At 45.4% G+C, this 144,179-nt stretch overlaps 2 long non-coding RNA genes across 3 annotated transcripts; both read right to left on the bottom strand.

Moving 5' to 3' along the window:
• Positions 1 to 24,289: 24,289 nt before the first annotated feature.
• On the bottom strand, positions 24,290 to 92,611 carry LOC311421273. Its single transcript, XR_014684779.1, has 6 exons — positions 92,453 to 92,611; positions 65,103 to 65,210; positions 53,621 to 53,906; positions 39,886 to 41,563; positions 27,344 to 27,449; positions 24,290 to 25,523 (listed from the first exon to the last, which is right to left on the bottom strand). It is a non-coding gene; the product is annotated as an uncharacterized lncRNA (long non-coding RNA).
• A 17,386-nt stretch (positions 92,612 to 109,997) lies between these two features.
• On the bottom strand, positions 109,998 to 113,615 carry LOC311421590. 2 transcript variants are annotated; one of them, XR_014684914.1, is made up of 3 exons: positions 113,315 to 113,615; positions 112,155 to 112,321; positions 109,998 to 111,418 (listed from the first exon to the last, which is right to left on the bottom strand). It is a non-coding gene; the product is annotated as an uncharacterized lncRNA (long non-coding RNA). The 2 variants fall into 2 exon arrangements; XR_014684915.1 differs by having other exon boundaries at positions 109,998 to 112,321.
• Positions 113,616 to 144,179: the final 30,564 nt, after the last annotated feature.

Raw genomic sequence — 144,179 nt, forward strand, 5'->3', positions numbered from 1 at the left:
TGCTTTCTGCCCCGCACAGCATTCTGCTGGGAGGGCTGGATCCCATGCAGCGGGAGACAATCGTGCTCATCACACCCACATCTGTATTCCCGTCACTCACAAGCCCGGCTGAACTGCACGTTGCTCGCTTTAGATTGCAAGCATATTTAATATTTGCTGTTTTAAACATAACCAGGTCAAGGCAGTACTGCAAAATGAGCTCGGTAAGTAGACGTGATGCACACGTAGGCTTCGGTCAGCCAGCCACAAAGCCCCACTAGGTTAATTGACATCCCTAACTCCAACATGTGCCTGGCAAGGGAGAAATGATTTAGATATTCAGTAAAATGCTTTGGGTGAAGCCTTCAACCACTCAAAGCTACACAAAAAAAAATCTAGAAATTTAGGTCTATTTTCAAAATCCTTCCAGGCTGACTTAATATATCACCCAAGTTGAAACTGTTCTCATGATATATTATACATGGAGACTGCACTACATCATCAGACTTCTGACACTGCCATGTTCAGGGTATGCTAGGATACAATGTAATGAATTACAGCAGTGGACAGTGACAAATACACTTTAGGGGAAGTTTAAATTAATTTTTTTAGCTGCTTGCAGTTGGCTCAGAAAGTAATTTTTATTAAATAAACTAGTGGGAGAGTGGGCAGATTCAGAGCCCTGAAAAAAGGGAACGGCAGAGCAGAGAGAATACAGGGCAGAGCACAAAGAAGAATTTCAGCTCTGAGACTAATGTGCCCATGATTTTGGAACAGTTAGCAGGGCCAAATCCTGGCCATGCTCACCTGCAAGCATGCAGCTCTGCTGAAGCACCCGTCTGTGTGGACCAAACACAGGTGCCAAATTCTAGGTGCAACCCCACATCTGTGGATTGGATATCCAGCAATTCCCATCTCCTTCGGTGGGGTAACATCTTGTTGTAGACAAGGTTTATTGCAAATCAAAGGGACATAGTAGACTGGCTTCCACCTGGAAAACGTATAATCACCCTATGGTACTTTTCATAAAGATAGAGTGACAATAAGAATAATAAAAGGGTAGGGTAGAGCTGATGAAGCCAAACAAAAAAACCTTTCATGAGAAGCAAAACTTAGTACCTTTGAGAAAGCCCTGAATATTAAACATCTCTTTACTCTGAAGGAATCTTTTGTCATTTCATGGGGAATCAATTAACCACAGTGTCTTATTCAGGTAGACTTTAGATTAGTACCACATCCTTTCACTATAGATAATTAACCTCAGTTTCTGAATTAGCAGCAAAATAAGCCAGTTATTAGTTTTTATAATGACTAGAACTCAATATTTTGGGTAGTTAAACACCCAAGAGTTTAAATTAAAATAGACATCTGACAGAAATCCCTAAAGTGTTCTTCAGATCATTAATACTATAAATTCCACAGTAGATTGAACTGACAATGTTCCCTTTTCCTTCTGGAGCACTCCAAAGGGATGAGCTACTCCCTCGAATCAGCATTCAGTTTGATCTCTGAAATAATCTCTCCTTGATACCTAAAGCCTCAAGGCCAACAGCATAGTTAAACTCCTATCCTCCTCTTACCACAAGAATGTCTAGTGAAGTGAAAAAAATTAAGCCTCCTTCCCTGGCCTACCTACAGGCAGCTCGTGCACTACCGAGACAAACTGACACACATCTGAGGGCAACATTTTGGGCAGGGTGAGCTGCCCCTGTCTCCAGACAGTGATCCAACAGAGCTCTGGGTGAGATGCATGCCCACAAGGCAAGGGGCTCCAGGACCTTGGGGAGCTGCTGCCTCAAGCTCCTGCCCCACAGCTCCATCATCTCCACATGCCTCAGCCCGGGCAGACCTTCTTCCTCAGCATCCTCACCCTGGGCACTGCTCACCCCACAAAAAGCCTCTCCGAGACCCAGCCTCCACCACTTTGCTGTAAAAGGATCCTGTTACATGATGCCCTACCTCTCTGTGCCTTTTATTCCCCCAGCATGGCCGTGAGACTTGCTGGACTTCTGGTCCAGACTTCACTTTTCTCTCCTCATCGGCTCCCTTTCTGCAGAACTGCTGCCCTGTCCTCATCTTCTGTACCTTGATTATTCCAGCCCAAGTTTCCTGCCTTACACTTGCCTGTAACTCTTGTTTGTTTCTTCCAAAGCGTTTCTGCAATGTGTTGAACTCATTTCAATTCTCACCCTGTTGCAGTCCCCTCTAGCTTGGTGACATCTGTAAATTTAAGCAGCATACTTACTACCTATTCCACTACCCAGGCTGCCAACAAAAATGGTGAGCAGAACCTACTGCCTCCCTCTTCCCTCTACAGTCTCCCTCCTCCTGTTAAGCTGAGGGTTTACAGGGGTGTTTCCCCACAGAGAGGTGGAGTTGCATACAGCCCTGACTTCTGCAGGCCCTGCCACATCTCCCAGCAAGGTCAGTGGGTTTCAAAGGCAGCAATGCTCATCCTACACCTGCTGCTCAGTGCACTGCAGACCTTGCCAGGGGTGCGCTTTATTGTGTTGCAGCTCTGACCAGCTGGGCATTACACCACGAAGGAAAGAAGGAAAGAATAACAGCTCTGTGTGTTGCACCACTGCAAGTAAAATGTGTATTCTAAGAGAAATGAATGTTTACCTCCCCATTTATGTGAACCAATTAGCGATAAACGTCCCCAGGGCACACAGATAACAAAGGATATGCCCCAAGTAATGGAGGATTAGGAAGACGCGCAAAAAAGTAATAAAATACAAGCTACAGATGCCACTTGAGAAGATTGCGAAGTGGAGAAGAATAAGTAGCTGAAGGAGGAAAGCAAGCAGAGGTGACGAGAAGATTGCAGGAGCAGTAAAGATAAATGATGAGCACCCTTTTTGAGTGTATATGCTAGAGTTAAAAGAGTTCAGTGGAGAGACAGGAAGGTCTCCAGGAGAACAGAAGGGTAATTTATAAACAAAGGAGGCAGACAGGGCTTCTACACCCAAAAATAAGTCCATTTTTTTCCAGTTCTATCAGTTGCTCTAAGAAAAGATATTACCTTTCCCTACAGCCTTACCTCTTGACAATACCAAAATAGAAAGATATATTTGCCCTGGCACTCTGAAAGGACAACGGGAAATAGATGCCAGGAGCCGAGAGAGAAAGAATGAAAAAGGACCAGAGTTAGAGATTCTCAGGAATTACATTTTATCTCATGAAAAATGTCACCAAAAAGGAATAAAAATTGGTTCTTCTTTCTCAATAGCTCCATTTTCACCAGAATGTTTTTATCAAAAAATGAAATCTTTTCATCAAAAACCTCCAGGTCCCCAAACAGAACATATGTAGCTTTAAAGCAAACTCTAGTTTCCTATATGGGCCTTTTAGGGCTTTGTAGCATTACCGCAATACAAATCATAAAGAACGAGCATTTCAAGGCAATTTAATCTTTTTAGTAAAACCCCTCACCAGGCTTTTAATATTGATTTTTGCTGGCTTTTCAACAGAACCAGCAATAAAAGGAAGAGGAAGGCTGGAAGCTGCTGTGGCTCCATGCAAAGCGGGTGGGGAACGCTGGGGCAGCGTGGGCACAGGCAGCGACCCGTCCTGTCACGGCTGATGCTGGTGGCTAAGACTCGTGGTGGCAGCTCCGGGGAGAGGAGAAGAGGAGACAGACCTCCTAGGTGCGGGCATGAGAGTAACAGCAGGGATTGGTGCTGGTTGGTGTCAGGTTCACACCTCCATCAGCATCACCCTCTGCAGGACCCTCCTTTGACACGCCGGTGTCCCCATACTCCACCTGGCCGGTGTCCCCATACTCCACCTCGCCCACATCCCTTTCCTCCTGGCCACCACCTCTCTGGAGCAGCATCTCCTCTTCCTGGGCTCCCTGCCCCACCTGGCACCTCTGTTATCCAGCTTGTGCCAATAGCACAGAGCAAAAAGAGTAAACGTGGAGCCGGGAGGGAAGAGATGTTTTCATTTGGGGAAGTTTTGTTGCTGTTTTCGGTTTGCATGTCAGCAGAAACTCAAGGCTTGTCAGGAGGCTGCTCCCAATCCAGTAATTACTGGAGGTGCTTCTGACTCGGCCCCGTCTTGATCTTACACTGTGTGATCACTTTATTATTCAGTTTTATTTTATTATTCAGTTTGATTTGGCAGCTGCCTGAGAAACCTAAGGCTACTCGAGCTGTATATTTTAAGATCTTTAAAATCTGTTGATAGAAATTCTTTTAAAGTCTTCAGGCCTGAGTCAACATTGTTAATTCTGAAGCTCCGGCCCATCAGCTTGGCAGGGCGGCTCATACTCATGCACTCGCACAGCTTGAGCAGGAGGCTCACCGGAGAAGCTGTGGCTTACAGCCAGCACGAGTCAGGGCAGCACCTGAGAGAAGGGTTCAACCACGTAGATAGTGCCAGACCTGGGCACTTCTAGGACAGAAAACACAATTCCTGATAGGAAATAAAAGGGAGAAAAAAAAGAAGAAAAAAACCCAAACATTTACTGCACATCTCCCTTCTGCTCTAGTGGGGATATGGTGCTAATCTGCTGGTCCTGCAAGGCTTGCAGACTTTCTTGGTCCCATCAACCACTTTCCCTCTCCCCCTCTCCATCAGACCAGGGGGAATTTTGGCCCCTTCTCCAGGCGGAGGCTGTCCCTCTGCAAGGATCTAAGGAAACCTCTCACCTCGCTTTTCTGGGTCCTTGGATCTCATCTCTTCAAGGGAAAGATTTGTGGATTGTTTAATGTTCAGGTTTGATTTCCCCCGTACTTTGATTTGAGATTACTCAGCCTCCTCTCAGCCTTTTCTTGATCAAAACTAAGATCCAGCTTCCCCCCTCTGACTTCAAACAGTTTCATTCCTGCCTCCCTAACATCTATTTTCCTTCTGATTCCCTGAAGAATTTCTCTTCTGGGATCACCCCTGTTCACATTCTCTCACATGTTCAAAGTCCTTCAGATTCTTCTTTTATCCATGCTGCGCTCCCCTATCACAGACTCCTCTGATTCCACTTCTTCAAGGGCAGCACTGTGCATTTTCATCCACAGCTTTAGCAGGTTAGGGGAGCTGGATCCTCACTGCCACTCTGTGTTCACGCATTGGAGGGCCAAAGAGAGCCCAGGAGACAATTCAGCTGCTCCTGCAGAGGCCTGGCCGGGGATTTCGTGCTCAGAAATGGTGCAAAAGGCCTCATCCACACACAGATTTGTTCCTGAAGCGTAGCAGGGGTTGGCATCCAGCTGGCTACTGGCAGCCCCAGCACGGTGACCTCAGTCACTGCCCGCTGGTGGGTGCTGGAGGTCTCACCTTGGGCTCACTCTGTTAGAGGGCAGAAGGCAGAGGTGGAGCCCTCCTGGGAGCTCTCCCTTCTCTGCAGCTGCACCTGGCTGCCCAGACCCACCTGTTTCCTCTGTTGTGTGACCGTGTTATTGGGCAGTTCCATTTAAGAGGTCTGGCAAAGGACTTCTAACCCTATCCCAACAATGAATCCATTGCCATTTTTGCTCCTGCTGGGTGTTGTAGCCATTGCAAGCCACCTTGGTTAGGACTTCAGACAACCTGCAGTACCAAATCCTCCTTCCCTCTGGTGTTCCCATAGAAACAAGGGAACAGCTCTCCATCCTCCAAGGGACAGCAGAACTCCTCGATAGCTCAATGCAAACCAGGATCTCTCCCAGGAGGAGAGACTAGCAGCAGGTCTTGTGGTTTGGCCGTGCCCCTGCAGGCTGTGGTGAGAAATTGTGATAGCAAAGATTGATGTGGCTGCCCCAGGGAGAAGCTTTCCCTGCGGTCCTTCTCTGTTCCTGCACTCCTGTTTCAGTTCCACCACTTCCATCCAACATTACAGGAAACAAGCCTGCACCAGTTTGTAGTCCAGAAGGGGTGTGTCAGCCCTGCTCGCACCTGCAGGAAAGGCAAGAAGCACATCCCAAACCTACAACACCGTCCCTGAGGAGCATCTTCCTTACAAAGCTCGTCTTCAAACTAGTCCCCCTCCAGATTTTAATACCCAGTGGATGCACACCATCTTATACCTTTGAAAATATTTATTATAGGTCCTTTCAAGATAAAGTAGTGCTCACATACTGGTGTTAATATTCTGCTTTACATCAGTTTTCAGACATTTCCCTTCTCATCCTAGCGCTTGGGTACTTTCCAGTGGTGAATTAAGCATGGCTTCTTCCTCTTTTATGATAAAAAGGACTCCAAATATGTATCTAGTATGAGAACTCCCTGTCAGAACTATTTCTTTTCCCCCAGGTAGCTGGTGTATTAGCTGATCTGAAGCAGAGCTATAGGATTTTCTAGTCCATATATGTTTGTGTTTTTTTGTTCCTCTATTGGGGAAGCACTGGAAGTATTTGGAAGAACAAAAGACAACTCAACCCGCTGTTACAGAACTAACAACTTCTAGGGCTGTGACCCCTCTTGGCAAATTGTTCCCTTTAGGAAGTACAAGAGAGCTGCCAGCCCAGCACCCTCCATCATTAACGCTGCCAGGCTTTACAGAGGGCTTTAAGCTCTCCCCTGAGCCTTGCTTACAAATAAGATGGCTCCGTGTTCAATAAGCACGTAATATAAAGACACCGATTTCCTTTTGTCTTTCTGTTGACTTCACCATAGCTTGGGTCAGGCAACACAGGATGTCTTCAGGCACCTAATGCAATCCCAATCAGTAAGGGCTGGATGTACACATATCCTGGAACAATCCTGTCTGTCACTTCAGGCTCCTGGACACCTTCTAAGATCTGGGCCAAAGCGATTCATCCACAGAAGCCCACAGCCCAGCCGTGCCATTAATCCAGTTCTGCTAAGTTCTGGGCCAACGCTCTCACCTCCAAGACCATTCCTTCCCCCAAAGGCACAGAATCCAGAGAAAAGCCATTTAAAGGGTGAGGGCACACTAGGAGAACAGCTTAGCAAGCATAATAGAGACCGGGGTAGCGTAAACTTCAAATAGCTTCAAAAATTATGACACTATCCGTGTGTAAATGTATAAATGCAGTCAGTCTGCACGCTGCCCACAGGTTTGCTATCACTGGTCGACTGGAGTCCAAGAGAAGTCAGCACTACAAGCCCTAATGCATTATACTTAGTTCTGCAGCAGGGCTTGACGTACTAATTACATGTAAGTTTTCCAAGATTTCTGCCGGGAGTATTTCACAGAACAGATAATTGTTCTTTGGGGGGGTTCAGCACTGGTTTATTTAATTATGCTGGAGTTTTCATCTATATTGTGAAAATACTAGCAGAAAGAAAACTGCCTTAGACAGATGTAGAGCATACGTAGGAAAAGTGAAGCAGAGAGACTTGAGGAGGAGGCACTGAAAATGTTTCTGGCTGCTGAAGACACTCAGGAGCTTGGCAGGGATGAAAAAAGAACAGATAACCAGCACCGGGCACCTCGACCTTCCAAACAGCACTGATGCTTCCTGGAACATTGCCCAGGTGGGGATATCAGCTGATAAACACCTGGCAGCAGCAAACAGATACTGTGTAAGCATCTTCTTCAGCAGATGCAGGAGCAACAGATTTTTAGCACTATGTGCCCCAAGAAATGCCTGGAAAGCTTTGCTAACATTCTGGTTCACACTCACCTTCCTCTCCTTCCTTATTCCTGCCAGTAAGAACTGGAACCAAAGAGATGTCCATTGTTTAAATTTCATCTATTCCTGTGGACACCATTTTCTTCCTTCCTGGATTAAAAATACCCAGAGTGGAAGGAGAAAATGGCAAGCCACAACAGTTTACAACAGGAAAATAAACAGGACATCAGTCCCAAACCTTGATTCAGGGTTACCTACATCAAAACAACTGCCACATGGCAGGGATCTGAAGCTCCTGATTTCAGCAGCAGCTCCCACAGAGGGGAACTTCCCAAAATAGCATTCCTTTTACATTTCTACCATACAAAACATTTAATTTAAAGCTGCTTGTGGTCCTGTCATTCACCCAAACTACCCTTAGAAAGGTCTCATCTGACAAATATTCCACTTACAGTTACTTCCCAAAGAGTTTCAAAGTCGTCAAAGCATCTTAGTTCCACGTTCTCAGAATGAAAATTACAGACTTTTAACTTTCTGCTTTGAAATAACTTTTAAAAATATAGTCTTCATTTCACACTGGAAAAAAAAAGAAGCAGTTTAAAGGATGTCAAAGGTAAGATAAAGCATTTAGGCTCACCTGAAAGAAAGGTTTCTGTTGATCTGACCTGAAAGAGATTTCTTTTCTTTGTTCACAAAATTCACAAATCAGAATTTTGGGAGGAAACCTGAAGCAGGCTGGGAAATCCTTTGAAATCACCTACTTCTCATGAGCTGGGAAAAATATCCTAATTCTAGCTACGAGAGACTAAAGAAACATTTTGACAGGCAGCCTTTAGTCAAGGGTAACAGAAAGGATTGCTGCTGTCTCTTGCTGTTTCAGAAATAATCCACAAGAAACTGGTTGCTGCCAGTGAGGAACAGCTGTTCATTAAGAGACCCAGTCAAACTGACAGCATAAAAATGCTGCTTTCTGCCAAATTCAAGGGAAATACACCTCAGAAACACCTTTCATACCATGTAGGCAGCATCTATGTTTCCAAATATCAATCTTTGTGCCAATTGCACCAAAAGCCTAAAGAAAAAGTCAATTTTTTTTTTTTGACTCCCACCAGTGTAAACTGAAGTCAGATTCAGGGCAATGCACTTCTCCTCCCTTACAGATCACAAGGCAATCCTTTAAACAAACATCAGCACAGCCTAATAAAACAGAGCGCTAATAATCAGGAATAAACTACTCATTAAAAATAATAATACTGCTAGGGCTAAAGGAAAATGAAAACCTATTTTTTGCATAATTCTGCTTGCCCTGATTATTCCATACAGAGCGCTGGGGGAGCTTCAAGGCTGCAGGGACAGCCCAGGGCACTGAGCTGGGAAGGCAACAAGCACCCCGTGCTCAAACCCAGTTCACCCACATCCCAGTTAGGCACCCCCCCTCACCCAAAAGCTGTCCCCAGGCCTCACCTGCTTTTTGCTTTTAATTAGCCCGTTCAGCTAAAGCCAGCCGAACTCATTTGTTTTCTAGATACTGAAATTTTGCCTCCACCCACCCTTCTCTTTTCTTAGTTGTACTCATTGCTTTGGATAAAGTTTTTCCTAAAAATACCATGTTTCAAATGAGTGTGGTGTTCTTTATTTAAGGGTTAATGAAAAATGTAACCTCCCATTTCCAAGAACTGGTGCTGTATTAGCATAACGAAAACAAAGCACGTGTGAATATTTGTAATCCTGGGTGCACTGACAATGCACTGAAGGCCACGCACCTGCCAAACTTAAATGAGTTTCAATTGACCTATTTCTCAAGGTTTGACTGAGCAGCAGCTGGAGGCAGCGAGTCTTTGCCTGGGGAAGCATGAGCTTCAGGACTTGGCTCTGAACACAGTGTTCTTGAAACATGGTAGGCTTTTCAAGTCATCCCACAACCAAAAATTGGGCTAGATCTTTCCTGACAGCCCTGTTTCCATATAGCTGCATTAATAGGGATTTACTTTTCAAGAGATCTAAGGAGGCCCTTCGTAACTCTGATCCTTTGCGTGCACACACGGTGGTTATCAAGGTGTTTCCCAGCGATACGACAGGAAGGCAGAGCAGCATTTCAGAGCAGCGGTTTGCATACCATGACGCAAGTACATGCATCTCACTTGCACAACTGAGGTGAGACAAGCAGGCTTCACTCCCAGATTACTAGATTTCTAAGCTGACAAAAGCCTCCATCGACCTATGGGTTCTCCACCCAGCCATGTGGGCTGCTCTCCAGCAGGATGCAGAGAGCGTTAAGAAGCCAAGAAAAGAGAATAAAATAGCTTAGGGCAGAAAGTTAGACCACTGTGCCCAAAGCAAACAGCAAAGAGTGTCACAAAGTAGAATATTTAACCTAAAAAAAAGTGGAATATTTAGACTACTAAACTCAGCAGGAGTTTTGCTTTTGAATTCAGATGAGCTCTCAGCAGGAATTTAACCAGGACACCAGTCCTGACACTGAACTATACAATAAATGATGTTTTAGTTTGCTGGCATGTGGGAAAACGGGGACAAGTCTCCATTTGGTATCAAACTGAAAGAATGTGTGGGTTCTTTCTGAAATATTGGACAAGTATTTTATAAAATCAAATTTTTAAAAAATCCATAGCATTTTGGATTTTTTTTTTGGGGGGGGGGGGCGGGCTCTAAGCAAAATATCTGTTTTTAACTGGAGCTCTTACCCTTTTCTTAGCTTTTAAAAACAACAGGAAATCTGAAACAAAAGCAGTTTTTAAGAGAACTGAATTATCAGAATAAATATTGAAATGCACTTTGTTTTTAACTTATTTCTCCTCCTCACTCTCCCCATACTGCCCCCCTAAAGAAACGCTTTTGTTAAGTGTTTGGCTATTTCTGGCTCTGATTAATGCATGCTCCCTGGAAGGCGATGGACAGAAGCTGGCTTCCTGGCCACTGGGGCAGCCCCTTCCTAACGCCTTGCAGTGCACAGGGTACATCCAGAAGATGTCCACAAGAGTGGCTTTCTGCAGCACCCAAAGAAGGTTCGGCTTGATGCTGCTTGCTTACCCACGCTGACAACATCCCAGCACACAGAGAAAACCACAGGAGGCTTCCAGGTCTCCCTTTCTGCCTGCTTGCAGCTTGGTTTGCCTCCATCCTCTTTGCACAGAGCCCTCGCAGTCTCTCTCTGCAGACACAACTTACTGACTAGATCGGCTGCTTCCGAGACAAGTACAAAACATATTTTAACTGCTGTACCATAACTCCCGTCTTTTAATTAGAAAGTGTGCTAAATACTCCCATCCTTGGGGACTCTCACTGAACCAGTCAGGTTTCTGATCATGGAAGTTTCGCCTTAATGAGACTTTTAGTTTGACTTACAAAAGCTCTTACATTTACACAGCAAGGCTTTTAACTTCAAAGTCCTTGAGAATTGTTGCTGTGCATCTGCCTTGTCTGGGGCCCTAATTCACAGTTCTGGTCTCTGCTTATTATATAGGGAATGTTTTGTTTAGTGTTTATAGATATATATTTACAGCATTTAGGGATATTATAGCTTAAACCAAGCTCCATTACTATAAACACTGATCAAAGAGCTAGTTAAGTGAAGCTGAAGCACTAGAGGAAAATATCTCAGCAGTAATGAAGGGAAAAGGCAACTGGGAGGAGAGGGAAGCTGCATGCCTGGTTATGCCACTTGCAAACCCTCTGGCTCTTCTCCCTGCCCTCCCTTCCTGCCCGCCTGCACGTCGCCTGTCCCAAACGCATTTCCAGAGCAGGAACAGCCCCTCTGCTCCTGCCAACAGCATCAGGTGTGCACTTGCCTGGCACTGTCTGTGCTCAGGTGCACTCACAGTTCTTCAATCTCCAGGAAGCCAGCAAGAGGCAGCACTGAAGTTTCAGTTTTTATTATACTTCCTAGCTTCATTTTTTCCTCTGGGGAACAGAAAAGGAAATCGTTTTGGTGACCAGTTAAGTCCGTGTAGATCCGTAAATACGCTTCCATCGTGTTTGTCTGATGCTGCTATGAATTCTTGTCTGGAGTCACACTAATGCCCTTGTCAGTCACGCGTCACATCCATCTCCTCATCCATTTTCCTTTTAAACCCTGTCACTTCAGGAAAACCACAGAAATGTGTTGCAGCTTGAACACTATCTAGTTTTGGACAGTTCACTTTCTGGTTTTGTAAGGGATTTGGAGTGCAGATGCTCAGTTACCGCAACGCGAGGGTTTAATACAGAAGTACCACAGCCCTGCAGCACCCGCACACCTCTGCACACCCCCTGGCCCCCTTCCCTGCCATCCCATGGATGTTTGTGCCCCCCGACAGCTCAGCTCAGACAGCCTGACACACGCTGGTCTGTGTTAGAGCATGGGCACGACCTGCATTGAATGGCTCAAGACGAGAAAACAGCAATTTTGGTACGGGTATGGGGGAGACAAGGCAAACGAAGATGGGGAAGGCAATTCTTGCCTCCTAGGTTTGTTTGTACAGTTCATAAAACTCCCAAGCTGAAGTTAAATTCTTGTGCTATTGCCTGTCCCTACAGATACGTTTCCTCCATGGGGCCTTACATCCCATTTTCACTTCTGAAAAGCTGTGTTCCTCCCCACAGAAAACACAATGCCTGACAAAGCTACATTCTTCATAGGAAGTACTCACTTTCCCAGAAAAAAAAGACCTTGCATCTTATTAAACAAATGTAAAGCATTCTTCCATTTTGTTGATTTTTGTCAAAAGCACAACCTCACTCTGGCAAATCATCCTCTGCTCCATTCTCCTGCACAATTTCTATTTAACTGTGATTTAGCACCCTGAACCGAACTTGGTCTCCTTTGAAAAGTTGGCCTCAGGGCAACCTGAAAACCCACCCCGGAGGACTTTTGGAGAAGCAACAGGCTCAAGAAGTGGCTGTGGAGGACATGCTGGGAGGCAGCACTTCCCCAGGTGTTTGCTGTGCACCCTGAATGGGTACAAACAGGTACAAACTTAGAGGTGTGGGGAAATAAATAAAGGCTCGTGGACACCCTGAGCAGACTTGGCCCCACAGAAAAGTGGGGTGATTAATGGGGGTGCAGAACCACCCCCCCTTTGCTGACACTCACGGCAAAGACCCACTTGCTCCTGGCAAAGCAGCCGCTGGGGCTTCAGCCACTCTGCCCAATCTTCTCCTAGCCATAAACTGGAGAAAACAACATGCTCATCCTGGAAGCAAGAACCCTCCAGCGAGGAGGAATAAGCAATGTTTGGTGCATTCATAATATAGATATTATCTGGCAAACTAGTTAAACAAATTGTTTCCTTTCAGGATCCTAGTGATGTGCGTGGTTGGCAAGTATCCCTCCCTGCTGCTCGGCCACCTGCTTTCCCTACTGCTGAGCTCGCTCCATCCCAGCCCCGCTGCCTGCTGCTCTGCCTGCAGCCCTGCAGGAGGCTGCCTTTGCTGCAGCCAGTGCTGCCATGCCCGCTGGCCTTGCTGTGTGTCCGTGGGCAGGGCGTGCATCGTGCAGGTCGGGGCATCTTCCAGTGATGGCATTATGGGCTGGGCAGCACTCGCTGCCTCCCAGCAGAGCCCTGCTCGTAGGCATAGCCCCAGACTGGTCAGTGCTAGTGGGATTTAGGTGCTACTGCTCACCTTGTGCCCGGAGACAAGATTATCCCAAGACCTTTGTTAAACAAGACACCACGGGCCCTACCCTACGCACAGCAAGACTGAACCATGCAGGACCGAAAGGCACAGGGTCTGCGGCTGCCGACAGGGGAGAAGTCCCCCTGGCTTGTGGTCGGTGGCTAAATTAAATCTTCCACACGACAAAACTTTCTCACCAAGTGCATCTTTGTCCCCCTCCTGTGGCTGGATCAGATCATACACGTGGAATGGTGGCTGGGGTTGGAGGACCCTCTGCAGTGAAGGCACCAAGGATTTTCCACTGAAACTACCAGACTGAGGGATGCTCCTGCACTGTCCTGGCTTTCCTCTTCAAAGAGCAAAGACCTGAAGAACTGGAGTGGGTTATTTCTGCTGCAGAAAGAAAAGTCGCCCTTCTCCAAAGACTGTCTTCAGCCTTTTGGATGCTCTCAGTCCTGGTTTCTCTGCAGGGACAACCAAGGAGCCCAGTCTGCCCTGGCTGTGCAGGCTGCTGCACCAGACTGGCAACAAACGCAGCCTCTCTGCTGCATGCTTATTACACCGCTCTACAATAATCCCTCTGCCATGTCTCGAAAGGAGATTACCCTTGAAAATTAAGTTGGAGCTGGCTGCCTGTGGAAATGATTCCAGCCACATTAGGAAATCCTTTTAAAGTGTCTCTGGAGTTTGGGGAAATAAATAAATAAATGGGCCACCGTGTGGTACCTTCTTGGGGCTCTCAGCGTTCTCCCGGTGCAGCCGTCACATGAATTTGTAAGCGGATGGGAGCAGAGGCGTCCCAGGAGGATTTATCCTGACCCTGCTGCTGCCCTGCCTGACCCACCTTTGGCCTCTCGAGAGATTCTGGCAGCCAGCACTGGAAAAGCAGCCTTTTATGTTCTTACTTCCCCCCTCTTTTATTAATTTGCAGTCACAACCGCTGCTATTTGATCCATGCGGACAAAAATGTCCGGCTTCGTTCCTCAGCCTGTTTGCAGCTGATCAGACCAGAAGGCAATGTGCACACACACACAAGCTCTGCAGACCTCTGGGCAAAGCACAGCACTTGAAGTTTAACAACCAGCTGCCTTAGGATGTTTTGTACCTTTTGCAAATGCTTTTTTTTTTTTTTTTTTTTTTTTTTTTTCAGTTTCTGTGTCATTCTCACTGAGCCTCACTTCCTGAAGGGTTTTATTATGCAAGGTTTTGTCACAAGAAGTCTGTGTAAGGACAGGGAATTAAACCCATGTCTCCCAAATCCAGATCAGTACCACAACCTTTGGCTCATCCTCTCGCCTCACTTGTCTAGCAAAGGGCACTGCACAAAGGTGTGCAAGAATACATTATACCCTAAGGTCACGAGCGTCAGATGAAAAGGATGAATACATACAAGCCCATGTCCTAGAAATCTGCTCCGTACCCTCCACAGGTTTGCAAATAGCACAACTTAGCAGCAGAAATTAAATCCACAGCCTCTCAGCTGTGTGCTGCGGCTGCTGCTATTGCACGAACCGAGGGTAACACATCGGGACCCTGCAGAGCCCAGCAGGTTTCGGCAGCCTGGGAACTGCTTTCACATGGGGCCATTCCCCCTCCAGCTCTCCGGTAGCCCCTTGATGCAGGAGGGCTGGATCCAGGCTCTCCAACTTGCTGAGAAAACGAAGCATGTGCTGGGCAGTAATTCCTACTGGAATGAAATCTGGAAAGACAGCTGTTACACCCGTTGGTCAGCAGTGCTGTGCAGTATCTCTTGCTCTTTTTCACCCCTGCACCTTCCTCACTTACCCTCTCCCTTCCACGACACCAAACTCCATCTTAAGCAGACACATCCTTGCTATACAAGGCAGGCAGTTCTGTGTGACGCAGATAAAACCCAGGTCCTTTACCACCCAGAGGAAATCCCTAAGTAGAGATAAACCCTTGGGATGCTAATCTGAATCCCAGCTCAGATTTTAACAACAATTGTTGGCAGGATAACAGGCCCAGCCCAGCCTCGCAGGGCAGCTTGCTGCTGGCTCGGCTTCTGCCTCTCCTCCTGCCAGGAAGCTTCCCCCAGCTCTGCTTCAAGGACTTGTTCCTCATCCTCAGTTTATAAATGGATGTTGCCATTGAAACGTCCTTCTCTCAGGATGCCTCAGCACTGAGTAGGCAGCATGGGCATCACTCAGGGTGTGGGGCAGACCTGGGTGGGCAGCGCTGAGTCCGTGCAAGCCCCCAGCCTGCAGGGAGCAGCTGGAAGAGGCAGGATTCCTGTCCCAGGACCAGGGGGCTTCAGGATCTTGCTCTTTTGGGTAGTGGCCGCTTTGGGATTTTGTTGATGCAGATCCGTGTGTGTGAGGTTGATCGCCCTGCCGTGACTTTGCCAGCTCACAGCTTCTGGTATTATTGTCATTGCGGGGTGAGCTCTGGGGGGGGACGGGGGATGAAAGGCTGAGGGGAGACCAGAGGGAGGTCACGGGAACAAAAAGGCTCAAGGGATGCCAACAGCCCACGGGCTCCTTCTAAAAAGCTGTGGCTCTGACAGCGGAGCTTGTTGGAAGACCTGCCCTGCCAGGACTGCATGGAGAGGAATGAGAAGCAGAAACCTCTGACAAAGCAATGCTGGAGGAGTCCTGAGAGAACTGGCAGGGTTTCCAAAGGGTCTCAGCATTTGCCTGATTCTCTCCCACCTGCAATCGATGGCATTTTACCACTGCCTCCAGCAGGAGCTGCAGCACAGAGGGTGAAGGCAGAGCTTGTGCTGCTCCCACCCCACGTCGTGCAGCCCCACGTCCTTGGTGGCTGCAGCCACCTCCCCTGGAGCTGCCAGCAGTGTGGTGCACCTGAAATGCTGTCCCTGGCCTGCACGGTCACAGTCCTTTATGCTGGGAAGCAACCTCTGCATCACTCTTCATTGCTGGATCAATACTTCTCCTGCATGCAGAACAGGAGCTCAAATGCCCTCGCTTACAGCACTGCCGCTCCTCCCTTCCCACCTTGTCTGCTTTGGAAAATCATTTCCAAGCTAGGTGCTGTGCAATAGATTTATTTTTTTTTTCTTCAAAATGCATTCACTGTCTTTTTGTGAGCACCTCCAGAATCCTTCCTTCAGCATCCCTGCAGCACCCCCTGTGCCTAGTGCTGGTGTTTGGTATCAGCAGCAATGCAACCCAACAAAGCAACCCCAAACCGTATTTGCTGTTCAAGATGGCTGTGGTGGGAGCACTGCTCAACATACGGCCCTGGGGAGGAGCATTTGGGTTGCTTAGCAGAAGCCTGGGGCTTGTGAATGCAAGCACAGTTGAACATTAAGGTCGTCAGAGAGGTGCGGCTCATGTTCACCTCCTCCTGCTCTGAAGCCCTCAGCATGAGATGAGGGTTTGCCCTCCTGAGACACAGTTGACACCAAACTGCCCCTTGCTGTCACTGCTGCCCGGAGAAATCCAAGATTTCTATGCACAGGGTTGGGTAGAGAGCAAATGTGTCAGTCCTGGTCCACAGGGGAATTTGGGGGTCCTCAGTCTGGAACGTTAACTCCGTATGGCTCCTCAGCATGTCGTGTGATTTCTCCTGAGTGTTTTGGAAAAGTCTGGCTTGAGGAATACAGGGAAACCAGGTACGCTGAGATGTGCAGCTTCACCTGTGCTCCGTGGGTTGGCTTCTTTCTCTTCTAGGGCTGACCTGGCCCATGACAGCCCCAAGACTGCAGCGCTGAGGTTTCTCAGTTCCTCCTGCTCCAGGGGAGATGTTCAGGACGCCCCATCCTGTGCCATGGGAAGATCTACTGACTGCAGTGAGCCAAGGGTCAGGATAGGAGCTCAGCCCCCAGAAGACAGATTTCAGTTCAGCAGAGAGCACTTGGGTTTTCTGCGTTGTGAGCAGTTCATCGGGGCTTGCCTTCGAGGGCAGCAGGCAACTGCTATTGGTGTCTCTTTAAAAAAGACATCAGCATCGTTCAGAAAACTTAAATTTAATTTAGTCTAGTTAAAACTACTCTCTGTTGCAATCACTTAAAACAAAGGGGTTCATCAGGAGTTTAATTCTCCAGGTCGCTACATCACAGTGTCTGGGAATGGGAACAAGCCAGTAGGTTTTTGTTTAAACACCAAAAGAGTGTCAGAGAAGATTAAGCAATTGTTTTGTGAATTCCTACAGAGGAAAGAGCTCACGGATGCAAGTGTCAGCTGGGCTGATGCTGTTTGCTGCTACCACAAATGAACAGTGGCACCTTTCCGTGCCCTGAACTTGCCACAGTCAAGAGCAAACTGCTGCAGCTGTGATGGGGCATTCTCGTGTGCCGCCACGCTGCAGACTGTAGAACATAAAAGCAAGATGATTCGAGGGTAGTGCAGCTATAAGCATTACCCATGTTTTGGCTATTTTTCAGCTGCAGCATGAGAGGATTCCCGAGGCTGCAGTAATCAGGTGGTGAGTCGTAGAGGTGGTAATGAACCACGACCACGGAGCTGACAGTCGCTGAAGCAGGGAAACTTCTACAACCAGTGTGAAGTGTCCACACTGGTGCAGTGCCAAGTGGTTGTTTCCACCACACAGCACAGCAGACCCAGAGTATACACGAGTTTCTTTGCTGAACAAGCTTACCTCTTTCCCTCAGCTACCACGAAATGCAGATACCACCACTCATGCCTGTCTTCAATACCATGTGCCGCCATGACCTTCCCATTTCAGAAAAGGGGATAACAGAACCAGAAAAGACACCAAGAAAGGCTACAAGGATGATCTAAGATACAGATGCGTGGCTCCACCACATCACAGGAAAGCTGCAGCACAGCCAGACCTGCAGTGGCACTGGGGCAGAGCCGAGGCATTTTTCAGTCTGTCACGTTGCATTCCATTCAGAGAATAACATGGGGAATTTCGGATTTTAATTTGTCACTTTACATGTAAATTAAATGTTGTATATTGTCACAAGTGAATTCAGCCAGATTTACAATAATGGAAATCTGCTGCTTGGATTTCTAAACAAAAATTCCCTGTGTTGCTTGTGCTTCCCTGCATGAGTTGTTTCCTTTCAGCTTTTCTATGTTCTCTTCTTGAGGCTGCCTAAAAGAGTTTGCAGGGAGAAAGAAGGACTGAGAAAAAAACAACAATGAGAAATAATTGTTAGGATTACTCAGCAGGATGACTGGACGACATTTTGTCCGCGTTTTCCATGGGTAGAACTATTGCAGTGCTTAAAATTAAGCACATGCTTAAGTGTTTTGTTGATGTGAAGCCAGAATACTCTAACGTGTATCTGATTAGTCCCTCCTGACCTGGTCCAAAGCCCATTAGAGCGGTTAGAAAACTTCCTAATGCCTCAGTGTGATAAAGTGCCCCAAGCATCAGTAACGCACAGCTGAGATCGCTCGGTGCAACCACAGCCCCTCCCCAGCAAGCAGGCTGATTGCATTCCGTCCCCTGGAAACCAGGAGATGAAAAGTTAAGTATGTTGACATTTTCTTTCAAGAGCAAAGGAACTGGAAAAATAAAGCAACCATCAGGAAATGATGCCTGTCAGGAACCTAGGAAGACAATATCCCTCCCTCGCTTTTCCTCTGTGTCTCAGGGTTTCATTATTATGACGTGGGCTACAAGCCACTTGGAAAGCTTGGCATATAAAGCTGCTGTGAATTACAATGCACGGAGATTGACTGGGTTGTAACCTGTAATGTATTACTTATTTTTTATTTTAATTGCAAGCAGTCTCTGAAACATTATAGAGCATATAGCGCTAGACACAGCAGAAGTAATTAAAATGAGAGGGCCACATGCAGTCGGCAGTAAAACACCAAATGTAGGCAGCTTAGGAAAAATGTCATTGATTCAGCATCAGAGAGGTCGGGAGGGAAAGAGGCGGGATTGCAATTGTCAGCAGCAGATCCCTCTCAGAACGCAGCAGCAAGTGCCACGACTGCTTACAGCAGAGCGGGACATGCTGCAGAGCTGCCAGCGTCTCGGACAGGGACAGGGACAGAGACATCAGCTCCTCGAGCTGGCTTCAAGGAAAGAAGCCGAGCCCGAGCGGGCTGCTCTTCTCCCACCTCTGCATGGAGAATCTGGGTCACGGTTTCTCCCGTAGGAAGAATGAAAGGCTTTAACACTATATTAAAAATAGTAATAATTAACTAAGGGAGGTAGAAAAGAAATCCATGGCTGTTCATCCAAGGTGGCTGTGAGGCCATACAGCTGCAAGCCAAGGCAAAGGAAGACCAGAGCACCCGTTTACGGGGAGCAGTGAGCCTCTGTTTGTTCGGCTTGCTTGTCCAGCATCTCCTCTGGGACAGACCCAGTGTACAAACAACTCGAAAGCGCCTGCACTTCTGCACTCCTGCACACCCGAACTGGGTGTCACCCTGATTCATGTTAAATGGCATCCACTGTTGTGAATGTAATTGGCTACAGCAAAGGTTAATGATCATTTCTACCTTTAAATAGTTTATGAAGATGTTTGATGCCTTCTAACAAGGCAGCTATTGGAACTTGCTGCTTTCTCCACTGGCTTGCATATCATTGATCTTTTTTCTTGAAATGATTATCCCCAGGCAACCTATAAATCTCACTTACTCTGGCTCAAAAATGTTGGACAATATAATGAACTGTTATGAGGGCAAAGACAGTGGATGGGGTCACCTCTTATGAGCTAGCGGCGTATGTGCTCAGGCTGCGTGCTGGTGCCTGCACGACTTTACGTGCATCTCAGAGAGGGAAAGAAGGAAACAGAAACCTTAAAGCAGATTTTGTAATTAAAGAGCAGACATTAGTTCCAAGTAAATCACCATACGATGGCATTTCATGCTGCTGCATATAATGGGTGTGGTAGCAATCTGGGGTATAACAACAAGTCCCATTATTTAACTCGAAAAATCTCACAAAAGTATCTGCAAGGGCAATTCTTTCTGTGTTACTTCACTTACAATGAGCATCCTACAGGCCCCTACCAGAGCCCGAGAACTGGACTTGTACAAATTAAAAGCTGTGAATGCCCAGAGTAGTCCAAACTCTCACCAAAGCCCAAAGTCACAGTGCAAAAAAATTCTGAGAATTTTACACTGTAGGGTTTTGGTGGTTACAAGAGTTTGATGAGTTTCTGCTTCCAGTCACTGAATATCTTCACGTGGTTTTTTTGTTTTTTTTTTCCTGAGCAGAAAAGCAGAGTGCTCTCTGCAGTGCCACAACCTGCGGCGAGCCCTGTGCAGCGCTTCCGTGGCCGTGCTGCATCCTCAGACCGACACTAGCGAAGGAGCAGCACTGGAGAGCTCTTCCTCCTGGCAACACCTGGCCATGATACGACATAGTTAATCAGGAGTGATGTTTGCCCACACCATTATTTTTAATGGGTCCAAAAAGAAAAAATACTGTCAGTTCTTAAACCCCAGACAGTGAACACAAACATAAATCTCCCTAGGCAAACCAGGGTAAAATCCTGATGCACTTTACAAGCTGTAAACTCGGCTTTTATTAGCCATTTATGGGCCACTTTTCACAACGCAGCTTTAATATTAAACAATAAAGCTCATGATACACTTACAAAGGAAAGCAGGCTCTAATTTACTCCTGAATTGGAAGTGTGGCATCTCCTGACTACATGAAATCAAAAGAAATAAGGTAATTCAGTTTAGGCTGCATATTTTTCATGCTTGGTGCCCCACATTGTGCATAATGTGCAGTAAGACAGAGAAGAAAAGGTTTGGAAGCCACTGGAAACCACTGTAATAAAATTTTGGAAAGCGTTGAGCAGCCCTGTTACGCACATCAGTATGCACTGAGACTTCAAGAAAATACATCCTTATGGTTATTGGTATTTATCCTTTATAATCTGAGACATCAGACATCTCGTGTAAGATAAGGCCTGACTGCATGCAAAATGCATGCTGTTTATATGCAAAACAGGAGTAATTTCTTATTCTGAGCCCAGAGTCAGAATAGGAGAGGAAAGGACTGCTAATCCCAGCTACAAATGGAAAACAGGCTCAGGGGGTGAAGTGATTTGGCCACGATTACACAGGGGCTCAGCGACAGAACCAGAAACAGGGCAAACATCAGCATCACATCCCCACAAAGCCTGTACAGAACACGTGCTGTCCCTTGGTGGTGTGGATGCGACGGTCGCTGGGTGCCTCTGAAGGATTTCAACAGCAAGCTCCAGGGTGGGGAGCACTGGATCTGGTCATGCGCCACCCAAATCACAACTGCCCAGGCTTTCTGGTGCAATAGCAAGGATACATAATTCCACCGTGCCTGCCGTGTGCTGCTTTATCCCTTCACAGGCTCTGATCTGCTCGAGCATGGCTTCAAGAAGGCCAAAGCGAAACCCAGCTGCTCCGTTCCTTCATCTCAGCTGGCAGCCACACGGCCATACATGCGTTTGGCCAGTCTTCCAACCCAAACCACATCAGGCTGGGGAGCAAAGCTTAGGGTTTGTAAAAAAAAATCCTAAACCAGATGGGCCAAGTCTCCCTGCATCTGCTGTTTGCTCAGTTAACCCAAGCAGAGGGACTGAGACTGGCAACTGCTGAAACAAAACCAAGCTCCAAGGCGAGCGCGCCCATCCCGCTGCTGCGGGGAAGATTGTGCCAGGATTACCCCAAAACACGGAGCAGCTTTCAGTGCGCACAGGGGCTGCTTCACCAGGCGGAGGGAAAGGCAGAGGTAGCACACAGGGTATTTGATCTGTTGGGATGACCGCCCTACAGGGCACTCCCCATGGGGTCCCGCAAGCCCAAAGCCCGGGTCTGCAAAGTCCCGCACATGGGCAGGAGCTGCAGGAGCTGCAGTGCTCCCTCCAGCCACACTGCCCCCCTCTCCCCAAGGTGTTGCAGAGGGTTTCTTGGGTTTCTGACCTAAGTCACCTTGTAGGGGCTGGGAGTTGATGCTGTACATGGACCGTGGCAGAAGGCTGCCCAGCAAGCTCCACTAGCTCCACATCCACTGACCTGCACCAAAGCCCAGGTCAAGATCACAGTTTTGCCTGTGGACTCATTTCATACTATCAACTAACCATTCTAATACCAATTACTATGCAAACTCCAGTGATTTGGTAAGGAAAGTTTTCTGCCAGAAAGTCTACAAACACCCAGGCAGCTCTGGAAGGGAGGACTCAAACCAGGTAAGGCCCCAGCTTCCCGCGGCGACACTCACACATGTCCAAAAAGTGCTCACGTACCACCCTGCACAGGCTGCAGGAACAGCAGTCAAGTTTTAAGATGAGGGGAAATGGCCTCAAGTTGCACCAGGGGAGGTTTAGGTCAGATATTAAGAGAAATTTCTATACCAAAAGGGTTGTGCAGCACTGGAACAGGCTGCCCAGAGACATGGCTGAGCCACCATCCCTGGAGGTCCTCAAGGAACGGGTAGGTGTAGAACTTCGCAGCATGGCTTAGTGGTGGACTTGTCAGTACAAGCTTAAAGGTTGGACTGGAGGATCTTAGAGGTCTTTTCCTACCTGAATGATTCTGTGATTCTAGTTGGGCTGAATTACAGTGCATGTATCTGAGCCGCTTGTGCCCGCGGTGCCTCCAACACCCTCCAACTTCCCACGTTGCTGGCCATGCCCAGGCTGGGCTACCCACCTCACATGGAAAAGCCTCTTGATGCCTTAGTGCTTGTTTACCTCGAGCCCCCTGCAGATGTGATTCCTGATCCAAAGCCAGGCAGCTGGCACAAACCCATCCATCAGCCGAGCACCGCTCACCTTACCAGGAGCAGCAGGGTCTGCCAACACGCTGCACGTGTGCCCGCAGTGCCTACCACCGGCATTCCTCCCCAGCCACCTAAACGAACACTCCAGAATATTCAACACAACACGTTCATCTTAGTTTTTCCTGCTGGTTATTGGCTATAATCAAGCCTTAGTGGCTGTATCAGGCCCGACAGCCACGCATGGTGCAGTCAGTGGTGCAGCACGCGCGGCTCCGTCCCATTCGCGTGGTGCCACAGCAGTGCCATGGAGCTGCGACCGCACACCCGGGAGGTTTTTGTGTTGTCTTTGATGGCCAGAGAACACAGGCTGCAGTTTTCTCAACGGAGTGAGCGTGGCGAGCAGCTTGTTTTACATGGATTAAACAATTATTGACACTGTCACAGAAAAGGGCTTTTGGACTGCGTCTGCTACAAGAATAATAGAGTGAATGGATTTTTTTTCCTCCCTGAGCTCTCAGAATTTTTAGTAAATGCTGGTTTTTGAAGGGGCCTAGAAAAACACTGGATAAAATAAATAAATAAATAAATAAAAAGGATCGTGCAATTAAAAACTGCACCATTCCTAAGTGTAGCCACAGATCAGTGACTTGGGAAAGAGGAAACTTGCCATTTAAAGACAAACTGCTCCCATTTAGTTAAGCCTAGGAGCTCGAAGCAGCAATTGTCAACAAGAGAATAAGGAATATTACCCTTGAAAATAAATACAAATTTTAATTACAGTTGGCATTTTGGAGACTGGTGCTGAAGATCATCATCAGATGGAAAATTGCCATCATCTTTCTACCCTTGGGGACATGAACGCTGAGTGGAAACGACTGTAACTGTAACCCAGTCTCCAACCTGCCTTGATATTGGCATCACAGCTCGCAAGGAAACCTTAAGCTGTCACATTTGGCTAACAAGCCCCTGCTAGCTGAGCGAGGCAGGGGCTGCTGAGCTCCACCAGCTATGAGCAGACAGGTCATGGGGCAAGAGGCTCCCTCCAGCCCTGCTCCTGCCGCTCCTTGTCCCAGCAGAAACATCAGCAGAGAGGGGCCTGGGCCCTGGACAGGGACTGCTGCCCTGGGGCTGGAGGTGGAGCAGGGCCCCGGCCACGGGAAGGGGACGATGCTGCAGAGGGAAAGGGATGAAGCCACAGAGCCACAGCCCAGCTCTGCCAAGCTCGCCCTGGCCAAGCTGCTCAGAGATAGGAGGCTGCTGTCAGAGATAGGAGGCTCACACTCCACACTTCCCATCATGGGGTGATAAGCTTTCAGTGAGGAGAAAGAAGCTGTTGTGATAGCCAAAATATCCCACCTGCCCTCTAGGGATGGTGCCTTCTGGGGACCTGCCTTCTAACATTACCACCAATTTCTCCATGGGTTCATGGGCCAGGGACTCACTTTTGCCTTGTGAGACTGCCTCTCAGCCCTGAAATACAGACTTGCATTCCCTGCTCTTTCCAGCTCTCTGCAAGCTCAGAAGGGGGCTGTGCTGGGGAAAACCGATCCCAAACCAGCATTTTGCAATGACAAAGCTGGAATATCTATGAGCTGGTCTACAAAACTATCCGTTGTGCTAGGGACTGGAAAATATCCAATTTCTTCTCCAAAGAGCAGATGGGTTTGGAAAAGAAATTTTTTATTTAAAGGTAGAAGAAAGTGAAACAAAGCAGCAGCATCGCCCTTCATTTTTAAACTAACACAAAAGAAGTATGGGGCTTTGATATCGATAATAGCGTGAGAGGAAGCGCGTGCTGTCAGCGAACCAACTCATCCTCCTGACCCACAAGACAGCTTGCCTGCTTTTTGGCTCTGTGTCTGGGCAGTGCACCTGAGATCTAACACAAAGCAACTGTCAGTTCGCTGCAACTTTGACTGGAAATCCCAGTGCCGAGGGGGAAATCTGCTGGGCTTTGATGTAGAGATTTGGGTAGTGCCTGCGCCTTCCCATCCCAGAACACAGCCATTTGATGTATGGCTGAGGGAGGCAGTTGTTATCTTCTCAGAGAACATGCATGTAGCTGGGTAAATCTATTCATGACTGCCTTCTAAGATGGATAGCACAGGGGGTGTTTCGGAGGCATCAGTTTATCTGATACAGGGAACAAGGATGGAGACAAATGTACAGACCTCCCAAGCCTTGGTATTTCATGTCGCTGAGGTCCTCCTCTGCTTTCTTCCAGGTCTGCTATGCCAGAGAGCCGGTTCCCTTCGGGTAAGCAGTCCTGGGGTTTCATTTGCACCCAGCACATCAGGGGTAGGAGTCGGCCCCTCCTGGCTCAGGAACACGTGCTGGCAGCAGCGGGTGCAGGATGCCTCCCTCCAGCACCCATGCACTGCCCACCAGAAGGGACTGATCCCTTCCCAGACTGGGACAGACCTGTCCCCACTGCTGGTGTCACAGCATGCTCCGAACTAGCCCTTACAGGGTAAGGCTGGCTGCTTTTCTGCCAGCATTAAATGGTGATAGGTTTTGCTCAGGCTTTGCCAGGTCCCACCTTCACCGTGCAATGGGAGCACCACACTTGACATTTTCTTCAGCATCTGCAGGAAGCTGAAGCCTCTCTAAAGCTGTTTTGGGATACTGCAACGGGCATCTTAAGAGAATTAGGGCAACCTGGCTGAGCAGCATGCAGCACGGCCACACCAGTATCCTGTGCTGGTGCCTTCCACATCGCTTCTGCGTTCCTGGGCACGCAAGGGAGGCATCAGTAGCTGTTGCAATAACCTTTTATGGCTCTGCACTAAATGCCTAGGGGGACAAAACAAATCTTAGGGTATTTCTGTGTGACAGTGAAGGGTGCCACAATACCTAGTGCTGGGGCAATCAGCACAACTTTGCTGCTGGTCCTCTCGTCTTGGCTGCTGGGGCCCTAAACTAATCCTTTTACGTAGGATTGCTGTGAAGCTGTAATTCCCTGGGTCATCCCTTTATCTCTTTTGAATTATCCTGGCAAGTCTCTAATCTTTTACAATTTTCGTTTTTATTTCCCAGGATTTGATTTGCTAAGATTCACCCCCAGAGCTCCCCATTAGCTGTGTTCAGCACAAGGTTTTGCTAGGGTTTTCCTGCTGTTGTTCCCAGGAAGTTTTAGAAACACCTTTCTCAGTTCTGTAGCACTTCTGACATTTGTATCACACACCTCTACCTTGCCATGCCATCTTTGAACAACATATAAATGAATCTCTCCCTTTGGAGAAGTTCAAGTTCTTTCACAAATGCTGATAAACAGTTTATCCACGCAGGTGTGTTTATGATGACATCCATTACAGAAAAGGAAACTGAGCCACTGGGGAAGTGTGACACCCCCATCTTGAAAACCTCCCAGCCATCACTCAGAAATGATCAAAATGTTCCTTCCCAAGCAATTAAATTATACAGCCACCCACGTCCATGATTTGAACAATTCCTCCTTGCAATGGACCTGGGCTGCCGTCCCTGGCATGCCAGCACACCTGGAAACTACCAGCTTAGCCCTGCCAGGAGCTAAGCACCTCTTACAAAGGTACAAAGAGAGCCAAGCGTGTTTAACATCTTGCTGGATCAGCCTCATAATGTGTTTAAAACAATGGAAGAGGAAAGCATGTGTTCCTTTCAGCACAATCTGTGCCTTATAATCAAGCCTAAATGTTCGCAACCCGCTCGGATCCTAATGAGGAGAATGACTTAAATGGCAGAATGTTCTGCTCTTTCTACAGGTTTACAAAAATGAAATTAAACATAGGCTTTCTATTACAAAACAATATAGGCAAATTGAGGACCAATTATGCAAACCCATCAGAGAACCTGGTGAACTGTGGAGAATTTTGCATTTCTGAGGCGGAACGACTTTTTAGATGAAAAAACTACTACAAGAAATTGAGAACATCTGTGCCATCAAAGAAAGAATGCAGTGAATAATTGGACAATCATAGACAGGCAGCCATTTGAATATGAAGCTGTTTGTAATGTCGCAGTGGAAGGGAAATTACAGAACGCCAGCGTTACTTGGCTGTCAAACGCCTGTGCTTTTCCCTTTGTGCCTATTACGGCGTGTTGTGTGCTCACTTTACAAGAGTCTGCGGGGTCGACAGCAGGGTCTCTAGGGTTATCTGCTTCCATTATTTTGCACATCAGACACATAATGAAAAAGGAGCAGTCAGAGAGGTCCTTGAGCATTTATTTCCTCCAGCATCCAAGTTTAAGCACACCTTTAACCTCTCCCTGACAGACAGCCCAACCTGCAGCCATCCCCCAGACGGCTGACATGCAGCGCAGAGCAAATATTCCCTCTCAGCTGACAAACTCAAGTGACCCCTTGCCTTGAGCAATGATATTATCGTCATTTCCAGCAGGCAGGTCCCATGTGGACACTCCTGCCACGCTGAGCCACCTCGCAGGCTCCCATCCCCTCTGCTGCAGCACCCTTCAGCTGCAGCAGCTCCCAGGGTGGATTGCACCGAAACACAGGCACAGGAGATCTGAGGAGCACCTGAGGCTACCGTTCAGCCCTGTCTGCACCAGCCACACCATTTTTTGTCCCCAGGGAGAAAAGACGGAGCCAGGCATATGAGGTCTACAGGAGCACATACCTCTGCACCAGCTCCACGCTGCTCCCTGGCACCACCTCTGCTGCAAGGCACAAACCGCGCTGCCACGCGTCGTGGAGCCGCCGTACTGGGGCAAGGATTTCAGGACCTCGTCCAGGACAAAAAGGGAAAATAAAAGTGATCAACTTAGTTGTGATTTCATGGCTAGTTGCACAGATATGCACATGTTACTTTGCACAGTCAGCCTAATAACCAGCTTTCAGAAGGACAGACAGCGTAATGAATGGGTTGTAAAACACGCTCATAAAAACATTATAGCATGTCTCAGAGCATTTGTTAGCTGTTTGTGATTTACTGGGGCCCCTGTTTTACATTTTCTTATAATTTGCACGTTTCCTATTAAAAATAAGTATTCAATGTGCATGCAATTTATTTTAATTTCCCTCCCCCCTCACAAGATAAAACTTTTACAGCCACGCAAGAATGGTGATATTGTAGTCACGAGGTTCATTATACAGTAATTAATACACGTTAAGTATCCTGTAAATATTATGTTATAATGGCTTTAAGTAAATACATACTGTATATTGGCAGTACCTATTAAGTCAGCACCACTTAAAATGAAATGTGACTAATTAATCTGTTTAAAAAGTCTAATGTCAACTTGGATATTCTTTAAAAATTACAGTACAACGTTCCAAGAGTGAGCGGTGAGTCAGTTAGCATTTAATTACAGAACTTTGACATTAATGGTTACTTTCCTGGCTTATTTAAGTGGATTGGACACACGGGCCAGCATTGAAGGAAAGAGAAGGGTAGGAGGAAGGTTTCATTGTTACAAGAAGCTAAAAAGCCTGAATAATACACCCCATTATCATCACGGTGAATGGCTGCAAGCTAGCACGTGGGTTATTACTGAGGCACCTCGCTGCAGAAGGCCCGGCCTGCCAGCACCCGACAGCCTGCTCCTCACGGACAATGCAGCCACAGCACCGCTGCCTTCGGGAGGGACTGCGGGCACTCCACTGGGTTTTTGTCCGTGCCAGGCATTATATCACTTTATTAAGGGATGGTGCCTGGCGCAGCCACGCCGTAACAGGAGCGGAGGCTTTGTTCTCCGCTCAGCTAGAGGCTCAGCCGCTGCCTTTGTCCTGCACAATGTTTTCCTTTCCCTTGTGAAAGGCCGCCCCTCACAAGACTATCAGCCTTTTAACAATTTCAGTCGCTCCCCCCACCGTCCTAAATACACAAAGGCAAAAATTCCCCCAAATCTTTCACTTTTTTTCCCTTCCAGGAAGCACAAATGCAAGAGAAGGTGAAACGCGCTGAATGAAGAGCTCAGAGGTCAGCTGTGCTCTTACCTACATACTCTGCAAGAACAGACAAGAGAAGGCAGAAATCCTCTCCAGAGCTCATTACATGTACTCATTTTCCTGAGAAGTCATCATCACAGGATGCAAATGTCTACTGAACATCCATCGGACTAGATTTACTCAGCCCCATATACACACCCAGCAGTGAATATCCCCAGTTTTGGAGATGCCAAGAAGCCACACAGCTCTGTTGACTGCAGCCTCGATCCTCACCGAGAGGTGGGGTGTCAACGCTTCACGCACCCAGTAAGCCTGTTACAGAGCAAGTGAGCAGACGGAGCTCTTTAAGTCCCTTATAAATAGCTGGAGCTCCAAATACATCATTAATCTCCACAGAGTAAATTCACTGAAACATAGCTAAGTTAACGGAGTTCCATCAAAAAATGGAAGTAGTTTAAGAAGTTTGCCCTTCGTTAATGGAAATTGTTAAGAAGTCATTCCTCTGGATATTCAGACAGTGCCAGAACCACAGACACAAGAAGTCTTGGACTATTTCCACTTTTCCATGGTCAGTTCCTTCAGGTTTTGCCATCAAACAGAACTTGAACAAGCTTTCTTTGGAAGACGAATCTCTCTGAACATGTGTGGTTTGTTGCTTGAGATAACAGTTTCGGTAACACATTTTCTGGGGTAACTGCATCCTTCAAGGTGATGGCAGGAACTGAGATGCCCCTTGGGCGGTTGGAGAAGTATGGCAAAGGCAGAACTCTGAATGCCATTTGAGATGATGAGGATAAATGAGAAGAGCTCAGGAAGGGATAACAACGTGCATGTAAACAGATAGCTTTGGTCTAGAAGTTGTAGTCTGGCTAAACTACACTGAACTAGAAAAATAAGATCTATTTTATTTAAGAAAAGTGGCCAGGGCAGCTCTGAAACCTGGGCCCTGTGTATCACGGTAGCTCCCAAAATCTTGCATTTTACTTAATGCATCATCACTGGCCTCGGAAATAGAGAGAAGAACAACATTTGGTTGCATGCTGGTGCATACAAGGGCATGGATTAATAGCACACTAAAGAGGCAGAGCTGGTGGCTGGAGGCGGGAGATTTGCATCCTATGATGGGATCTCCCATAGCTTTCTTCAAAGGTAAATCACTTAACAACCCTGTGCCTCAGTCTCCCTACTGCTAAATCACTGTAATGTTTGGATACCTCCTAAGACGTTGCTGGGCTTATCAAATTAACATTCACAAGGCATCCAGAGATAAAGCAGTTCTATAGATGTATTGCATAGCTTGTAATCTTTTGATGTTGCCATGCAAAGGAGACATCACAGAGCACAGGAATACCCTGGGAGAACTCCGAGTCTGCTTTTCACTTCCAAGAGCTCTTTTCTTGCAGTGACCCCTCCTTTTAGCAGCATATTCACCTTGGCCTCTTGGGAGTGGGAGTGATGTGCTGCATCCCTGCTACAAGCCTCCACGAGCCATGAAAACCTGCTGTTATGACCAGAGAGAAGTAACCAGCACTATTATTTGTATCATTTGCTGAGGTTTGTAACCTAGAATTAATTTTCAAATTGAGTCCAAACGCTGCCTATTTCACACACATCTGGGTAGCAGACAAGAGCCCTTTTAGCAACAGAAGCAAACAGAGCTACAATCAAGCAGCTCAAGGCACAACCCTCTAATAGTTCAGTAATCAGTAATAATCAACCCTTCTCTTTATGTTCAGGGAGACCTAATAGAACCCAGCTACTCTACAGTGAATACATTTTCATTTATAAGACTAAATGCAAGCATACGTTATCTACTTAATTAAAATCTAAATTCTCTAACCAACCATTTGTTGTTTCTCCTGGGTGCACGTTACATACATTACTGGTGTTTTCCTGAAATCCATTGCTAATGGATTAAAATAACTTGATGAAATGTTTCATTTGCTGCACATAGTTATGAAAGAACACAAAATACTCTGATGCTGCACATGGAGTGAACTCCTTCCCGTCGTTATTCCAGGAGAGCAGCTTCTACATCCCTGTGCCAGGACCCCAATCCTTCTCCTAGGTTCCTCTTGTCTTTGGTGGCAGAGAAAACCTGACTCTCCCAAACACCTCCATGTGCTCAGACTGCAGATTCGTCTTCTAAGCATTTAGTCAGCAAAGGTTTCAGGTAGACCTCCACAGTACAAGCACAGTGGGGTCACAAAATCATTGGAACTGACAAGGTGTGGGTGGAAATGATTTACTATACAAAGGCAGGGCTGTGAGATCCTGAAGAACACATCTAGTCTCAGTTCTGACACTGCCAAGGTCCCAGCCACGTGCAAGGACTTGATGGATGTGACATATCCTAGAGAGACCTGCATCCTCGGAAGTAATAGCTTGGAGCCAGGCAGGACACCTCAAATGGCACCAAGTCTTCAGGCAACAGCAATGCTGCCCGCTGGTCAACCCCCAGGAGAGGGGGGGAAGTTGGACATGGTAGTCCTCTCCACATCTGCCTGGTCTAGGGGAGAAAAAACAGTAGGAACTGATCATCTGCCACAGCCTGGCTAGGAAGGACGACTCCTGTAACAAGATGTACTTCCTCTGACTCCATGCTGCTTTTCAAGTCTTGCTGAACAGGACTGTGTGGTCATGCTGAGTTCAGCTTGTGTGGTTTTGGCACTGGTGACCACTGACCAACACATCGCCCTTGGGATCCGGGCTGGCTGTGTCTGCATTCCCACAGCCAAAAGAGGAATCCCTCAATAAGGGAGTAGATCTTCCCAGAAAGCTGGAACATCTCCTGTAAGGACCTGAAGATCCTTGCTCCACTGGTGATGAAACATTCGTTTCCTTGCTCAGAAAATGGACATTTTCAGCATTCCAACTTATGAACATCTTCAAAGGGTCACAACCTTTACCACTGGTACTAAACCTGGTTCGTTTTCTGGCTCTCAGCGATTCCTTTTTCTTGGTCCTGCATCTCCTTAGCACACCTTGCATAGGTGTTAAATACCATTCAGCTATTTCGAGTGTCATGAAGAATCTCCCCCAGAGGAAAGCAAGCAGGCAGGGAGGGGGTGAAGTGAGTTGAGAGCTGCAGGTGAGGCAGTGCCAAATGGAGACCGATAGCTGCTGCTCTTGAATGGAAGAAACCTCCTAACAGCTTCATGTCATTACTGCAAACCACAATATTTATAGAGATGCCACCCGGAATTCTGCTTTGCTTCCAGCAGACAAGAAGTAAAAGGGCACTTCCTTCAAGCCATTCAGTCCACTCTGCACTATAATTAAAAACAATTTCTGTCCTCAATAGGGTTTTGATTCAGGTAACCCATTACCTCCAAGAGCCAGTTGTGAGACTAAATTGCAAATGCAAATACCAGCTCTGCTTTGACAGTAATGTGTTTTTTTTTTTTCCTCCTTTCTACCCATTCTGCTATCTTCCATTTTTGGAAATTTTCATCCCTGTGATATAAAGTGGGTGTCCAGAGCAGATTTGCCAGGGGACAGAGATGGTTTTGTGATCCTTTTCTTGTGAGATGCTTTTCCGTGCTCCCTCGTTGCAATGCTGGCGGGTCAGGCAGTCCCAGCACAGTGCCAGAGCTTCCTCAGAAACACACAGGGACCAGTCTTCCCAGCTGAAGCCCCATGCCCGGGGTTTTTCCCTTTGCTGTGGTTACAGGCAGGAATTCCCCTGGCTGTCTGCACACACTCCTAGCACAACAGGCAATTGTTCTGGGTCTTACTGTAACACGAGTAGGAGCATTTACATCTCCTCTGCAAGGAAACCAAAACTTTCCAACAACAGGGGGACTGTTCTGACTCCACCTGTATTTGTTGATGTGGTTTGCCCTCTAACTAGCCATTTTATTTTATCATGTCATTGTATTAAAATTGTTTTGCATGCACTTTGTGATTCCTGGCTGCATATCCAGTCTGAGGCTGCCTCAAACCATGCACAGTCAAAGGACGCCTGCTATTCTTCACCAAGAAAGAGTAAATACAAGAACTGAAAAGCTTTACTTCTGTTCCTCACTTAGACAATACGTGAGCACAATAACAGTGTGGAGTAACACAAGTTTTTGGATTTGGTTTAAAAGGGCAGAAGTGTGTGCTCAGCGATGCTGCATTGATCAAACACAGCTTACCCACACGCTCACATCAAAAGGAGAGCAGGAGTCCTCTGTGTTTCCCATCAAACACACAAAAGGCCAGAGAGGTAAAACTGACCAAATAATTGTTAAAAACTGGAAGTAAGCCAGAAACCCTGACCCCAGGGGACATCTGAAACACAGAGCCAGTTGCTGCTGCTGGTCCCTGCTGGTGTCATAACAAAAAGCCAAAGTTGTTATTTATTGCCCTTTATTCCTGTAGCATTTGATGTCTTTAATGCAGCCTGCACACAGGAGTGTGATGAAGTGCTCTTACTTCCATTTCACATATGAGGAAAAAAGAGACATAGCCTCATGTTCTCAATAGGCACTTGAGCACCTAACACCCTTGGAAATCAGTTGCAGAGGAGCTCTGAAATACCTATGAAAGACACACACACCTGAGGGCCTCGGTCAGCCTGCTAATGCTGTGAGTTGCATACTGACACCGGACCGAGAGCCCCGAGACGTGACAAAGGAACAGCTCAGTGAGCTGGGGTGTGATGGCAGCAGGGCCTGCCCAGAGGACAAGATGGCCCAGCACCATCCTGCTGTCAGCCACGACACAGCACAGACCTGGGAGCTGCACTTAAATGCCCAAATGACAGTCCCTAAATCATGGCATGCTACAGCTCAAACAACAGCTCCCAAGCCAGAACTGTGATGATGGCTCTCATCTGTGTCTCTGCACCACTGCAGATCTGTCATAACTAGCCGTGAATTACTCCTGTTTTACAGCAAGTGGAAATATTTTGAGGATCCTCTGCCTCCTACATGAAAATCCTTGCTCTGCTCCTGTCTTGTTCCACGGCCTTCGGCAAATTATTCTTAATCTTCCTGTGTCCCCATCTGGAAGAGTCAGCTAGTGGTGCTCACCTCAGATTTGATGGATTAACTTGTTACTAGTTCCACTGTGTTCAACAAGTACTGAGTATCTCTTACTAATCAGCAGAAACTTATTAATTCTCATTATGAGTGTTTCTCATGTCCTTTCAGATAAAGCTCACTGGGAGATACAATAGTTCTCCAGAACAGAGGCGCAGTCCCTTGGAAAATCAGCAGGAAAAAAACCAATCAGCCTACTTCCTTGCAAAAATAACTGCATATCATTATGGGAATTCGCCCCACATTAGATTTCCAGAGGAATTCTCCATGCTTTCAACTTCTCAATATTAAAGGTTTTTCCCATAGAGCTATGGCCTCTTTAGCCCAAATTTTCTGGTAATGGGACAGGAAATGTGTTTTTTCTGTGGCAGAGAATTGAGTTGGTTGCTCTGTGGTTGGCAGCCCGCACCCTGGAGGCTCTTTACTTCATTCCCTGCACACAGAGTTGATGCCAGCCTTCCCAGGGGGCTGCCAGATCCCACCAGCAGCATTCCTCATCGCTCCGTTCCCTTCCAGGTCCAAATGCCAGGCAGGCTCCACGCTGCCCTTCAGGAACCTCACTGCACAGCAAGGGGGCTGCCTGCACTTGCACCATGGGAAGTCCCCGTTAGTGAAGGCTCCTCGCCATGGCTCCCCAGCACCCCACACGTAAGGCCAAATGAACACAGTGATCTTCTCTGTGCCTCCTTTGGCAAGAACAGGAGCAAGGTGCTTTTCTGGTCCTTTAAAACGGTTTTTAATTTAATTTTATTTATTTTACATAGCTGACATCTTGACCTTGACTATTAGCTACTTGGAACAGATATCATCTATTGCTATGCATATTCATGATAGCCACAATCTCTGCTGACACAGTCACCTTCAGAGCTACAAGGATGAATTACCACAACCTGCAATAATGTCGGGCTCCCACTTTCTGCCTGCTGAGGCACCAGAACAAATTCAAAGCCAACAGGGCCCTCTTCCATATTAGCAATGGGGTTTGCCCTCTGACTCTCAAACAAACATAAAAGAAAAACCCTCATGCCTTTCTTTTGATATTCTGGAGGAAACATAAACTGAAAGTATAACAGTGTTCATTCTAAAGAATGATGTAAATCTTTAGCTCCTCAAAAAAAGTGTTTATAGAAAAAAATATATTAGTTTCCCTTAAATTCCTTATGCAAATTTAGCCATCAAATTCAGTCTTCATCTAGACTCTATCTATAGGCAAAACTCTCCTTTTGCTTGCAGCTACTACTGAAAGTGCATTTTGATTTGGAAGCCTTCATTTGCCTCTAAGCTCTTGGGTGAGCAGGAAAGCCATGTCTCAAAAGAAAGAACCACCCAAACCCCCAATGCCTTCAGAGCAAAATCTAACAACAAACCTCCAGACCACATCACACAAGAGGATGTTTCAGAAATGGCTTCTTGAAAGAAAGGTAACTTAGCTTAGCCAATAATTGATAAATCCATACAGCTGGCATGAACGAGGCTTAAGGGAGGCTCCTGAAGACAAAGGTCTCTTGCTCCTCCATGCACATTTCACTTGGGCCAAAAGAAAGGCTATAAGAAAGTGATCTGAGGCATCTCCTGGAACAACACGTCACTGCTCAGGACATATGGGGGAACCAGCCACATGGATTTGGAGCAGTCAGAAGATAGCAGCTCTGGCCTACGGAGCTTCTTGCAGCCTTCCTTGCCCCTCACCCCACACCTGATGCACACATTTCTATGTAAGATTACATACCTGGTTATCCCCCATTATCTCTCCCTGATCCTTTTTGTTCTGCCACCTCACACCTGCCCTGTGCATCCCCCTCACCAGTTCCCCTTCTCCAAGCGGAAGGACCCAGCAGGTCATGGAGGAGGCCAGAGGGTCTCTCCCATGCTGCACATCAAATCCCACCACGTCCTTGCCAGCTAGCAGATATTCCCTCTCCAGACAGCATGCAACAAAACTAAGAACTCCCTTCAGATGCTTTCCTATCAACCCAGCTGCCGGTGGCTGTGAGAGGAAGGAATGGGGCAGCCAGACCAGGTAGGAGGGGATCCCAGCATGGGGAGATGCCAGCCCTTGCTCCTCCAGGCTGAGCAGAGCGCTGCTATTTTAAAAGCTACCTAGAGGTGGAGTCTCCCCAAAACGCAAACCATTTCCGAACCTCCTTCCTGTGCCTGGGTGGGCGATTTTCGGTCGCAGGCTCACTGCGGCAGCAGTATTTTGCTTGCAACCCAATACACCAAAATGTTAATAGGGTGCCTGAAGAGACATTTTAGTTGTGAGCAGCATGCTGTCTTTCCTAGCTGAAAGCACACCAGGGCACCCATAAAAGTAATATAATCTCGGGAGCAGAAGGAGCGCTGCTGGAAGGATTGGTTAGGGCCGGGCAGATTCGTGCTGTATTTTCTCAGGAAAATCCCCAGGATGACGGTGCAAGAACTACCGAGCTGGCTGCTGGGCTCAGCACAGATCTCACCTGGGTCTCCCAGGTCTCCTCCGCTCTCCCAGGCACTTCTCGGATTCTGCTCAGCACCACCTAAGACCCGGGAGGCTGCGTCCAGCCTGATTATTATTATGTCTACCATTTTAACCATATGTCCATTCTCTTTAAAGCACAGCTTTGGGAATCCAAGGCCTGTGTTCAGTTCTGGTCCTGAGACTATCTTTCCGTATAACCTTGGGCAGGAAATTAAGTATCTTTGAACTCCAATTCCCCTCCTGCAAAAACGGGGAGCATAGTGCTTTATCTGTTCAGCAGTACGACTGTCAGCTCAGCGAACCAGAGCCTGGACAGAGTCGGACACACTGGACAGATGTGCGTATACCAAATAAATGACGGTGAGACCCTCTAAATGTCACTGCCATGCAAGTGAACATTATTCTTCGGGGGCATCAAATGGATGTTATAGCCTATCCAGCTTAGTCTAAACATTTTGTATGCTTGCCTGTAGACTCACCATTTGTGTGCTCTCTTTTACAGTCTCCATAAAAGCAAGCAGAAAGAATATCCTGCCTTGTTAATACATTCAAGCAAACCCATTAAGATATCTCTAGCTGCAATCTAAAACCAAGGGAACAGGCTGACAGTGCAGTGCTGCTGTTTTCTCTGACGTCCAGACCTCCTGTGCCATGCTTTCCCCTGTGAGACCTATTGCAAGAACAAGAGTATTAGTTATGGTCACCTAGCAATATAGCTAGGTCTTTGGGGAATCTGCAGCCTGCCTATCATGTGGAGCTCTAGCCTGGAGCATCTGTTAATCCACCCATGCTGATCAGCAGAGTGTAAGGGAAGCTTGCACGTAGGGAATGGAGGGCAGTTTAGCCCCAGAGGTTGAGTGTTTCCATTCTGGATGAATCAGTTCACTCCCTATAAAAACAACTACACGTACAAAACCTAAATTCTGGCCAGGAAAAGCTCTGAACTTTACAGCAGTATAAATAAAGGAGGATAAAAATGAAAGCATTTGTCCGCAGCAGAAGTGCCAGACTCCATCAGACAAGATTTAGTTCCCCAGGAGCATTAAACCATGCTCTTGCTTACGCCATCCGTCGTCACTCTGCCATACTCAAATGCTGTTTCTGAGAGAAACCATGATGTGCCTCCAATGCCTTCTGAACTGGCTGTGCCTGTTTCAGACAAGATGGATGGGCTATAAGGACCCCACAAAATTAGTTGAGAAAATTGCAGGGCCTGACCTGGTCAGACTCCCAGCTGCAGAGCTCACATCTCCACTGAGGACAGCAGAGTTACTCCAGTTTACATCAGCTCAGAATCTGAATCAGATCTGCATTCTTCTGCTCTCAGATCATACCATTTGGATGGGATCTTACAACAGGAACGCAAACAGCTCAGGTCACTAAAACCTCGAAACAAACATCCCCTGTCCCATGGCAGAGAAAGTATTTATGTTCTGCAGCATTTGGGGTGGCTCACGAGCATCAGCAGGGAACCGAAGCCCGTATGTCTAGACAAGGTGAATAAATCTGCAGCCTGTCAAGTTGCTAAGGAAAAAAAAAAAAAGGCTTATTTGTTTTCTGTATGAATAAAGTTCAGTTTAACTGTTGTTCCACTAGGCTGCAAGTCTGCAAAGTGTGGAGAATTCTTGCAATGGGAGCAGAGGGTATTCAGCAGGCCCCAAAGCTGTACTTCTGCAGTTAACAAAAACTCAGTGTTCTGTGCAAACCTTATTTGACTGTAAGTTGAGCTTCTTAATTGAGAAGCCACTTTTTTCCCGATTAAGAGAACCTCAGATGTCAGCTTTTGAGCCTTCATTCTGAATGACAGCTTGCCCCACTTCCATCGTAAATCCAGTCCAGGTGCTGTACTGCCTCTGCTCTGCATAAAACCCGTGGGCTGCAGCGATAAGGGGCTCACAGGGAGGACAGCCAGGGAAGATTCAGGTTTCAGCACTACCTATTTCCAAGCCTTGCCCTAGCTCTGTAACCATGTGCACCTCAAAGTGTTCCTGGCTCTTCTTGCTGATGAGCTACTCTCACCCAAGTCCATCCCAGCAAACTCCTCCTTCCTCCAGGTACTGTGAACCAGAAGCACAAACATCCACAACCTCCAGTTAAGGAACCTGTTCACTCACCAATCAGAGATATTTTTTACGTAATTGTTACGAATTGCTACTAAGAGGTAGCCAAATATTATACCACTGAAAACAACACCTAGCCTAGACCACACATCTTTCAGAGCAGCAGTGATAGCAACAAGAAATAATACCAAAGACATCACCATCTTAGCATTCTGCAGAATCTAACACATTTTAAGTGCTCATATTGCTAGCAAATGAACTGCTTAGTTTGGTCACTCATTTGGGTTTGGTGGGAAAAGGGCTGGTAAGGGAGGTGCATCACCAACTGAATCAAGACCTTCAAACTAAACAGCCCACATGGATTTGCTCCTTCTCTTCCTATTCATCCCAATCCTCTGCTAGAGGTGTGAATCCAGGAGAGCAGGCGAGTAGGAGAGGCATGCAGAGTTACTGTCCTCTCCCAATCAATGATGATGGAAAGCTTTCCACTGTGTCTCAGTAGTGGCTAGAGAAAGACCTGTCTCAGACCATTTATGAGATGGGACCACAATTTGTGTGGTTAAAACACTGTGGAACTCATTACTTGTGTTAAAGTGCTCTGTGAGCAACATTGCTGTGCACTATGCTCTATAAATAGGCAGGCCTTTCTTGTTGTGCTTCACATTGGCTAGAGATGCATTCCAGCCTTACAGTTCACTGTTTGAAGTCATTTTAGCTTTCTCCAGTGGAAGCCAATGCATTTTCAACAAACAAACAGTAAGAGGTCTCTTTTCTTTCTGCCATTGTTACTAGCAATGACAAGGACTTCCAGCTCTCCAGCAAAGCTGCTCCAGGTTGGACCCTCCAGCAATGTACACAGGATCAGGTCACTGCCTTCAACAAAGCATAACTAGATTACACCAGCGTGGGCTTTGGCCCTACGTATCCAAGCCCACTTCAGCTCCCTGCCACATGCTCACTTATCATTAACTCAGCTGAGCTGTGGCCTCACTGTTTGCTGATTTTTCTTCATGTTTCATCTCTCTGACCTTCGTTGGAAGAGATGCTAACAGCTCGCCTCCTTGAGAGTCAATAGTTTTCTTTGCATCAAAGTAAGAAGCAAGGTCGAGATCCAGCTGCTACTAAATGATACTTTTAAAACAAAAGCTTTTGGTGGAGACTAAGCTGATGTGCTCTGAGCTCTTCTTTGGGGATAGGTCAGAGGAGTGGACTGAGAATGGGTCCTCATACCTTCTGCTCTTAACAGGCAGGCTGCTCTGGTGACAAACAAGAAATTGCTTGATTAAAGAGATTGTGGGGCTGATCACAGAGGGCACACGGGCAAGCTGCTGTTCACAGGAACTGATCCAAGACAAGCATTCATTTATTCAGAGCCTAAACATAAGCACTTCACTTTTGCATGAAAAAAAGTCCACAAGTGACACAGAGGTTGTCACAATGCTGTTTTTTGGCACTTTGACAAGGCTGTAAAGGGATGCAGCCTCAGAAAGCCTAGGAGAGGCAGGACACCTTAAGGTAGCCTGCGAAGAGTCCTACAGATTGCTGGTTTCCAGTGTGGTTAAGATATAGGTGGGTGATTTGGATTAAGTCACACATAGACATAAAATGTGGCCATGTTACACTCTCAGGGATTTTAGTCAGTTCGTTGTGCTTTAGAACAAGTACAAAAGCCAACAAAGAAATAACAAAAAAACAACAACAACAAAAACAAAAACAGTAGAAATACCTTGACTATGAGAAAAGCAGCATAGCCATGTGCAGATCCCAGCAGCCCAGCTTCCTTTCTCAAACCCCTTTCTCAGCAAGCAGCATGGCATGGTGTTGTGTGGCTGCTTGGGGTTCCTCAGGAAGCACTCATGGGACCTTAACAAGGCACCAGCCTGGGGACCTGCTGGGGAGCACACACAAGACATCCTTGTTAGCACAGCTCTGCTCCTGATGCTATCTGCTCCTCTGACACATCCAACAGCTGCAGCTCATGTGGGGTTGAAGCATCCTTCCCTTTCTCCATCAGTGTTTTGATATCTCCTCAGGTGCAGAGACGGCTCCTGTTCCCTCCAGCCTTGGAAACAAGCAGGGTAACTTCACTGGGGCAGCTATGGAGAATAAAGCAAAAGGGATTTTGGCCCCCTTTGTGGAGGGGTGAGCAGCTCATCTTTCATCAAGTCTCTATCTTTTTTGTTGGTCCACAGCCTCAACTTTAAATGTTGCCTCCTGAGCCGCTGCTGAAAGCCAGCTGTCTACCATTTATATTGTTAATTCATTAAAACCAGTTCTTTATCCTCTCAGGAAATCACGGCAGTCCTGCTTACTGGCAGACAATAACATTCGAGGGCTTGCTGCTGCAATCGCTGACAATATCAATTATTTAGTTTTCTGCCAATTCCTATTAGACTTTTCAGGCTAGAGAATTTACACTGTGTTATTGAATTAAAAAACAGCTAAAAGCTTTAGGGAATCCAAACTAATTAGCCGGCATTTGTAAACCCCTTTGTTCATGGTAATTTGTTTACAAGAGTAGCTCAACCTTTTAATTATGGGCACACTCACAGGCCACGTACTGCACCATTACAGGCAGGATTTTTTGTTTGGTGCAAGAAGGGCAAATATGGGGAAGCTAATTTTGCTTTAATGAGCTGTGATGACCCTGCTTGGCACTGGATGACCTAAAATACAAGTGTGTCTATAATTATAACCAAGAAAAAATAACACTCCAGATGCTTTGAGTGGGCCAGAGATCACCAGCATCCAGTTGTATCAGCACTACAGCTCCACAGCCCTGACTCAAATTCAGCCTTTTCTGTAGATCTCATCTCAGGATACCTCTTCACCCTCTTGCCTGTTCCCAACTATTTGTACCATCCTTCTGCTTCAGGCTTGAAAGATGAATGGCTGAATTATTATGGAACAGGAGACATCCTCAAGTGCAATGACAATCCTGTTGTGCCAATCTGTACTTATCTCGGCGGCAGCAGGCAGCCTTCTCTGCACTGTAATAATGCGTCCTTGCAACCCATGGCCCTGCCCTACCAGTGACTGTGGGGGCAGGAGACTTACAGGTCCATTCCCTTTACATGAGTACAAGGTTTTAATTTTGGAATAAATGCTGCCATTCTTATTGCTAGAGGATTTTTAGTCCATCAAGTAGGAAACCATCACAAGCCATTTGGGTTCCACTTTGATTGCTTTACCAGACTGAATTATTGGGCAGAACTGTTCCATGGGAACCGGGCAGAAGTGTCTGGGCTGAGATCCCAGGAGTAGGAGGTTTCCTGCCTGCAGTCTGTGACCATCTCTCCTTCTGCAGCAACACATGGACATGTAAATAAAGTAGCCAGAGAATGCTTCCCAGCTGCCTCTGGTTTCCTCAGTGAAAAATTGATGCACAAGGCTCCTGAGCAGACCTAGTCAAAATTGACAGTGAAAATCTTGACATTTGCCTTGACATTGAATAGGAATTCTCAATATGTTTATTTCTGGGGGAAGAGATGACAAGAGAAGGGAAAGAAGACAAAGTGAGGTGTCTCTCCACGTGGGAATATGCAGCAGATTATAGGGAGACGTAAAATGTGAAGACTGCAATGAATTTCCCAGTTCATTTTGAAAAGTTCCAAGTTCATATAAAATCAATGTCTACATTTTTTAAAAGGGTATCAAACAATTATTTTGGAAAAAAAAAAAAAAAAAAAAAAAAAAAAAGAAAGAAAATGCTTAAGAAAATGCTCAGCCTAATCTAATATGCTGAATACGGACTGATACAGCCTTAGCCCATGGACTCAATATGAGTGCAAAGACATCTTCCCACTTTTGCACTTCCCACAGATCAGATCGTTGTTTCTTTTCCAGTCTCTGGCACTGATGTGTTGGGCATTTGATCAAGTTACTTTTCTCCTCTATTATTCTGTTTTCCAACCTGAATAGTCTTCCCATTTCATTTTCCATCCTACATCTTTTAGGCACTTGGATGTCTGCACAGTATATAGCAAGGTCTCAGTGTGTCATCTGACAACGTTTCATTTAGCTTTGCTTTAAGGCCAGCTGAACATTACGTTTCAGTAGGGCAGCTGATTTAATCTCTTTGGGAATTTTGTTATGAGGTTCAAATAGCACCAATAAAAATGGAGATGGGCACAAGTGTCCCTCAAACATCCAGGTCTTCTGGACCACATTTAGTTAAAATATCATTAACTGTGCAGCATGTTTGACAAGAATGTATGACAGCACTAGCCATATGGAAAGCATAAATATTAAATACTGTATATTGCAGCCATTTGCAAGAAACTGCATTAATCCCTTGAAGGTTAATGAGAATTATTCATGTGCATCTGAGGGAGAGAAGTACTTCACTTTAGAAATTGAAAAGCTTGACATGCCTGATTTTTCACTTACCAATAAATATGAATATGGAAAATGGATGGACATCTCAGCATTGTGCCTGAACGAGAGGCTCACTGAACAACTCTGAGGTTTGTTTTTTCAGATCAATATTTTACATCATTAATATTTTCAGTTCCAGGAATCAGTGAAACAATAAATCTTGGCTGATCACAGACGGTTTGCCACTGTGTGGTTATTCTTGCAAGAGGGGAAACAGATGTCAAGGAGTCAAGACCAACCTGGTTTATTTAGTTAAGTCCTGGGAGTAGGAAGAAGGAATCAATACCAGCACAGGGGCTGGTTTCAGACACATGTAAAGGGAAGCATAGAAACGAGGCAGAATTATCCTTGGTAGGCAAGATCTGCAACTGACAACATGGAGACTATTGTGTTTACAATACTGAAACATCTCCACAGAAAACATAGACAGATTTCTGCAAAGAGTTGAAGTGACTAATAATTGTGATTTCTTGCAGTAATCACTATTAAAATTATAAGAAATGTCTCTGAAACAGCTTTGTTATGGCCTGTTTTTAAATGAACCACCTGCATCAGTGGAGCTATTAAAAACTAGAAATGATAAAATTTCTGTGCATCTCTGATGAAAATAATTTGTTGTGGGTAAAATCCTCCTGCTGTTTTGCAGAAGCAATTTTTAGAGCTGGTTGAAATTCAATGATAGTCTTCTTTTAATTAAGGTGTGGTGTTTGTTTGTTTACTTTTAATAGCATTTAAAATTAAAGTACTTTGCATTCCTTTTTCTTTCACCCTGTACTTGTTTCAAAATACAGTCACCATAGGTATGCTGCACAGTTTGGCAAATTCCAGCCATTATTACCACATGGCTCATGGTGTCTAAAAAAAAATGAGCTCTAAGCTCACACCAGAGCCTGCTGCTCAGTATCTCCCCAAGGCATGAACAGCATCCTATGGAACATGGAGTTGCCTCAGCAAAAATAAAAGGAAGCCATGAGTAGAAACCACACCTTCAAGAGCCTTCAGTGTAGCTGCTGGAACAGATTTTCAGCTGATGTAAATGACGGGAGCTCCCACAACTCAAGGAGGCAGTGGAGCCAGACTGATGAACACTAGGGGAAGATTCAGCTCTGCGTGTGCTCCCCCCAGTGTTAAATGCACATGCTCCAAGCTCGCTCTGTTCAGCCAGAATCAGATAATAAAACAGGTCAGTGTAAAACAGTGTAAAAAAAACAAAGAACAGCCAAAGGCACGGTTTCCACAGAAGCATATGGGGCAGTGGTGCTGGCCCCTCTCACTGAGGAGTAGGGACCATTACAGCTGCAGTTTGCCTAAACTCACAGAGTGACAGCATCAGAATGGCTGAGGGTGGAAGGGGCCCAGGAAATCATCTGGAGATCTGCTGAGCAGGGTCACTTCACAGCACATTGTGTAGGATGGCATCCAGGTGGGTTTTGAATATCTCCAGATGAGACTCAACCTCTCTGGGCAGCCGGTCCCAGTGCTCTGTCACCCTCCCAGTACAGATGTGTCCCCTCATATTGAGCCGGAACCTCCTGTGCTTCAGTTTGTGCCCGTGCCTCTTGTCCTGTCACCGGCTCCAACCACTTGACACCCTCCCCTATTTGTACACATTGATGAGGTCTCCTCTCAGTCATCTCTTCTCCAGGCTGAACAGGCCCAGCTCTCTCAGCCTCCCTTTGTAGGACAGGTGCTCCAGTCCCCAGCCATCTCAGTAGCCCTCCTCTGGACTCGCTCCAGCAGCTCCATGTCCCTTTGGTACTGGGGGAGCCCAGACCTGGGCACAATACTCTCTGTGAGGCCTCACCAGGGCTGAGCAGAGGGGCAGGATCACCTCCTTCGGCCTGCTGGCAACACTCTTCCGAATGCAGCCCAGCATCCCCTCAGCCTTCTTGGCCACAAGGGCACATTACTGCCTCCCGGTCAGCCTGCTGTCCACCAGGACTCCCAGGTCCCTCTCTGCAGAGCTGCTCTCCAGCAGGTCAGCCCCCAGCCTGTACAGGTGCTTGGGGTTATTCCAGAAGAGGAATAACCCCAACAAAAGGCACTTGCCTTTGTTGAACTTCGTGAGGTTCCTCTTAGCCCAGCATCCAGCCTGTCCAGGTCCCTCTGAATGGCAGCACAGCCCCCTGGGGCACCAGCCACTCCTCCCAGCTTTGCGTCATCAGCAGAGCTGCTGAGGGCGTGCTCTGTTCCATCATCCAGGTCACTGATGACTATGTTGAACAGGGCTGGGCCCAGTACGGACTCAGTCGTCACCACCAGCACTGGCTCCATGGCACTGGTTTGGACACAGTGAGTCTCACCAAGGGCTGCAGCAAAGGCAGCGTTGGGTTGGGGGAAGTGTATGAAATGGAGATAAATACAGCTAAACCCTGCTCAGGGGGTGTTGACAAAGCTGAGAAAAGGGACTGATGGTCAGAGAGAACTGGGGACACCCCAGAATTAGGGGCAGGGGAACGAGAGGGAGGCTGAGCCAATTGTTCAGCAGAAGGAGAACTGGCAGAGGTCAGTGCATCACACCACACTCTTGTGTTCTCAGATGTCTTGATTCCCAGTCCTGGTGCTTCAGAAACAAGCCCAGAGTGCCGGCAGACAGACATCCCCCTGCAGCGCAATGCGAGCGCCGCGAAGCCCCTGGGAGAAGCACTGTGCTACCGGGAGCATCCTGCCCTATTTTCTGCACCAGAGCAGCCCTGCGCTGGTGTGCAGCGATGCGTGTGGGCCAGGAGCAATTGCACATACAGCCAGCTACTGGTCCCAGGGAAACCTCACTGAATCACGCACTGATCCACACACTGATTCAATCTTACGGTTATCATTAGCTGGACTTCTGAGGAATTAATGCGCTTGGTTCTTCTTGCACTGTGCCCAAGGTCAGGGAAACAGCTGAGTGAGAATGTTTTGTATCAGGGGTGTATTTATAAAAAGCTTCTGAAGGGTTGTTTAAAGAATGTTTGGATAAACAGTTAATCAATTTGTACAGATTATTATGAGACCAGCAGATGTACAGGTTGCTTGTGAACACCTTACAATATTAACTACTGATATTGCCTATAACCATTTGATGTAACATATATTTATCACCTCTGAAATAGCTACTACTAACCATTTATAAAACTATCACTACTGTGAATCTCCTTCCAATGGATGTTAATCCATGAGACCGGGGCTTACTGAGCCCCAATTAGGCTGCTTAGAAGCAATCCAGCAGGAGGTCTCTCCCCTGTCTGAAGCGTAGTTTCTCTTTCAAGAGTGTCTCATTGCCCAGAAATCTGGCAGCCTGTGAACTCCAGCAGAAGAGTTTTACTCTGTTTTCATTGTTAGACATAGCACACAATCACTGTTAAACCATTCGAAGGAAAACACAGCTGGTGATTCTGGACTATGTTATATTTTTATTCTGAGTCATTTACCACCTCCTTTAAATAATCCCAGAAGCCTCCACAGGGATTTACTTTTATGGCACTGGATTGCTCAGGAGTGTGTCTGTCTCTGGCCTTTTCCTCCCATTTTTCAATTTCCATTCTGGCCTGCATCCACCGGAGGAGGGAATGTGCTTAAAGTCACTCAGATGAACGCTGTAAGGCTCTGAGGCTGATCCGCAACTGATAAAAACCAGAGCAGATCTGGTGGCTTCAATGAAATGAAGCCACGCAGTCATACCCATGCTGTGTCCTCAGCTTGCAGAGCTGCACTGCTGCTGCCTCCCCAGCAGCCACGGCTGGGGCCGGGCAGAACATGTCCTATTTCCAAGCCACGGCATGGCTGAGATCTGTTTTGGCCTCTAGCCACACACAGCAACATATAAATCAATGCTACCAATTGATACTGGGTGTTTGAGAGCACTGACTGAAATTTTTAAATGCATACCTCATAAATGTTCACTTGTTCAAATCTATACAGTGGCTAAACACTGTTAGCCCATGAGCAAAGGAGAATGGCGCACAGAATATTGAACTTTTTTTTTTTTTTAATTGGGTGTGAAGATGTACGTAGAGTTAATGTAATTTTGTCAGAGAATGCTACTGCCTCTGCCAGCAGAGCCAGGGGCCCGAGGCCCACCCTCTTTTATCTCTATCTTCAGGTTCTCTCTGGAGTCAATGGAAAAATGTCACCCCTGCAGAGGTGATAAAGTGAGAAGGGGGATATCCCACCTTTCCTCTGTGTGCAGCAGTACGCGGGTTGGGATGTTGATGCACTTAATAAACAGACTTAAAGTATATCAGCATGCAGCTCTGTAGAGTTTTTTTACATTAGACATACCAGATCTCTCTGCATCCTGTTTTGCCCTCATAAAACCCAGAGTTTTGGTGCTCCATGAAGCTAGAAGAGAAGACTTGCTTTGCCTAAAATTCCTCTGGAAAGCCTCAGACAGGAGAAAAGCCAACATGAAATGGAAGTAAAACCAATCCACCCCACTCCTCTGCTCTCTTACACAATCCTTGCTTGAGAGGTTCACAGGGTATATGAACCTAGTGTGAGCTACGAGATCAGAGCAGACTTTGGGGGAAGGTGTTCAAGATCTGTGTTGAGAAGAACCTGCCCAGGAAACGAGATTCCTTGCCTTGGATGTGTCGTGTCCTCTTTGGAAGAAGAGGAGCAAACAGAAAGCCATTGTAGCATTCCCTACTGCACAGGCTTCGGGACGTGCTGCCCAGCTGTGAGTAACTGCGAGGCTCTGCTCAAAGGCAGATGGATTCATCCTTTACAGACTGAGGATTTTCTTTGCTCAAAATTGTTCGCCCTCAAAATTCCTCTAGGGATACCGAGCAGTAGCGAGTTTTTAAGCAGGTTCGCCCTGTAAGTCACAAGAGAAACATCCCTTTTAGCTACTGTGAAAGCTGGACTCTCACTGGGAAGCAAGCAGCATCTCTCCTCAGGTTTTTTGTTTACACCCCAAATGCCATCCTCTAATTTTCCAGATGATTAAAGCTTGCATTTCACTTTGGGGAAAGCAGAACTCCAAGATCCTGTGCGATTAAAATCCAAGAATGCACAGTTCTTCTCTTCTCTGGGAAACATTTTGTGTGCTGCCCACAATTAGAGCAATTGGTCCCTTTACATAAGTAAAGCAATTCTTTATGGCAAATTAGCTTCTTCTTAATGGAGACCTGTTATTTTCAGTAAGTCAGCATTTTTCATGGGGAGATTTAATATACTTTATTCTTCTTCCTCTCACAGTGATAAAGCAAATTTAATTTTACTTGTATTATTAATAATACTAGCCATCTCTTGAACATGTATAGTAGGCAATCTGAAACAGTTAAGTTTGGTTCAAAAATCCTCTTTTCTGATATAAGACTGGGGTAAATGGAAAACATTCAGTCTCTCATAAATGGAGAAGTGAAGATGTACTGAGCAGGTGACACTGACCCTTTGGAGAGGGGGCCATTACCAGACCCATTCATCTCTAAAAATATTGCTGTTATACCACTTGCTTTAGAAAATACAAGCAATTAATAAAAAAGGCTCTGTCCTGAATTCACAGAGGTTATTTTCAAGCACTTCCATCCTGCCTCTGAGCCATCACGAAGCCCGCGGTCCCACCCTCCCACAGCTGGGGTCCAGGCTTTGGTTACAACATGCTTTTTCTCCCAGCAGACTACCTCATCACTGGCCTCCACAAAAGGATAAGTCACAAAGTTTTGTGCAACACAAAGCATTTACTAATGCACGGGATGAGGCATGACAGGCACAGAACAGCATATGATATGGTGGAAGCATCATATTCCCCCACTGTCGCCCTGCCCAGATATCCCACAAGCAATAAAAGCTTGCTGTGCCATCACTATTGGATAGTGCTATGGAGTTTAACCAGGTCTACAGGGAGTTTAAACAGGTACAACACCAACTCTAAAACAGGCTGCCTGCTACAGAGGACGAGACCTTTTACGTGGATGCCTTTGGGCCTGGCCCTATTGCTTGGCCACCCACTAATTCTGCATGACTCAAACAAAGGAGAAATTTTATACCCATTTCTTCAGTGCATTCAATGGCTGAAATCCTCCTTCTGCAGAATAATATTTACAGAGGCTACGAAAATAATGTTCTCCTTCCCTTACTGACCTAACTGTATCCTGGAGTTTCAGAAGTAATCAAAGGCTTTTCAGTCACTTTGTACAGATGAACAAGAGACCGTGAATGTGCCACTTCTTCCCCCTTCAGAGAGACTTTCCAACATAACACCCTTCATTTCTTCTGGACATAGTCTCTTCTCTAACTGGCACTGACACACGCATGGTGCTCTCCTTACCTCACGGTTACCAGTCATGCCTTACTGGCTCATTTGGTCCAAACATGATAAATCAATTTCCATCCAATTAGGCTATGCCTGAAGAATTAATTTGCTACACTTTAGACTGTAGCATTTTGTATGTTCCTAAACGCCATTAGAAAACTTTAATTTAATCTTACATGCCCAATATGATCGGCTGGTACATAAGACAATCCAGTTGCGGCTTGTACAGCATGCGATTGTAGTTGTAATTGATTAAAATTGTTTTTGCAAGTGTGTCTTGATGTCATGCATAACTCAATTTGCTTTGGGTCTTACTCCTGTGAGTACATATGTGCAACAGGAACCTTCTGCATGTGAGCAGTGCATCAAACCCAGAAGGCTTTATGCGTACAAATAGGCAGGTCCAGGGCTTGCTGGCCCACAGCACTCATTTTCTTCTCAAATAGTGATCAGAGACGTAAAGGCATTTGGATGCTAGGTGGAATTTCAAAAGAGCAAAGGTGCTTAGGCTGAGAATCTGTCCTCTTTGCTTCTGAAATCCAACCCAAGTGCTGGGCTTCTATGCCCATTTGCCTTAGGACGGCTCTGTTCAGAGCTGAGAGTGCTCCAGTTTGCCATCTCCATTTAGGGTACGAGGAGTTCGGGGTGACTGGCCTTCTGAACACGACCCAGGGGCTTTATGAGGCCCACGGGGCTCTCAGCAGCCCAGTGGTGAAGGTGCTGGCTATGAGTGAGGCCACGCCGCCGTTGGGAGCGAACAGCCCTGCTCCGGGCGGCACTGGCAGAGGGGGGGACCCCAGCTGCAGGTCTGGCCAGGGCAGGGGGTTCCTCAGCACCCGTCACCTCAGCCTTGTTAATCTCAGTGCCTACAGTTAAATTCTGGAAATCTCCCTCCGTCCCCCATCAATGGCTCTTGAGAAAACAGGCTCCAAGTTCACCAGAGAAGCGGCCACCCAAGTGTCTCCAGAACTCCCCCTGGGCATTTCCAGTTTTAGTCCTAGCTGCTTCACCACAACTGGCCCCAGGTACCAGACACTCTTTTGGCTGGATTTGGCTTAAGATCTTGAGTTTTCTTATAAGACCTGGAAGGATATTTCGCCCCTGAAATATATTTTGCAAAGAAACCATTGCTTTGAAACATTTCAACAACAACAAAACATCTGCTTAGCTAAGCCAAAAATGTATGGAGCAAAAAAAAACACCATTTCTTGCTTTCAAAAGCAGGCTGCAATGTGAAGCTTGACTGTAACTGGACATGACAGTATCCTAAAGCCTTCAGTTTTATTCTCCCACTTCTGAGAAGTGTTTATACTTGAAATCACGGTGAGATAACTCGAGTTAAAGGCACATGCTCTCACTTCTCGATATATAAGTAACGGATTGTTCCCTGGATAATACCAGGGCTTGTCAGAAATATCTAACAGAGACACTGTGATTTTCCACAGCATGCAGTTCTCACTGTGTCAGGAGGTAAGAGAATTTCAGATAGGTGGGGAAAAAGCAGGAGAGACAGCACGGAACTGTTCTGTGCCATGCAAGAGATGGTGGCTGTAAGTTTGCTTGTGATTTATTTTCTTGGTTTTGTTAAGAACAGAAGGCAGAAGGAAATTTCCTTTGCATATGTATAACATAGTTTAAAAGACAGGAAGCTTATAAGGTACGAGACAGTGCAATGAGATGTTAAATGAATGCTTGTGCTTTGGAAGGCAGGTTGAGACAGAGGACAAAAACATCACACAAATTTCAGAATGACCCAGAATCAGGGTCCCTGCTAAACTAGCTGCTGATTTGGTAAATATACATGCAATGTTTCTATTAACTACTACACTGCATTTTGAAAAAGGAGATGTTAAAATGGCAATGATTTTCTGTCCAAAGCTTCCTACGTTTTCTTCAAACAAAAGTAGCTAGCAAGCATTTTAACCCTCTTCCGTTCTCCACTGGCCTGTCTCAAATGGAGAGACTGGCAGTGTGAACAGCCAAGAAATGAAGATTCTCCCAAAGACATCAGTATTTATGTTAAGTTGGCATAAGCTGCACCCGGTTCCTGGTAAGAACCATGTTGATGCTTTTATAAGCTCCTGGAACACCGCCAATTAACACGCAGCCATGAACACAAAGGTGCGGCAGTTCTCAGCTCCCACGACATCCAGCCACACTACCCAAATCTCTGCTTTTTACCCCTCCCAGCTCGGTGCCTGGCACTGCAGAAACCTCCCCCAGACTCCCCTCCAGACTGTTTCTTCTTACCCTCCAGCCTCTTCTAGCAAACCCATGCCCCTGGCAACATAACTGACCTTCAGCTGGCCAGAGTCCGAGTCGCCCGGGCTTGGTTAATTACCATTAGCACCCCTGCTGTCAGCATCCCTAGCTGTGCTGAGGGGCTCTGGTCTCCTGTGACTGCAGGAAGCAGCCCTGTCAAACAAACCCCAAAGAGGAGGTGTAATAAAACTGGGTGAGTTCGCCCCCCTCCTCCTGCTGTACAGAGGCTGCTCCAGAACTTCCTTCCCGTGACAGCTCGAGGTTTCCAGGTTATTGATGGCCGGTCTGTGCCTATTTGTTCTCTTCAATAGCTCTTCTCCATCGCAGCATAAACTCCCTTCCTCCCTGTGGGATTAGAAAGAGCAACCGTATCTCTGCTCAGCCATGCTACCAAAGCTCTCTGTCTGAGTGAAGCTCTTCATCTTCTTGATCACCCTTCACAGCCCATCTCCAGCTCTTCCAGGGCGGGTTCATCCCTCTGCAGCACAGGGAGCTCTAACACTGCATCATTTCCCTCAGAGTCCCACCTTGGCTTTGTGCAGCAAGGCCAGTGCTTCCCTCGTGCTGAAAACCACCTCAGATGGCTCTGGGTCATGTCTCCCACCACACTTTGTAGTTTCTTAGCCTAGTTTTGGCCTAATGCACTCAGCTGTTTCTCTCACTCTGTTGTCCCTAACAGAAAAATGTATATTTCTAAAAATAACCTCATACTGTTAGCATGACCAGGCCCTTTGTGTCATTAAATTTTACTTGGATTTTTTACTCCCATCCCCAAGCTCACCCAGTTCTCTCATATGATGGTATGTCCCTGTATCCAGGATGTTGTTATGCTGCTGCTGGTACCCTGGGATTGCTGATGCCCACTCTGAGGCTGTATTGCCAGTTGGTTCACATCTAGTTGTTGGACACGTCAATAGTAAAATCATAAACCCCAGTATCAGCCCTTGAAAGATTTGTGATCTGCCTTCTCCCTCTATTTGCTTAGCATACCTGCATGAGTGTGTAGTATCTTGCAGTGTTTTATTACATCCTTTATAGAAATTCAGGCAGATCAGGTCCACTGAGATGCAGCTGCCTAACCAAAAACTGCTACTGAAAGCCAGTAAGTACATCTACTACAGGTAGGGCCATGTGATGTGTCCTTATTTCTCTCCAGATCATAAACCTTATTTCCTTCAAAACATGCCCTAAATCCTCAATTATTTTTTTTTTTCAAGCTGGCACGATGTTGCAATCCATTGCCATGAACCATTGTGGGCTGCCTACAGTCCAGGAACTGCATGGTCTGAGCTGAATTCCAGCCACCGATGCCTGCTTATGAGCACAAGACAAAAGTCTGAGCAGCTCTGCATACGTCTACTGACACCGCAACCAGATGTCCTGGGTGCAGAACTAGTCCTGAATCGGTGTTTTACACCAACACTTCATCCATTCACACAGCCCCTACTGCTCCTGCTAACATGACTCGTGCGCCAGACTTCCTGCCTCTGGGAGGAACAGAGGCACTTAACACCACTTAAAAGACGCATTTCATTTTCTTTTTAATCAGATGTCACTGAGTAAAAAAAAGACAAAAGATTAGGCCAGTTCTCCCTCATACAGAATAAACAAAAGATGAGTACGATGAGAAAAAATAAAGGGAAAAAACAAGCTTAGGATTGTAGCGATTTTTAAAGGTCCCATCCAGCAAAGCGTGTAAGCACATGCTTAATGCTGAGCCCTGCACAGGAGTAATTGCACTAAAGGATCCTGCTTGAATTTCCAGAGGTGGATGAACCCAGTGATGTTAGAGCAGAAGCCAGGCCAGTTTCCTGATGCTAAAAATGGTGTGCATTATTGATGTGTTTTGCAGGATTGGGTCAACCTCCCTTCTGCTTCTTTTTAATAAGGTGGGTGTTAATGTATCAGGTGTTTCAAATTGTACTTCTAAAATATTCATTTCTCTGAATATTAGATTTCTAGTCATATTATTTAAATGTATCAAGAAAGCTTCAACTAAATCTTTTAATCCCATTTGATCTACAAACAGAGCTGCAACATGACAGGTTGGATTAATGCATTTGGCATTTGTGAAATTATAAACCTCACACTGCAAACAGACAGCAACTGCTGCTGCTCTTTCCCTTCCGCTTTTGTAACACCAGGCTAAACTAAAATAAACCCCTTCCCTACATCTACATTTGATTGAAAGATAGACATGCAGGAAAGGGTGAAGTATCCTAAGTGATGGGCTCAGTGGGATATTGAATTTATGTCTACGCTTTGATGCTTCTGGGTTTCGTTTTCTGCTCCTGAGTAGAATTAATTCTGTTCCCCACAGGAGCCGATTTGGTATTCTACATAAAACCCCACGTTTTATTGTTTTATATCCAACTTTCAGGGAAAGGCGAGAGGTCAAGGGGAGACAGAAGGAATGAAAGGTGGAAAGGGAACCTTTTACAAGCCAAATGCCGTTAAGACCTTTTTTAATATACTAAGATCCATTTTGTCTGTCTTCGTTTCAAAAAAAAAAAGACAAGAGCTCTTTTAAAGGGGCCCCTCAATCCTCATTTCCAATTCCATGTCCTTCCTGACAACCCTTTACCTTGTGTTCTTGACAGTTGCACAACTGACAGCGTTACTTTTCCTCTTGTGCTCCACAGCCAGAGCCAGAAACGAGATTGCCAGCTCCTCGTGGGGCCTGACCCAGTGCCCCCAAAGGCAATGGGGAAAAACCCCTCGGCTCTGACCCCAGGCTCCTTGCTGGATGCGGTGAAGCGGGTGAGCTCTCCTGGAGGGCCCAGAACCAACAAAACGTTGCCAGGCTTTTGCAGATGCTCATCAGCATTCGGAGCAGCAGTTCCTGTGGCATGGAGGACACTTCAAAGAGCCTAGAAGCAAATGTATATATGGAACAAGGCAATGAAAGGCAGCACAAAAGGTGGCCGCAGGTAGGGAGGAAGAAAAGGGCAATACTTTAACCCAGAGGGCTTTGTCTGAAAGTTTCCTTCCTGAAAGCCTGGGTCTAGCTCACAACATGATGCTGTTCCAGATTTTTCACTGGTCTGAATGTTAAGCTGATGGTCCAAACTGAACCAAACTACCCTTGCCTCCTCCAGAGATGCCTGTGTATGGTGTGGAGGGATGTTTCAAACATCTGCCCCTTTTCTCACACATCTCTCCATTTGCTTACCAACAGCACTCCCTCGGGTGTGCCCCGGGATGACCCAAAGTACCCAGGGCTTGAGGCAGACAGCACCGCACCCCCTGACCCTGCTGCAGTGCCCTTGCACAGCTCCAAGGACAGATCCCTCCCAAAGCAGGGCGAGGGGCCCAAAGAGCAATGCCATGCTCAGGACCTGGGGCAAGGTCACTCTCCTGAGAAGCCCAGCTGTCAGTTAGAGAGTACAGGGGTGAGGCTTGAAAACCAAAGACCCAAATATAGCAAATATTTGTCTTTGGATGAGTTTGCAGATAGCTTGACACAAAACCTCTAACTTACACTCTGAAATTGACTGTTCTGGTGAACTTTCATCAGCAAAGCGTTCACTTGGAGAAGGGTAAAACCTCCTTCAGAGGCAGGGCAGAAGCCCCATGAGGAGGCACCAGGTCTGCACAGGACCCCACACCGCACACACAGGCATTACGTGACTATGTGACCACTCCAACCTCAGTGGGGATGCACCCACAGCAGTCATGGACACGCAAATTGGGCCCAGATTTGTTAAATTCTAGGGCCTTGGACAGCTTTAATGCAGCCCTACTTAGAGCCTGCAATGTGCGAATGACTCTCTGCTATTTTGGCACTAATAGTGTCAAATGGCATTAATTAAAACAAAACGCTTATAAAACAGGCTGGATTCATCAACAATAAGTGAGGAGATATTTTTTCCTTTTTTTTTTTTTTTTTGAGAATTTTAATGAATAAACAGCAATTCCTATTCATTATTTATCTACTTCTGAATTTTAATGAATAGTTCCCAGCGCTCATTAACAAATCTCTGTATTTATGGAAAACTGGCACTTCATAAATATCAAATTGTGCTATTTTATGTGCTGGTTTTATATAAATATAGAAATTCTGTAATTATCACTCGAACTGATCATTAAAATTCAAAAGCAGATAAATAAGCTGAAGCTTTCTGCCTTAGTATTCAAATAAAACATCTTTCTTTTCTTTTCTAAATGCTTCCCCGTGTCCCCACGTGCTGTGCCCTCTCCTCGGGGTGGCATGTAGCCACCACTTGCTTTGCAGGTAGCTGCTTTCTGCTGTGCTGTGTGGGGTTGTGCTCCATGCCAGTGGCGAGGGAGTCTTTTGTTTGCCTATGCTGGCATTTTCTCAGCCTCGTCTCCACACTGCCAGCATCCTGGTTGGCATTCTCGTTTTACACTGAACTGTCCTATTTCCCCTGATGTTGTTATTGACTTTTGTATCGCTACAGCACAAACCATTAGCCATTTTATGCAAAGCCCTGTGCTGAATGAAATCTTTGTCAAGTCCGCAAAATCGAATTCCAACTTGCCATGCAATGTAACTGTATAAAGCTGCCTTTGTTAGGCACAGCTGGGAGGAAAACCAATCCCATCCTATCCAAACCAAACTAAACCGATGCAATCCATGCTCCACATGATCCTGCTCCTCTTTGAAATGCAGAACAAGCCCTGTTCTGATCTCTGTTGTGTAAGGCAAAAGCTAAAGCAACACTGGTGCTGTCCAAGAAGCCAAACAAAATTTGTATCGCTTTATTTCAGATTAGTGCTTCTTCCAGCATCAATTAGCCAGAGGAAGACAAAAAATGCACGCATTGAGGTAACATGCCAACAACACACTGATAACCTGCACTTCAGCTGGCTTCACAACACGCTGTCACCAAGGCCACAAGACATGACAAACACTTTCTAGAAGTATGGTGGCGTTCCCATTCCACAAGACAAGGAATTAAGGTGAAGAAGGAGGTAAGAGGGGGTCACAGAGGGGGTCTGCCTCTGGGGCAGTACCACAGCGCTTACCCAAGGGGATGAGCACACAGGTGGTATTTAAGAGATAGAACTGCGACTCCTACAAAGCAAAACATGCTGAACCTAAAAAACCCTCAGGAGATTATGCAGATAGATTATCAGGGCAATGCAGCAGCCTTGTGTTAAAGGTTATTCCCTTAAATACCAGACCAGTGAAAGCCATTGCATTTAAGGGCAAGAAAATTTGTCTTCTCTCTGATTGCATCAAGCCATGAAACCAAAGGTTCCCCAGGCTTCACCTCTCTGTTTTGAGAACAGTGTGTGCGTTTTTTTTATCTATTTCTTAGGCTTTCATAAGTCATGCAACACCCTTGCCATAATGGCCTGAGATAGTTGTGAGGATTGTTAAATATGTCCAACAATATGTAATAAGCAAATGCAGCATCCACATCTCCTAACAATTATTCTTTATTCTTTTTTTTTTTTTTTCTTTTGTTCAAAAATCCTAATCTCCCTGTGGTTTTACACATCAATGCACCTGTAGCAGAACAGACTTTGGATCTCAAAGACTATGGCACCATCTGAGCACCACATCATTCATCAGGTTTGCAATGGGAAAACTCCCAGTTTCCTGACGAGGCTGAAGGGGTTCATAATGGCCTGGTCCAAAATTTCCTTTATGTACTTATCTGCTCCCCAGAGCTAAATCACACCAAGGCTGCTCCAAATTGCAGTCAACCGAGTCAACATTCAGTTACATCACCTGTGAGATGACACTTTTTTTAAAATCCATTCTAACTGTAGAAAAGTGCAGTTTAAAGAAAGTGAGGAGTCTGATGTGTTTTAGGAGCAGCTTTCTCTTTGCTATTAACACTAAGGAGGACAAGTGGGATAACAGCTCTTCACCTCGTTTCTTCCTTGAGCCTTGCTTTGCTTTACTTAAGCTTTGCCTCCTCTGATGCTGACATTGTAAGAATCTTGGAGCAGGAAGAGTGTGTTTAGTCTGTGGTGGGATGGCACCTCACATGATGAGGCTCCACTTCATCACTGCAGGCCCAGGAATAAAGATAAGACAACGAGTAAGATGGATTAGCTATGGCACTTCACTCTAGCCATTAAAAGCAGGTTGTAAAACTGTCTGGCCAGTCACTGGGAGAAATCACGGGGATCCCTGCATGCAAACTTCATCTCCCAGGATGATGGCTCATCAAGGAATGCTGCAATCAGCTGCTCCCACAGGGGAACGGACAAAAAAAAAAAAAAAAAAAAAATAGGGAAAGAGAAAGAGAAAGAAAAAAAAACAACACATCTTTCTCTTTCACACTTATTTTCTCCTTATCTCTTTACTAGTTTTTAACTCCAGCTCCACTTTTTCGGTCTGACCCTTTTTCTATTGTGCCGAGCTCCTCCACAGTGCTGGCAGCTGCTATTCAGAGAGTCTGCAAGGCAGCTGAAGGCTGAAGGTTTCATTATAGCAAAGCCCTCCTAATGTTGTGCATTGTGCATGGTTCAGCAGTGCAGTCATTAATCCTCTCCCACTGCTCTCTGCCACCCCTGGGGGAGGTTCTACTCCAGGAGGCATATCCCCTTGGCCTGTCATATTGAGAGCCAGAAGCTCTTGAATTATTTTTGAATTTATTGCCACAGTTGCAGCAGAAACATTTGACTTTTCTGTCTAAATCAATACTGGGTTCCTTCCTCCTTTTTTTTTTTTAAGGACATATGTCTACACAACTGCTTCACTGCCAAGCTCTTCAAAAGCGCAAGCAGAGTCGGTGACGTTGGATCATTCTGGTGGCAATTCAGAATGCCTTTCAACTGCCGATCTACAAGCAGGTCAGTCTTGTACTATTCAACCACATTCCCCCGCCATTCCAGGTTTGATGTTGACCTACTTTCCCATGCCATAATTCACTAATATTCCCCTCAGCATCCAGATAATAAAGTGAGAGAAAAAATCCAAATCCGACTTGCACCAAGCAATTATTTTCACATCCATCTGTATTCGCTGTGTTAGTGCCAGGGTTTTGTTAATGCACAATAGAGGATAATGAGATCACTTTTTAATTCTCCATCTTCTTCCATCTGAAGCCCTGAAAGCACTGGGGAAGAGCTGTCATGTTTTACCAGGGAAGTGCTTCACACCACAGTGTACCTGATAGCAGTTACGGACGTGTTTACAGAAAGGTGCAAGGAAGAAGCAGATAAATAAACCAATGTAAATCCCTATGTCAAGCATTTGGCATAGTTTCAGTAACACCTCAGGCGATTTGACTCCCTTTACAAATACTGATCCTTTAAACTAAGTCCTCAGGTAACCTTCAGACAGAAGCAGAGGTGGGGAGACAAGGTGGTTTGCTTCTGTCAGAGACGAAGGCTTTATTTTCCAAGTAGCCCGTGGGCTGTACACATGGAAATGCAGCACTGCAAAACACGATGCTACGGAAAGGCTCCGGCCCTACAGCAAGGAGATGCAGGTCCAAACTCCCAGCGTCACCCAGTCAGAGCACTACACTGCACGGTGTCCCCACCAGAGCAAGCTCACCGCCACACGTACTGCTCAGGAAAAGGAGTGGTGCCGAGCTGCTCAGCCGGCTGCAAAGCCAGCCCTGGCCTCCTGCTCCTGCGCCCAGAGCCGTGCCAAGGCACAGACCGGCTGCCACGCAGCGAGTGGACAGGGATTGATAGGCCTTAGGGCCAGAAGAGACCGCGGAGCTCATCCCGTCTGCCTTCGCACCGACCATATGCTGTCAACATCTCGCAGATGTAACGCGGACTGCACGGGACTTCTGAAGGCTTCAGCCTACCAGCTCTGCACAGCCTGGTAGCCTGCCTGCGAGAGGGTGTGTGAGTGTTCACAACATGTTGGAGCAAAATGATGAAGGCATCAATATTTAACAATGATACCTGAGGCCTACTACGCTAGGAGAGTGTAGTTCACCAGCAGGTTTTATTTTCTTATTTCTAATTTTCCTCCCTTTTAAGGCTCTTATTTTCCACAGCTCACTATCATATGCTCCCTAATGACACATGAAGCAATGTCCTGCCATCTGCTGCATGGAAATCCCTCTCCACACCCGCTTCCAGGAGGAGATGTACATGAGACCTTGTTGCCTGTGGCTTTGTGGTTCGCTGTGTGCCTGTACCTGCAACAGCCACTTCAGGGAAACACATAGTGTTTCTGAAAGAGAAAGCAGAGGAGTTCTGAGTTATGATTAGGACTCAGATCTAGGGGACTAATGGGCACAGGTTCTAAATTCTGCAAGTTTTTGCAGCACAGGCTATCTACGACTCCAGCACAACACGTATAAAGAGGCAGCGGGACAAACTGCCTACATTCAAACCAGAAGACTTAGGGACGCATACAAGCTGCTCTGTACCAAGTCACAGACCAGGATTCCAGCAATGATCTTGGAGTAAGGTCTGGCCAGTACTAGAAGCCCTTGACACAGAAGCAAAAGTTTTCCAAGCTGTGTTTTTTTTTATTTAAATGTGATCTATTTTAGCTACTAAAACTGCTGTGTATTCAGAGAATCTCCAAATATGCATAACATAAGCTGAAAATACCTAGATGAACTTCTTGAGTTGGGTCAGATGTTTGTTGGCATTCTTGAAATAATCCTCTTGATCTTCCAAAAAATTACTAAAGAAAGCTTGACATCATTATAATTGAAGCAACTCTGATGCCTTCAGGAGAACTGGCATGCCAGTTTACACCGGGATTAAGCTCGGTACACACAATTTTTACTGTTCTCGAAGTCCTGTTTTGATGGAACAATCTGTGCTCCTGAAACTTTGGGGAATTCCCCAGAGTGCAAATTTCAGCAGTAGGCAGAGAGATGCTGCTTCAGAAGGTTCCCTAAGAAAAAGAGTCAACAATACCACCCCTTGTCAAAAAGAAATAAGGAAAACAACACATTAAATCAAAAGAAAGGGCTGTTCCTTTTTAAAGCAGAAGGTGTTTTTAAATCACCAGGTTAGTGTAAGTGCAATAGACTCTGGGTTTTTATAAAAGTTAAAGTTGGACAAGTCATTCACTCATGAAGTGATTATGAAGTCTCCTGACATTTGTCTGTACAAAAGTAGTAACTAGGGGTTAATCAAATTCCACTGAATCCATTTGTAATTGTGTTTTCTGTGAAGGTGACATTATGAGGCATCGGAAGCTACCGTGCACATCTGCAAGATCTGCTAGTGGGGAAAAAAAATTCTGGCTTTACAAATGCCTCTGAGAGCTTCAACTGACTCGATGCATTGCTGGATAATGCTACGTTACACAGAGAGTTAAAGTGTCTGGAACAGGTTTGAGTGCATGGGTAGCTGCTGGATAACTGCAAGGAAAGAAAAATGAGGAAAGATTTACCAGAGCACAGGAGGATGATGTGCATGTAGACATCTTCTAAATAGAAAAAGCAGCCTCCTCCAGACACATCTGATGACAAGAAAAGGAGCTCAGCTCCCAGACTATGGTCCAAGTTCACAGCTAAAGTTGTTTCTAAGCCTTGCAGTTGGCACCCTTTCCACCCCATCTAAATACAGCCAAACACAGCCTCCTGAACATGGGAACTGGCTGGGGAGCAAGGAGACCCATCCTCAGCTGTGACCACACACAGAGCTGGACTGAAGTCAACCAAGCTCTGAGGCTTTTGCCAGCCTTGCTGCGAGGTTATCCTGCAGAGACCTCAGGGAACATCATTCTTCTGTCCAACAGCATCACCATAGGGGAGACCAAACAGGGCCACACCAGTGAAACCTATTTGGAGGATGCTGCCACCAGTGGGTGCACCTCAGAAATGAGAAAAATAAGAAATGAGAATACTGAGAAATAACTTTAAATGAGAAATAACTTTACATTACTCTCAGGAATGTAAAGTGCATCCCACCAGAGTAGCAGGACACATACAGGAGGCCAAGAAGCAATAAGTGCACATAAACTGGAAGCAGAGGTGAGCCACCCACCGTCAGCATGTGGTTGTGCCTTGCCAGTAATACATTTACACATCCATGAAACATGAATTGCAATGCAAAACAAAGCAATATGGTTGCAGGAAGCTAATCTCAGGGGGAGTGTGAGCATCTCCCAGTGACAGGAGAGCCTCCACAATATTTTGCACTTGTATTTGGAAACAGAAACTGCTCTGGAAAGAGCCCGGTTGCAGCTTCAGCCTTTTAACAACCAGGCCAGGCAGGTGCAGATCTGCATTGAATGTCTGAAATTTCCACAGGGCTGGAAGTGGATTAAGCTCAATAAATGCAGGAACCTGCCCAGGCTGACTGACATGGCAGGAGGCTATCAGGGACTATCAGCTCCTACTGAGTCACTTGGGCAGACAGCCCTCCTCTGAAGTTTTACGTGGGGCTTTGCTGAGCTTAAGGCTGCTTCCTCACCTTGCTTCTCAGGTACAACTGAATGGCTCGAGCATGCTGTTAACCCTGTGCATAGGAAAATACATCCTGCTTAACGCATGGTTTTGCAGACCCAGGATGTACCAGCATTGCTGTAAATTTAGCAATTTTGCTGTCTGGTCACATTTCCTCCCCATCAGCCTGGGTAGTATGATTTGTTGCCCTGGAAGAAAATCGCTATCATGTTAGCAGCACACAGCAGCAACCGTTCTAACATCTGACACAGCCGTGGTAAGCTCCTGACCTGACATTTAGGAGAGACTCGTTTCGACTCCAGTGCGCTTTGGAGTAAGCCCTAAAGACTTTGCCCATGCTTCACACCAGCAGCACTGCCTGTGATCAGAGCCTGACTCTTCATCGGCTGTGGCTCCTGGGGTCTTTTTATTCTTTCTGAACATTCAGGCTACAAATGGCAGCTTCTCAAAACTAAATGTTTGGCTTTTGGTTATGGAATGGGAGGTAGAAGGCATGGTTAATTCCCAGCTTGGCCACGTGCACCTCAAGCAATACCATCCAGATTTTGCAGGGCCTGGTTTATCCCAGCAGCACTAAGCTGCCCTGAACTGAGCAGCTACCTAGCAGGGCTGGGTGTGCTTGCCACACTTGCAAATCAGACCCTTAAATTCTCTGCCAGGCACGCTCCTCTGATGTGCTTGTGCAGCACCCAGCACACAGAGCTCTGGGGGGTTCATGGAGGAGCTAAAAGAAAGAGTGGGAGAGCAGGGACCTCCCTTACCAGGGGGTCAGCAGAAGGGGGTTTTCCAACACCCTGGGAAAGCTGATCAGAAAATGCCAGAGGGAAAAGGGATTCTAATCCTCCCAAACAAACTTGGAAGATTACACAGGCTGACTCATGGGCACATTTAATGGGTTTCTGGCAGAGTGATTGTACCTCCTCATTTGAACCGCTCAAAATGAAGGCAGAATTTTAGTCACACAGAAATTACATCAAAAGGAAAAGCCAGATGTTTTGTGAATCCAACCACTAATGAGCTACAAGTGCTGTTTTTTTCCATTGTACAAGAAAATTATGAATTTTTAAACATATACAAAACAAATTGTTTGTGATTACATTAGACCTTCAAAAGAAAGTGGGAACATAAATTCAGAGATGAATAGCATAATATTGGATGCTTGCCTCACTGCTTGACTTCAATAACTTATCTCAATAAATCCCCCAGCAGAAAGCATCTTATGTACTTCAAGTCTGGAGAAGATGAGACATGAATGCTGGAGGAATTACAAGACAGAGGGGCTTTCTTGCAACAGTGAACAAGCTGAAAATTACAAGGTAATGGAAACTCAGCAGGAGGCCCCCGTACCCTGCCATTAGCTAACTCCTACAATGATTGCTGCAGAAATCACTTAGGTTATGTAAGCACCGTACACTGTTTCTGCACTTTGCATCTCTCTCCACCTAAGCACACAGACAATTTAATTAGGCAAGAGGAGATACCTGAGCAACAGGGACTTCAGCGTGCAGATGAAGCAGAGCTGGCTCCCCAACCAAAAGCAGCCCTCTGTCCCAACACGACCGTCTGCCTGTCCCTTCTTTGTTGCACTTCAACACTGGCTGCACAGACTGGTTTATTGAAACGTTTACCTTTTTTAAGCAAATATAGCCTCATCCTCCCAAAACCACACTACTGTAATGACTGTGGAGCTCGAGGGAATGATGAATTAACAGCAGAAGGAAGGAGAGCATCAGGCTTGAGTTGGTTATACAGCAATTAGTGCACGTCTCTCATGCTTCTTCCTATGGTCTCACCCCAAAGACACAATTGTTATCCCAGTCTTGGATAATAAGTTGGATCCATATAAACCTCCCTACGCTTTGCTTCTTGTTTTATCCTCATAACCTCCTGGTTGGTAAGTCCAGGATAAACGGGGAAGAAGAAAACCAGCCCAGCAGGCGCAGTGTGGTAGAGTAGAATGGGAAGTGCACGCAAAAGAAAGCAGGTCAGAATAAAATCCTTCCTCCAAGAAGCTAGGACACAGAAACAGAGGAAATCCTCTGCTGAGAGTTGGGAACACTCAGGAGATACAGGGGAGATCATATCAGACTTTCCCCTGGAGCTGGGGAAGGTGAGAGCAGCAGGAATGTCTAATGGAGCATCACTTCATACTTAGGCAGTGACACTGGTGCTGTGAATGCACTTACAGTGCAGGCACCTGGAGGCACAGCGCCAGGACTGGGGAGCAAGGCATGTAGCCAGGGGCTCTGCAGAAGGGCTCTCCGGAACAAGGGGGCACCAGGAAAACATTGCAGGCTCCTAAGAACTGCTCTCTCTTACGCTCCCTTGGGCTATCACATCACGAAGCTGTGCTAAACCCTGGCTGTTAGAGGGAGCCTGAAGTTCCAGAAAAAACAAGCGAACAAAATGCCCACAGTAGCCTGAAGTTCATGTTTCTCATCCCTCAATAAGAAGTTTAACCCCACAAGACCCTGGGCTCTGTGCCACTGGCTGTGGCAGAGCTTTAGAGCCAGAGGACAGCTCCTCCTCCAAAAAACAGAGGCCAGAGACATGATTTGCTCAGCAGAGAGGAAACAAGTCACAGAAGATCAAACCTGCGGCCTGATTTTTGATCTTGGGTGCTTAAAAGACAGGCATCTGAACCCATATTTAGGTACTCACATGAAGTATTCGTGTGCATAACCGTGGAAGGCTTGACTCTGAGGGACTTCAAGCTAGATACAAGTTGACACTTCTGATAGCTGGGATCTTGTACACATGCCTGAGAGTCACGCCTAACCTTACCTGACATCAGTCCCAGCATCCCCCAGAGAGAGGTCAGAATGAAGCCCAGACCAGGGCTAGATTAAAGCATGCCCTAATGGCAACCCTTGCAGTGCCTGTGCAATTCTGTGGCTCTGCCCCAGCTCTCAAAGAAAGGGCTGGGAGTTATGTCCTCTAAGGCTGTGCCCCTCATGGAAGCCCCTTCCACACTATCAGCACGTGCTATAACCATCAGCAACTCCTTTGATACACACTGCTTGTCTTTAAACTCAGCCCTCCTCCAGCATCCTCCAATCAATACTAGACCAGGACTTGGGAGGTACCTTGGTATTTTCCAGTAACTGTGACAGAAAATGCCAGATGTACTGCAAATGCCACTGCAGCCACCAGGTGACATTTACTCCTGTGCTGGGCTTCAATATCAGTGGGACAGATTGTGTTCCGAGCAGGAGGAAGGACAAATTTCACCCTCTGTCTCAGAGATGTTTTCATTATGATGACTGTTACTGGTACAAAATATGCAACAATAAAATCTTACTTCTCACTGTGTTCTAAAATAAAATTATCTGAAATCAGAAAAATACTAAATATTAACTTTTAAATATTATTGTTTTTCTTCTGTATCCAGAGGACAAGATGACTAGAAATACCAGATAATCAATTTAATTTGTACCAACTTGTAATTCCAACATTTGCCCTACAGCTCTATAAATAAAGGTGGCAAGGGAGGAGGGGCACCTGCAGAATTTTTGTGCTGCTCCCCTGAAGAACCTCGGAGTACTTGTGTGAAGTTCTGGCATGAGAACGGGATTGTTTTTAAATCCTCTCAATAGTACTTACACAAAAACAAAAAGGAAGATGTGGAAAAGTAACTGTGATATTCACTCTGAATGAATGTCACTGAGTCTACACCTCCCTCTGTCTGATCAGGTTACTTGCAGGATGAGCTGTTGTCCTTGTTTTGCAGTCTGGCTGCTCCCTTACCTGTGCTAGATGTCTCTACGTGCAGCTCTCATTACTGATGCTGCTTGACCTTTTAAAAGCAGAGTTTCATCCTCTTCTGCCTTTTGTCTTCTTGCATCGCTATTCAGGCTGTAACGAGGACAAGAAATAAGGTAAGTTCTTCAGTTCCACTTCCCTAACTGTCCTTCCCTTCTGACCTCTTTCTAAGCAGGATCCCTATTCTACCTGAAGAGCTATCCTGCTGCTAACCTGACCAGCACCAGAGCTTGCACGGTCTGTGCCTGATTTAAAGCAACAAACTGGCAGTTTTCTTCCTGGGCTTGGCACCTCATATGGCACAGGAGTACTTGAGCCTCTGCAGAACAGCATGGCAAGACATGTCCCTTGTGCAGCACAGACCCGCTGAAATGCTTCCCTTCCCCTCTCACGGTATGATGTTAAACTCCGTACCCCCTCCGCAGCAGCAGAGCATCAGTGACAATTTTGCCTGTCTAATTCAAGCCTTGTCAATTAAATGACAGGAAATAAATGGCAACTTTAATAGCACTCCGTAACTAAAATGACTCCACAATAATTTTTGCTTTATTGCTCACTTGTGTCATATCAAGTATCACATTATTCTGAAAAACATTCCCAGAAGGCGGAAAAAAAAAAAAAAAAAAAAGAAAAGAAAAGAAAAGAAAAAAACAGAAAACCAAAACCAACAACCAAATAATGAAGCAATGAAGCAAGGAAGCAAAACTAGTGAAAGAAGGGACCAAAATGTGCTTTCTGTTTTGGGGTTTACGCTGTTGATCTCTTTTGTAACAGTGGGCACAGCTCAATGCCACTGACGCAGTGACTGTAGATGCGCTTAAATTAAAGTTGGTGTTTCACAGAAATTCACGTTTCCAAGTTTTGTTATGCCAAGACACTCAGCTATAGCCAGACACTGAGACAACACTGAATATTCAGAGGAAAAAATGAACAGTTCAAACCCGTGATTTAATACTTTGAAGTGTGGCATTGCCTCTGCTCCCTTAGAGATATCTGCTGAAAACTGACGTGCAGGAAGACCAGATTACTTAATGCTGACATCAACTTGCTTCACTGTGGATTCTTATTTGTTCTGAATGATCCTCAATAACTGGAGAGTGTTAAATGCACACCACCAACCAGTAAATGCTTATAATGACAGTTATTTGTCATATATTCTCTTAGCACCGAATTTCTGCAGGGTGGATGCAGGACCAGGCATGAAAAAGAAACACTGAATAATTTATATGTTGGAAGGGATTTCTGGAGGCCTTCTGGCCAACCTCCTGCTGAGAGCTCTTTCAGCTGTATCAGGTTGCTGAGGACCTTGTCTGGTCAAGATTTAAATATTGCCAAGGGTGAGATCCCAGACCTTCGTTGGGCCCTTGTTCTGGTGTCTTACCACTGGAACTGTTCTCTTTATATCTGGAAAGGCATATCCAGAAAGGTTATATATCTGGAAACGTTCCCTAATTCCTTTCCACTTCTATCACTACAATTTCCTCCATTGAACACTGTTTCTTGCCTCTTCTCCTACCCTACTAGAGGTAAAGGTAGAATTAAGCTGTGTGGAAACCCTTGCCAGCATCAGTATTTTGCATCATTCTGTAGTAACCAGCTTCTCTACTTGTATCCAGAGATCTGTTAGCTCTTACCAGGATCTAAGGTCTAACCATGAAGTTACTGAGAGTTTTCCCATAAGCAACACCTAACATCATCCTGTGATGTCAATGACAATTTGTGAATGCTCAACGATGTTTTACATTATTTAGTAAGGACTCAGATGAAATCAGCGCTAGCTGGGATTTTGCTGGGCTATTGTATATGCTGCAGTAACGTGCACTGACAACTGAATTTATGTTTTCACAAAAATAACAGGGCAAGGAAGGATCAGTGAATTTGCTGGAACGCCTGAAGCATGTCAGCACAGGAGACGTGACAGTAAAAGAAACATCACCAGCTGAAGCCATGAGCTCTGTGGTCTCCAAGCAGCTCTGGCTGGCACTTTGCTTATCATTAAGTAGGAAGTCGTTCAGTTTCTCTCCCAATATTTGCTGCCGTAGACCTCAAATATAATTCTTCCTGAACAGGAGAGCACTCCACAGATGAATCAGTTCCATTCGCCACGAAGGCAAACTGGTCTGCTACATAATTGATTTTCCACAGACAATTGATTTAAACTTTTCAAACCCCTCATGATGGCAGGATTAGATCTGAGCCTTTCCAGTGCCCTACAGTTTGCAGGGCAAGCTCTGAGCTACGTTGCTCTTTCACTGACTTCTGCTTAATTGGATGAAGGGGACAGAGTTCAAGGGCAAGCCAACAGAAAGTATTTTATTTAAACATAGCCCTAAAGTACCTGTAATGAGGAACTGTCTCTCTCACTCCCCCGTATAAATGGCAGGAGCAATATTTCCATTCCATTCACCACTCTCGGCTACGTGGTTAATACGGAAACCTGATTTATTTTATCCTATAGCATTAGTTCAGGAAAATGTGTTTATTATGGGTCCCATTATAATATACTTAGCACTGTCCTTTCAAGTCATGACTAGAGGTTTATTTAGGAACTAATTCAGCACCAACTGAGGTTAAAAAGAAGCTTGCAGGTGTCAGTGGAAACTGCATTGAATTTTTACTGACTGTTACAGTTAAAATAATTGGTATTAGAGCTGAGGGAAAGCAATTAAACATTTTTACATACAGTTTGTTGACATAAACAGCATTACTTCTCTGAGCACATTATTGTTTCCCATAAGTTTTCTTACTAGGCTATATGGGATATACCAAGCCTCTGTGGCTGCCAGGTGGATCCATTTCCTTCTGACAAAAGTGGAATTTGGAATTCCAGAACCTGGAGGTTCCAACAGCTGCTAGGATCACTTCCACCCACGTCAGGATGGTCAGGCAACACTGAGCCCTCTACCCACAGCAATGCCTAGAGCAGCCACCCCTATTTTGTGCAGGGGGAAAATATGGCAAAACTTTACAGCATTTCCACATCCTTAAATCTTTCTGAAAAATCAAACATGAAAAATCTCAGCTTACAGAATACTCTCTTTTTCAGTCCAGTTGAGCACTCATTTATTTTGCAGCCCCAGTGCAGAGGATATACCATCCCCAGAGGCCTGGGTGCCTACAGCAATCACAGATAGTAGCTGGACCAGAGTAACAGTTAACAGAGGTGATGCTTTATAACCTTTTTAGATCACTTAATAATGCCTGAGGTTTGGGGGTGAAGCAAAAAAGAAAGCAAACAACAGATTGGGGATTTGTCAGCAAAGCTGACAGGCATGTATCAGCAAACACAGAGTGTATCTCTAAGGTATTTATGTTCTGAGTACTATGCACTATTTGAAATGACCAGTGTTGGATTGAATTTTCTGCATCAAGTTGCTTATAATGAAACTGTCTTTAAAACTGTACGTAACCTAGCTGGGAAACACTGCTGTGACAGAAACTGAGTCAGCCAGATTTTTCAGGTAGATCTGCCCAGACCCATTTTACCAGGACACCATGGAAGACCTTGGGGTTTTAACAACCAAAACCAAGGTTTTATTTGAAAAGGAACTTGAACTAACAGCTTTTCCTTTTACAAAACTCAGAATTGTGTGGGTAAGATATAGGTTCCCAGTGTGTTTCTGGGGGACGGATCCTTTCCTTAAGGTGTGCTCTCAGGGCAGTGCTCTGCAGCTTGCTGGCATGCAGAAAACTGCGTGCAGGCACTCTAGGTAGAGAGGAAGTCTTTTTGTGTACCCCCACCAAGGCCTGGTGTTGTCCCTGACCCCATGGTCACCTGCTGCATGCTGGGGTCTCCCTGTGCCCAGTTCTCCCCCATCCCTGCCCCAAAGTCCCTCACAAGCACACTCCAGGACAGAGAGGTCTCCTGCCCCTCCCAACACCTCACCCAGCAGCTCCCTTTCTGAAGGCTGATTGAATAATGATTGAAAATGGTCAAGGGAATATAAGCATCATAGGAAAAAAAAAATAATCATAATTTAAAAAAAAAAAAAAAAAAAGGCAGCAGGAATTTTGACAGACCACATTGCTTTTCCATCCGCAAATGGAACCGGAGCTCGGTTTGTTAACGCCACCCCAGGGGTACTGCAATGTCTGCCTCCAGACAGAGCTGTGATTAACTGGGAGCTGTGATTAATCACCAACGCCTTGCCCTACCTGTGAGGCCAAATGCCAAGAAAGCGACTGACCCTGCCAAGAGGCCGTTCTGCTGCGTGGTGCCCCAGGAGGGCTCCCCGCTTTGCAGGGCGGTGGAAGCCCCCAGCAGCTCTGCAGGGGCTCCCCACCAGGGTTTCTCATTGGAGCCTCCTGCAGTGCTCTGCAAAGGGCTGACCACATGCTGCCTCATTGCAGGTGGGGAATGCGATGTGAAGGTTTGCCTGTGCTCACCCCGAAGGGGAGCTGGGGGTGCAGGGAGGGCTGGCAGCTCCTCCTGCCCCAACGTGGGGCCGCAGCACCAGGGGCCCATGCATCGCCAGCATGCGGTGGGCAGCCACTCCGATGTTTCACACGTCCAGCAGTGACCACAAGACAGCAGTTTCCACCCCCTGCGTTCACGTTCCTCCTTCCTAAAGCACCAAGTGTGGCAGCCAAACAGCCAGCCTGACAACAGCGTCTGAGCCTGAGACAATCAGCTCAGGACAAAGGCGAAGATAATTGCTATTGTCTCACTCTCATCATAACAGTGCTGGGAAGAACCAGGCTCTCACTGCCTCTCCTCGCCACATAAAAAAGTAGGCTGTTTGTTTTTCTTCACAGCGACACTATTAAGTTATTCTGAATTAATATACGAGCCAGTCAATAGAGAGGTTGCTCCTTATGGCAGGCACGCAGGACACCCAGCTGACAAGGTGTTTTTCACATTAGAACAGCAAGGTTTTTAATGGAGTGTAAATGTCTTTAATCACCCAGGCTAAACAGCACTAAGCACGAGTTCAAGGTGACTCCAACAGCTCCTATTCAAAATCTGCATTTTCATCTTCCTGAGATTAATTCATATTTTAATCGCTCCTATCACCGATTGAAGTGCTAGCGAAGGGAGCGCTTTCATTCCTTTGATCTCCTGCTTTTGCTATGCACAGGCAAGGTTGGACGTTAGGCAGACCTACAAAATTACCCTGCTTCAGGGGACAGCACCTGGAACAAGTGGGGAATGGTGAAATCACACAGCAGAGGTGGAATCAAGGCCTGGGGTCATGTCGCCTAATGCTTCTCATGGCATCCCACGCATTTAATTCCCTGCACTGCTACCAAAGCGAGATAGACTCGATCAGTTTCCTCAAAATTTGATCCAGGGAAGATATTCAGAGAATCCAGTGAGCTTGCAGATTTCCAGCACAGAGTCAACCCCGCACGCGGCCTGTCACAAGCTGCAGTGGTGGCTGTGGCCCTGAGTCTCCTCCACCCCAGGGAGCTAAACCAACACAGAGGAGTTCCTCCTCCTACCCCGACAAAAAGGGCCAGGCAGTCCCGCAGCTCCACCAAGGAGACAAACAAGAGCGGCTGTGATAAGTGTAGGTAACATCACACGTCAGTTGGAGAAGGGACAATGAGACATTTTGTTCTTGCCACAGCACACCAGCGAGGAGCTTTCAAAGAAGTTGAAAGGAGGAAAATTCAAAGCCGGCAAAAAGGAATATTTCTACTGTGATTAGCCTACAGCACTCATTGCCATGGGATGTTCCTGAAGGAACAGCAAAAAAAAGATTTGAAAAGGCATTGGAAATACATCTGCCTATTGGGGCTGTCTCAAGTTGATGGCTGTCAAAACGGGGGAAGAGATCTTAAGGTTTTCTTTCCGCCCTGTGCACACTCGCTGCTTCTGCACCTTTCAGAGCTGCAGGGAAGCTGGGCACACCAGCAGGAGCAATCCCTCAGCCTCCTGACCTGGGGACTGCAGGGGCCACAGCCGGGCCCTGCACAGGACCAATTCTTTGGTCGAGGAGCTCCTGATGCCCCTGGGAGTGACTCTGCCAGCAGCCCCCACCCTCTCGGCTGGGGCAAAAAGGTCTCTCGCCAGCCTGCCACTCTCCTCCCAGACCAGTTTGCCCAACTTTTGAATGGCACTTCCTCCCTTAATTTGATTAGTGACAGCTGCTATTATCTGAGGAAATCTAAATTGCCTCTTCCTGTGCTAATGAATCACTGTACTATGTGTGTGGGGATTAGAGACAAGATGGATTTATTAATACGCTTCTAATTAAAGGGACAGTGCCACTGGAACTGTGGCAGTCTGTGAAAGGGTTGTGGCAGGTTGTGGAGGTGGAGAGACACAGGTTGTCACTAATTACAAGCCACACTTGTACCTATACCTCTTCACAGACTGCAAATAGTGAGTGGGGATATGAATTTGGGTGCTGGAGCTGGGCAGCTGCATCGATGGGGATGTCACAGCAAGCTTGTGCCTGCAGGAACCAGTTCAGGCCCAGCACAGGACTGGAGCCGCACCGCCTGCTCCAGCAGCCAGCATGTTTTTAAACCTCTGACAGCCTGGAGGGAGGAGGATGTACCAAGGAAAGGGTCATCCTAACCTGACTTCTCCCTGCACTCCTTCCTAAGCATCCTTTATTATCTGTCAGGTAATAAATCACACCTACCTGTCTGGTTAGATTTTGGGTCTGATGGAGGCTAACCACTCGGTTAGCTAAGAGTTTTAGCTTACAATTGCTCAGGTCTCTAATGTGAGAGACTGTAATGAGTTTGTTTTCAAGATAGCTGGGCACTTAAAAAATCACCAGCCAGTTTACAAAACGCTAGTGATGGATTTTGTAAACTAAACCTAATTTCTGTACCAACAGACCTGTTTGCAAGAAGATGTGATCTGAATATGTGATGCCCTGGAGAGTTACTGTCATTCAGTCTGCTTGATAAAGAAAAAAGGAGTGCAAATAAAAAAATAAATCTGTGTACATTCTTCTTATCTTGTACTTAATGCCAGGAACCCAGAGAGATGGCTTCAAGGCTCAAAATGTAATGGAGCAACGTCTTCTGCCATGGAGCAGGGAAATGGGACTGGTAAGGAATTGCCCTGCAATGTCTTCACAATCACAGTCCAAACTAGTATCTTGAACCCCCAGTGAGAAAAAAAAAAAAAAAAAAAAAAAAAAAAAGCATGAGAAAAAAAGAAAGTCCAAATGCAGACATGTCCCACTCCCCAGTCACGCCATGTTTTGGACAGCAGAATGTCTAAAATGGAATGGTCGCTCTTACATGAATACCTTTGTATTGGGAATCTTGACTTCTCCATGGCTGAACAAGGAATGCTATACGAAAGTCACTCGAGGAGAATATTTCTTCTTAGACTCACCTTCTATTCTAATTCTTTTGGCCTTGCTTTATCAAAATGTAGATCTAGTATCAGTAGGATTAAGACAGGTCATCTAGTGAATAAACGTAATACCACATCCAGGAGAATGAGGAGCTCAGCTATTCTGAGATGCTCACTGCAGCCTTTCCCATTCAGAACAACAACATTTATGCTTAAGGCAATATTGTTTGTGGTGAGACTATTTACTTAGGTGGCAGAGCAGCGTGAATTTATGTATTAATAATCCTGACCCACTGAAATCACCAGACATCTCTTCATGGACTCAGCTCTGGCTTTGGATCAGACCCTGATCCTCAGCAGATGTAAATCCCCACATCTCCACTGAATTCACTAGGACTATGCCAGGTTAGGTCAGCCGATGCTCCTGCCCCTTCTCTCCACAGTAATTCAACATGCATAATTACCTGCAAAAGCATTCTGCTGACAACAGTCTTCTCTTCTCAAATGAACTATTTTCACTGCATTCCCAAGTTCTTCATCTTCCCTAATAACTTTGTACTCTAGGTGGATTATCCATCACCATAAAATCATCCACTCTTTCAGATACAGTTAATTTTAATGAGGTTGGCATAGACTAACAAGCCATTGATTCACATTTATAGATACAGTAAACAATTCATGATTTCTTTCAATCTCTGTACGTGAGTGTGCTAAATAGATTTAGAAAGCTAGCCAGCAGTGCACGCTGGACACACGCCCACACTATTACTGGAAGAGATCCAAACGTTTCCTGCAAGGTTATCGCCGTGCACTTTGCCACAGAGGAAGAGAAACTAAGAGCATATTGGAACGAACAGACCTGCAGGATAACTTGATTTCCTGTAGTCATTTCAAATAAATGAGCAAGATTCAGGTTTCAGTTATCACTATGTAAAGCTGACTCGTAGCTCCAGGAAAAGCCAGAAGCAGCAGAAATGCTTTTCATTGTGGATTCTCTCTTTCAATGAGGGTTAAAGAGTAGGGGTACCCGGATTGCTGTTATAATGGAGGAAGAGACTGTCCACAGTTTGACCTCAGCTAATTTTGGTGTTGGGGAGCTCACTGCTGTGCTCAGTCATAGCTCAGACTGATAGCAACAGAACCAGATGGAGAATCCCAACCCAAACTCTTCTATTTCGGACATAAAAGTTCTCCAAACACTTTTGAACTACCTGGCCCAAACCACTGTGCTCCATGTTCCTTTCACTCAAATGCCTCAGTTTAGCCTGTATGAATCACCCCAAGATAAATCCCTGCCTAGATTTGCCATATAAACTGCAAATGTTTCAGGATGTGAAAAGGGCAAATCCCAGGAACAGAAGCTCGGACTTAAAGCATGAGCAATCCAGTCAGTCTTGTATTATAGGGCCAGGAGGATCTTCAAGAGCACACGTAACTTACCTCCTCACTTACTTGCCCACACCCCAGCATTACATTTCAGAGATGCTCACCTGCCCAGCTGTGGGGCCTCCCAGTGCCCTCACCACTTATTTCATTAAAAGCTTTTTGCTGTAGGCAACCTGAATCTTCTTGGCCAAAGCAAGGCCTGAGCATCGTTACTCCATCTAGCATAGATACCATGGCCAAATCGCTCTCTTCCCCTTAAGTGTTTTAAAGACTCCTACAGTTCTGTGATTCTGTGTGATTCAGTGAAAGACACCATCTCCCCTCAGCCCTGCTCCACCACAGGCCCCTTGGCCTCCTGCTCTCCACCGGTAGCGATGGAACAACGACATTGTGCCTCCCTTTCTCGGGAGGGCAAACACATTTAGAGGATTATGAGTTTCAGATGCCACTGTGGGCAGTATGAGATTCTTCAAAGTCCTTAGGAGAGATGGGTAACACTGCTAACCACGAATTTAGCTCAAGCATTAGAAAACAAGACCACTTCCCTCACAACAAATTCAAGTGTCATGGTCTTGTATAGCCCCAAGTCATGACAAAAAGTCTTCCCATAGTGTGCTGCTAGGTGACTGCTACAGCGTTCCACCTTCTTCAGCTAAAGTCAGGAAACCAGATTATGAGATTAAGTAATAGGAAACTTTTATGAGACTCTGCCTCGCGAGTGGGCATACCCCTAAATTCTTAGCAGCTATGTTGATAGGATTAAGCAGCAGATAAGACCTCCAACATGAAAGGGGGCCCAAGGGGACTCCCAGTGCATTGGCAGCATAGTGCATGTGCCGAATCAAGTCCAAGTAACGAAGGGGCTACATCCCCTCCTGCCTTTTACCAACACAAGCATAATTTTGATAAGCAATGCAAACAACAATTTCTCTTTTGCCTAATTAAGAGACGTTAATTTAAGTGTGGTTTCCAGTGTGTGCTTAAGAAGCACAATTACTTCTGCCTTCACAGCATAAAATAAAAATCTCAAATAAGCTCCAAAGACAGGGCCTTAGGTTTAGGGTCACTAAACAAACAAATGGGCTTTGACTTCCTGGGATTCACAGATCGCAAAAACCTTTTGTTCATAACGTTCTTAGCAGACTAATTCCTGAGTCTCAAGGGACCATTTACTACATAATACTTCAGCTTCTGAGTAGGAGAAACCTGGTCCTAATTGTAGCAGTCTTGAAACAACCTGAGGGATGCATCTCTTTTCCCCAAGCCCATTCAGTTCCAAAGGGACAGGAACTATTCCTTGCGTTCAGCTTGAGAAATGGTCTAGAAAAGTGAGTTGCTGTCGCATGTGATACACTGGACTCCAAAACAAGACTTAATGAGATGCTTGGGAAGCATTTGAAAGGACACGAGCCTGAAGTGCGAGTCTCTGATCACAGTTCCTTCTCCATTACTCCTTTATAAGGAAATGAGGAGCTGTCTATGTCAAGTAATGAGTAAAGCCACAAAGTAAAAAGTGGAGAAGCAAATGGGAGCGGGTCCTCAACAGGGCTGGCACAAGAGCTTTGGATATACATCACCCCCACCACACCTACAGCGTGGCTGTGCCTGGGGCAGGTTGGGGTGCTGGGAGCACAGCCCGTGAGTGCTGCCATGAGCACCCCGTTGGGTGCTGAGCCCCAGGCTCCCTCACTGGGGAGTGCACAAGGCCGACCTGCTAGTGGGACATCCTGCAGGGGTAAATTAGCTGCTTTATCAGCATTTACCAGAGCAGAACCAACAAAACGAAGGCAAGCAGGATGAGAAGTAGACTGCTTCAGATTCAGCGCTCCAATAAGCCAACACTGTAGCACATATCATTATCATAGGGAAAGGAAAGGCAAAATGAAGCCAAACCTTGGTATTATTAAATGCAAAATGTAAAAACATTTAAAGTGACACCTTCATGAAGAGAGCTTTTAAATTATTCACAGTCAATGCAATACAATCCACAGCTAATTACAGTCTATACATGCAAATGAAAGTAATGATAATCATAATTACTTTGCACTTATATACTGTAGCAATTTTCATCTGAAGACCTCAAAGTCTTTATAAACATTAATTAATTCTCCCATCACCCCAGTGTGCTAGGTAACTGTTACCATAATTCTCATTTTAGAGTCAGGTAAACTGAGGGTCACAGAGGTTAAGTGGCGTGCTCACTGCCACATTTCAGTGCTGCAGGTGGGATCAGAAGGGATGGTGATGCCTTGCACACTCCTGCCAGGCTGCAGGAGTTACAGGTAAGGGAGGAGAGCCGTGTGGCACGCTGAGATGGGGGCAGGTGAAGGGCAGACTTTTGGGCCGAGGAAGGAGTTTAAAACACTGCACTGACACCAGACAGTGCTGCTTTCTGTAGTCCACCACAATGCGGTAGTTCCGCTGACTGACCCACACATTAAAAGCTCTGACACTGATTTGAACATTTTAATGTTTGATTTTGCCTTCAACAGAACTGGTTTATCTCATTCTTTTATTTTGTTTCTTCCACGAAAATTATCCCACAATGCTTTGATAGGAGGCAGGCTTGCAGAGAAAACAGTAAATACCAGAATCACCGCTGCCACCAGCTTCGGCTTTATCTAGCACAGACCTCTTCCATGGACTTTAAAACATCATAGTGAGAGGATACAGTGCACTGCTGGGATGCAGGGCTGAATTTACAACAGTTTTTGGCACATGGGCTCAGATTAAAACAACCCAGTCGGTCCTGGGCCCTCTGCTCTCTGTACATAGGCTCCAGGCGCACAAGAAAGCTTTGCTGCCGGGTAAGGCGAAGAACAGAAGATAGGAAATTTGGGCTGTGTGCCTGTGGCAAGCAGACACCCATGGGCTGCATGAGTTAGCATCTATTTCCTACTGATATCCAATACGTTTTGAGACTCCAGAGGAAGAAATATATATATGCTGCTTCAGCAGTACCTGCTGTAGGGAAGGTGACCACAACGAAGGAATTGTCTAACCCAGCACAGACCTCCCAGGCCAAGCTGCTGGCTCCTTCCTGGGCCAACGATCAGAGCCACAGGATGCTGAAGGTAAATGGGCTTGAGAAACCCTTCAAACAGAATAACTGACAGCCCAAAAGGCCGCAGAATGCAACTTCTAACTCCTTTCACCTGTAATGACTTTCCTCTATTTGCATCCAGTGGCTCACAAAACGCACTCGGATTTTCTCCATACGCCCATTTCTAATGGCCATTGCATGTTAATCATTGTCTGGTACCATAAAATGCAACAGCCATCAATATCAAGCCTGCCAACTTAACAGACTCTTGTAATGGGTACATTTCTATAGACCTACACAATAAGACTAATTGCATGGGCTTGCTGTAAAAGCCAGAGGTCGTTTGATTACTAGCTGTTTCGTACCATGAAAGTGCACATTAATTATTTAAAAGATGGACTTATAATTATTGTAAGCTCTAAGTAATTACCTATAATTTTGGCAAGTGTTAGAAAAACTGATAGTCTAGCAAATTCAGGTTTTAGTCATTAGTAAGCTCATAATTACATTTAAATTGCAAAATGAGAATTATGCAATTTATCTCCCCAATAATGCATAAACATTACAGTGATTGTAGGTTTTAATGGACTATATTATTACTATAAAAAGCAGAGTAGTGATGGGCAGTGAGGGGCAATTTGAGTTCATTGCTGTTATTTTACATTATAATTGCTTATCAGTGACTGCACCGTGATGGTTCTCCTTGATTAACAGGGGATAAGTCCATTCTGCCCACCAAACTGTACTGGAGAATACCAAAACTTACTGAAGAGTCAGTAGAAGGAAGCGATTGATTTTGCATCAATGCAGGACTAATCGCTGTAGGTAAACAATCTAGATCACAAATGTACTCACCCTCTAAGAGAACCAGAACTTCAGAAAAGCAGAATCCCCAGGTCATGCTGTTTTAGATCAGGCTGCTTTTCCATTCAGATTTTTCAGGATCTCCTCCCATAGACCGATCCATGCCTAAGGCTACTCCACCACGTATAAAGAACAAGAATGAAAAAGGATGCCACCAAGTAACATGTATACAAGAGGAGTTTTGAAATGCTGCTACTCCAAAGCAGTCCATGCCCGTCTTGTATCCCAGCACGTCAATGGAAAAATCTATTTCAACACGAGAAAAACAGTGTAAGAAGTAGATACAGTTCATCAGACAACAGAACTTGTTTGGAAATTAAATTGCTCAGTGTCTCTCCAAGAAGATCAAGTTCCTAATAATAATAAACTATCAAATTGGATCAAGTAGCTATGGATGTGCGTGCTCTGATACTTACAGATCACCACCTCACTCCCTGCCGCAACAAATGCTGCAGAGGTTCAGAAAAGAGTTAATCTCTCCCTAGTAAGGTCCCCAGAGCCTTAAGAGCAGCAGCAGGAGGAAAGCAGTGAGACCTGTCTGAAGCTGAGACACACGAGCTGAAGCACAGGACAGCAGTTTCTAAAGCACACAGTGATGGCCTAACTGTGCTCCTGCTGAATTTACCATGTATACTCACAAGGGCAGCATGTTTGCTGCAATTCAATAACGCCATCGTTCCTTTGCTTTTGACTGATGGGTGAAGTGATTTGTATGTGGAGACTGCGCACTTCATCTATCAGACAAAGGTGTCGGTCACACAAGATCCAGGAGCAGTACTAAGAAGCAGATTAGGATAGAAACATAGGACATTTTATCCAGCTGAAAATGACTGGAATTAATTCACATTAGAAATCAGATGAGGCAGATGGGTTTATATCCAAAACACAGCATTTTCAGCCAACAGCACTTCTTTCTACAGCCAAACAGTGATATTGGAGTTCAATACTTACTGCAAAGAAAAGGCAACACCAACTGCTGTGAATCGCTCATGCAATTTCCTTATGGATTTTCACCTTCCCTATCACATGGACTTCTCAAAAGATTGACCAGGCAGCTTGATAAAGGTGAAAAACTATGTCATTTACCTTAAAAATCAGCACCTGCCCATGCAGTTAATGCTTTGATGATTTTAGTCTGACTCTTGTCTACTTTTATCCATGAAAAATTTGTCCCCTTATGATGTGGGAGCAATGAAACACCGAGTTGGACTGTACTTCTAAGCTTGCCTGCAGTGAGACACTTTCATACTCCATGCACCTTAGAAGCTGGAGTCCTGCCAGTACAATTGGCTTGGTTTGACACCAGGGAAATTTAAGAGCTGCTTTGTATTGTTATTTTACCAGCCCTTACACAGTGTTTGTTTTAAATGATGTGCTGTGTGATTTAGTGGTGTTTGTACAAAATGATGAAAGCCAGTGCTTGATGTGCTGTACTGTGCGACTATTGTCTTCTCCTGGAGATGAGATATTACTTTTCACTGGAGTTTCCCAAAAGGCAGCAGTAGCTTTAGCCTTTGGGGCACCAGATCTGCTCAGAAATTCCAAAAATAAAATCCAAGGGAAACGAGCATGCCTTTAGCTCAGCTCTGCACGCCATTTAGCAGAGCAGCTCTTCCAGATGATGAATGGCAGGCAAGCAGCTGCTCCCTGCAGTTGTGGGATGCAGGCAGGGACCCACAGAGCCCACACCTCGCCCCCGGGGGGTAACGCTTGCAGCACAGCAGGAGGCATGCTGAGAGCATGCCAGGAGCCTGCCCCGTGCTGCTGGTGTCAGCGAGGGGGTTGCTGCTTACTTCTGGGAGCACAGGGTCAGGCTTTTATTAGCTGTTTGAAGGCTGCGGTCAGATCATTTCTGGTGTCAATACTCAGGCTGACCCCTGCTCCTCTTGCTGTGACCTGTGGCACGAAGGCTCTGCTGTCTGGACGGCTTTGTTCAGTCAGGCAGATGAGGCTGGCGTACATCTCTCTAGCAGTAAGAACCAAAGTCCCTGCCCCAGAGGGCTGATAGGAAAAGGAAGAACTACTTTTTGTCAAACGATAAGCTCTAGCTTCCTTAAAAGCAATGCAAGAACATCCTTTGTAACCCCAAAAAAGCCAGAATTCTTGTCCTGTACAAATTCCAGGTTGCTACAGGGTGAAAGAGCTGGAAATAACAGGACTCTGGGGACTTCCATATTGCTTAAGACAGGTAATCCAAAGCCTTCCTTCTGCCAATGACCAGTATCAGGTGCTTCAGTGAAGATGCACTAAGCCTTACAGGAGTTAAACAAGGGATAATATTACCCCATAATACCTACTCAAGGCTTCAGCCTAATTCCCATTTAGTCAAGTTTCACCTAGACACTTCAGCATGAGAATTTATTCCCCTTCCAAGCCTCTTTATTAAGCATCTTAATTTGGCATCCAAACATTCAATGCCTCCTTGCACCTCCTTACATTCTTGGCCTTCGTAGGAACTGCCAATTTCTATTACAGACACATCCAGAAACTGAAACAGCCGCCTCTCTCTGACAAGCACTCTTTGTCCTCTGGTTCAAAGGTGCGTCTAGTCACAGGTCAGTGAGCAAGCAGGAGGCATCACAAGAGAGAGGGCTTCTCAGCCAGCGCATATTTGCTCCTGTATGATGACAGTGATGGTGGCATGGGAACATAGGGTCACTGCACTGACAGAGACTGAATGGGTCGCTGGCACCATAACCTGATAGCATGAGCCACTCCGTCACAATCTCCTAAAGATGCTTCAGGCTGCATCTTTAAACTTGCATTATTTTTTGTCCCTGTTATTCTGATGTGAATGCTGCTGTTACAAAGTCCTGCTGCTCTAATGGTTAAATGCTGTCTTATTTCCAGCTCAATTCACGGTTACTGTATATACGTCTGCTCTTAGAGTGCGTTTCCCTCTCTTCACTCCCCCGTTATATTTTTAGCCAGTGATCAGATTGCCTCTCGGTCTGTGATTTGCTAGACTAAACAAGCCAAACTTTTCAAGTCCCCTGTCTCACAGTAGGTTCCACTTTCCCTTGATCAGCGGGTTGAAGTTCACCTTTCCCGGAGAGGACTCATTGGGGTAGCACTGTATCAGTTTGCCTCGCATCCTGCACAGTAGCACGGATACTTCTTTTCCCTTTGAAGAAGACCTTCAACCGACAAACCCAACATCACGTTGTCACTTCCAGAGCTGCAGCACGTTGGTTCTTCCCGTGATCAAACTGGCACAAAAGGAAATTTGCCTCATTTATTTCTAGCTGATGTCTGTTAATCTACTAGGAAAAATTCTTGGTATTAGTCCAAGTGCACGACCTCTCACTTCTTATTTTTAAATCATAGCAATTAAGCTGTGAGTTATTTAAGACTATTTCAGTGTGATGAAGCCACTTTTTCCAACAGAATGAAATTCCTTAGAACTCCTACGAGCTTGCTTACTCAATTTTTTCCTACAGGTCTGGCTTGCACAGCTGCAAGCTACCAGGACTTCCAGCCTCTTCACACTGGGTCCTGAATGAACATAAGAGCTCTCCAAGTAGGAGAGAAATATGTGGAGCTCTGGCTTGGCAAATCTCAAGCAGACTCCTCACTGCATGACTCCCAAGACTCCAGGGAGCACGTAGAACACAGCTACCAAGCCCATTTTCCACGTGGCTTATGAAGGAAGAGGCCAAACCTTTGACCTGCCACACATCAGAGCATAACTGGCCATCAGGTAGGTCTGGAAGGGTTTGCAGCTCCCAAGTCACCATTCCTACTTTGCTGCAAGGTTAGCTCAGCTAGCCCAGTCTCTACAGGGTTCCTCGGCCATTTGTGCCACCTGATCATTCTCTAGAGACACGTCTTGTACAGAAAGCCTGGAGCAAGAGCATTCACACGATGGGTATCACAGTTCGATGGGCCTAACTCAGATTTCAATAATTTGATCCTAGAAACCCCAACGTACAATTACTTTGAGCTTACACTTGTCTTGCTGGTGTCCAGGGAAACATTTTGTAATTAGTGCTAATTCATAGGATAAGAACACAAGTGCCCCTTCTTCGGTTTTACTGGCACAGCAGGAGTAACTACTCATGGTGCTTTGTGCATCAGGGTGTGCTAACTGGTGTTTTAAGAAACAGAGAGACCATGTCTGAACAGGGAAGTAATGCCCCCTGGGAGAGCGTGAGGTGTCTGCCTGTGCAATAGCCATCGGTGACACTGATGCTGGAGAGGCTGGGTTACCAGGGCACTGGAGGGAGCAGCTCTGAAATCCTCAGCACCAGGTTTTACAGATCCCTCTCCAGCCTGTCTGGGTCTGAGAAAAGGCAGCTGAGCCTCATTAGTGAATCAGCCAAGCAGGACAGGTAGCCTCAGGTTACACTAACGAGCCAATTAAGAGGACTTAAAGAGAGCTTGGCTAGGTAACAAGGGAGGAGAAAGCCTGGCAGCATTGGTTGGGGAAGTAGAGCTGTGCTGTTGAAGATGGGCTGCTGCATAGTTACCAAAGCTTTTTGCATTGTGCCATTAGGGGAAGGGTAACCTTACAACTAAAGATGACTGATTTGGGGTTGTGATGTTGTTAATTTGTCTCACCAGATCCTAGAGTAAACCAAATAGCAGTAAATAGTGATATTCTTGCCCTACCTGACAGGAGATTTTAGTGCATATTGGAGGCCCTGCTTGACCTACCACCACTACACCCAGTGTCCCAGAATCCTGCTAACACCCTTCTGAGGTACCTGTACTTTACAGGAGTGGTTGGTTGTGCTGGGAACTGGGCCCTTCTACCTGTCAAGCCCAGTTAAGAGATGTTGGTTACATCCCTGCCACGTTGCTCAAATGGTTCAGGCGGACTCTTGTGTGCTGCAGGAGGCCTCTTCTCCTCTATAACTCCACATGTCTGGTATATTTGAGTGGCCTGCCCTAGGGCTCGTAACTCACTGCCCAGAGCTGTGCCTGGGTGATAAAGAAGTCATATCACTGCACTGCTGACAGAGGTTTAACACAGTCCAGAGCCAGTCCCCTGGCTAAAATACACACAGGCATCCTATTTACAGCAACTTTCCACTTCCACAAAACATCTGTTGGGAGTTCACACCTGGACAGAGAAGAAATTGGAGAGTTCACTCTCAAGGCCATTTGGATGTGCTTGAATAAAAGGTACCATGAAGCAGAGATGTTTTCCTCAGCACCTTCTGTGGCTAACTGCTTGTTCTGTACTTCTGTTTGGTTTAGATACCAAGAAGTGCTCAGAGATTTTGGAAGCATTCCAGGAGCTACCACTTGCAGGAATCAGATCCCAAAAAGCTTGGGGAGGGGAGGCCAGACCCCCTAGGACAAGGTACTAGTTACTCACAGTCCTTCAACTTACTGTTCTGTCCCACCACGCTCTTCCTTACAGCAGTGCTCACATCCCACAGTCATAGAGGCCGTGAGGTTTCTGCCTCCCTGAGACAGAAAATGGTCATTTCCATCTCCATCAATAGAAACAACTTATCATGGCAAGCAGACACTTCTGAAAAGTTTCATTGCAGTATCCCAATATCTCATGTTTTTTAAAAGTTTGAAATCTGACTCAAACTGAAGAAGTATTGTCAAAAGTCCTTGTTAACCCCTCACTTACAAGCACCAAGAAGCATTTGATTGAGATGTTAATATAGGAGACAAACAGTGTGAACGTTACTCAGTCTTAGCTCCCTCAAGGTATATAATCCCTACTTTCTTGAATAAAGAACAAAGACACTACAAGCACATAATCATTATTATGTCTGTTAGAAAGGACCTCCTAGGTTCACATGGTCCAAACCCTCATTCAGGGCAGACAGCCCTAAAGTTCAAGACAACTTCTCAGGTAGGTCAGGCTGTTTCCTTAGCATTTAAGTTCCAGTAAGCCTGCTAACACAAATGAGAATTTGTGAACAGCATCAGAGGAGGTGAGAGCAATGGCCAACGCAGTGACCAACGCTACTGACGATGGAAATACAAGGAAAAAGACTTTCCAGAAAAAACTTCACTGAGTCCAGGTTCACAGGAATCCAGACTGGGGCAAGTATCTGAATGTAAGCGCGTAAGGTCTGGCAGGAAACCTCAGCTTTGCAGAAACACAGGATCACACTCATTCTCAGAAGGAAGATGCTGTTGAAGTGCAGCATTATATGATCATCAAATGGATTCAGAGATATGAATAAACACTATTCAATTGTTTTGTACTGAGGTGAAATCCAGAAAGAAAGGTGATATCAGAATAAATATAATAAAGTGCCTTTTATTTTCTTGTGGGGAAACAGTCACCTCAAATTCTTGGATGTTGGCTTTGCATTGCATAAAAAGCAAGCAACCAACCAACCCCCCCACACAAGAACATCCAGCTATTTCACTTCTGTCACAGATCTGCAGCTCTCAGGAAGACCTGGATTGTCCTGAGAGCTCAGTGCCTCATGGCCAGCAGGTCTGTCAGACAGCAGGTCCCAATCACCAGAGACCAAATCCAGACACACCCAGTACTTTACAGAAAACAAAATTCCAGCCCAAATCTGGTCAAGTTCTCCAATGACAATGAGAATTAAGATCCTGATTCCAACATATTCCATCCAGTCATGCACCTACCTAGACAGCAGATCAAAGACAACACTTTGGAGGGGGGGTGGTGGGTGGGTGGAGGATGCTGAGCTTTTCAGTTTAGGCTTGAAGTAAATTAATGTTTATTACGCAAACCAAAAACCAACCTCTTCCTATTTGTGAAACCCATACCTGAAGCTAATTTTCATGTCTTCAAGGATTTGTTACAATCTAGAAAGCCAGGATCTATCCACGGAGATTTAGTTTCCTACAAGCTCTATCAAAATCTGCCCAATGGATCTTTGGCCAAGAGTTAGGGCAAGTTTTATGTGTCTAGCCCAATGTCTTGTTTGTCCATTGGCCAATATCCAGAGCTTTTTTCCAAGTAATTCCTTCTGCACAAGCACTACTGGAGTCTGGTTCGCAAAAATGGCCCATAAAACCACATGATCATTTTACAGCCATATGAAAAGAACACAGAGTTCTGTTCTGGGTTAAAGTCCCTAGCCCACTGCTAGCACGAGACAATAATATTAGCTGCCTGCATCAAGGTGCCTCAACTGGAAAGAATCCCAGTTTAATCTGATGGAACAAAGCTGTCTACAGGAAGAACAAACACAAATAGGTCCTGTGACACCTGACTGAGCATCAAAACACATATTCCATCCAGATGGCTGTCTTCTGAAACCACAAACTGGAATGGCAAACAGCAAAACCCATGTTTGCCGTCAGCTCATCTGGATGAGCACATGACAGAGTGAAATCAGATCTACAAGGTTAGATGTAGCTTAGGAGCTAGCCTTAATATTCTTTCTGAACAAATTTTAACAAAATCAAACAGTTTCACATTGCAAGTGTAAGACAACAATGAAGGAAGTGCTTATGGTTTTCTTTTTTCCTTTTTCAATAAAGAGCTTAGATAGTCTTTTCTTATTTAGACAGATGGATACCACTCCTACCCTGGAAAAAATATGCAGTGCCCTTTGTAGTTGAATCAAAATAAAGCTGAATGTAAAGCTGAGCCCTGGGTTTGGATCCAGAAGAGGAAAAAGAGGGGAAGACTTGTTCTTTTGAACATTTCAAGGCCTATCGATTGGAGGGCTCCTCACTGCAAACACATTACCTTTAGTCTACCTGTCAGAAAGTGGTCTGGCCGCTCAGCATTGAAATCTTGTAAGTGACTCACTGAATAAATGCACTTGCCAGGGAGTCAATGAGTACATAATTTATTAAATGTCAGTATTTGACCAAACAACATGGAAGAATTTCAGAGTTTTAGTGACCTAGGAATTTTAGAGCTAAAATATGCTTAGGCGTTACAAAGGATCTGCAAAATGCTCATTAATATTCTATGCTGCCCTTCACTCAATTCCTACAAAAAACATTATATTCATATATCATCCTGCAGATATGCTGAGATTGTCAAAGCTGTCCAGAGAATACAGCATCTTAGTTGCACCAAAGTTATTGAAATTAAAAGTGATTAAGGCCCAGTGGGATGGGCTTTGAGCAACCTGGTCTAGTGGGAGGTGTCCCTGCCCATGGTGGGGGCGGAATTAGATAATCTATAAGGTCCCTTCCAACCCAACCCATTCTATGAAACTGGGTGTTCAGGTGTCCTAGTTTCTTTATTTACGTCTTATAAATAGTGCTTAAAATAACACCAGAAGTGACATCAGAAGATGGCCTTGCGGCAACAGCAGATTCAGACGATCTAGATGCAACTGCTGTCTCATAGAAGTTTCCTGAGTAAACAGCCAGTACATGTACACTGCAGTGTAACTGTGTCCCAAGTTAAAATAGGAATAATATTTTTTCTCCCTCTACTCTTTGTTAGAAAGAAATGTAATTAGGGCTTGGACAATGTTTTCTCATGTCAGTATGTAACATTCAGCTCCACATCCCATGGGTGCTGTTAGGGTTTCCATGTATTAATCATAGAGAATAACTACTTGAGACATGACAGGCTGCTTGGCATCCTCTTTTGTTAGACCAGTGCAGTAGCTGATTAACTCAAAGGCGCTACTTTTACTTCTAAATCTTGTCTCACTTCCATCCTAAGATCACCACGGCAATAAGAGCGTTACTGCTACAAAGAACTAGCTTTGCATGGAGCCTTCTTGATAGAATTAAGTGGAATAAGAAACTTTCAACCCTGCGGATACAGAAATAAACAGAAACAGATTTTAATATTAGGTCTTCTGTACTTGACAAGGAAGAAAATTCTAAAGACTTTTGAGACCCACAATACTATTTCTTTAGTCTAATGAAGGTATAAAGGTTTTCCCTTTCACGGAGAGCTTTCAATGATTAAATTTCGGGGAGATCAAAAGAGACTTTGAATTTAACCAAACAATCCTTCCCCAGATGGAAATATTTTATGAATCTTCTTTTAAACATGAATCTCCAAGAAGGTGAACAAGGAAATGATGGTCATCTGCACTAACTTTAAGTAAACCAGAAACATACAGAAGCTAATGAAACATCAAATAAATATGCCCCTATCTTTGGCTACTTAATTCCTCATAATGCTCTTCAGAAGCAAAACGTAAGGATAACAGAAATAAATCAACAGTTTTGAGAAGCTGACACTGAGGCAACATTTCATGCAGATTGGTTCATCACTAGCTCCTGTTCAGTCATGAAGATCTAATCTCAGCATCTTCCGACCCTTTTCCATACCTCATTACTTTCTAATCACTTACGGCCCTTATCGAAGAAAGCTCTGAGCCTCTCAGACTGGAACAAATCCATAAATCAAAGACAATAGCTTTTTTGCTTTCTTTAGCAGCCCGTCTTTTCTTTATAATCTCATCCATCTGTTGAATTTGAAATTCACTTTGTGTATACATACTGCTAAAAAATAAAGAAACAAGGGAAAATATTTTTGGTAAAGAATATCCTGCCCGCTGACTTAGAGTTAGCGTGAGGCACTAACCCTGGCACAGATCCAGGGAACCAAGGATACCTACCACAATCTGTTATCTTGCTTGTCTTCAGCAGAGTTTCACAGTATCCCTTTATTGATATATAGTTTCTTACCCATGGGCGGACAACAGGAAAAAGGAAGGCTAACAAAATAATGAACTGACTATTTTGATGGCTGCTTGTAGTTTTCACTGAAAATTCTGCAATGCAAATTAAGAACACATGCTTATTAACCATCAATCTGTCTGTCAACTTCTGAAAGTATTTAACAATCAATTTTGATATTTATTTATTTTCTGGATTCCAAGGAGGGCTTTTTCCTCCTAATACTCTGCAGTAAAATCATCCCTATTGGGCCACATTAGCGACTTACAGATAGATTTCTAGTCTTTAAAGAAGATTACAGGAGCGATATTTGTTCTAGTAATTATATCTCCCAGATCAGCATAGAGTGATGCATTCAAGCCCTTTAAAACAGAATGTCTCACAGGGTTTAATGGATTTAACAAGGATTGAAACAACACCCAGGAAAAGAGGATGAGAGGGCTAATGCAGGCTAAGAAGATGAGAAGGACTTCCTCCTCATTTCGGCTAGACAAATAGAGATCATCTTCTTCCACTTTCAGTAACAAACACATGTAGGACTCGTCAATAAAACCTGCAGGAACTACAGCAGTGCAAAACGTTGAGAAGGTCTAATGGGCACTTTGCTCACCTGAGTTGTTTTTTTGTTTGTTTTGTGTTTTTTTTTTTTTTTTTTTATGTGCAGCTACAAGAACCAAGTTTTGTTTCAATGGAAACAAGGCAGAACCTGTCTAGTGAAATAGCTTGGGAGCTATTTTATGGGTTTGCATGTGCAGGACTGAGCGCGTGGGAAGACAGTGGACAGGGAAGAAGAATATACAGGGAGGGACAGAGATGGGAAAACTCATTTGTAAGAACTTCCTCTACTTGAAAGAGAGGGAGCTATAAAATGAGCTGTGAGGAGCTTGCCCTGCTCTGCTTTTTTGGACATCTTTTCCAAGCCTGGCTGGTGAACGGATAAGCACACAGCAGCACAGGGCCAGCACAGTGGAAAATTCCACAGCATCTGCACACACCTCCTACTTTCTAACTAATAATAATAGCTCTGTGGAATGGGTAAATCACTCTAATACAGGCATATAAATACTTCCAAATTGGCATTTTGCTTCAACCCAGCCTGGTTTTGAGCTGGGTATATTACACTGGAAATGTGCCTAAAAAGAAACTCAGTCTCCGATTCAGAAGGAGATGATTTGATATACATAAAACAAAAACATCCACCTGGAGTTGAATTTGCAGACTAAAAGCACTGGAAAGCAATAGGAATCCACAAAAATAAAGATAATACAGTTCTGGAATATAGATAAATATAAGACATATGCTGTAAATGGGTTTAAATTTCCAAGGCAACACAAAATGTACTATACCTCACCTCTGTGTTCCCTTTGCCCAGACAACTTATTGGGATTTATTTGGAGCTGTCTAACATTTTGATGACATTCAGACATCATTTATCTCCCAATGCACAGACAAAGTCAGCAGTGTTATTTAGAAGCTAAACAGCCAAGGGATAAAAGCCAAGCTGCTGCTTAAGATCAGTCTCATTTAAAAGTATTTAGATAATTATAGATGAATTTACTCTTCAAGTTCTTTTTTGTTGTTGTTGTAAGTAAAACAGACAACCAAATTAAGCCTACTTGTAATAATAACAAAATAGCTACAAGTACTGTTCCATACCCTTGGCACACTTCAGTTCGTTTACCAGTGTGTGACCCTCAATAATCGTTTAGTGTGAGCTACTTTGGCTGGACAGCTGCTCTGTGCCACCCCAGAAGCTGCATTTCTCCACTGGGCGAGATAATATACAGTTCAAGTACTTTATAGTTTTGAGACCTCTCTGGACAAACAACGCTACAAAAGATGTGCCATGTCTTGTCCTCAGTAATTTATCTCACTGTCAACTGGTTACCATAAAATAGGACCCCAGAGCAAGTAAGAGTAAGGTAAGGAAAGCCTACTTAATAGAGGGGAGGGATGCTAAAAGTATGGCTTGTCATCTCCAGTGCCAGGTTATTTGTGCAAGTCCTCTCTAAGGACTTGGAGGCAGAACAGACACATCCTGAAGTAAACCAAACTCTTAGCTACATTTTCCATCTTACATTTCCTTATATTTTTCCATGGAAAGTCAGTAAAAAAGCTTTTTTTTTTTCTCCCCTTCTTTTTAAACTTCGTTTGTCAGCTACACGGGAAGAACAGGAAGAGAGGGAAAAGTCTTCATGAGAATTTCATAGCATAATTTAGTAATAAGCCATCCCACACAGACCATCTCAAGCATAAAAGCCAAAGACTGCCATGCCCGACTTCTACAGAGCATATGAAGGATGACTTCCTCTACTTGTCTTTCATTGACTCCCCTTTCCTGCTTTAAGGATGGTTTTCCAGGCCTAGTTGAGCAAAACATTCTCCTGGACAGGAGGTAAAAAAGCACAGGCTGCCATGAGCTGTCACCGTTGCCCAAAGGTCACCCTTGGAGTGCCAGCCTTAGCACATGCTCAAGGGAAACACCTTTAGTGCAAAGTCTGAATTTAATGAAAGACTCCCAAGTCTGGGATGAGAATTTAGAGGAGTTGAACAAAAATACTAAGGAAGAAAAGATCACTTTTTAAACAGCTCCTGAATGATTTTTCCAAGCAGCATCTCCACAGTGGGGTGGGGCCAAGCAATAACTGGCACGGCCAGCAGTCATATCCATGTGTTTTCTCTCAACTCCAATGCCCAAAGCACCTCCTATTGTTTGAAGATGTCGCACGTTCAGTGTGTCTGTGTGTGCAAGAGAGAAAGAACTGGAAGGTTATTAAAAAAGCAGTTTGACTAAATAAGGGAGCTCATTATGTATGCTATCTGTTCCTCAAATGCCTGCCTTCCTCTCTTTCCCTTGAGGTTTCTAGAGAAGCCTGACAATCAGGGCTGAGGTTTGCTGTCAGCTTCCATTAGGCAAATCAACCAGGCTGGGGACAGAGGAAGCGCAAGGGGAAAAAGCCCTAACAGGGACCAAATTCAGCACCAATAGCATGTGTGTGTACACGCTGCCAAGGATTAGTCACTGTCTCATAAACCAACTTCTTTTGGAGCCTCCTGTGGTCCCTGAACCATGACATGAACACCGTTATCCACCAGATCTGCAGAGACGGGCATGGCCAACAGCAACTGCTTTCAGTGCTCCAACCAAGCAAATGGCCTTCTGCATGCTCACCTGTCACAGAACTCATTTCCGTGCTGTAACTGATGTGTAAAAGTGATCTTCTTTATTTCAACTAAAGACACACAAACCTGCAAAGCAGAAGGCTTTCCCAAGAAAAAGAGCTGACCTTTCTGGATACAGAGCATTGGATGTGACATTTTAAAGTCTCAGCATTTAAAAAAAAAAAAAAAAAAAAAAAAGACTTTATCAAATATACTTTTTTCTTTTAAAACTTTTCCTTTAGGAAACACTAATTTTTCCATCAGTGATTTTTATTGTATTTTCATCAGTCTATACATGGAGTGCAAACAGTTCTCCACAGAACTTAAATCCAGTTTTAACCAGTAAGTTTCTACCTCTTTTTTTTTTTTTTTTTTTTTTTTTTTCAACTCTCAAAAAACCCCATGCCATTATTTCAAGGGCAGGCTAGTCTCCAATGCATTGCCATTCATCCTGGTTGTACCCTAAAGGGGTTACAGGATCAGTCACTACACCAAGAAAGAAAAAAGGAAAAATTAGAGCCATACATGCCATAGGGAATGCAGATCCTTCCCTGGTTAGAAATAGTGGAGTCTTGCTGATGTTTGTGAACTGCAGCCATCAGGGCAGGAAGGTAGCTTGTATGAAATGGTTTCCACAGTAATCTCCAAGAAAAAAAATAATAAATAAATTGTTCTTTTCTCCAGCTGTGAGATGTCTATGAACTGTAATCATGTATGTCTTCATCAAGCAGTTGTGAGACATCATCTAATCAAACTCACTGTAACCAGGGGATTAAATTAAATTATACATCTCCTTGTGATTGCAGAATCATTTAAATAAGCCCCTGACCCACAGCAAACATCACCAGTATAGCCACAAACATAAAATGAGATTTAGGAGCTTCCACTGCACCTGGGGCTTGAGGGCCTTCATGAGTTACAAATGCCAGTTAGCTTGGCATCGTTGTACCTTCTTTGGGTATTAACATTTCAGGGAGTATTACATCCCTGACAGAAAAGACCTGCCCAAAGTGGTGGCCCTGGGCTCAGAACTGCCTGCTGCCCCTCCTCGCTCAGCAGACACCCACTGCTCCCCTACGCACCACACAAAATCCCACTGGCAAAGCTCTCCAGGAAACCTCTGCCCCTTTCTGAAGGCTCCAGCCAAGCCTGCAGACTCAGGAGCACATCTCCTGGGGAATGGTGGCAGAAAAGAACAGCAGAGGGGCGAACCTTGCCTACAGGTGGGAGCTCAGGGCCTCGCAGGGGCCCACACAGCCCTCCAGACTCCCAGACAAGCTGCGGGGCAGGAATGCCACAGGGGAAGACGGGCTTCACACAAACACTTCTTAGCCAGACACCCTCGCACCACAGAGCTTGTCTGCGTGCCTGTCCTCAGTGCCTCTCATCTCCAGGTCCCCAAGTCACTGAGGCCTCCTCTTCCTCCGCCTGAGCCATGGTAACAGCTGGGGGAAGGCCCAGGCCCAGCCACTCAGGAGTCCACTGCTAACAATTAACAGATGCTGCTTCCGATTCCTAAAGACCCCTTGAGACTAAGCAGGAGGGACTCGGTAATTGTCTGAGGCTGGATCTATAGAGAGAAGCCAAGGTTTGGAGGATAAAGACTGCTTTGCCTCTCGATGTTCTCGGTGTTCTGCTTCCCTGCAAAGCCCATCGTATGCACAAGACAAGCTTTGTACTCAAGCGTAATCAGCTGAAACAAAGAATTGACAAAAGTTTGCTAGGATGGTTCGTGACAATCCTCCTACACTAAGGATTTCTAAATTACTATTCTGAAGCTTAGTATACAAGCATTCCAATCAAAGTACTTTAAGCTCCTAATTCCCAAACCTATATATTTCAGAAAAAAAGAAATAATTCTAAGAACAAGGCTTTTCCTATTAAGGAGTCCAAAATTTCACTCTCTTGAGCCTGTATTTTTTTTTCTTTTTCAGGAGAAGCACTGCTTATTTGATGGGTTTGGGAACAGTCGCACAAAACATTAAAGAAAAAAAATGCAGCCTTTGTGTTTGTTTTTGGTGTTTAAGTATAACCATGGAAAAAAAAAACTTTGCCTACCTCTTCATCTCCTCTGACTGGTTTCCCGTATCCTGCAGTCATTCCCCAGGACATCCACCAAAGCCAACAGGTCAGGGAAGGCATCAAGCTCAAGCTGAGGGCAGATAAACCAGGCAGGTCTCAGCCTGAGCTGCTCCACCAGAGCCACCAGGGACTCCAACAGGCTGCAGGAAAGCCCCTTCTGAAATGGCCTCACACCACAGAAGAAAAAACTAATTTCTCCCACCTGAGAGGATTCTCAGGCTGCACGTCCTTGCTAGGAGCCCATTTCAGAGCTGAGGTTTACAGGATAAACCATTCAGCCTAAGAGGAGTTGTCAAAAACACAGCTAAATGGCAAACACATGTAAGTCCCAAGCCTTTCCCCAAGCCCCACTTGTTCTTTTTTTAGCCTCAGGAGAAAAGCACATTCCTCTGCATAATTTATTTCTTCAACAGAATTATGCAGAAAACTGCAACTAAATTGCTTTTCCTGATTAAAACCAGAGCATTTTATATTCTCCCTTTCCTCCACCCCCATTTCTGGATTTTTTTTTTTTATTATTATTATTCTATAGCCTCTTCTCCCTAGACCTAGCCCTTTAATTCCACTCAGGAAGAAAGCAAAGCCCCTTTAGCTCCTGCCTCCCACGGCACATCCCCAGGCATGGGCAGAGTGTTTCTTTCCCCCACCTCAGCACCATCCCCTAAAATAGGGGCCCAGGCAGCCCAAGGACTGGTTCTGCCGTGGGTCCTTGTGGTTTGGGGGGCTTGCAGAAGTGAAGGAGGTTTTTGGATGGAAGGGGGGAGATCCTTTATTTCAGACAATAAAATAGCTTTCTTAAAGGGCTTATGTTTTCAGAACAAAGTTAGAAGGTCTACAGCTAGGAATTTACAGGGCTGAAAACACAGCTTTGTACCAGGAGCTGAAGAGTACAGGTGCTAGCACACACACTTGTGTAACAGAGCCAGGTGCAACTGTTCATGAGGGCTAAAATCAGGGAAAGAAGGACTTGCTTGTAGAACAAGCTTTCTCCCTTTGAGTGTGAGAGTAGTTTTTGCAAACCTGGAAAAGAGGCTGGGGACCAGTAGTTTGGGAGAGCAGTTTCACCTCCCTGTGAACTCATTTCCTTGTGCAGCAGTGATGTGGTTTTATTTGCATTTAGTTCAGGATGAATGTATTGGCTCAGCTCTCCAAAACCCTTCCTATACAGACCTGCTTCAGTCCAGAAGTTGGTTATGAACATTTGTGTGCCCATGCTCTTAACAGAAATAAAAAATGGAAGGATTTTCACTTTTGTTTAAAATCTTTGCCTGGTAGGAGGAACCTGATGTGACGAATCAGAGCTGAGCTATGCTTTACGGTACCTGCCTGCACTGGAGAAATTAGGGCTACAGCAGGTCAATACAGGCACGCTCAGTGTTATGTGACAGGCTGTATTTTCAAAGCCATGGGGCTGCAGCTTTCTGGAGGGCTCTGCTTCCCACTGCAGGACGTTTAGCAACACTCCTGGAAATGAAAATACAATTGGTGCAGCTCTGCAGGGATCTCTGCATCTTCACTGTAACAGCACGGCCACCTCCCTCCTCACTCTTGCCTTTATTAATCACAAGCATAGTTCTGGGTCACACCCCTGGATGAAGAAGGCAAGAAGATGTGGGGTGGGGGGCAAATAGGGGCTGTTGCTTAGCCATTAAATCCTCCTTGTCAGCTGACATAGGTTATACTTTTTTATTAGTAGAAAAAGAAACCACTACTGGTTTCCTTGCCATCTCTCTCCCATCCCGGCTTTTGCCATAAACCACAGAAATAGCCTATATAGCTGTGGTGTCTCAGTTTGGTGTTATGGGGTTACAATACCCCACAAAAGCACTCTAAGGGCAGAGCGAGTCCCTTCCCTATAGTGGCAGTCAGGCGCTAGTGAATGGGAAGTGGGATGGTGAGTTCAGGCAAAATGTGCAGCAAACCTGAAGCAAGCCTTGATCAAATACCCAAATGCACAGCCCGACCGTTCAGCGCTCAGCCTAACTTCTCGCAAAGAGTCAGGGAGAAAAAGGAGCCTGGCTGGAGCCTGTCCGGAGCCTGTCCAAGGCCTTGTACTGACAAAGGGAAAAGGCCCTTGGAAAACACAGGCCCAGGGGCTGCCCACTGGTGCACCAACCCAAACGCCCTTGCAGAGCTGACCCTGCACGTGTCTGTCCCGGCTCTGCACATGGGCTAACACCACGCAGCACTGACGTGAGCTTCGGGCTGCTCCTGGGGCCAGTTCCTCTGCCCTGCTCTGACTGAGCAGGACCGAGGCCCAGGCCCAGCATCCCCGAGCATCCCTGGGCCTAAACTCTGTGACTGGCAGACGGCAGCTCACCGCCTCCCACACCTCTGCGTACTCGGAGCTGCTCATTTTATGTTTTATCAATTCTGGCTGAACTATACACTTGGTTTCCTTCTGCTTATCATTCATGGCCCTGCTAATAGGACGCACCAGCTATTATAAGCCCATCGCTGTGGAGGCTATTGACACATCTAATGTGTCAGAAACACGAGCTTCTTTCCCAACAACAGATCGTTAGCTCACTGATGCTGCCTTTCTTGCTCGAATCCATTAATCATTGATCTTCAGCTTAAAACTTCAAATGAACTATTTTCTCTAATTTGGCCTATTTTTTGCTAACCATTGACTTTGCTTACGACAGCACTACATGGTCTTGCAGGGCTGTTGGAACATCCTGGAAGAAAAGAAATTACTTTAGCATGAGAAAGGCGTGTATATTAAGGGGGCAATGTCTGGCTAACACCTTGAATGAATTACAGATCGTGCAAAAATTCTGAATTTCTCCAGATTAGTGACCTTTTAGGTTAATTCCTAAGTTAGTACATGTAATGGCTCCTCAAATCCCAGAGAACAGTATTTAGTGCTTTTATTTGCAAATTTGTCTGTACCAATAGGCCAGCTTTATTTCTGATGATACCCCCGTAAGGTGTTCTCTGAAAACAGGGAACCCAAATCATCAAAGGAGCTCCTGTGCTGTTCTGTATTGTACCTTGGGAAAAGGTGTTCTGTTCCCCGCTCCACACTCGGCATTGCATTATTGCAAGCAATAGCCTTTTGAGAGCAGTGATTAAATGCACAGGTTGAACAAGTCTGTACATATTGTGCTTTACATTCCAGCTGATTACATTAAATATTCCAGACTCACGGGGTCCTCTCAGTATACGCAATGTTCCGCTGAGCAGACTCTCATCATCAATATTTAAAGGTTTTTTCATATCAAGCTGCTACCAGCCCTATTTGATATGTAGTAATGGGAACGATGTACCACATTGCAATAGGTTTTACCCTTTCACCAACGTGTTCTGTAACTACAGCCACATTTTCTTGCTCTTCCTGAGCCCACCTCATTAAAAAATCTGGTGTTACGGTCCACGCACCCACGTTAATCCCAGCAATCACACGTCCTGCTGCTGTAAGGCAAGTGACCCCTTGGTTTAATGTGAAGAAACTACGCATACTTTCATCCCTTTGCCTTAGGGCTTCTCTGCTTTGATCTCATGCTGGTCCAGCACGCACTAAAGCTCCTAAGCGCTTCCCAGAGCCCTTCTCCTTCCTGCTCGAGAAGTGAAGCTTTGGGTCTCATGTCTTCCAAGCTGTATGCTGGTTACGGGAAATAGGTTTCCCAGACCCACTTTTCCAAGCATTTCTTCCAGATATTTTTTCAAAGAAATGGGTTGCACAGCCGGTGAGAGATGGTTCAGCCCCGTGCATCCTCTCCCCTAGGCCTAGCCCCAGCCCTGCCACTCGAAGGGAGACAAGAAGGGAAGGGAAGGGCGCCTCGCCACAGATACTAATAACTGAACTTACAGTAATAATAAAACATGATATGCTCTGTTAGATCTTTCATTTGAAATAAAAGCCTGTGACACAGAGATATCATTATCATTTTCATCTCGTCAGAAGTAAATATCACGTTTGTGGGTAAATATAATAGATCAAAATGGATGCTGCTTAGCAAAGGAATCTGTATAAACACAAACAGTGGAGATTAAAGGGCTAGCAACAATGGTCTTTGCTGCTGAGGCTCCAGCAGCACCCTGTGTGCATCTCCAGCAACACATTTACAAGAAAGATTTTAAAACTAAACGTATGATATTACTCCTTCTCCCCTGTCAATAATCTGGTAGCCCTAGGCGTACATGCCAATGGAGAAGCAGGCTGGAGTTCAAAAGATGCGGCACACGAAAAAGTAGCAGGGATAATTTTCACCTGATATCACATCATCAGAAACTGCTACACAAAATTATTGTGAATTATGGGGGCCTGCTGTGCATTTGATTTCCCACAGCTGCTACCACAGCAGTCACTTTCCTGAAAATTAAGTGCATGTTTCATCTGCTCACAGGAAGGGAAGAGGAGAAAAAGGTAAAGAAAAAAAAAATCATCACGAAGAAACCGCTCCTGTGCCATTCTGTGAAGCCACAGCCTGTTTCATGGCTGTGCTCAGGGACAGGCAGCAGGGACACGCAGCACGGTGGCACTGGGCGAGGTGTGCTGTGCCAGCGAGAAGTGGCGCCAGAGCAGCCCTACCAGGGCTGTGTCCAGCAACCGCAATATGCTCGTTCCATTTACATTCCCTGCAACTCACTTCCGTCTCTTATCTCCAGCAAGGGACGCCACACAAAGCAGATTATTCCAGCTTCTCTTCTCCAAGGCAGGCAGCAGCAGTAAAAGCCCTTGCAATTGCCAGGAGCTGTGCAATAGTGTAATTAGGGTCTCCAAGCCTGCTGGAAACAAGGGACCGTGGGGGAGTGAGGGGAGGGTGTTCCTTACGTTCCTGCTTGGGAAGCTGCAGCACAAAGCTCCTTCCTAAGCGCTCGCTGTGCCATCACCGCGCCTGCTCCGAATGCCCCCGCGTGTCAGGCTGGCACCGCTTCCCCTCCGTGAGGTGAGAGGGCACAGCACTGCGCCGAGCCTGGGCAGAAAGGAAAGGCACAAACGTATTTTCCTCCTGCACCCCTCGTCATTCTGCTCCAACAAATGTTGACCAGAAAAACTACGTGGTTATTTCATTTTCTGGCAGGTTTTACTAGCATGGAAACAAAGATACTTCAATCACAGTTTTGAGTCTGGAGATCACCAAGTGCTTCTCTGGGTGCTAATTAAATTTCACAACCTCCTTGAGCAGCAGGTCAATCCAATCTGACTTTGCTGTAGCTTTGTTTCCTATGGAAATGAAGCAGAGGTGACCGTGCTGGCTGGCTGGGTGTGCATCCCCTGATGCTCTCCCCTGATGTGCACAGCAACATTGGCCTACTCAGAGCAGGTTTCACAGGGTAGTGCACGGAGAAAAAATCTCCTAAAGGTTTTGTAGCCCCAAAGCAACATCACCTCAGGGTGCAGAAGGGAAAGGTTGCAGCATGAGTTCATCAGGCAATACAAGCAGGAAACACATCATCTGTGGAAAGGCTGCATCAAAACCTTGTAATTTCTTGGGCAGTGAACTGAGAGAGAAATGTCTGGAGGAAACTGGACTTGGGACACAAAGCAAATTGTTTATGGACCAGAGGACCATGGGTTACGTTACTGAAGAGCCTTACACCAGCTCCCACAAGCAAAGCCAAGCCCAGATCTAGGCCCCCAGTCCAGAAGCCCTGGCATTTCCTCCAGCAAAGTGATGCCTTGAACCTCATTGCCTGTGGTACACAAAGACAAGGTTGCCACTTTGATCCTCGCTTTGCTCCCAGCACCACAGGATCCACTGCGGGTAAAATCAGGAGAATTAAAAAAGTCTTCACTGGGTTTCCTTCTGTGTCTGGACATTTGTTTTCTTAAGAAGCTAATTTTGACCCTAGGCTTTGAATTTTCAGTCTTTTCTTTTGAAAAGGAGATTGGTATGGGTCCTTAGAGTAAAAAGCGGTAATAGTGTTTTTCTCAAAGAGGACTTTTTACAAGGTAGAATGAATATGGATCCTTAGAAAAAGTGAAGAAAAGCACTGTGGTTCCTGGGGCAATTTCATCCGCACAGATGGCCTTCTTCAGATCTTCCCAGGAACTCCTCTGGCTTTTTGGGTTTTCACACATGAAGCCTGAGAGGTTGGGGTTCCTCTGAGATAAGACAGAAGACCTACAGCTGCCACCTGATTTTCATCAGCACAAGAGCCAGGTCCTCTACAACACTAATGCAAAGAAGAAATCTCTGGGACTCATTCTAATGATAAATTTACTTTAGTATCAAGCTGGTATTTAAGACACATTCAGAGTTATTCTGTGGGAGTCAGCTGAACAGGGACTGAATTCTTAGTATAATACTGAAAAGAACTGAGATTTCGGATGAATTAGGAGTATCAACTGCAGTTAGATAAAAATAGAAAGTCCCTACGTGCAAACGTGTAGTACCTCTTTAATATAGCATGCAGTCAACTATGACTTTTTTTTGCTTGTCTGAAAGAACAAAAACAGTTTGAGAGGCAGAGGTGGGCACTTCTGTGATCTGCTTGCTACTGTGGGAGAGATGGAGTGGGATGGGAAAAGGTAAGGAGAAGGGATTTGCTTTAATTCAAAACATCTTGAAACATTAAGGCTTGGCCCTGCCTTGGTAATAATAATGGAAGAAACACCCCTTGGCAATAAGCATCTATTTTCTTTAGAAATTTCCATTCCAAAAAGCCATCTTCCATCACTAATGTGTCTGACCCACAATAAAATAAAAACAAATATACCTCAACAGTTTTCTCTACTCGCTTTGTTCACTGTAACCTGCCACTTAACTCCTTGTCCCCAGAAGTGGGCTGTCATTGCTCATTTGTGCACAGACAGAGATCTCCGGGCAAGACACGGCCCCACATCAGCTGGAACCGTTCAGTGGGAACAGCCATATTAGTGCCGGCGGTATTCGAAATGCAGCAGAAGCAAACACAGAAATAACACTGAGTAGAAAAGCACAGAATCATTAAGGGAGGAGAAGGGGGGCTGCATTTCTCTGGCTTCTAAGACAGTATTGCCAACAATAGAGGAAAAGGGATTATCTTTTTTTCTTCCAAGGTTGGGAGTCCTGTTTCAGGTTTCATATAATAAGAATGGTACGGCGCAGACAGCAATAATAACCTGCTCTGAAAGCCGCTTGCTGCACAATGGCAAATTGCTCATGGGCAGTGATGGCAAAATTTAATCCCTGCTCTGCTTAGAATGCAACCCGCATAGCCACTCAAGACAACATAATAGCACTTTTGTAGCTCTCTGCTACAAACATCACTTTGAAAAGGATACAGCTGTGGAGGGGGGTCTCCACATGCGTCATTTTTGGCTGGCTCCCAAGCCAGCAGAGCCTCAGACACACTGTGCTCCCTCACACAGCTCTGCCAGCTACTCCGTAGTCACGCCTGGGGAAGGGAGAGGAAATGGATGGAGCCGTGTGAGCAGTAAATTCAGGACAAAATTAACTTGCTTGGCCAGGTGAGCAGGTTAGGAATTCATTTGCTGAAGAAGAGGGATGAGAGAAAACTGGGAGACAGCTCCAGTCGGGAATTTCATCTGTAATCCAAAAATCATTCTGTGGACATGTGTAAGTCCCTCTAGCCCCCAGTGCCCCGAGTGCCAGCCATTTCTTCATCAGATGCTGCCCCTATTTATGGTGCTGTATCATGGAGGGAAGGGAACCTACTTGTCCACCCTCCCACAGCTCCTCAGGTGCATTTCTCCAGCTCATCCCTTCCTAAGCTGTGCACAGCCTACACCTGGGAACGCACCTTGCCGGTACAGGTTGTACCCCCCCAAACACAAACTCAGTCCCCACAGTCCTAATGTGCAACTTGTGTTTGGAAAAGCCAGTTCTGCTGTTACACAGGAGACAAAGCACTCAGGAGGAAAAGGATACAGCTCTGCATACGGGATCCCTGACCGGACTAGGGTTAGCACTGGCTCTTTCTCTGCCCACCTTCCCTTCACCGTTTCCCTAAGCTATCAGTCACTGTTCACGGCTGCTGACTAAATTGAGCAAAGGGCCAAAGGTGGTCAAAGCACACCCTGCGTCCTCTCACCACAGCGCTGGTCCTGCTCAGCCATCAGACGTGTGTCAGGAAGGCACAGGGATGGTGCTCTCCACCTGGGGCAGCACTGCAAGCAGCTGAGAGCAGCACATTTACCACAGACCCAAGCAGATTCAGAAGAGGACGTCCAAGCCGCTTCAACTCTAGGAGCACGGTTATTGCTGGAGGGATGCAGGAGGCAGGGGTGGAAGAGCGGGGGTTTTTGTAGTCAGCTACAGAGCAGGAGTAAGAATCCTCTAGCAACCTACTGCTGACTGCTTGTGAGCACACAAGAAGGATCACCCAGAATTCATCAACACATAAACTCAAGAAAACTGTAAGCTTCTTGCAGATCACTCAAAGAGGGATAAAGTGTCAGTATTTGTCAATGATATCCCTGGGGCCTCTGGATCCGAATAATTGTAGAAAGAATTGCCTTTGGATGGTCTGTTTCTTACAACAAACCACTGAGGTTTACCCTCCCTTTCTGGCCCAAATAAAGATACAGGATTTTGAGTGAATTGCCTAGCAATTCTGGCATAAACTGCACTGCTTTCTCCTTCCTCCCCACCTCACCGCATTACTGATGGTAACAAGGGAGTTATTATCAATCAAGGCAAGCTACATTGTGATCTGTGCCACAGAAATCCATTTCAGATTGGAGGATAAAGTGTGATTATATTTACACTTCCTTGACACAATTCAGGCAGCAAAATAACAGCCTTCTAGAGACATTTTTCTTCTTCATATTTAGATTTGTCAGTATTGCGGAGCTGTGTGAGAAGGGAGGGAATTATTATAGCAGCTGGGATTCACTGATATGGTTTAGTTGCCTTACAAATGAAGATGTTCCGTCTATTGTGTTGTCTTCCCATCTTTTTCATCTCCAAGTTCCTTGAATACTGTCCAGAACATCCTCCAGATTGATGAGATCGCATTTCAATCAATACAGCTCTATGTAAATCTATTTTTGCTTTTGACACATTCCATAAATTATTTCTACTTATAAACTTAATTGGACTGTATTCATCACAGGAGATAGAATTTCTAACTCATGCAGCTGTTTATAAATTAAATTTGCAATTAATGAAGAAAGTATGAGATTAAGCACTTCATACTTCCCCAATCTGAATTTGAAAGGGATATAATTATGTTTTATACGGTCAGACAGTGCTCGGGCATTTTCCTGTTAAAGCTATAAGCTCCCAAAATCCCAGCACTGCAGAAGCTGGCTTGGCCAGTGTGGTGATTCCTGAAGCGACCACTGGGTGTGACCTGCTGGTGGGAACAAATACCATCCCTTATAACCAAAGTCTCATTTCCAGTAGAAAAACAGATGTTCTCTTCTCCTTCCAACATCAGCAATGATTTTGAGGCCATTCATCCCACCCATAACAGCCAGGAAGCCTCCACTCTTGTTTTCCATTGGTGCCTGCCGTAGCGTCCTAGGAACAGTCAGAAAAATCCCCAAAGCTTTGCTCTAGTGTGAAAACCAACCTCATCTGAGATTTTTACATCTTCTTCCTCTTTTTAGGAATCGTATTACAGCTTTTTCGGTACTTCCTGGGCTGCTACAAAGTATTTCAGGGAAAGGTCATCTCTTCAGATTCACAGGGACAGTTTACAAATCAGAAGCCATCCAGAGAACGATTCAGTATTCTCCTCACAGCCTGGCACTACATAGCAGGAGAGCTGTGAAAAGGTGAGTTAACCAAAAGCATCAATAGCAATTTTTGAGGAACAATCATGTAGAATTACTGTTCAAACTTGATAATATACCATAATACACAGAGTCCGTCTGCAGGGTAGCACATGGGAAGTGGAAAAGAATGAAAGCTTTTTCCTTTCTCTTAGAGCTGGAATTCAAGACCTCTTCATCGGCCAATTTTCTCATACCTGCAATTTTTATTCTCTCTCATGTAGTGCCTGCCTCTTCCCCATCTTCAGCAGCCTGCCTGAGGCAAAGCTGTGTGCCTCTCCATTTCAGTTTTTCTCTCTTTTGCCTTCACCACTTAAACTGTGAATTCAAAACTACAGAGTGCAATTAGAAACAACAAATCCTTGCTCTGTCATTTAGCTACAGGCACAGAAAACTCAGGAGCAAACATAAATATTGAAAAAAGACCTGGCAGCCTGATGCCAGCGTAGTCACTGCTCACAGCTCCAGGTGACCAAGGCCTCCCCTAAGGACTTATGTACACGTAAGAATCAGGACCTTCATTCTGTGGTACATCAACTGCTAAAGGAAGTTTGTAATACCAGCCATTAGAAATGCTTTAAATTCCTCCATGTATCCATCCAGTAAAAATTCAGGTATATTGCTGCAAGCTTCCTCAAGTAACGCAGCTAATAGGATTCGACTGTGTCTGTCTGTGTGTTACCTGGTGCTTCAGAGGGGCTCCACAGCTAATAACAGACGGGAAATGCGATGGACATGGGTCTTGGGAATTGTTCCAGTAGAAATCTGTCCTTGCACAATACCAAACCCTGCTCAACCAAACAACTGCTTGTTGCTGTTGGGAAGGAGTGGGGTTCTGGTGCAGGAACAAGAAAGATTTAATAAAGAGCAGTGACTGCTGGAGGGAGTACTGAGGGTGAGCAGGCAGGAGTCAGTAAACCAACACATGGTTAAAGAGGAAGGTTAAGTGGAGGTTAAATAAAATACTAGAAAAGAGGTGAACCAGCAGCTGAATACTGGTGGAAACAGAAGCACTGAGCAGTAACAGTGTGTGCACTTACACACGTGTCTTCAGGGAGGCCTCTCCACTGCTTTCTTTCTCCCTTTCTTCATTTTAAACCCAGAAAAGGCCCCACACACTTTGTGCTACACACATCCATGGCACACAAGGTGAAGTACTGCAGGGTTTTGAGAATGCACAAGAGAGAGAACACCTGGACAGGCTGATGGGAGTGGTGAAAAGTAGCTGAAAAAAAATCAGGAGCTTTTCTTCTTGAAAAGGTAGCCTGGAAGGTTTGATGTGTGAGCAGGAGCACTTTCTGGCTGGATTGCCTCAAACCAAGGAACTCTCCTGACAGGCCTTGGAGGCAAGATGGAGCTTCTTCAGCTTATTCACTCCCTCATCAGACACCAGTGAGAAGGGACCCACAGCAGCACCACGATGTCCACCAGGATCAAGCTACCGCTCGGGGCAACTTCAGTGCCCTCCACGTATGGCTCATGCCAGACAGACACAGAGTGCTGTGCCGAGCCAGAACCACCAAGCCACCAACCCCTTTCCAACCTTTTTCTGACTTTACCAGGCCATCCACGAGAGGAACGGCTTTCTCCCTGAGGTCTGGCTTGGAGGTGAGCATGTTTTGGAAGAGTACTGATGCTGATAATGAAATACTTCGCAAGCCGCAGCATGCTCACTCCATGCCTTACCACCATATGGTTAAATTTTCCCCTCCATCAGATATAATAAATATTGTTTACAAATTCTTAGGCATGTCTCCCTAGTAAAATCCACTAAACCCACAACAAATATACTTATCATGGCATTAATTTGGTTAGAGATTTTCTCAGAGTATTGACAGCCATATCTAATTTCTAAGGATTTATTTTTATTTCAAAATATATTAGATCTATTTTTTCTTTACCCACTACAATTCCCTTATAATTGTGTTTCTTCTGAAGACACCGGGGCAGCTGCTTTACAACCCTCCACTGTTAGACTATATCCTCTCAAAAATATCCTTCAGTAATTAATATTTTATATTTATTCACAAGTAAGAACTTAAACTTTCCAACACAGATCTGCAAAGCCCTAAGTTCATTCTTCCTACAACTGAACATTGACATTTCATGGTTCAAACAGCATTCCCTTCTGGGAGATTACCTGGTACCATGGGCTAGATATTAATATCTGCAGTCTGGGAAGTAGGCTTTAATAATCTTAAATATAAATTTTAATATAAATTCTCTCACTCATACCTATCCCTTCTTAAAAATGAAACCAAGCAGACACCTGAACAGCAGGGTTTTCTATTTATATTCAGTACCATTTCTTGATCCATTTCCTTTCTCAGTCAATCAATTGGCCTCAGTAAACTATAAAAAATCTGGACTAGTAGTGACCTAAGTGTTCTGCTCAGAGATTCAAATGTCCACATTTCCTTCAACATATGAATGATACCTGGCAATTATAGGCAAGACCCTCTTCCACCCCAGCAGTTTTAGCCTGTCAGTATAGACACATCATGGCAAACGCATACTGACATGGCACGGATCTAACTCATGCAATTAGCAGCAGCTCTTCATGTTCCCTACTTAATTAGAGCCACAGAGTCATCCTCACTTCATTTTTTTTAGAGAAATACTGCCGTAGAAGACTGCCATCAGTGAGCAGCTGCTCAGGTCCATGACAGAAACACCCCCATCTCAGCCATAAGCAAAAGATTCCCATCACATGTATACCGTTAAAGAGCTCTGAGCGTCCGAGGAAGTGTGAAGTGTTTATGACGATGAGAGAACTCAGGAAAGGAGTTTCCTTCTGTTTGCTTTTCTCCTGATGGGACCTGTTTCCTGGGTATGACAACTCCATTCTGAAGATGCGTGAGTTCTTCCAATTGAGTTAAAACATGTGCAGCACCAAGTGGGAGAGAAATAACTGAACCAGAAAGCAAGTGCCCTCTGACATCTGGTCTTACCTGAGGTGCCCTCAGATTGCATCGTGCTTCCTGCACCAGACTCTGCTCTTGCTTCTCAGATCCATAAATAAACTTCGGAGGAGAGGGAGAGAATCACATTCCCCGATTGCTGAGGCAGACTATCCAATAAAACAAAACAGCACCTGAATTCATCTTCACACACCCTTTACCACCCTCCTCTAACAACCTGGCAGCTAACTGAGACTAAGTAAATCTTCCACTAATAAGTCTAAGCAGTTTTGTGGTATGAATCTTCCTGAAAAGGAGGACGGAGGTTTCATCTGAGCAAAGGAATAGTTCCTGGTCATCTGCTCAGTCCATCAGCAGCCAAAGTGTTAGCTGGTGCAGGTGCATTCCTTGAATAATACCAAAACTTGATATCTCTCCAAAGAAGATGTCAAATATTCCCAAGTACGGAGAGCAGTCTCAGCAGAAATTAGCAACACAGTTGTTAATTCTTCGTATGCTCCCAATGATGAAAACTTCTTTTCTTCACTTACGGTATTCAGTCACTGCGTTTCCAAGGTTAAATATTCAGGGCCAAAATTGCAGCTGACATGAAAGACCACTGCTGTGTTGGTTTACACCACTTCAAAACGATGGCCGTAGGCTTGATTTTTCCAAGCCACAGTCTCTGCATTTTCAGCTGCTTTGGACAAGGATTTTCCATAGAGCCAGGGCTTTCCAGTGACAGGAAATGCTCTTCATGTGGGTTAAGAGCTTGCCACTCCAAGTATGTTATTAACTGAACCACAGAGCAAACTGCAACCTCAGAACAATGGGTACAACCTTCTGTGTGTTCGCACAGCTAACACCAGTGTGGAGGCCTGGCCTGTGCCTCAGCCCGCCTGATATTCCTGAAATGATAATTAATAACAACGGCCCCACGAACAGCAACAAGAAGTGTACAAACACGGGCACTTTGATTCTGGTGAAAACATTCCTCTAAGCAAACCCACAGCAGAGCTACCCTGCAGGCTCTGCTCTCTCATCTGCACTGCTTCTGTGTCTCTGAGCTAGGGGCCACTGCAGGCATTCAGTGCTGCTCTGCATCTGACTAATGCAATCATCAATAACTGCAACACGACCTTCACTAATGTACTCGATCACTGTTGTGTTTGGAAGAGGAGAAGTCAGTGAAAAATCCTGCATATAAGCATGTGATAACTTCCCAACCATGGATATGTATTTTTCCTTTCCCTTATATTCTCTCTGTGGCTTATCTATTCACATCTGCTAAACACAACATACCCTTGATTCAGTCCACAGCCTCAAAGCTTTTATGTGGCTTCTGCTCCACTCCAGGAATTTTGCAAATAAATTGTTGTACTGGATTTGTTTTAAAGAAAGCATTTGTTTGTTTTCAAATCATGTACTTGGCTAAATAAAAAGGATCTAGCTCTGTGTTTTTTCCCAGGCTGTTTGGGTTCCAATAATCATTTGCTGCTGTACATTCGATGATTACAGGGACAAGGGAATGGGGAGAGCTGCAGTGAGTCCTTCTTGCAGCTCCACATCACCTGTGCCTATGGAAATCCTTGATCCTCTCCTCAGACCTGGGCAGAAGGAGGCTCTCTCCTTTTCTAACACCACCTCCCATGTGCATGCCTATGTCTCGCCCTCGTTTCAGCCAAAGCACAAGTACACGTGCTCCTTGAGCAGCACAGCTCATCTGCCCTTTTTTTGGTGGCCACTTCAGAAGAGGAGTTGTGCCTTGAAAGCATCCCATTTCTCTGTGGACTCTGAAGGGAATTTGAACAGTTAGTTCAAGATGACAGTGCTGTAGTAATTTGAGGCTGATTAATTATTTTCCCAGTATTTTCCTTTATTACCTGTAGAAATTACATGGACCTGTTTGTATCTGGCGTGTATTTGCATCTGTGTGTCCTGCCCCATTAAGCACAGAACCTCCATACTGGTACTGACGGCAGAGCTGGTCAGACACCCAGATGCTCTAACTCATTAAAAAGCTGCCTCTGTCACAGCTGTCCATTAACACCTGAACCAAGTTTCTTCTTTATGCCTCAGTTTACCCAATACAAAATGGGGACAAAGATACCAAAACCGACGTCTGATTTAAAGATCTTGCACTCAGGTGTTAGTACTGGTAGTAACGTAACAGGCAGGAGCAGGAAGAGATTTGAAATCAATGATTTCAAATGGCTGATCAGAAGTTGTTGTTCAGACAGCAGATGAGAAAGAATGAGAGCTTCTAAAATACAAAAGCTCAGACCCACGGCCTTTGAGGACAAAGCTATTGCTTGATACAGGGGCAGAAAGTCATGTCAGCAAAGAATAACCTTGTAAATAGCACCATCATAATCAAAAAGATGTTTGTGAGCAGACAGAACAAAACCACTGCAGTTGACGGATACTGGCCACATTTGGTGCCAAGGATATCTGCTTCTGTAACCTTGAGCTGCGTCAGGGTCAGGAAATACAGCTCACAGACGCGGTGTGCACTGGTTGTAGCTCGCCTGTTGCAAAAAGGAAGCCTAGTTTGGTTTTAAGCTGTAGTAACAGTAACCAGCACGTCTCCTAATTTCCCCTGTGCTTCAGCAATGGAACTGGCTCCTCCATGTGAACAGCAGGACAGCAATTATTTTTAGTGGCTAAAAATTAATGTGATGCTCTCTCTTCTTGATAACTTCCTGTCTAGCTCACATTTAGGCTCCGTCAGGGCTACAGTGCCCTGTAACATATTGAGCACCTGGCAGTGTCATTCTGACAGAAAGACGATCACCAGCAAAGTCCTTAAAACAGCATTTACTTTTGTCATTAGGCTGACAAAATCAAGGTGACAGAGCCCAAGCTTGGTAGAAACAACGCTGCTACTCCATACCCACAACAACAGCGCTGCAACAGCAGCAACATGTGTACACTATGGATTATCAATCCTGCAACAGTGGAACTGGCATCTCTCTTAATCAGCTGCTAAATTATTCTTAGCTAGTCCCTAAATTAAATATTTAAACAGACAACCCTACAGAGAATGCTTTACAAGTGGTTTTATGAGATCTTAAGAGCCTGATCTGCAGCGCTCCGGAGAAGCAGGGGTTTCTGTTTGGCTCTGGCCAAGCCGGGAGCAGCTCAGCACCTCTGGAGGCAACGACTCCAGAGCCTCCTTCCACCGCAGCGAGGGGGCGAGAAGGGACAGGAGCCAACCTGCTCCGCTGGGTGATGCCACAGGGAAAAGCTGACCCTTTTTGACCACCTGTGTTTAAAGCAGGGCCGGGAACTAATAAGGATGCTGGTCTGAAGATGATCACTTAGCCACTTAACTTCCTGACCTTGTGCAAATTGCCTGACTAAGCACCATCTATAGCTATAAAAGAGGACACAAAACACGGCCTGGGTGATATATTTGAAAGCATTATGCATGATGGGTGTCTGAAATCTGCTCCCAAGCCATTTCAATACAGAAGAAAGCCATAGTGTGAAGAAAAAAAGAAAAAAACCTGCTAGTGGCAGCCAGAGTAATTCTGTGTACCTAGAAATTTCCAAAGGCACCTAGTATTGACCTACAGCACAACACCCTCCCAAAGCACAAAAACACGGTCAAGTAAGAGGGAAAATGCACATCTGCTGAGGTGCACAAATCTCCTCTGGAGGATGCAGTACAGTGACCTTTCACTGAACCACGTGTGGATAAGCTCTGCCATATTACTCTCATGTCTTCAATGAATCCCCTTCTGGAGTATCATTGCATATGAAACAAATAAAGGTGGCGATATCTAGCTGTTGGAATATTGCTTCACCTTTCCCAAAATTATTCTGTGCACAGCTGCATGTAGCGGACTGTACTGAAAAGATATGAACTGATCTTGCCTTATCCCTTTTTTGTTGCCGTCAGTGTATTTGAATCCCTTGTCTTGTATTACTAGTCTGTGCATTTCTCCGGTGAGCCCCATTCAAAGTCAGGGCTTCCTCGCGCTCCACGTGTGGGCCAGTTCTGTCCCCTCGGGTTACCTTTGCTCTGTACATGGCACATCACAGATCACAGGCACTGCCTTCGGTGGTCAGCACGTGCTGGTCTTACGCAGGCTTTGAGCCTCCATCCAAATCCCCGGGTGTGGTTCACAGGTTGCACTCACCTCTCTGCTCCCACCTATGCCCTTGTCCTACGCTGCCTGCCCGTGCCGCCTCCTCATCTGCCAGGCAGGGCTCACACAGGGCACGTCAGGGGGGAACATGCTGTTCAGTAGAGTTCGGTGTCCAGTCGGTCCCCACAGGCAATGCCTGAGAGAAGGATGTATTTCAACCTCTGTGTACTGCCTGGGAAACCAGGGCACAAAGAAATGGACTCGCATCAGGTCAAACAGGAGCACAGGAGGTGAGCCTGGATTTGAATCCTACCCGAGACAGCGCAGCCCCAGGAACATCCTTCTGCTTTACTGTGCCTCTTGCAATCTGAATGCCATTCTCTTCACCTTCTGCTCTTTCTTTGTAAATATCAGCTGTAATTATTTTATAGCATTAAACACACTTTGAAATAGAAATGAATAACAAACGATTACTATATTGCCTGCATCCCCCCTCAGTGCACAGGAATTCCTAGTTCCACAGTGATCACAAAAGCACTGCCTCTAGTGCCACAGACAATACCAAGCATTGTTGGCGAACACTTTTAAAGCAAAATGTAACTTCATAAACTGTTTACACTACCCATACAGAAAAAGTTCTCCTTTAAAAATGAGACAGACTCAATCCCCCAGTGCTCATGCACCTGTGGAGTGGAAAGTTTTCTGGATTGCTCTTGAGTGCCAGAAATTTTTTTACTCACTTATATTTTGGCGCCTTTCATCTCAACTTCTTTCTGAAGTTGATCATCCCTGTGGAGCCTAAATGAGAGATGACAGTGAACCCATGGGGAAAATAAGGCTGATGAAATGCAAAGTAGCGTTATTTATGCTGAGTCTGTGTGCAAAGTGCATTTCAAACTTCCTTGATTTTTCAGTACTAACCAAAGTTGGAGAGGAGGGGGCAAGCCAATATTTGCATTTAATATTTCTGAGTATCTTGTATTTTTCTTTCTCCCTTAGCCCAGTGAGGCACAGTTTGTTTGTTTGTTTCTTTCTTTCTTTCTTTTTTTTGACTTCAAGATCTGAGTCATAAGTAAAAGTCTGCAGGAAATGTTGCTGTCATCTTTGGGGTCTGGGGAGAGAGGAGAACAAGGGCTGCAGAGGGTGGGTTTGGACAACAGCTCCTTTCAGCTGCTCAGATGGATGTCAGCTGCTCAGATTTTGAGGCATATTGCTGTGGTTGCTTTCGGAGCCTCACATTGATGCTGTCAGTGTCATATTCTTGCTTCCCACTGAAAGGATTTACTTGACTTTGAAGTGTTATCGTGCTTGCTCCTCTTTAAACAAACATCCTGTCTTCCTGAACAAAAGACATCAGCTGTAAAGTGCTGCTCCAGGGCTGGCCACCTCCAGGCAGGGCTGGGGAGCAGCCAGCAACCCCCCCCGCCTTATGCTCTGTCCAACATGCATTTGGCCAGGATTTTGGCAGTAAGGAGCCAAACACTGATCTGCCTGGAGCACCTACCATCCCTACGACTTCACTGGCCTGAATCAGCACTGCGTAAAGCATTACCCGAGGGAGGCAGGATCAAAGAAATCCTGAGATACTTCACCTTGGAGATATGACTGGAGGACCCATCTGACCTATAACACAAACCCAAACAGACCCAACCCTCTCTGATATCAATCTGTGACACCAGTGAAATGCACTGAGTCGAGCAGGAAAGCACAAGAAAACCCCGTCCTGTTGACAGTGTGACATTCTGCTTTTGCTCCTCATATTGCATAAATCAGGAGGGGCAGGCTTCCTCCCACTGTTTGCATGAAGGGAGTCTTGCTAATTTTTCACATCTAGCATTACAAACACAGCAGCAAGAGAGAGGGTGAGACAGCCATCAGGCACACACAGGAACAGATTTGCAGCTCTCAGGCTCAAGGCTTCCCCACAGCGGCAGCTCCGTGCTTATGAACACTTGAAGTGCATCCCTAATGATCTCACCCAGCCGTGGCAGACAGTCAGGGGCTTGCTGCTGGTTATCGGGCACGCCGGTGGACTAGCAGCCCTGCTGTGCCACCGAGAACTGCCAGGAACTTGTGAATGGAGCAGAGCCTCTGTTTGGGATGTTTGCTGCCTTCGCTGTGGTTATTATACCTTTGGAATAACCAGAAAGAAATCCCAGGAACAGGTCGGTAGCTCCTTCGGTCACGTGAACAGAGAGGGATGAATCCAGAGTGTCCCCAGTGCTCCTGTAGCTGTCTGCTCCCAACGGGGCTCCCCTGTGGTCTGTTTGAGACCCTGTTGATAACACGGGCCCAGAACCAGCAGAACCGGCAAAATGAAAGAGGGAGTTCCAAATTTAGAATCACAGAAGGTAGAAAGTAGAATCGTAGAAGGTGGAATCATGGAAGGTAGCTCTGTCCCCCTGGAGTAATTTTTTCTTGTTCCTAGTGGCACAACACAGGCATTTATTTTCTTTCCCCAAGCTAGGCTAAGCAGCCAGTCCTCGCTGAGATCCATCCCTGTGTTTATTCTGTGCGTGTCCCAGCCAGGCACTATCAGGGTGTCTGTATGAGCACGGTAGCTCCAGGCTCGCTGCTGCCTACACATCCCCAGAGCCAGGCAAGCTGTATCAGCTGGCAGGGAACCTGGGCGCAGCAGTGAGAACAGCCCTGACTTTGAGCCCAGTACTACAGGAATTATTGACATAACACCTCAGGCTGTGCAGTGCAGACAACTACACTCAGACAGCCAAAAAAAGTAATATAGCCACAGCCTAATTGTCATATTTGCATGAAGCTGGAGAAGTAAGTTACATTAATGTTCTGGTACACATTACTGGCCTAACTCCCATCCAAAATAAGGGTCACATTTTGCTTCAAACTGCGCAGACAATGACTTACTTGCAACATCATCTGCATAGATTCTGCTCTAACTTTCCAGACTAACAGCTCATTGATCATCAGCCAGATACGGGAAGTGTCAGCTCAAACTCTAAATACTCATGAAATTTATGGCACAAAGAAAACCGTACCACAGCCTTCCCTCGAGGGGTCACGTAACACCTCCTGCCTGCAGCTGACTCCAGCAGCACAGCACCTTCACGGGCGGGTGGCACAGGCTGCTTTCTCCCATTGGAACAGGCACCAGAGGGGAACACTCCACTTCCTCAGTTTGTTGCTCTGATGTCCACATACGTAGCTGTTAAAACAAACTATGGCTCTAAAGTTTTGTGTGAATGAACGTAAATTATTACTTCAAGCACACAAACAGCAAAACCTGCTTATAAGATTTATTATTGTCAAGCTGGGCAATTATAGCATGGAGTCAAGTTTATGTTTTAATAAATGAAGTACCAAAGCTCTTGCCAAAAAATAAAAAAGAAAGAATTAAGACAAACTTAATCTGATCCAGATGGGCTGCACTAGGTTCTACCCAGCATGGCGCTGGTTTGATAAGAGAGCTCTGTCTTCCACCCAAAACTGGAAAGGCTGCCCCCCGTCTGAGGAAATGACACACTTCAGAACTCAGCTGCAAGAAGATGCAATGGATTTTTAAATGACACAAATTAAAAATTAATTAGCTCTTTGGGTTTTTTGTTGCGTGACTGTTTTTGTGCTCAGGCGATTAACTGCCAGCAGGGTTTCAACCAGCAGCAGTAAGCTTTGCTGCAGCCCCCAAAATGGCAGGGGTGGATAACAATACAGAAACAGCTGGTGGCAAGAGGATCCAGCACAGCTTAAAGAAAGGTGAGAATATCCTCCCTGACTCGGTTCTTTTGTAAAAGGAAACCAGTGAGACCTTCTGCCAAGTAACTGAACAGTGAGAGATGGAGATGCCACGTTCTGTACTCTTTCCCTTCCAAACAAGCACAAGAGAAATACAGAAAGCACCTTCAACCGCCAGAAACCGCCCCACTGAGGATTTTATTTCACTGCCTCTCTCACGCGACACAGCAGGCCACATCCTGACACCAGGGCACTGCTAAGAGCTGTTCTGGTCCTTCCTACAGATCTGGTGTCTACCAGTGACAGCTCTGGGTCGGTTTTCCCCAGGGAGCAGGCAGGGTGCTGCGAACCTGCTGCTCACGTCCCCAACACCTCGAGTCCAGGTCAGAGATCTAACACCTGGATTATTCAGTTTCTGGGTTCGTTTTGTCTTTTGTGCTAAAAGGACGCTATGGACTGAACTCACCAGAAGCACAGGCACGGTCCAGCTCCGTCCCAGACCAAGCCACTCTAATCTGTCTGCACCTCAGTGTCAAATGAAACAGCTTTCTTCCTCCTCTTCCTTCCACCCTTCTTACTGAGGATGCCTCTCCTGGGGGCAGAGAGTCCTCTTTCCTGACTTTTACACCCTGATCTCACTACCTTAACACTGACAAAAACACCACCACGGCAGCTGGGGCACGTTGACAGGGCACCTCAGCTGTATTGCACCCTGTGCTGGCCCAGAGGATGGGGCCAGGTGGTCTGTGAAAACTTGCCTTTTTTTGCCTGTTTCCACCAAAGAAAATGTATTTTCTAAAAATCTATCAAACAAGGAAAGGAAGTCCCTGACCTGGACACTTCTGAGTTCTACCATTGGCTTTATTTTTTTCTAAAGTGCCCCATATCTTGCCATCCTCTTCTTTCCTTCCTACCGGTCTCAGTGTTCTGGGTCACAAGTAAATCAGACACATCTGCTTTCTATTTAAACCACTAAGGAAATATTTATGCTGCAGGAGAACTTGTGGTTTTGCTTGCAGTGTCAGAGGAGGCCATTCAATGTACAGCAGGAGGCTCCAGGGCACCTGCAGATAGCTCACTGGGCTAGATCAGCATCTTCCTATTTAAGTGGCTGGCAGCAAGCCATTAATTGCTGGAGTTTTTGCAGTCAGTAGGTGGTTTAACTCCACTGGAGCCCAGCATCACGGGGGGACAGGGAAGGAAAACAGAAAGGCATCACCAGTGCACATCCAGTGCTCTGACATGCCAGTTAAGTTCTAAACTATGTTTTTAATTACTTGGCATGATTTATTGAGGCAGTGTCTCAAGGTCATAAAGCACCATGAAGTGACACAACTTGCCTGCCAGCTTGAACTTCTGCCACTGAAGTGATCTCTTCTCATTGGCTTCCTTCATGCTCCCTGTGCCTCCTCCCAAGCTCCCCAGCATCTCCACATCTGGATGGGATCAGACGTGTCAGTGCAGGTATCTGTGGGGACTTTGGCAGCTCTGAGCCAGGACTAGAAAGGGAGTTAATAAACCACTCCCAATGCTGACCCTGTGATGAAGAAGTGAGAAACCTAGAAAGGGAACAGGTAGGAGTAAAAAGGGCATAAAAATGCTGCTCCTGTATCACCTCTCCTGCAGCCAGTTCATTCAGCATGACACAGCCTGTCTGGGCAGATGAGGGAACAGATCTGTAACGCAGACCTGAAATCCTGAGCTTTTCCTGCATGCACCTAAAGCAACAGGCTGGTCGGGGTCCTGCCCAGCGCCATTTGGCCCTAAGGAGCTGCACAGCCAGACTCACCGATCTTCAGAGCCCAGCAGGAACCCACTTGCTTTGCACCCAGTGCATAACGACGTGGTACTGCACACCCAATTAAAGCTGCTAATGTTCCCTGTGCCTTTGGGGCAGGAATTTGTGTCCTTCCCGTGGCAAAACAGCGAAACGTGACAAGGAAGAGGCTGTGGAATCCAACCTTGATGCATTTTAAGGCTTCCATAAATAATTAAGGGGGCTCATTAATTAATAAAAAGAAAGTGAAATTGAAAAAGCAGGAGGAGAGGGGCAATGAATACCCACTGGGGGATAATAAGTATGTCCTACACTGCAGCTTACACAGACTGAAGTCTTTTAGGGAGAGTTAAAGTGGCTTTGTGGTTTGAGCTAGAGAAACAAATCTTAGCTGGAAGAAAAACCTGCTGGGAATAACAAAGCTACTTCCTAAATCCAAGTTACACTTGGGAAGATTTTTCAAGATTTACACACTCAAGTGAGAACAACATGGGATATATACCAATATATCTGTGTATTTCTCTAATACATGGGGGAAAAAAAAGGATCTGGCTGGTGCCTGGGGTTTGGTTGCACCAACAAGTCTTTGGGGAAGAGATAAAATACAGCAATGCAGAGAAAAACATCTTTCATTAATTAGATCATTATTAGTCTCCTCTGGCTCCAACGTGGGCAGCTTTGAAACCCTAGCTGCTATCAAAGAAAAGATTTACAGAAGTTCCACAAAGACAGAGAGAAACAATAAAGTCTGGTAACATCCCAGTGGGCTAAGAATTGGTAGAGTACACTAACTGCAAGTTACTAATTAGAGCAGCTTTGAAATCAGAAGCTTAAATCTGTGCTAAACAGCAACACAGTGCTTAGGGCCACAGCTTCAAGTGCGGAGATGAAACGTGCCAAACATGCACGCCTGGGCACAGACAAGTCGTTCCGAAAGGGAAGCAGGAACCTGCAGGTGCAGCTGAATGCTTGTGAGCACACAATTACCCAGTGGGTGTTTGCAACTGCATATTTCATACGCACAATTACCTCTTTGCACCCCTGCCTGCATATTTTTGTCTGCCATTTAAATTCCTATCTTTAAGAATATGACCTTGGTGTCCGAAAATACAAAACGTGCCTGAAGCGCTGATCTGAATGCCTAGTAGGCATCAGGGTTTTAAACAGGTTAAAGGGCTGTTTTATCTCATATTACTGACACACTGCCTGACATGAAATTGGTGCTTTGCTGCTGATGAGTTCTCATCTCCTGAATATTTCCCTTGGAAGTTTTGGCATGCGGCTGGTGAGCCGTGCAGCACAGTGAAGAGAGAGGAGATGTATGTCTGCCCTACAGGAAGGAAACACAGGGAAAGGGTATTAAATGAGGTTGAAGCCTGTGATCTCGCCGAATCAAGAAAATGGAAGGTAATACAGGTGGCTGTGCTAAAGGGCTATATTTTGCTGTCAAGCAGCCTGACATTTGCTCTGGTTTCAAATCCTTATAATCTGTTGTGCAATATCCTTTGGATTTTCCTGTCAGCAGCTCCGTGGAGATGTGGGGTCTGTGGCTGGGCAGGCAGGGGGATGTCCAAGGTCATTCCTCCCCTCTCTGCTGGGGCAGGGCCTGGTGAGCAGCCTCCGTAGGAAGGAAGCACCTTCAGCACCTACAGACTCTGCTAAAAAAGCCCTCACCATGAAACAAACACAATGTACGTTTGATGCAAAATGTATTTAGACAGAAGAAAACTAGCCAGTAATAGGACAACATCCAAAAAAATATTAATTCCTGCATGGCTCTACACCATGATGGCTGTTTCAAAAGACCCAGCAAGCTATAGCCATGTAGTAAAGGCATCTTTGTTTCTCAGTGCAGGGTCACCAACCCATATTTCTGTATCTTCCTCCCCCAGTGTAAAATTCAAATCTCAGCTAACTTTCAAAATTTCTATGTTACCATTTTTCAGTGCCCTAGCTCCACCAAACTGGCATCCCATGTCCCCAGAAAGAGGTGCTAATCCTAAAATGTGTGTCTGATGCAATGGCTGTTGCTCACATGTTGGAGGAAGGAGTGGGGTTTATTTGTGCTACCTCAACTGTCCTGCAAGCAGTTTGCCATGCCTGCAAAGAAAGAGCAAAAGAAGGGAATAGAACTTGAAGAAATCAGTCTAGAAATGAATACTAGTTACAGAAAAGTTATACAGTTTTTCATTACTACTCCACATTAGTTTTAAAAGACTGCAGAAATGTAACAGTTGATGGATCAAATTAAAAAAAAAGATATTGCCACCTGATCGGAGAACAAAATCTCTGTCCAAGGCTGCAATGATTTATTAATATAAGTAATCAATAGCAATAGGTCTGTATCAGTTTTACATCTAATTTAAACTTTCAGGTCTCAGTGTACTCATTAAATAATATAATAGATTTACATATTTTAATTATATTTTATGGATTCTGAACATAATGTAATTAAAAGGGCTTTTCAGCAGAGATGATTAATGAACAGGGCAGCCAGACGTTCGGCACAGTCACTGTGCACGAAGGACTGCAGTGTGCTAGGAGTTCACCCCTGCGCTGGGCAGCAGCACGTTCACCTCCACGTACAACCATGGCCATCCGACAGCTCTGTGCACGCTGAGATTAGGCAAGCAGAGCCCAGAGGGAAGGTGCAGTCCTTTCTGGTGCTCAGCTCCTCCCTCAGAAACCCGTTACAACAGGAACATATCAAAACATGAGCAAATAATTAGAAAAGCATGGCCTGGATCACACCACTGATCCTCTGAACCTCCTAAGTGTCCCACCGAGCAGGAGTGCATGAAGTACAGAAAAGGTATTTCAGGTTTGTGCCAAGCACCTGTCAAGGTGATACTCCTTAGATCCTCCAAGCACTGCTCCTGCACAGTGCTCTGAACGCACTCAGCTGTGTTATGGGTTACCAGTGGGAAACTGAGCCCCAGAAGAGAGGGAAGCAACTCGACCCAGGTCCCAGACCAGGCGGGGACAGAGCCACCCACGCTTCTTACCTGGTCTTTGGGCTGAAAGAAGTGGTTTGACAAAAGGCTGTGTGCTTAAAGCTGCTTTTGCAACCATATCAGACCAGCTAATAAAAGACCCTGTATCTGCCTGCAAACCCTGCATCTCTCAAATCCTTAAATAGCTGCATCTCTAACACCATCACCATTACTTCTGCATCCAAGCGATACCCGTCAGTAAAACACAGCTTCCTTGAACCAGGGTCAGAACCTCCTGAACTACATCCCCGAGAGCCTCAACAACCAAAGTGACTGCTGAAGACAGAAAGTAAAGATTTGAAATAAAAATTGAAATAAAATCATAGAGGAAAGAAGGTCAGCATTGCCAAGCTCTCATGACTTCACTGAAGGTCTTTGATATTTCCTGTTTCCTCTGCAGCTTCAGCTATTTGGTCCTGTGAGCGAAGAAGTACAACAGTTTCTAGTTGCCCACACTGTGGAGCAGAAGTTGAAAATGCAACTTCAGAGCAATCAAACAAGAAAGCCTACGAGGTGAAGCAAAAGACCCCAAAACTCGTATCTGATACAGCTCAAGCAGGTTCTTGGAGCCTCCTGGTACTACTGCTGAGGTATAAAACACCAGCACTCGCATAACACCACAGAAGCAAGCAGTCTGCTCCTGCAGTCTGTTGGCCCTAGCATTTGAAAGCCTCTCTATGTTGGTTTAGTAGCCAACCCTCAATTACTCCCCAGCTTTCTTTTTTCCTTATATAAAACCATTCTCTGGTGTCTATGCCAATAATAAGTCAGTGGAGCTCTGTAACAGCCATTTATGTTACCCACGATGTAGGATGCTTTTGGTTTTGAGATTTCTTCACTGATTTAGGGACACACTTCATTGTGCTCCTTTCCTCTTCACTTCATTTAGCAGCCTGCCCCCCGTGCCCTTGGCTGCTGTGAACCACACCACCGTCCTGCCTTGGCATGCTTGCCCCTTCACAGCAGCTCACATGGGAGCTGGCACAAGCAGGACTTACTGGCTGCAGGATCTGGGGAGGGCAAAATTTGGGTGCCAGGTAGTCTTGACTCTTACACTGTGGGGTAGAACAATGGGGTAGTTGAAGCACAGTGGCTGGGGTGCTCAGAGGACCTGGTGAGGAGAAGCAATGCTCCCTCAGCCCTCTTGCCGTCCTGATCTCCAGGGACATGTTCAGGGGTTATTCAAAGCACTGTTTCTTGCAAGACAGACCCAAGAAATTCCCTTGTTTGGGATAAAATCTGGATTTCCTGACTTGTCACTTTTGTTGGCTTCCACAGATTTTTTTTTTTCAATTGCAGTTTTCCCATACTGCAAACTTTTGACACCTCTGACATGCAGGTAGGGGACCATTTGGGCTTGGCCTGGCAAAGGGGCAGACAAGTAAAACCACCCCTGACATTTCTGTTTTCATCTGGGCATACTGCAGTGTCTGAAATTTGATTCAGTTTTCTGGTACAGGCAGGTCCAGTGAGACTTGGAATGTGTTATATCTTAACAACCCCCAGACCTTCCCAAGCTGAGGCTGAGCTTAAACAAATCTGAGCTGGGCTCCAGGCAGCCCAACTGGGACAGATGTGCAAACTGAACATTATGAATAGTGTCTGGTGACTGCTTGGGACTGTTTCACAGGAAATGCTCACAAACACTGAGATTTTCCCTACTGCTACTCAAGCTGAATTAGACTTTACCCAGTGGAAAACAGCGCTGTGGTAAGCTGTACAGCTTGAGGTTGGCACATTTGGTAAGGGTTTGCCTTTGATTTCCACATATTCTCAGTTCTCCATGTAGAGTGCTGAGCTTTTAGTCACAGAATATTGTTTTGGAGTAGCAACTAGTGATTTGCTATTAACTAGTGATTTACTTAATCTCTGTTATCTTCTACCCTCAGGAGCTCCTTCTCAATCACACAACAAGTTTATTTTCTTGCTTAAATAATTCTTTGCTTTGGTCCTAATACCACTTCCCCTGAATATACACACAGATGACGTTTCACTGATCTTCTTGAAAAAAAGGGTTTTAAATGAAGTGTAAAATACAGCTACACCACAACATGGTCGGGAATTCCCCCCCGTCAATCTGTGATGGCTGAAACAGGCATGTTCTGAGAGGGGCAGAGAACAGCACAACATCTGAACAGATTGAGATGCTGCCTGTGTTCTAGCTCTCCGCTTGAGCAGCCTCACTTTCACACAATTCCCACTACAAGACAAAACACTAATGCCTTCTAACACGTACATTAGCTAATCAAGGTCAGTCCTAGGGTTACAACTGCATCCACTAGCAGATCAGTCATGCTTAAACATCCTACTAGTTGTGCCTGTGTTAGCCTTGACCTCTAGACAAGGTCTTCCCTCTTCTTGCTCAGCTCTACCTTCAAATCATAAAGCAAGTTTCATTTTCTTCTCTGAAGAACCCGAATGCATCACTTTCCCATTACTGCCCATGCTGCTACCACCAGAAACTTGTCCCCAGGGGCCCACTTCTCAGATGGCATCCGCGCTCCCTTCAGCCTCGGCTCCACTTCCAGCTCTCGCCGAGGTGCTGCCTTCGCTCAGTAAGCGCCCTGCGTCCTGGGTAATGTAAAACATGAGCATCTCATACACAGGGAAAATTACTTCTGTGCTTACACAGCTACTTAATTCCATTTTGCCATTGATTTGTCATTTTAAAGTTAAATAATAAACATGGATCGGAGCCAGGATACTGAGTGCTGCTTTCTCTCTCTCTCTCTAGTTTTTGATTTATGTGTTTGTTTATTTACTGATATATTTAAGTACTCCCTATTGCATTTCACACATAATCTGGCAAATCCTGAGGATTTACTTTCACAATTGATTAGAAAAGTCAATGTTTTACAGATAGGATTAAAATGGAAAATATCTGCGAGCCTTGATGGAATCTACTTACGAAAACTATTATCTCCAGCAGGCTCTGTAGTGCTTAAAAATCTGTTGTGTGTTGTCCAGCACAGAGAACACACAATCGTTTCCTGTTACAGGTATTATGTTAATTGAAGAAATATACTTGCTCATTTGTCCATTGTGGGTGCGCCTTGTAGGCTTTTCATTTAATCAACACCTGGGAAAGATCATTGTTTTCCATTTGCTGGTAGTTTTCTTCTCTTCAGAATTAAACGAGGCAGGCTAGCAGGCAATGCTGAGGAAAGCAGTGGGTTTTGAATATTGTCAGTAATCCAAATTTAAAATTCTAAAAATGTCAACATGTGACATTTTGTTTTTTTCCTTTTTTTTAGCTTCAAACCATGTATTACTCCTCAGTTTTATTTATTTTTAAATCAATGTTTAGAAGACTTTTTTAAAATGTGTTATGACAGGGCAAACTGCTTTTTAGCTTTTTGATTCTCTGTCAAATGGTGAACCTGGCTCCCTTCTGATCTACTCTCACAATCAAAAACAAATCAGTTATTCACACACAGCTCGCTTCACAGTGGAATCATTTTCCAGATCATGAAATTTCAGTGCAGAGTGATAAAAAGATTAGGCTGGTGTCAAAGAGCAGATTACGGGGCAGCCTGGAGAAAAGAATAAGATCTGCTCTAAATCCCATTCTCCCGGGGCTGGGGTCCTCTTGCTGGCCTTTACTGGTGCTGCTAAATGCTAAAATTCGATTCTGCTGCACAGAGCCATCAGCAGCACGAATTTTTAAGAGTCTTTGAGTTGCTGTTCTTAGTGAATTTAATGCCAAAATGTGGGTGGCTGCGTGCTGGGGCCGAGAAACTCCTAATGAGAGCAAGGCATGGCTACATTATGGGCTGACCACTGGAATATGCAGAACAGTCAATATTGATTGACCTCGCTTCTTACAGCAAGGTCAAGTGAGCAGGCAGGACAAGGTGATGGGGAAGCACTGCTTGTGTCTCGGTGCTAAAGAGCCATTTAAAGCCCCAGACAGACAATGCACAGAGACCCACGCAACTTTAAGGCACTAGGAAACACCCCAATTAAGTGAAAATTACCATCCCCATTAAGTGGCAGCCATCACTGCTTAATTGCTACCCAGGGAGGTATCCTGATTAAGAGCAGATGAAGTCTAGCACATCTTATGCGGTGGGTTATTGCCTAGCTATGTAGGAAAGCAAACAAAAACAAAAAACAGAAATAAGAGAGTAAAATCCTTTGGTCAAAAGCTGGAGACATTCATTTTCGCTAAATGAAACCAGAACTTGTCTGGGGATCCCCTGAATTGGGGTGTCTTCCTCTCATTGTGCATAAGGCCAGGGTCCTGCAGGGACTACAAGACATGTCCCTGTTCTGCCTTTTGTTCCCAGGTGGGGAAGGTGCAGGAGAGGTGTCCTCCTGCACCAGCCCAGGACACAGACTGTCCTGCCCTGCCGTGCTCCTGCTCTGCTTCCCCTGCGGTGCTCAGGGCAGCTCGAAAGCACCTCTCACGCAGCTAGAATCACGTCCACTGATCTCCCTTGAAATCCCCTGGCCTCAGTCAAGTGTGGCTTTGTCAAGATAATGTGAGCACTTTTTTTTTTTTTTTTTTTTTTCTCACCCAGCAATTCCTCTTTCTTCGGAAGAGCTTTGACCTTTAAATGAAGGTGCATGCCAAGAAAAATCCAGAGCTTGTTATCAAGACAATCTGTGGCACAGGCTGTGTGGTAATGTCCTCCCGAGGTGATGAATCAGATCTATCAGTGTCTAGATACTAAGGCCTTTTTTATCCTGGCAAACACAGGGCTTTCCAAATCTTTAAGCCTGATCAGAGATACAGCACTACAAGAGCTTACTTAAATCTCAGCAAGTAGAAAAGAGGGTGAGGGGGAGAAAGCTCACATAAAATAAAGAACACCACTTTTTTAAGATAAAACATAACTCTAGGTACAATAAAAGCCTTTAGAGAACAGAAAAGATCTTTGTCAGGAATGTATCTCATTTAGTCCCATTGTTTCACTGCATGCTTTTCAGAGAGAAAGGCATTCATCTTGCCTTTTTTCCCCTAGTATTTTTTTCTCCTTTCTTGATGCCAGCTTCCATTTCATTAGGGAGTGAATCACTGATGAGGTGCTAGTCTTGTCTCCTTGCGAACACACCTCAAAAACGGGGCAGTCAGGAAAAAGAAAGCATAGGGTCTTATGACCTAAAACCCGAATGTTTTTACTAGCCCAGTTGTATTTACGTTGTGCTGTGCTATACAGCTGTTGTTTAGTGCTTGTGGCATGCAGGTTAATAACTCCGAGTACCTATGGTTAGATACCTGCAACGTGTGGTGAGGTCCCAAAGGGAGACATTTTCAGAGGAAAAACAAAGGGCAGAAGAATTCCTAAACTTCCACACAATTTCCCCTGCGTGTGCTGCGAGCTGAACTTTCCTGGTTCACGGCACATTGCTGGGAAGTTGTACCCGTGTCCCTGAAAGCCTCAGAGGGATCTCTCATTTTCACAGTTGGTGCACTGAGCACGCATCTGTGTGTGGAGTTATCCGCCCTGACATGGAGACAATCACATTGCTGTAGCTTGAGTACCCCTGTGATGAGCCATAATGCCATCATGGGCTTTGCACAGAGAAGCAAACTCCCAGAAAAGTCCTGTCAGCTCGAGTTTGACCTTTCATACAACAATGATGCAGATCGGGTTATTTTCTACGCAACACGGCTGCACACTGAGCACACACAAGTTGCCAGCTAGGGCACAGCCTGCACTCCAATACACTTCATCCGATGGTCCCCAAAAAGCAAAGTCCTGGCCCGACAACATTTCATTTTGGTTACTTCCACACTGGGAGGTATTCCACAGTGAGAGACAAAAGGAGGGGACTCTGCTTCCCCATCTTCTGTGTGAACTCACTCGGCACTCAAGTTCTGTCGGTATGACACACAAACCAAACTGTTGCAAACTGGAGCCTGATTTTTTTTTTTTTCCAGCAGTATCAACCTAATAAAGTGCATTTCTTCCTACCAACCTAGTCTATTTTATAGCTTTTGACTGTACTCCTACATGACTATTGGGATATAGCCTGAGTCTTCACAACTTCCAGCTACAACTGCATTAAATTTCACTTGGATAATGATTCAAAGATCGAAGCCGAAATTCCTTTAAGTGGTATATTCTTTATTGCAGCGCTGGATGCACGGGGGATCTCTCCACCTATCGTGCATACCTAAAGCGGAAAGCAGTCTTGAATTTATACAATCAATCTATCAATATTCTACAAGCACCTATACATATGCATTACCTATCCCCGCCTTCCCTCGCTTCTTATGCTAATTAGCCTTTTGGCACCTTGCGCCTGCGTAGAGCCTTCCAAGAATTGTGGGCAGGGGTCTTTGGGACGTGGGCAGGGGTCTTTGGGAGGAAGACCCCGAGTCTTCCTCACAGTGTACTTTTCACCTTTGGTCAGGAATTTGCTGAATTGGCAGGTTTCTTAATTGCGAGAGCTGGTTGTTGCCAATTCTTCCGTTTGTTGTATCTTTATAATGAATTCCAATGTCCAGTTTTGAGATTTATAGTCCTTACGTTTGTTTCTCTGTCCGTCTGCCGCTTCCTTATCATGAGTTTCAGTGTCTTGTTTCGAGATATACAGTCCATGTCTGGGGATTGTCCTTGCCTCCCCAATGCCTCCCCAATACCTCCTTAATCAATAACCACAAAAGAAAACAAATTAATTTAGCATTTGCAGAATCTTGTCCACCAACATTACAAGGTTAGGATATATAACACACCTTTATATACAGCTCATACATACAGCTCCTATGTGACTAACCTAACCTCCATTTACAAAGCATACAGCATTTTGCAAAAAAGTTCTGTATTGACCCACTTGAAGATGAGCAGGGCTCACTGCTTTCACTCGTGTCACAAAAAAGCTTTGAGTTGTTGTACTGGGGGCTGATCAAACTCCTGCAGAGCCACAGCTCCCACAAGGACTTCTTGTTTTGAAGATCCAGATTTGCTAAGCAGCAGTCTGATTTTCTGAAGAGCCAAAAATACAGCAGCCTTCTGTGCCTCCCTTCCCTGCGTTTCCAAAAGCAACGCATATGCTTCATGACTTGTGTTTGTTCCCACATATGTGGAATATGAAATCTACCTCCACCTGTTCCTACAAACAAGGCTGCTTATAACCTTATGAGAGAGCACTTACATAGGTGAGGAACGATACCAAGAACCTGGTAACTCGACGGGCACAGCCTGAGCACCTCTGGCTTGGAGCCAAGGTCATGACCTGACGGATACTGACAGCAGCAGTTGGGAACACGCAGTCTGGAAGAATGTGCAAAGGGTAAATGCTACCAAACCCAGAATAGTGGGGTAGCAATGGTGAACGTAGTCCTAAGTCTGGCCAAATTGCCTCACTTTTCCAAGTGCCTCCCTCTGCCTCTGTCAAATTTGGCTCACCATCCCTACAGGAAAGCCTTTTTCACATGATGCAGCTAAAACTCTTGAGGCCATGGCACAGCCCTGACTGTCCATACAGCCTCCCAAAGCACAAAGGAAAACCCACCAAGTCACACTTGCAGTTAGGCACTATCCCACCTTCTACTTTCTCCAGAAAGTGCTTTAGCTTTGCAAATTGTGATGTCTTGCTTGTTCTACAGTGAATCGGTTTGTCTCTCAGTAAGGCTTGTTAAGTCAGTAAGCCTACTATGCCGATTTTAATGTTGCACTGTTTCTTTGAACTCCTTGTCTCTCTCTGTCTTCCTCATGGTCCTTGTTTTTCTGTCTGTACTAAAGGATTTCCAGGCCAGGGACTGTCATATTTATTTATTCTTTGTCTTCTTCCTTTTTTTTCCCCTCTGTATTTTCTGTATTTCCGCATTTGTACAGCTTGTAGTGCAGAGAGTTCGCAGTAATGAATTTGAATGTTTTTCCTTGTGGCCAGTTTTGTTACCTCTGTTTCTGTTTTCTCTCCTTTATATTGGAGCAAATGAGAAAATCTCAAATGAATTGTGCATCAGCCCATTGATTAAGTGGAGTACCTTACCATGCAGTAATTACCACTGCCTAAGCTATACCCAAGCACAACAAATCATTTTTATTTCTGTACGCCCTGCAACTTGGAGAAAGAAGCACTAGTCATGGATAGACAGCATATGAATTGCCAGAAAAATCCCAGGTTGTGTACAGATCATTTATAACCTAGCCAGCCCAGTGTTTGCAGAGGTTTTTGCCCACTAAATATCTCATAAATCACTGGCTTTCTTTAAAAAAGATAACAATAATTTTGAAGTGGTAAGTGGGATTGGTCTCGATCATTATATTCTCCCTCTAGGGCAGGGAGTTGAAAGTTTTAATTTTCTTTCATCAATCTAAGTCATCACCCAAGGCTGGAGTGAGATGTTTGACTTCCACTGCTGGAAACCTTAGGTAAGACGAGACCTGAACACTCTCCACAGAGGTCTCAAGTGTCTGCTGCATTGCTCAGAAATCTGGAGATGTCTGCACACACGCTGCTGTGAGCACAGTGTAATGCCCCCCTGCCAAACCCACTGTAGGACCAAGGCCGAATGCCACCAGCAGCTGAGCCCACTGAGCCCACTGCCTTTCTTCTTGCCATGGGGCTACAATGAAAGGAAGGGGAATTTATGATCAGGACCTCACAAACCGGTACATGCTGAGTGGGATTGTGTAGCACTGAATTCACTGCACATTTTGTAGGGTTTATTTGTGCAGGGGACATGTCTGGGGTTTCCATACATCAGGCAACCCAAGCTATTCCTCCCAACTAGCTTGCTGGCACTCACGAGTCTGAGTAATTGTTCTTAATCCATCTAACCCAGGCAAAGAAAAAAACATGATCACAAACTCAGACATACAGCACTCAGGGAGAGGGGGAGGTTGCTCTTCCTTCCCCCCATCTGAAAGCTGTCCCACCACGTGCCATGTCTGTGGTGGTGTATAGCAGATCCCCCACTGTATTCGGATCCCACTTTCTGTTGGCACCAGTGGGCTCTGTCATTTTGTCTGTGTAGCAGAGGACCCTGGGATCCTCACTGATGGTTTATGGCTGATACTCTGCTGTGCTGCCATTCCAGCCACAACAACTGTTAAGAGAAACAAATGCAACCCTGAGCTGAGCAATTTTTTTCAATTAGTGTCGTGTTTTTCCTTTTTGGAAAGACTACATCAATTTCATATTGTCCCCAAATGTGTTTACTATTTAAGATCATTTGCTGAATAATTTATATGTCTAATTTTAATATGTGCATTGCTTCATTGTTATTTTTTATTGGAATTGACTTGTTTTTAGCCAGTTTTAATCATTCTTCATATTCCTATCAAGAACAGAGAACTTTCTAATAGGAGCCATGTGAAAAATGAGATACTGAATGACCCCCATAGTTCAAAACATTATGGAAAGAATATAAAAACAGGCAAAGAGAAGGCATTAAACAGGGAAGCTCTGAAGGGGAACAGAGGAAACAAAAGTATTACAGAGCTACTAATAACTGCTGTTTGATCACAACTTACCTGGAGTCCCTTGGAGTTTTGGAGGAATCCTGGCAGGAAGGGATTCAGCACAACCACGCTTATGGGATGCTTCAACGCCGAGGTATGTCACCTTTGAGCTTTCTCGTGGCACACTTCACGTCTTCAGCCTGGAAAAGGAGATGTCATTCTATGATAGCAAAGGTCAAAGCAACTTGGAGCAGACCATGTTAGAAACTTATTTACAAACAATCTGGCAACAGCTTGTGGAAGCTTCAGTGCAGTTGGGTTTTCAAGCGCAGCCATGCTGGTTTTGAGGATGCCAGAATGCCTGATGCTTTTCTCAGCTACGCTTTTGCCTGGTATAATCGTTGTTGGCTTGTTAATGCTTGCATGTGAACTCAGGGATGAGAATGGGGCTGTTGCCTGGGGAAGGCTGCTGGCTTGCCAGCCCAGCAAGTACTCCACACCAAGCAGAACGGCAGTGACGGCACCTTGTATCAGCTGCACCAAGAACCACTTCTGCAGGCAAGAGGAAAATCAGGGCACCAAGTCCATTGCTTTCTTAATCCTTCTATTGATACCACTAACATAGACAGTCTTGCTTTTAGTATGAAATCAAGTGAGATTTTCCAACCCAATGCACCTCCTGTGGGCCACAGAAGGCAGCTGGAATGAAGGACTGCAGGTGAGTGCAAGGAATGAGCAAATCAGCCGTGTCCAAAGCACTTTTCCCACCCTCAAAACAAGATCCACCTTTTCTGAATCCCTGCATATACTGGACTCACACCGCCGCAGTTCTCTTTACCCTTCCCATGTGACATTAAGGCCTGAAGCTAGAAAATGAGCTGAGCTCAGCTCTGAGACCCAAGCTGCCACCATGCTGCAGAATCGTAGCCCTGTGCCAGCCGCGGCACTGGTGGAAGGGTTCAGAGCGGGGACGGGACCGCAAGGGGCAAACCTTCCCCGGGCACCACCTGGCCAAAGCCTTCAGCAGCCTGCCCACAACCCAGAAGTAAGCTGAACTTCACTAGGAGAACCTTAAAGTATTTAAACAGCATGTGTTTCAAATAAAGGAAGTTCAGCCTAAAGACTTTAGAAGCTATGGGTGTATGTCTCCAAGCCGTTGTTCCTACCCCTACAAACCAGTGGTGTGTGTTCTCTAAAGTCTAATACCAACTTGTAATGTTTTAAGAGGAGTATATTATCTTTAGCTGGTTACCTAGACTTCCTTGTAAATTGAACTGAAGCTCTCAGCAAAACTTATCTTCCTTTCGTTCTTTCCCCTCTAATTACACTGTGGCACTAATTATCTTATGAGCAGAAACATTCTGTAGGTTGCTGCTGCTTCGAAAACCAGCTGCTGCTCCTGCTACTCTCCCATACCTTCCGCACCTCTCCAGACAAAACCCCAAACGACACAGAACAAAACACCACAGGCAGGACTCTGCCCCGAGCATTCTCCTTTTCTACAAGTTCTCTGCCTCCTCCTATCTTACCTCCTTATAGCACTGCTGGTTCCCAAAGCCTTATTCATATTTATCCTTGATCTACAGCGTTTGTGTAGGATATAAATGGTGCTTGTGTTCTAAAAAGCACAACTATTTCCTGAGTATCGTGGCTAAAACTGTTCGGATGTTTTCCCCCAGCCTTTCTGTGGATGAGTGGTCTACCTCCAGTGTAATCCCATCTGGAGCAATTTAGCAGCAGCTGTCAATAGTGTAACCATGAATTTTTTCATCGGAGAAAATGATTGTAAAATTGGATCATCAGAACACATTTCAGTGAAAACAGCAGCTTTTCTTTTTTTTAAGTATAGGCTCAATAAATGATGTTTCTAATGTGAAAGCATGCAATGTTAACTCATTGCTAATGGCACAAACGTATGCTCACTTGACAAAATCTACCACATTAAGACCCTCTAAAGAGAGGCAAAAAAGGGATCTTAACAAATTTTTCAACTCATCAACTCACCGTGGAGTCAACTTAAAGCATTGATTAATAGGACCCTTGCTATCCTAGCTCAACTTGTAAGTAGCTTAATAAGACATAAAATATTCTGCTCAGGATTTTTACTTTAATACTTTTTTATTGATTTTTTTTACAAGAAAATACAATAACATTGTGCATGCATATAAAGCAGGCTGTGCAAGGCCTTAATTTTGCACGGGCACATCAAAAGTAACACGCATTCATTTTGCACGTGTCACCGATCCACATGACCTTTAAACTGTTATTCAGCAAGAAAATTAAATATCTCGCAGAAAGCTTTGAAAGAACAATTCATTAGAGAGCACCTGGTATGTGCAGCGCATCGCACCAAGTCACACGCGCACGCAGACCTAATGGGAAACTGTTGACATCTTCTAACGCTGCTTCTGTGCTGAGCGGGTAACGTGCTGCACATGCACGGGATGCAGGGGGCATTTCTGAGCCTCACGAAACAACAAAGCTGAGCACTTTCACCAGTGCCATCCACTCCTTTTAGCCACGCGTTTAATTCACAGATGTAGCGTCTACGAGCTGTTCATGGATTTCAGCCCTTGTTTCAGGAGTTGGACTCGATGATCCTTATGTGTCCCTTCCACCTCAGGATATCCTACGATTCTAAGATTCTCCACAGCCCCAAGTCCCACAGTGAAGCCCCCAGCCCCAAACCTTCTCCAGACCCAAGTGTCCCCCAGGGCTCAGCCTGAGTCACCCTAGGGCTCCCTGTGCTCCGACCACTGGGCTTGCTGGCTGCCCTGCTGCAAGCCACCTCCTGGGATCTCCAAGGGGCACAGCGACACAGCCGTGCTCTCCCCAGCCCACGTCAGCATTGAGGTGCTCCCGTTGGCTTCATTTCTCCTGGCAAGGAGAAGTGCTCCCCACACCTTACCGCCACCGAAGCTGTACCCACACCGTTAATCGCGGTGCCCGCGTGGCTCCCGAGTCATTACACCAGGCAAGAGAGGCAGCTGCCTCGAGCACCGGACTGCTTAGTGGGCATCCAGGTTATTTTTGCTCTCTTTTATCCCACTTTGTTTTTAAACATCTTGCCTAGAGCAAAAGTCCTAGAGTCACCACCGCCGGGAAGCCCCACCGCACGCAGCTCTTTGCAAGGAGCCAGAGCATAAGGCAGGTTTCAGACGTGCTTCTGGCATCCCAAACCAAACTGTCGTCCCCCCGTTCAACGGGGACCCCGTGGTGACATTGCTCAATAACGAGCACAGACTTGGGGGGGAGGGGGATTGTAATCATTAAATTGTAAATCCCTTTAAATGCAAAGATCAAAGGGAAAGTTTCAATCCAATGACACATAATTAAAAATGCAGACGTGCACGGCTTTGATTCATGAATGCTTATGCACTTTTAAATTGTTGCCAGGGAGATCAGGGCATGAGAAAATTAAAAACCATTACGCTTCAAAAGGATAAATGATTTTCACAGCTTTCTAACATTATTTCCTGTTGCGCAGATTTTTGTGTGTTTTAACATTTTCCCCGCCCTGCCCGGGCAGATTAGTTCTGAAAAACGTTTTCCAGAAAACGCTCAGGACTCAATGAGATTAAAAGGAGATTAGGGAACTTGTTGGATGGAGCGTTCCCATTGATAGTTAATGGTAAATGCCCAGGGCAGTGGAGGAGGAAGCCCCTCACACACATTTTGCCCTTTTACCCACATTTTAATTTAAAGAGCTATGACCTTTTAATTCATTATCCTTTTCCTAATTGAGCCAGCACAATACAATATGATACGGGCCATAAGCCAAATCTCCCTGAAGTTAAAGAATATATTCCCATGACTGCAGTGGTTTCAATCTATTTGTTTAACATTTCTCACTTGTAAAAGTCAAAGCACTTAACTGAAAGGAAAAGGCTGCTTCCGACTTTACAAGTTAAAAAACTGAGAAATGCAAGGTGCCCAATTCTCAAATATCGTATCACAGAGGCTAGAGTAAATCCCCAACCATCAAGCTACAGCAAATGCTCCCACCTCTGATCCCTGCTTAGATCTGCCAAGCTTTAACACACAACTTTAACACTCCCCAAAAAAATAGGAAATCCTTTGGAGTGTGTTAAAATCACCCCAGTCTTACCAGAGGTAAACAGCATAGAAGTGTCTGCAGGTGTTTAGAGGAGAACCTCCTGGCCAGAATTGTCCTGCTGAAGTTCAGCTCTGAGTTGATGGTTTGCAAAGAACTCACGGGCAGCATTTCTGTCAGTGGCCTGAGAGTACTTGTGAAAACGACACGAAGATCGTAGTGCAAAGTGCTGGGCTCCCATCGCTTCCTAACTTCATGCTGGCTACATGAAGAGGAAGAAGGAGTATTAAAACCTTCACTGTACACAGCTGGTCCCCTTCCTCTCCCTGCACAGGTGATGGAATATTTCTCCTTGTCACGTAGACATTTTTGGTTTATGTACCCGAAGTTACAGGGGATGAATCCCACTGTTCAGAAGGCGTACCTCTGGGATGAAGGAGTAGCTAGAACCCCAGAGGCACAGCTCTAAATGTAAATACACCAAAAACCCCATTCTGGTTGCATGCCGTAGACTTCCAGGACTCCACTTTCTCAACAAGGTGCTGCTGAATACATCCACGGTGGGCTGACTTGCTCCTCACTCTACCGTGGCATTTCTCAGCTGCCAGTCAAACCAACCTTCACAAAATATCCTCCAAGGGGGAAAAGCCAGAGAGGAGAAGCAGCAGACTATCAGAGCACTGAACAGTTCAGCAGGCACTGGATGGTGAAAGCAAAGCCCTTTTTTATCTGCATCTGAACACACGAACCAGAGATGGTTTCCGTTCGGGACTGGGCTCCTTCTGAGGTGTCTCCAGCCAGCAGGGAGTCAGCATATGGGACATCCCAAAAATACACCGATCCCTGCCTTTGTTATCCACTGCATTCAGTGAGCTCATTCAAGGAACGTCATGTCCCACACTAACATATCTAATGGTTCGACCCTGACACGGAGGACTGACAAATAATTTCTGGCTCTACTATTTATTCTGTAGCTTTTCATTTTTAACGATAATTAAAAATGAAAATTGGACAGGAGATTCTTAAAAAGGCAGAATCCTTCCATCGACTTCACTGAGCTTGGGATCAAACTCGCCCAAGTCTTTGGGAAGCCACGGATTCATAATGGCAATGTTGGAACCTTCAGTAATGATAGGCAGAAGGCAAAATACTAGAAATAATAAATAACAAAAAGGGGCAATGTCCAAGTAGCAAGTAAGACATGCTGAATTTATCTTTCTTTCAGCTGGCAGTTGTTCAGGAACATGTTAACATTATTCTTTGCTTACAGTTATTAGATCAATAATGTTGCTACTTAATTCTTGTTCTGTAGATTTCAGTCCAAAAGAGATTTTCCAGCCTGAGTTTGTGTGGCACAGAACATAATACTTAATCCATTCACTCCAAGGCTTAGCTCAGTAACTTGCATTTGACTAAGGCAAAAGCATCCAGTGTTGACTTGAGAACTTCAAGAAGTGGATGTGCAGCTTCTTCTAAACATTCTTTTTTAAACTGCCTTATTTTTTTTAATGTGGATTTGTTTTTCTCTCTCTTCCCACCATTCGCTCTCCCTGGACCTTTGCTGATGGCCCTGTGAGCATTTTCTAGGTGTAACCACAAAAACCTTCTTCATGTTCAGGCACCTACATTGCCCCCTAAATCTGGCTGTTGAACAACAATCTTCCACAAACACGCTCCATACCAGGAGAGCTGCCTGGCACAGCTCAGGGTTCCTCAGAGCAAACCCTGTGACTGTTCTCTGGGTACATTTCTCAGCTGCTCTATTACGAGATCAGGTCTGGGATTAGAGCTCCTCGCTGTTCATCGCATTTCTTTATCCCACTTACCAAAACAAGCTCACTCTTTCTGTACTATGATGACTACGATTTCCTAGTTTAAAGAAGAGGTGGGTTAAGAAGCTCTCACCTGCACGAGCAGAGCACTAATATCCTGAACTGTGCAGTTGACATTTCACCACCCTTCCTCCTGGATTTGCCGTACACAAGGGAGAAGGTGCATGGCAAAGAATGATTTTTTTGCTCTGTACATCGTCTGAACTGTGTGCTTTTCTCAGTCTCAGCTGTGAAGGGAGGGAGAGGAGTCACAGCAAACCCAGTTCTCTCCGTCAGGGCACTCCTGCAATTCTGATTTCCATTCATACCAGCTCTAAGCAGCAGCATACCAAAAGCATGCACGCTGTTTGCATATTGCTTCATAAAAATAGGCAACTTCTGAGAAAACAGATGCAAGGACAGCCCCACATCATGCATCTCAGCTCCGCTACCATGCTGAATATTGAACTATTCTGTTCCATTCCCGTGGTCAGGAGCAGACTCTTACCAGGACGAATAGCAGGAGCCAGGCAAGAACAGCTGTTCTGATTTCCAGCAACAGGAAATCTCACAGCTGAACAAACTCCTCCGGCAATCTAGATTTTGCTGTTTGTTTTTCCTTATGTTCTTTCACCTCAGTTGCAACAAGAGTGAAGTGGCATTCAAGCATTTAGGCCTATTTCGGAAGCTGGTGGTATGACTTTCTTGCTCACTTCACATTCATTCTGCTCCCAGTAATGATTACCTTTGTGCCAGGCTCGGTGCAGGTTCAAGCTCACTCTAAGTCCAGGAGAAGGAAGAGAACAAAATTAATGAATCCAAACAGCATTTATCAGTGATGAATTTTCTGAACTCCTTAACAATTTGCAGAAACTCCAGCTTATCATGCTTAATTTGCTTTGTAGGACAAAGACCACCATGGTTTCTGACAATCTCAGTGGTTATCAGCATAAGTGAGACAAATTATTTTAAGATGGATTGGTAGCCAGATGGCTGGCTTTGTGGGTTTTTTGTTTGTTTGGTTATTTCTAAGGACACCCGCATATTTGAAGCAGTTCTCTTCCTTGATGCTCTCAGCTTCACCGGGGCTAGGACTACTACAATGGAGAAGCCAAAATCCTCATCCAGAGACAGATGAGGAGCTGCCAACTGCCTTTTCTGCCCTACTGGAAATTATATTAAGAGTTCAGAATACGTCTTCTCACCTCCTAGAGTGGCTGGCAACTGAGTGCTGTCTATATCACAAAAGGCTCCCAATCCACTCTCCCTCTTTTGAAAGAAATCGGTGTTCTCCACATTCCGCAGGCCTCCCTTACTGAACAGCTGCTTTGCAATATGCTTCCTCTGCTCAGCTTGTCCTTGAGTTGGAGTGGTTGCTTTATACCAGGATAGAGAATATGTTACAGACATGTTTTTAGACAGGCTGAGTTCCTAGGAGAAGTGCATCACAGCGCCGAGACTCACGAGATTTGCATTCATCCTCTGACTTGTCACTGACTTACTGGATGACCTCAGCTTCCCTGTCCATAAGGCAGCGATGAGAATAATCAAACAGCTCCTTGTGTGTCAAACACACAAAAGCAGGGGGTGAGCATTGCTGAAGAACAGTGAGACATGATTACTAATAGCTCGCATGATTATTCCCAAACACATGCAATCTCATAATATTGCCATCATTTGGCATAACGCTGCCTGAGAACTCGGAGAGGAAAATACTGTTTTGCCCTACTGTTTTATTGATAACTGAAAGGGGAGATACAAGCAGAATAGCTGCATTGCCCCTGCAGACAAACAAAATCCCCACGTCCCACAGGTAATTACCATCTCCTAAATGGGTTTGAAAACAGGAGATTTGAGTCTGACTGCACAGAGTTTGCACCAAAATGAACAATTACTTGTGTGGGGGATTCGGTGGTTCCAAAACACAACAGGATGAGACTGCAACCAGTGCTGAACTGAGGCTTTCCCTGTGAGTTTGCAGGTATCCAGCAGACCTCCACTAACAAGCTGGCTGCTTTTACTTGCTGCAATCAGAAGCCACTCTCACCCTTACTGTCATTTTTAGCTGCCACTTCAGGCTCGTTACATCAGGTTAACTAATGGCAATTAATATGAAAATTAAAATTGATAGCATAGCTAAGTACTTGGTCACCAGTCACTGTTTCCACACTGCTCTGTGCCGTGGTTTAACCCAGCAGGCAGCTCAGCTCCACGCAGCCATTGCTGCGCTCCCCGCAGTGGGGTGGGGGAGAGAACTGGAAAAAGGTAAAACTCGTGGGTTGAGATAAAGACAGTTCAGTAGGACAGAAATGGAAAATAATAATAATAATAATAACAACAACAATAAAAGAACATACAGAATAATTGATACACAACACAATTGCTTACCACTTACTGAGCAGCCCTCCCAGGCCGATTCCCCCCCATGAACTGTTCAGCACGATGCCGTGTGCCATGGGACATCCCTTTGGCCATCCTGTCCTGGCTCTGTCCCCTCCCAGCTCCTTGTGCACCCCTGGCCTCCTCCTCGCTGGCAGGGGGTGTGAGAAGCTGAGAAGTCCTTGGCTTCATGTAAGCATTGCTCTGCAACAACTGAAACCTCAGGGCGTTACGTGCATTGTTCTCAGCCTAAATCCAAAACACAGCATCATGCCAGCTGCAAGGAAGAAGATCAACTATCCCATCCCAAACCAGGACACTCCGGGGTTCCTGGTCACTGTTCTCACAACAGTTCTCTTTCCAGGCATGACCAGCCCTGGCCTGCCCCAGCCCCAGACAACTTTGGGGCTGCAGCCCCCAGCCCGGCCCTTGTCCCCATGGGATGATGCTCCCCATCCCTCTCGCTGGGTTTGCTCATCACACCCCTGTGCCACAGCCATATTTGAGATTTTTTAGGCTGCTACAACAGGCTCATCCCCTTTCTCAATGTTGGTTCATGAGAAGATTTTCTAACATGGCTTACATTGCAGAGATCAAACACAGATACAGATTTGCTCAACACAATACCGGTCTCTTCAAAAAGCCCAGTTTTCTGCCAAGAGACTGTCAAACCCTGCCCCCAATACAGGAGGAAAGAAGAAGCTCTAAACCTGTCCATGACCTTGGGGGTTGATTTTTCAGTGGCTCGGTTCACAGAGTATCTACCTTGCCAATCCACATGCTTAACAATTCAGAGGTTGTATAACGCTTTGGAGGCACAAACACTATCTCAGTGTTAAAGTATTATTATGAACAGGGTTCTGATATTTTCCAGACTCCACTCAGCAGCAGTTTTGTTATTTGCACCAACATTACTGTGACAATAACCTCTCACACTAGATCATCAGCAACGTCCAAACTTTCCACCCATGACATGCAGCATGAAACTCATCTACTTGAAATGAGCTGGCAGAATTAGAATTATCCTCTCTATTTGCTATTACTGAAGCACCAGACATTTTGCAAACATCTTTTCAGCAAGGGACTATGTCAGTTTACTGATACAATAATCAACATAAATCTGCAAAACACTTCTGCTGACATTGCTGATAGGGAACAAAACACAGTGTTAAGTGCACTCAGCCCTCATTCCCCCAGTGCAGCTTATCTGGGGTTGCTTTGTAGAGAGGATGTTGTGATTTTTATGCTGGTGTATCCAATTTGATATTCATACCTGCTGTGTATGTGCGGAGCTGTAACTGTGTTGTGCCCAAGAGCTATCCTTACTATGCACCGACTACGCTGTAACCACCTCCATCGTATACTTCTAAATGGTTCCAAGCAGCGCAAAAACATCTGTATTGATCTAAGAACATTTTATTGATTAAAGGCTGCAAAAGAAACCACATGAAACACAGGCCCGTTATTTAACAATGTTTTTCCAGTGCCTGTGTTGGAAATAAAAACATGACGCTGTTAATTTTTTTTTTTTAAATCAAATGGCTTCCACTGAGATTGCTGTAATGATGCAAGGTCAAACTGCTAGGCTTTGGGTTCTCCCCCCTCTTCTCTGCTCTTCTACAGGGAGGAGAAAAAGATTGACAGAAAAATGCTGCTGGATGTTGACATTAAAAGGATAAACAAGATGAAAGTGCATCTCCAAACTTTCTACTGCAAGATGGCACACAGGTCTACCACAGATCAGTGTGAGCAAGCCAGGTTTGGGGAAGGACAGATTTTAATGGTCTGTTTTCACTGTGGTTTTATGTTGCATTACAGGATACTGTCAGGCTGAAGAGCCTTCTATCTCCCAGGCCATGAACTTACTCTTGCAGACAGAGGAGGGAGAGTTTGGAAAGAGCTTGAAGAATGGCACAAGAGGAGCAAATATACAATTTAAAAGCCCACTGGCATGTGTAGCCAGCTGCTTTCATGTCTAGGACACAGCAGAGGAGCTTGGAGTACAGGTACAGCGGATCAGAGCAAGGGTGCCTCCTAGCAGCCGCTGACAATTTACAGTTCCTTCTGTTCATGTCTTACACTCCTGTTCCATTCCTGAAGAGAAATTCAGAAAACACCACCTGACATCTCTGCCAGGAAATAGGAAATGTAAATAAAACCCAACAGCCCCTTGGGAAATCCAAATTCAAAGGCTTTCTGACTCAATCTCCACACAGCTCTGAACTCCCTAAGATTGTGGGAGCTCGTTCTTGTATGAGAAATCCAATTCCAATTGTTTTACCATTGATGTTGTGTTGTAAGGGGGAAAGATACTACAAGAAGACGATGAAAATCTAAGTCAGGAAATAGGCTGAAATCAATGCTTTGGGGGGAGAAAGGAAAGGATTCGATGCGATCCAGGATTCTGACACAGTTCAGAGAAGGTCTGGCTATTACATTACGGCCACATTTTGAACTGGTTATATTTGTTGCAAGCAGAGAAAAATATCTGGTGATTTTGATGTGACAGGAATGCTAATACCTATCTTTTAATGCACATCAATTCAGAAAAATTCAGTCACTATGTAGGGAGGAACAAAAGGCATGGTAAAGCTGGTAGAGCCAGTTCAAGAAGGTGTAAGACCTGTCTCTGTTGAAGAAATTAAGATGAACTATGCTGGTCTTTGTGAACCTAAGCTAGACAACTGAAAAAACTTTTTTGTTCTGGATTTTTTTTCTACCCCAGAAATCAATACCACCTGCCAAATAGCATCTTCTAGAGTGCCAGGTTACCTGCCAGGTTTCGACACAGGAAACCAGTGCCTGAGCACACAGCAGGCAACCTGCTGCTGCTCCTCCAAAGACTCATTACAGTCCCCGCTAAGTCTCTTCACATCCCCTCCCATATCGGCATCATGGATATAATTCAGAGTGGAACACTGTGTCCTGGCTTTGACAGAAGGCCTACTGTGAAGCAGAAAAGTATTGCACAAATATTAGTAGTAGCAAGGCTGGAAAGGAATGCCCTAAGAGTTTTCAGCATTATCTTTGTAGATCTTACCCCAAAGCACAGAAAAAAAGTACCTAAAAATCTATTCTTGGACACACCCTTCCCAGTTCGGGTTTGCATTAATAACTTATTGATTAATAATAATATCGCCCATTTTGAAAAACCTGTTTCAGTCACTGTTTTTGACGTATGCGATATAAATTATTTTCCTAACTTTCATTTTGTACTTTCAGGAAATAAAAACTGTTCATAAAAATTACTTGGCAGACAGCAGTGACTATTCCTTTAGAAATTAACGCATTCTTGCAACTACCAAAAAATTAACACTTTCAGGAAAAAAAAGTGTCAGGTACATTATAGAAGAGATTTTGTCCTGTAGAAATAATGGCATATGACAAAGATTGAAAATTTAAGCCCACTTTGTTTTGTGTTGAAAAAAATGCTTTTTGGTTTGCAATGGGGTAAGCACAGTTTTGGGCACTCTCTCAGCGATGGGCTGAGTGCACAACCTGGATTCAATCCAGATTCCCTCTCAGGGAATCCTGTAGCTTGTAGCTAGACCTCAAATATCCCCAACCGTTTTGAATAAATCATTTCCCACCTCCTTTCTCCATCTGTGACAGAAGGATAATAATGCATTACCTCCACTTCATCTTCCATACTGAAATTAGGTCCTCAGGTTGAGATTCCTGGTTTCTAGGGACAAGGTACTGAGCATAAAAAGTTATTCACAGATGAATTTTGTGGGTAAGCCAGACAGGCACTACTGCAGGCTGGATGCAGGATCTGTACACTCTGCAAGAAGTCTGAAGGACAAAGACTGCTTTAACTTCAGCGGTTTTGCCAAAGGAGTGCATTGTTCATCCTGGCTGCAGCTTGAGCTGCTTCTGCAACAGTTGAATCAAAGCAGAGACTTGGAGGGAAGAACCTGTAGATCGATGTCTGTTGGTGACATGCAGTCACTGAGGAAATGGCTGAGCCTGGCAGCAAGAAAGCAATAAAACTGGGGAGACTCACAGAAGTGAGGCAGAGCAGAGGTGTTTTTACAGCCAGACATGAGACCTTCCCCCTTGCGGCTCTCCTTGCAATGTCTCAGGGACCTGGAAATCAAAGTCAGAGTCAAGGACACTGCTGAAATGTACTGTGGCTACACAGCCTGGCACAGCGTGCAGGGAAGCCCCTTAGGGGTGTTTAGGCAATTTAATGGTGGAGGGTAATGCAAATGGTGTGTTCGGAGCATTTACAAAACAGAATGATTCTCTTGCTGTTTTGCTACTGGAAGGAGACTTTTTTTTTCAGTTAGTTACAGTTCATTAACTGCTGCCATTGAGTGGTTCTTATTTTAATTTCTTTGATCTAATTCAGACAGGTTTTTTCTTTTTCAGCAATCAGCCAGAGTGTAAGCTTTGGCCTAGTTAATGAAATAAATAACTAATTTACATTAATGACTATTATAGGACACCTAGAAACATTCGGACTGAACATTTTAATCTCATCTCTTCAGAGAGAAGTGCTGCCTCATGCAGTGGAAAAGCTAATGGCCCACACTTCCAGCCTTTTTCTTGTTTTGTTTTTAAAGAAAATAAGAGTTTCAAAACAACTTAATCAAAAACCACAAACATATGGTTTGGGAAGAGGAACTATAGGGACACTTAACGAACACACAGAGGTTCAGCAGAGCCATGGACACAGGCAGTCTGCTGTGGTCTCAGACTGAAAAGCCAGTTTCCAGTCTGGCCTCCGGTCCTCTGAGAACCTCCAGCAGCGAGGAGCTAGAAGTCCACATCCAGAAATCTCAACAGCTGGTTCTTCAGGACCCGAGCATTTCTAGGTCTGGGATCTGTGAAGGTGACAGGCTGAAACGAAGACATCTTTGGAAAGTCCTCCTGTAACTTGGAGCATAAGCCAGTGTTTTATCACAAAGGTATTATCCAGCAAACACATGTTTCCATGGGTCCCGGAGAGACATCTTCATTACTACTTGTGTCTTCTTTCCGTCTTTGGGTTTCAACAAAGTGCAAGAAAAAATAGCTGCATGGAGCAGGCTTCAGAGGGGCATGAAATGTTCACACATTTGAGGATCAGACAAACCAGTACGGTACAAGAGCAAACATCACCATTCGGCATGCAGTACGGCCCTGGGCAGAGCTGCAGGGAAGCACTCTGCCTGGGAGCTCACCTCATAGCAAGGGGCAGGAATCACACCCATGCCCAGCTTTTTTTTTTTTTTCCACTTGAAGGGGCAAAATCTCTGAACTGAACTTAGGCCAGAGATGCCATGAGTCAGACGGAACAAATCACGGCTGCCTATCAACTAGCAGAAGCAAGCTGCATGAAAAGTGACTAACAGCTTCTGGTTGTTTTTGTTTTCTCTTTAGCATCTCCTTTTTAAAGGGACTTTAAAAACTTGAGATAAGGAAAAAAGTTAGAGAATGTAATACTTCCAGTTCTCTTGATTCAGGAGAAGGATTTGGTTTAGCAAAGAAAACCACAGAAACCCCAGGAAACCCAAGGCAAACTGTTGCTTTCCCAGTATTCATCACTGGAAGGCTACAGTTACCCAACAGCCCTAAGCCAAAACAAGCAAAACTGATCGCATACTGGGGAAAAGCACGTGCTATTGCAAAGACCAAAAAAACAAATAAATAAATTCCTACTCGAGTTATATGGCACAAACCTGACAGCAGCATGGTTCAACTTTCTATGACTGAAGCAGACGGCCTCTAAAAGGCCAACAGTAGGAAGCACTGACAGACAGGATCCGGCCATGGAAACTTTCCTAAGAGTATCTCACATCTCGGCAGCAGGCACAAGGGCACGGTGAGGCATCCCGCTGCAGGGCGGTGTTTTACTGCTCGCTGGCACACCCACAGTACAGAAAGACATCAGGAGTGTGAAAAACCTCTGGACTCTACATTTTTTGGGGGGTGGACAGTCCATTTAGAGCTACAAATGCCTCTGATCTAATTCCTGATGGCTTATATATGAATAGAGGAAGTGAAGCAATTGCGGGAAAGGTGGAGTCTACGGCAGAATAATTGCTTTGATTATTCCAGTAACAACCACCCCAAACTGGTTTCCAGCTAATTTCTTTGCAACTAAGCATCTGGGATTTTATTGCCATCATTTTTAGTTGTCGAGCTCTCTTTCTAAGCCACTGAAGCTTCTCCTTTGCCTCCTGATCTCCCAGAGCACTGTAAACATGGGACAATGTAACACAAGCCACAAAATAGGCTATTACTTAAATAAACGGATGGGGTCGGCTTCATTTATTTGACGGCTGCCATCCTCTACCCTTTACTTTCCTTTGTTGTCTTTTTTGATTGTCTTGTTTTGAAGCCAGGCAATTTGTCCCACATACACTGCTGTTCATGGGCTAATTAGAATTTTAGAAGTAATTTAAACACCCTTTGCAGTGTGATGTTAATTCCCTCCAGATTGCTGGGAACATTAGCTTCAGTGTTTGTTTATTTTAAGTGACTCTAAAATATCAAACGCATTAGAGGTTGTACCAGATTTGGGATAATTCACCTTTAACGATGAATTCATTACAAAAGCAAGCATCTTATTCAATCAGTGCCAGCTCGTGGAAGGACCTACACCCCAAAAGGTGGCAAAACCGAACCAGACGGCAGTGGGTCCCTGTGCAAGTTGGTCGGGCATGGCCTCGGCACCCCGTGCTGGCTGGTACTCATGTGGGGCATTGGCAGAGTTCATCAGGAGTGTGAGCTAAAGCCCCAGCTCCAGGACAACCCTGCTGCTGCTGTCTGTGCTGGCTGGACCGGCAGAACCCAAACCCCGGGCTTGGGGCACTCCCCCTGGCTCCAGCAAGACCAATGCAGAGCATCACAGCGTGGCTGTAACGCAGGCAGTAGCGGGGACAGCAAACCCCCAGCCAGATCTCAGATGGAAGCGTCCTGACCACCTCCACATTGATACTTCTACATGCAAGCTGTGTAAGTAGAACTAATTGCATAAGAAATAATGTTATAGCAAGAAACAGAATCGTGATTTTTGAAAAAAAAAAAAAAAAAAAAGTGGGAAAAAATTAGCAGCAGTCTACAGAAAAAAAATAGTAGCTCATTTCATTTAGTCTGCAGAGCCATTTCATTTTTCCCTTCCTACATCTCTCTGAAAAGATAAGCTATTCTATGAAAAAATAACTGGTGCATAATCCTGCACTTCACAAACATCCTATTTGTGCAAACAAAAAGCTAGTGTCAGTAGAGATGTGACATTGCACAGTGAGCAGTATTATAAGCAATTAAAAATGAATTAAACTTGTAAGATAAGTGCATAAGGTAGACAGCAGCAGCCCCAACCACTTCTGCATAGCGTATTTGCTTACACATTAATGCTCTGACTAAGCCAGCCAAGAAGGTGAGAGAACCCCATCTCGCCGAGCACCCCGGCAGGGGTAAGGTGACCCCTAGAAAGGCGCAAGAGCGCATAGAAAAGCATCCGTGCTGCTGCTCAGTTACCTCACAGCCTCTGAGCGCTTTCTGCTCAGGGGAAGTCAAGAAGCTAACATTGTTTGTCCATTCGGCAACACTCAGAAGACATCTCTTCCAAATGCTGTGCAGATTCCCTGGAACCCACACACTCTTTCTGCCTGTACGATCGTCTTTGGCCAGCAGATTCACAGACTTATTAACACCTCCGTTTGCCTTCAACACCTGCTACCCCTGCCCATACCTCCTGGGTTTTGGGCTACAGGGACTGAACAAACAATCCCTTTTGCCTGTTCTAGGCCAGTCATGGTTTTGCAGAGCTCTGCTGTGTCTCCACCAAGTCTGCAGAGCGCTGACATACGCAGTCACCTCTCTCAAAGCAGCTGCTCCTCACCACTGACAACCGGTGTCCCCCTTCTCCATGCCTTCTCCAGGTCTAACACAGTGGATAGAGGCAGCAGAACACCATGCAGCATTAGGATACGGGCCAGCCATGGATTTGCACAATTACATCATTTTATTTTCTGTTTCTTGATGACTTACTTTTTTAATTTGCTTTTCTGATATTCAGCTGACATTTTCATTGGATCCAAGCATGCCCCACACTCCTGTGATGCACACTGTACAGCTCTAACCCCTCAGCAATGACTGGTCTGACTTCCCTAGGTGGTTACCAGGACACCCCTGCAGCTTTGAAGGAGCCAAGAATGTTTATACCAGTGCAACCACATCTGTATTCGAGGCTGCTCAGGCTGAACTGCTGGTTAGTGTAAGAGTTCAGAACTGCAATACTTAGTGAGGCACGAGCCGGTACCCAGCCCAGCCCCAACACAAACCATCACTTCAGGGGCTTGGAGCACGAGTCAATTGGCACTGCTTCATCAGAACCAACGCACCCGGCTCTCCTGATGTAAAAACACTCCCCTACTTCTCCATTATTAATCTCTATGCTTTTGTTTACTCCCCAGAAGAATTTGTACACAGCGCTCAGCCTCAAACATATCAAAGTATTAATGAAGAGTTTTTAAGCCATCAGGTTGGCATCAGAAGAAAGTTGAGAGTCAGTTTCCCTTCAGTTTCCATGGTTACTGCATCCCCAAAGGACAACTCAAATCCCTCCTGTCTCAATTTGCTCCAGGTAGCTTCCCCAGCTGCCACCGTGGTGTAGCCCCCCTTTGGATCACAAGGTGGAGGGCAAGGGCAGCCAGAGCAACGCTCACATGCGTGGTGCTCAGCCACCCTCCTGCAGATCGGTACTGCTCACGGACACCGGGTCAGATGCTCAAGGCTCAAACCTGGCCTGGCTGGAGTCAATGAGATTTAGTCCGCAGCTGAATCAACTTTCCATTATGAAATACTCGCTGATGCTTTTTATAAATCCGTCATTTCCCAAGAGGAAGCAGGAGACTGCGCAGAGCGCTGCAGGCCCAGGTTGCCGGACTCCCAGGACCACATTTGATATGCTCAGAAGCCTTTGGGATTCCTTTGTACTCCTGCAAATCCCATGCTAAAGCTCCA

Source organism: Aythya ferina, assembly GCF_964211825.1.
Source record: "Aythya ferina genome assembly, chromosome: 19".
Taxonomy (NCBI): domain Eukaryota; kingdom Metazoa; phylum Chordata; class Aves; order Anseriformes; family Anatidae; genus Aythya; species Aythya ferina.